The 144179-nt window shown below is 42.8% G+C and overlaps 1 protein-coding gene across 1 annotated transcript; it reads left to right on the top strand.

Moving 5' to 3' along the window:
• Positions 1-23980: 23980 nt before the first annotated feature.
• Positions 23981-108319, top strand: OXCT1 (3-oxoacid CoA-transferase 1). The gene is made up of 17 exons (XM_059833338.1): positions 23981-24099; positions 26941-27049; positions 28449-28539; positions 41095-41230; positions 43373-43522; positions 45271-45377; positions 50066-50126; positions 65957-66064; positions 68705-68816; positions 69303-69397; positions 70047-70095; positions 73431-73503; positions 74270-74345; positions 92684-92773; positions 97957-98037; positions 100004-100105; positions 106871-108319. The coding sequence occupies exons 1-17, from the start codon at positions 24016-24018 to the stop codon at positions 106904-106906; spliced, it is 1560 nt and encodes a 519-aa protein (XP_059689321.1). The 5' UTR covers positions 23981-24015; the 3' UTR covers positions 106907-108319.
• Positions 108320-144179: the final 35860 nt, after the last annotated feature.

Here is a 144179-nt window from a genome sequence, read left to right as displayed (position 1 = left end):
CCAGCCAGAGCCCTGCACCGCTTGCCCCGGCCGGCCAGCCAGAGCCCTGCACCGCTTGCCCATGGTGGCCAGCCACAGCCCTGCACCGCTTTCCCGGGCCGACCAGCGAGGGCCCTACACTGCTTGCCCTCGACGGCCAGCCAGAGCCCTACACCGCTTGACCCGGCTGAGGAGCCAGAGCCGTGCATCGCTTTCCTTGGTCGGCGAGCCAAATCCCTGCACCACTTGACCTGGCCGGCCAGCCAGAGCCCTGCACATCCCTCCCCGGCCGGCCAGCCAGAGCCCTGCACCGCTTGCCCGGGACGGCCAGCCAGAGCCCTGCACCGCTTCACCCGGCCAGGCAGCAAGAGCCCTGCACCGCTTGCACCGGCCGGCCAGCCAGAGCCCTGCACCGCTTGCCCCAGCGGGCCAGCCAAAGCCCTGCACCGCTTGCCCCGGCCGACCAGCCAGAGCCCTGCACCGCTTGCCCCGGCCGACCAGCCAGAGCCCTGCACCGCTTGCCCCGGCCGGCCAGCCAGAGCCCTGCACCAACTGCGCCGGCCGGCCAGGCAGAGCCCTGCACCAACTGCGCCGGCCGGCCAGCCAGAGCCCTGCACCGCTTGCCCCTTCCGGCCAGCCAGAGCCCTGCACCGCTTGCCCCTTCCGGCTAGCCAGAGCCCTACACCGCTTCACCCGGCCGGGCAGTCAGAGCCCTGCACCAGTTGCACCAGCCGGCCAGCCAGAGCCCTGCACCGCTTTCCCCGGCCGGCCAGCAAGAGCCCTGCACCGCTTGCCCCGGCCGGCCAGCCAGAGCCCTGCACCACTTGCCCCGGCCGGCCAGCCAGAGCCCTGCACCGCTTGCCCATGGTGGCCAGCCACAGCCCTGCACCGTTTGCCCGGGCCGACCAGCGAGGCCCTACACTGCTTGCCCCCGACGGCCAGCCAGAGCCCTACACCGCTTGACCCGGCTGAGGAGCCAGAGCCCTGCACCGCTTTCCTTGGCCGGCGAGCCAAATCCCTGCACCACTTGACCAGGCCGGCCAGCCAGAGCCCTGCACATCCCTCCCCGGCCGGCCAGCCAGAGCCCTGCACCGCTTGCCCGGGACGGCCAGCCAGAGCCCTGCACCGCTTGCCCTGGCTGGCCATCCAGAGCCCTGCACCGCCTGCCCCGGCCGGCCAGCCAGAGCCCTGCACCGCTTGCCCCGGCCGGCCAGCCAGAGACCTGCACCGCTTGCCCCGGCTGGCCAGCCAGAGCCCTGCACCGCTTGCCCCGGCCGGCCAGCCAGAGCCCTGCACCGCTGCCCCGGCCACCAAGCCAGAGGCCTGCACCGCTTGCCCCGGCCGGCCAGCGTTGGCCCTACACTACTTGCCCCCGACGGCCAGCCAGAGCCCTGCACCGCTTGCCCCGGCCAGCAAGCCAGAGACCTGCACTGCTTCACCCGTCCGGCCAGCCAGAGCCCTGCACCACTTGCCCCGGCCAGAGAGCCAGAGCCCTGCACCGCTTGCCCCGGCTGCCCAGCCGGAGCCCTACACCGCTTGCCCCGGCTGGCAAGCCAGAGCCCTGCACCGCTTGCCCATGGTGGCCAGCCAGAGCCCTGCACCGCTTGTCCCGGCCGGAGAGCCAGAGCCCTGCACCGCTTGCCCGGGCCGGCCAGCGACGGCCCTACACTGCTTGCCCCGGCTGAGGAGCCAGAGCCCTGCACCGCTTTCCTTGGCCAGCCAGCCAGAAACCTGCACCGATTGCCCGGCCGGTGAGCCAGAGCCCTGTACCGCTTGCCCCGGGCGGCAAGCCAGAGCCCTGCACCGCTTGTCCCGGCCAGCCAGCCAGAGCCCTGCACCGCTTGCCCCGGCCGGCCAGCCAGAGCCCTACACCGCTTGCCCCGGCCAGCCAGCCAGAGCCCTGCACCGCTTGCCCATGTTGGCCAGCCACAGCCCTGCACCGCTTGTCCCGGCCGGAGAGCCAGAGCCCTGCACCGCTTGCCCGGGCCGACCAGCGAGGGCCCTACACTGCTTGCCCCCGACGGCCAGCCAGAGCCCTACACCGCTTGACCCGGCTGAGGAGCCAGAGCCGTGCACCGCTTTCCTTGGCCGGCCAGCCAGAAACAGGCACCGACTGCCCGGCCGGCCAGCCAGAGCCCTGCACCGCTTGCCCCAGCCGGCGAGCCAGACCCCTGCACCGCTTGCCCCGGCCGGCGAGCCTGAGCCCTGCACCGCTTGCCCCAGCCGACCAGCCAGAGCCCTGCACCGCTTGCCCCAGCAGGGCAGCCAGAGCCCTAGACCGCTTGCCCCAACGGGGCAGCCAGAGCCCTTCGCCGCTTGCCCCGGCTGGCCAGCCAGAGCCCTGCACAGCTTGCCCCAGCCGGCCAGCCAGAGCCCTGCACCGCTTGCCCCGGCCGGCCAGCCAGAGCCCTGCACCGCTTGCCCGGGAAGGCCAGCCAGAGCCCTGGACCGCTTGCCCCAGCCGGCCAGCCAGAGCCCTGCACCGCTTGCCCCGGCCGGCCAGCCAGAGCCCTGCACCAACTGCCCCGGCCGGCCAGCCATAGCCCTGCACCGCTTGCCCCTTCCGGCCAGCCATAGCCCTGCACCGCTTGCCCGTTCCGGCCAGCCAGAGCCCTGCACCGCTTGCCCCGGCCGGCCAGCCAGAGCCCTGCACCGCTTGCCCCTTCCGGCCAGCCAGAGCCCTGCACCGCTTCACCCGGCCGGCCAGCCAGAGCCCTGCACCGCTTGCACCGGACGGCCAGCCAGAGCCCTGCACCGCTTGCCCCTTCCGGCCAGCCAGAGCCCTGCACCGCTTGCCCCTTCTGGCTAGCCAGAGCCCTACACCGCTTCACCCGGCCGGGCAGCCAGAGCCCTGCACCGCTTGTCCCGGCCGACCAGCCAGAGCCCTGCACAGCTTGCCCCGGCCGACCAGCCAGAGCCCTGCACCGCTTGCCCCGGCCGGCCAGCCAGAGCCCTGCAACGCTTGCCCCGGCCGGCCAGCCAGAGCCCTGCACCGCTTGCCCCAGCGGGGCAGCCAGAGCCCTACACCGCTTGCCCCAGCGGGGCAGCCAGAGCCCTTCACCGCTTGCCCCGGACGGCCAGCCAGAGCCCTGCACCGCTTGCCCCGGCCAGCCAGCCAGAGCCCTGCACCGCTTGCCCCGGCCGGCGAGCCAGAGCCCTGCACCGCTTGCTCCGGCCGGCGAGCCAGAGCCGTGCACCGATTGTCCCGGGTGGCCAGCCAGAGCCCGGCACCGCTTGGCCTTTCCGGCCAGTCAGAGCCCTGCACCGCGTGCCCCTTGCAGCCAGCCAGAGCCCTACGCCGCTTGCCCCTTACGGCTAGCCAGAGCCCTACACCGCTTGCCCCGGCCGGCCACCCAGAGCCCTGCACCGCTTGCCCCAGCGGGGCAGCCAGAGCCCTACACCGTTTGCCCCAGCAGGGCAGCCACAGCCCTACACCGCTTATCCCAGCGGGGCAGCCAGAGCCCTTCACCGCTTGCCCCGGACGGCCAGCCAGAGCCCTTCGCCGCTTGCCCCGGCCGGCCAGCCAGAGCCCTTCACTGCTAGCCCCTTCTGGCCAGCTAGAGCCCTGCACCGCTTGCCCCGGCTGCCTAGCCGGAGCCCTACACCGCTTGCCCCGGCCGGCCAGCCAGAGCCCTGCACCGCTTGCCCATGGTGGCCAGCGAGAGCCCTGCACCGCTTGCCTGGGCCGGCCAGCGAGGGCCCTACACTGCTTGCCCCGGCTGAGGAGCCAGAGCCCTGCACAGCTTTCCTTGGCCGGCCAGCCAGAAACCTGCACCGATTGCCCGGCCGGCGAGCCAGAGCCCTGCACCGCTTGCCCCGGGCGGCAAGCCAGAGCCCTGCACCGCTTGCCCCGGCCAGCCAGCCAGAGCCCTGCACCGCTTGCCCCGGCCGGCGAGCCAGAGCCCTGCACCGCTTGCTCCGGCCAGCGAGCCAGAGCCCTGCACCGCTTGCTCCGGCCGGCGAGCCAGAGCCCTGCACCGATTGTCCCGGGTGGCCAGGCAGAGCCCGGCACCGCTTGCCCTTTCCGGCCAGTCAGAGCCCTGCACCGCGTGCCCCTTGCAGCCAGCCAGAGCCCTACGCCGCTTGCCCCTTCCGGCTAGCCAGAGCCCTACACCGCTTGCCCCGGCCGGCCACCCAGAGCTCTGCACCGCTTGCCCCAGCGGGGCAGCCAGAGCCCTACACCGCTTGCCCCAGCGGGGCAGCCAGAGCCCTACACCGCTTGCCCCAGCGGGGCAGCCAGAGCCCTGCACCGCTTGCCCCGGCCGCCCAGCCAGAGCCCTGCACCGCTCGCCCCGGCCGGCCAGCAGGTGTAGAGCAATGCTTAGCATGGCCGGCAAGCGACAGCCCTTCACCGGTTGCCCTGGCCAGCCAGCCAGGGCCCTGCACCGCTTGCCCCGGCCGGCCAGCCAGAGCCCTGCACCGCTTTCCCCGGCCAGAGAGCCAGAGACCTGCATCGCTTGCCCCGGCTGGCCAGCCAGAGCCCTGCACCGCTTGCCCTGGCCGGCCAGCCAGAGCCCTGCACCGCTTGCCCATGGTGGCCAGCCAGAGCCCTGCACCGCTTGTCCCGGCCGGAGAGCCAGAGCCCTGCACCGCTTGCCGGGGCCGACCAGCGAGGACCCTACACTTCTTGGACCCGACGGCCAGCCAGAGCCCTACACGGCTTGCCCCGGGCGGCCAGCCAGAGCCCTACACGGCTTGCCCCGGCCGTGTTTCCAGAGCCCTGTACCGCTTGCCCCAGCCGTCCAGCCAGAGCCCTGCACCGCTTGCCCCAGCCGGCCAGCCAGAGCCCTGCACCAACTTTCCCGAGCCGGCGACAGGGAGCCCTACACCTCTTGCCCCGGTCAGCCAGAACCCTACACTGCTTGCCCCGGCGGGCAGCCAGAGACCTTCACCGCTTACCAGGGCCGGCAAGCAAGATTGCTACATCGCTTGCCCGGCTGGCCAGCCAGAACCCTGCACCGCTTGCCCCGGGGGGCCAGCCAGAGGCCTAGACCACCAGCTGTCTTCTATCAGCACTAATAGCCCCATTAGCAAACAAAAGCATCTTTAAAGGGGTACTTACCAAAAGGACACAGTATGCCAAGGATCCAGGATAGCCACCTTCTCCCGCCAGGCCTGAGAGCCCCGGCAGCAGTTTGCCCAGGCCAGCGGCACAGCACAAGGCTTCGCCGGCGGCTCTGCCACCATTCCGGAGCCAGACATGGCTCGGCTCGGCTCTCTCTCTCTGCATGGCCCTGCACGTGGCTCCAGGCGCAGGGCTGGTGTTTGGGTGTGAGAGGAAGGACGGGCCTGAAATCCTGAGGAAGCTTGCGCATTTCTTGCTGAATTAAGTGCAAACTGCTCTTGACTTAATGGTGCCAAGAAGTCCACAGCAAACTCAGAACATGGAAGTTCTCACCCAAACAAGTATTTTCAAGAGGTACGACTCGCATGCCAAGTTGAGGAATTCTGACCCTTAAAACCTGCAGTCCCTTTCCTCCAGACATGTGGGATGCTTACACCTCTTCTACCCTCTTAACTCAATGACGGACACAAAGGGTCCGCTTTTGTTTCTGAAAACTGACCAGTCTGTTCTTTCGTTTCAAAGTAATCAGGGTAGTAACTCCCCGTTTTCATAGCTCTTGTTCTTCCTGCTCTGTTCAGAAAGGAAATGTGTATTTTTTGAAGGGGGATCACCTGCTAGCTCACATTCGGGCTTGTCACAGAAAACATTCCTTCTGAAAGTTTGCATGTTCTTCAGAACTTCCATGTGCCTAGCTCTGGCTGGTGGGCGGGAGAAGCGGTGTAGGACTCTGGCTGGCCGGCCGAGGCAAGGGGTGTAGCGCTGTGGCTGGCCGGTCTGGGAAGCAGTGTAGGGCTCTGCCTGGCTGGTTGGGTTAAGAGGTGTAGGGCTCTGCTTGGCCACCTGAGGCAAGTAGTGTTGGGCTCTGGCTGGCCAGCCCGGGCAACAGTGTTGGGCTCTGGCTGGCCGGCCGGGACAAGCGATATAGTGATCTTCCTAGCCGACCTTGGATAAGTGGCTAAAGGTTTTTTCAGGCCACCCAGTGGAAGCGGTGTAGGGCTCTGGCTGGCCGGCCGGGGCAAGCAGTGTAGGGCTCTGGCTGGCCAGCCCGGGCAGCAGTGTAGGGCTCTGGCTGGCCAGCCCGGGCAAGTGTTGTAGGGCTCTGGCTGGTCGGCCGGGGCAAGCGTTGTAGGGCTCTGGCTGCCCGGCTCGGGCAACGGTGTAGGGCTCTGGCTGGCCAGCCGGGCAACGGTGTAGGGCTCTGGCTGGTCGGCCGGGGCAAGGGGTGTAGGGCTCTGGCTGGCCGGCCCGAGCAACGGTGTAGGGCTCTGGCTGGCCAGCCGGGGCAACGGTGTAGGGCTCTGGCTGGCCAGCCCGGGCAAGCGGTCTAGGGCTCTGGCTGGCCAGCCAGGACGAAGCGATATAGTGATCTTCCTAGCCGGCCTTGGATAAGTGGCTAAAGGTATGTTCTGGCCACCCAGTGCAAGCAGTGTAGGGCTCTGCTAGCTGGCCGTGGCAAGCGGTGCAGGGCTCAGACTGGCCGTCTGTGGCACGCGGTGTTGGGCTATGACTGGCCGGCCGTGGCCAGCAGTGTAGGGCTCTACCTGGCCAGACGTGGCAAGCGCTGTAGGGTTCTGGCTGACCAGCCGGGCCAAGCTGTGTAGCGCTCTGGCTGGCCAGCCTTGGATACGTGGCTAAAGGCTCTGTCTGGCTATCCAGGGCAAGTGGTGCAGGGCTCTACCTGGCGTTTCGCGGCAAGCGGTGTAGTGATATTTGTGGCCGGCCTTGGCTAAGTGGCTAAAGGTTCTGTGTGGCCACACAGTGCAAGCGGTGCAGGGCACTGACTGGCCCTCCGTGGCAAGCGGTGCAGGGCACTGACTGGACGGCCGTGCCAAGCGGTGCAGGGCTCTGACTGGCCGGCCGTGCCAAGCGGTGCAGGGCTCTAAACTGGCCGGGCCAAGCAGTGTAGGGCTCTGGCTGGTCTTTCGCAGCAAGCGGTGTAGTGATATTCTTGGATGGCCTTGGGTAAGTTGGTAAAGCTTCTGTCTGGCCATCCACGGCAAGTGGTGTAGGGCTCTGGCTGGCCTTTCAGCAGCAAGCGGTGTAGTGATATTGCTGGCTGGCCTTGCTTAAGAGGCTAAAAGTACTGTCCGGCCCCCCAGCGTAAGCGCTGTGGGGCTCTGGTGGGCCAGCCATGGCAAGCGGTGCAGGGCTCTGGCTGGCCGGCCGGGGCAAGCCGGTAGCGAGAGCCCTATACTGATTGCCCCGGCCAGCCAGCCAGAGACCTACACACCTTTGACCTGTCTAACTGGCCATACCCCTACATCATTTGCAGTTACTGGCCAAGCAGAGCCCTACACCGCTTGCCCTGACCGGCCAGCCAGAGACCTACACCGCTTGCCTAAGGTGGCCAAGCACAGCCCTACACCGCTTGCCCCGGCCAGCCAGCTAAGGCTGTACACACGCTTGCCCAGGCCGGCCAGCGAGAGCCCTACACCACTTGCCCTGGGTAGCCAGCTAGTACCTTTTGCCACTTATCCAAGGCCGAACAACCAGAGCCCTGAACCGCTTGCCCTGGAAGGCCAGCCAGAGCCCGGCACTGCTGGCCCCAGGCGGCCAGCCAGAGCACTGCACTACTTGTCCTGGGCGGCCAGCCAGAGCCCTACACCGCTTGGAACAGCTGGTCACCCAGACCCCTACACCGCTTGCCTCAGGTGGCCAAGCAAAGCCCCACACTGCTTGTCACGGCTGGCTAGACAGAGCCCTACACCGCTTGCCCAAACCGGCCAGCCAGAAACCTACACCGCTTATTCCAGCCGGCCAGCCAGAGCCCTACACATGTTGCCACAGCTGGCTAGCCAGAGCCCTACAGATCTTGCCCCGGCTGGCCAGCTAGAGCACTACACCGTATACCGCAGCTGGCCAGCCAGAGCCCTGCACCGCGTGCCCTTTCCAGAGAGCCAGAGCCCTACACCGCTTGCCCAGGCCGGCCAGCCAGAGCCCTGCACCGCTTGACCCGGCCGACCAGCCAGAGCCCTGGACCACTTGCCCCAGCCGGCCAGCCAGAGCCCTATACATCTTGGCCCGGCTGGCCAGCCAGAGCCCTACACCGCTTGCCACGGCCGGGAAGACAGAGCCCTACACCACTAGCCCCGGCCGGCCATCCAGAACCCTGCACCGCTTGCTCCGGCCGGCCAGCCAGAGCCCTGCACCGCTTGCCCCGGGCGGCCAGCCAGAGCCCTGCATCGCTTGCCCCGGGCGGCCAGCCAGAGCCCTGCACCGCTTACCATGGCCGGCAAGCGACAGCCTTTCACTACTTGCCACGACGGGCCAGCCAGAGCCCTTCACCGCTTGCCCTGGCCGGCCAGCCAGAGCCCTGCACCGCTTGCCCTGGCCGGCCAGCCAGAGCCCTGCACCGCTTGCCCCGGCCCGCCACCCAGAGCCCTCCACAGCTTACCCCTGCCAGCCAGACAGATCCCTCCGCAGCTTGCCCCCGCTAGCCAGCCAGAGCTCCGCAGCGCTTCAACCGCCGGCCAGCCAGAGCCCCGCACCGCTTGCCCCCGCCGGCCAGTTAGAGCCCCGCACCGCTTGCCCCCGCCGGCCAGTTAGAGCCCCGCACCGCTTGCCCCCGCCGGCCAGCCAGAGCCCCACACCGCTTGCCCCCGCCGGCAGGCCAGAGGCCTCCAATACTTGCCCCTGGAGCCCAGCCAGGTCCCTCCACCGCTTGCCCCGGCTGGCCAGCCAGAGCCCTGCACCGCTTTCCATGGGCGGCCAGCCAGAGCCCTACACCGCTTGCCCCGGCCGGCCAGCCAGAGCCCTACACCCCTTGCCCCGGCCGGCCAGCCAGAGCCCGGCGCCGCTTGCCCCCGCCGGCCAGTTAGAGCCCCGCACCGCTTGCCCCCGCCGGCCAGTTAGAGCCCCGCACCGCTTGCCCCCACCGGCCAGCCAGAGCCCCGCACCGCTTGCCCCCGCCGGCCAGCCAGAGGCCTCCAACACTTGCCCCGGGAGCCCAGCCAGATCCCTCCACCGCTTGCCCCGGCTGGCCAGCCAGAGCCCTGCACCGCTTTCCATGGGCGGCCAGCCAGAGCCCTACACCGCTTGCCCCGGCCGGCCAGCCAGAGCCCTATACCCCTTGCCCCGGCCGGCCAGCCAGAGCCCGGCGCCGCTTGCCCCGGCCGGCCAGCCAGAGCCCGGCGCCGCTTGCCCCGGCCGGCCAGCCAGAGCCCGGCGCCGCTTGCCCCGGACGGCCAGCCAGAGCCCTGCGCCGCTTACCACGGCCAGCAAGCAAGAGCCCTACACATCTTGCCACGGCTGACCAGCCAGAGCCCTACAGCGCAGACCGCGGCTGGCCAGACAGAGCCCTGCACGGCGTGCCCCTTTCCGGCCAGCCAGAGGGCTACACACAATTGCCTTGGTTGGCCCAACAGAGCCCTACACCACTTGCCACGGCTGACCAGCCACAGCCCTACACCGCTTGCCCCAGCAGACCAGCCAGAGCCCTATAGTGCTTGCACCGGCGTGCCAGCCAGAGCCCTGCACCGCTTGCCACGGCCGGACAGCCAGAGCCCTACATCGCTTGCCCCGACCGGCCAGCCAAGGACGTACACACGCTTGCCCAGGCTGGCCATCCAAGGCCGTACACACGCTTGCCCAGGCCAGCCAGTCAGAGCCCTGCACCACTTGCCCCGGTCGGCCAGCCAGAGCCCTACGCCGCTTTGCCCAGCCGGTCAGCCAGAGCCCTGCACCGCTTGGCCCGGCCGGCCAGCGAGAACCCTACACCGCTTGCCCCGGCCGGCCAGCCAGAGCCCCACACCGCTTGGCCCAGCCGGTCAGCCAGAGCCCTGCACCGCTTGCTCCGGCTGGCCAGCCAGAGCCATGCACCGCTTGCCCCTTCCCGCTAGCCAGAGCCCTCCACCGCTTGCCCCGGCCAGCCAGCCAGAGCCCTGCACCGCTTGCCCCGGCTGGCCAGCCAGAGCCCTGCACCGCTTGCCCCGGCCGGCCAGCCAGAGCCCTACACCGCATACTGTAGCTAGCCAGAGATAGCCCTGCACCCTATGCCACTTCTGGCTACCCAGAGCCCTATACTGCTTGCCTGTTCCGGCCAGCCAAAGTCCTACAGCGCTTGCCACGGCCGGCCAGCAAGACCCTACACCGCTTGCTCCAGCCAACCAGTCAAAGCCCTATACCACTTGGTCCGGCCGGCCAGTCAGAGCCCTACACTGCTTGCCCTGGCCGGCCATCCAAAGACCTACACACCATTGCCTTGGCCAGCCAACCAGAGCCCTACAACACTTGCCCCGGCTGGCCAGCCATAGCCCTACACCACTTTCCCTGGGTGGCCAGACAGAGCCCTACACCTTGGCCTGCCCAGCAAGCGAGAGCCCTACACAGCTTGGCCCGGACGGGAAGCGAGAGCCCTACACCGCTGGCCCCGGTTGGCCACCCAGAGTCCTGCACCGGTTGCCCCGGACGGCCAGCCAGAGCCCTACACCGCTTGGCCCGGCCGACCAGCCAGAGCCCTTCACCGCTTGCCCTGGTTGGCCAGACAGAACCTTTAGCCACTTACCCAATGCTGGCCAGCAAGATCACTACACCGCTTGGCCCCAGCCGGCCAGCCAGTGCCCTACACCGTTTGCAGCGGCCAGCCAGCAAGAGCCCTGCACCACTTGGCCTGGCCGGCCACCATAAGCCCTACGCATCTTTGCCCCAGCCGCCAGCCACAGCCCTACACCGCTTGCCACAGCTGGCCAGCCAGAGCCCTATACCGCTTGCCTCGGCCAGGTTTATTTATTTATTTATCCACCACCCCCCAACCTTATTTTGCCATGAAATATGTGAGGGAGCAGAGGAGATCTCTATTTTTTCTTTTCTTATAGCCCACATATTCCCTCTTGGGAGCTTGTTTGCAAGGAATGGGCTTGGCAGGAATTCTAGGGAAACACGTGAGGGACTGCAGAGCCTGCAAGAACATCTGGGCTGAGTCAGGGTGGGTTGCTGCCTCCTCACTGCAGTGGGCAAGCCCTTGCCACCCCCCAGGCTCTGCCTTGCTCCTGGCTGGAGTAGCCTCTGAACAGCCCCGTGTCCACCCCTTCTCCAAGCTGTATTCCCTCTGGCACTAAACCCCCAAGCTGCATTTTGTAGCTTCTGGAGCTACTGTGCTAGTCTTCTCCCCACGCCTTGCGAAGTGCTTTGGTCTGAAGACTGGTGAAAGACTAGGTGTCTGATAATTTGAGAGAACAGTGACCTCAATTTGCCTTATATTTTGTTTTTGCTTAGAACCTGCTTAGATAAAATCCCTGCCAGATATTTGAAAGAGAATGGCCTGGTTTGGGGTTTGCGACCTCTTACCGTTCTTTTCAGGGCCAGGAAATCTTAAAATTCAAGACAGGCTCTGTTCCTAAATTGGTGGAAGCACAACAGGAAAAGTGTCACAGTGTGTAAACAGTTGTGGTTGATGGAGGAGGGAAAGCTGTGATGATTTTGTCCTTCAGAGCCAATAATATGGCATTGCCACAGCTGGTCTCCTGTTATTTTGGGTTTGTATATAAATATATCTCTGTGTGTATGTGCATGTGTGTATATATGGTGTGACTCTAAAGTAGATTCTGTATATTGCTACAGTAGATTCTGTGACTTCTTTCCTTCCAAACCACATACTCTTTCTGTCCTCCTGAGATCCGTGTGTGTAAGTGTGTATGCTGCTAGAGAACTGACTGGTTGTAACCATACACTTCGGAATTATTTTTGTCCTGTGATGTTCCATCAGCACTTACTAACTGTCCTGATATATGTAACTGTATACTGGGCTGGACTGACATCTCTAAATACCTGAAAACTTCGAACGTATTAGAACAACTCATGTCTTGGATATATGTAATCTACCTCGCTTTAGAAGTTCTGTGACCTCTTTTATTTCTGAAAGTTAAAGAAACAATGCTTAGACACAAGTGTGTTTTTCCTCTGTATCTTTAGTATTATCCAAACTAGGAAAATGTTGTTAGCTTTAATAAAAATACAGAATTGTCTAGAGAAAGCAGCTTTGCACAGCAACAATTGATATACTTTTATCATTACAAGCAGCCTCAAGAACCTTTAAGTTGTGCAGGTTGTGCAAATTTTCTTGAACTATGGCACTTAAATGGGGTGATAATGAAATCATACTAGTACTTGGAGAAAGTAGCCAAGAGAGAAATTTTGTTTGGTTCAAGTGAACTGTATATATTCATGGAATCACAGATTATCTCGAATTGGAAGGGACCCATGAGGATGATCGCGTCCAACTCCCTCCTCCTTGCAGGACTACCTAACACTAAGCCACATGACTGAGAGGTTGAACTCTGACAGGATTGGTGCCGTGACCACTTCCCTGGGAGCCTGTTCCAGTAATGGATCACCCTCTCAGTGAAAAATCTTTTCCTCATGTCCAACCTGAACTTCTCCTGATGCAGCTTCATTCCATTTCCTCGTGTCCTGTCGCTGGACACCAGAGAGAGGAGATCAGCACCTCCTGCTCTGCTGCCATGAGGAGGAAGGTGTGAGGAAGGTGTCAACTGCCATGAGAGAACCCCTCAGCCTTCTGATTGTGTGCTGTTTTCATCTCTAGAAAGAAAGCTGGAAGAAACAGGCTTTCCTTTCAGCAAATTAGTCCTCTGAGCAGAGGTTACTAAGCCTGGTGATGATTACTGGATTACTTACTGCTTGCTTTGGTTATGAACTGACTCAATGTTTAAAAAAAAAAAGTTTAAAAAAAAGACGGGGAAAAAAGAAAGGGAAAAAAAGGGTATGTGCAGAGGTGGAAGTAGTTAGTAATGGAAAAACTGAATGGAAAGATAGAGCTATGAAAACTAGATTAGACCTCATCAAACAAGACTCAAAAGATGTCAGACATTGTCCCTTATCTAGCAGATTCCTAACCATTTTAGAGTCTGTGGTCAAAATTTGTCTTTGAAATGAACAGGGAAGACATCATGGATATTAATACAGATGTACTTGGCTCATTGCAGTTTATAGCAGCATGCTTCAAGTCCTGTAGAACCTGGGAGAAATTACAATACTGTATTTGGTACAGCATCTTAGAATGACACTAAATTACTATGATTTCAAGAATAAATTTATGCCTTTATTTTGCAAGCATGAATAATGTGTGATCCTCGTAAATTTTTACAGGCAATTTAAGTATTAGACAGCTGTCACTGAATTTAATTCAGTAATTATAACTGAGACAGATGTGAGTTGACTTAGGAAAGATGAGACAGGCTTATTCAGCTGTGCAGTGTTTTCACAAATGTGTTTGATCTCTGGTAAATTACTTAAATTAGGGATATATTTGTAAAATGTTGAGTTGTAATGGTATATTTTTGTTAGCAAAGAAGCGACTTATCTTCTTTGGTGTTTTTTTCTTTAAGAAAATTACAAACTATGATAATGTGCAAAAGCATAACTACCTAAATTAGTGACGATTTCCGTTTTATTGGGTGTTAGTGTGAATTCAGGATTGATCAGAATGTGTGTGTGTGTGGTGGGTATTATGCTGATTCAGCTGTCTTAGAAGTGAGGCTTTGCTATTATGGTGTACCTCTAGTAACTAAGGAGCACTTTTTAAAATTAATCCGAGGTACTTGCTCTTTTTACTTATTTGTATGTATTAATGACATTTATTCATACTTGTCTCCTGTGGATTTGAGTAAGAGCAGTTTGCTCAAAATAGGTTTGAAGTTTGCTTCAGGTCCATTTTGTTTCATTTTGCATCAGCTGATGAGCTTTAGTGAACAAAGGGGTGAACTGAAGGGATGTGCCAGCTTCACAGTCTGTTTTGTGGCTCACCAGGTCAGAGCTGCCTCAGTAACAACTGGATTGTTGCACTCAGTCTTAGACATCAGAGTTCCACCATAAACTGTGTTAGTTGAGGATTATAAGAAATGCTGTTTATATAAATACTTGAGAGAAACTGAATTTATTAAAATGTTTTATAGAATATTTGGTCCTTCGCATGTCTTTCATCACTGTATTCTTTGAAGCAATTATTTCTGCTCTTGAAAATAAGAAAAAAAAATTGTATTTATGCACAGAAACTATTAAACAAGGGTCTTTATTTGTCGTATGTCAGCTTCATGAGTTTGTTGTATCTAATAATATCTATAAGGAAGATGGTCAATATTATGGTATCACCTTTCAAATGTTCCTCGGATTTACAAAAGGAGACAAGGTTCTCTCTCTCTTTCACTGTGTGGTTTTGCAATGCCCAGGGAAGGGGTGTAAAATTGGAATTTATTTAGAATAATGCTAAGACAGTGGAAGATAGTAACCAAAGATTTCCTCCATGTTCGTGGGATTAAGCACTATGAAATCATTTCCAGAATTCAGTGTAACAGTGGATAATGTCATGGCACTGAATAAGGAAGTATCAAATTCAGTCAGTCCTCTTAAAATAAGGCTATGTATTCAGTCTGAAATATATCCAAGTCAGAGCATTTGATAATCATACTGTTGATGCCAAATGTGAAATCAGGACATAAGGGCGATCTGTAATGGAATTTTACCTTTGTGTCAATAGACGTGAAATATATTTATTCTGGAGAGGCATGTGAGTGCCAACTATTAGTAGACACTGTAGGTGTGTCGTATTTTTGTTTGCCTAACCTTTCATGACTGTTCTTTGTTCTACCTGCTTTCTACTCTGTGTATAGTTCAGGTGGTGCCCTGACAAAATATAAACCAGCTGCTTTCTTACAATGTGGTCACCTGCAAGGGGGACAACATGGTACCTGATTCGCATTTAAATAGGTTCTGAACGCGCAAGATGATTTAGCAGTTTGGTTTTTGGTTATTACAAGCGGCATGCACTGAACTTTGATGTTGGAACCACTCTTTTTAAAGTGACCTCCCTAGAAGAAGGGAGCATTAGAGACTGACAAAGAGGAACTGCGTCTTGCTGCTTGAGGGAGAACTGAAGTAGTTCCTTTTTAAAAAGCAAGTATAAAGTGTACAATCTTCTATAACAGAATGAAACAGTTTACTTGCAACAGGCAAGGAAACCTGTGTTTTTCTGTTATATGGTTAATGATCAAAGAATGGTGTGTACTGTGGATGCCTTCATCCAGAAAAATGCTTGTGCCTGCCACATCTCATTTATGGACTTCTGTACGTGTCGGTCTGGGAGAACTTGCTTCCAGCAATGTTCACCCCAGTCTCCAACTGTTACAGATTACTGTGTTTGTAATTTAGGGTATTACTTCGCAGTTGACTTCTAGCTAATGCAGAAGTAATGTCATTTGGTCAAACAAGTGACCAGCTCATGTCCCTAACTGTATGTTCCCATCTTTGATTGTATTAGTCCTAGAGTCATGTGATGGTTTGGTGTGTGAGGTCAGCTCACTTATCTGACTGAATGCTGCCCATTTTCTCCACAGACCTAGTCTGCGGTTGGATCACCAAGCTGATCTGCGTGGCTATAAGCTGAGACTGTAACTTCCTTCTGAAACTGTAATGTGTAACGTATGCGCAGAGAACCTTCATCTGGCTTTTAGTCAAGTTTTATGCCACCATAAGAGGTTTTATACTGTTAATTCCCTTGGATCACAGCAGAATTAAATCTACTAATTGGGGTATTGTATTAATCTATATAGCACTTAGCATTAAAGCTTTTCCGGTTCTTCTGAGGTTTGTCTTGAGAAAAAAAAAACATTCCTGAAAGGATCATGGGATAGTTAAGAAGCAACGTGTACTTGAGAATGCAAGACAGGGGTGTCATGCCTTTTTTTGGCAAGCGATTCTCTTGGAAGAGTACTAGTTTAAGCAGCTGCTCTGCTCTCTTGACCCTTCTTCCCACTCTTTATGACACTGCCTTTTAAGTTGTGCTCATGTAGTTGTATCTTTCAGATGAACATGACTGGCAAGTGTTGTTAATATATGTGTTAAAAGCCTCCCCACCTCTTTTCCTGTTCAACTGTGCAAATGCATGTACTGTCCTTGCTCGGGCAAGAAGTCCTACATTACGTGTATGTTACATGTACATCAAGCAAGGAGTAGGATGTGAAGTGTCTGCGGTGTTCTGGTTGGCTTGCTGAAAATCGGCTACCTGGGAGTGTGACTGCCAAGGGTACCCTTTTGAACCTATGTTCCACCAAATACCCTATGTTTCAAAGGCATAAGAAAATAAATATAAGCATACTGATTTTGAAGACGTATTCTTGTTACAGGTAATTCCTCTGTTACAGTGCACAACTGCTGGAGTGGCAAACCATGATAATTGTAATCAAGGTTTTACTCTGTGAGGTAAATGGGAAAGCCAAGATTGTTGACAAGTTTTTTGATTCCTGTTCTGGATAACTTGCAAGCTAAGTGAAATTCTGGCAGTGTTTGCTTAAATTTATTAACAATTTAAATGCACTACAACCAAAAAGCATTATATTTATTGCTTGGATGAATAATCTAGAATCACATGAATTATACATTCTAAAGGTGCTTTAAAATTACATGGGAGTCTGAGGTCCTTTTTGCGATTCCCATAGTGATTAGTTTCAACTGGTATTTCTAGTTACCATTGGTACTTAAAGATGTCTATGTCAAACTTGCTGCAGAAGCAGCACCTCATTGGGGCCTGCTGTCTTAAGTGAGGACAGGCATTGGTGCTGGAGGAAGACAAGTGTTGAACTGCTGGAAGCCCTTTCAATTGTAGAGCTCAGCAGGATGCCACAGGGTGTCACCAGTGTGCTCAGTGTAGTCCAGCTTTTAACGGGGATGTTTCGTGGTAGTCATGTCAATCTGAAATGATTGTGCTTCCGGAAACTCTGCAAACCCCCAGAAGCAGTGTATGGAAGTCTTCAGTGAACTGTTAGGGTACAGCTTCAAACTGGCCCCTGAAACAAACCGTCTGGATCTTTGACGAGATGTTTGGAGCTGGTGAAATTGAGAGCCAAGAGGTCTGAGAGCTTTGCAAGAAGCAACTGTGGGCTTGTAAATGCAGGGAACCTGCTGCTTAGGTTTAGTAGGCTTCCAAGCTCCTTTTGAGTGTGTATTTGTAGAACCAGGTTTAAAATCAGACAGATATACTTTAACAAAACCGGGAGAGAGCTGAAGGAAAACCCAATATTCTAAGACTAACTGATTCTAAGAGACCTTTTAAAAAGATGGACTAGTGAATGGTAGCGATTCATTTTAAATCACCTTATAAAAAATTTAACAACAAGAGTTTCAGATTTTGCCATATATCCCGTGTGAAAGTTAAGCTACCTTCCTAAATTTTCTGTTCATTTAGTTGCGACTGAGAAATGAAATGTCACAGGAAACGACTGTCTGCTTTTCCTATTAGATGTGTAAGTTTTGGAGCACTGAGAATATTAACCAAGCCATTGATGAGCTGCCCACTGTAGGGGGAAGCCATTCTGAACTCCAGACAGCTGTTCCTCCAGCAGCTGTGTGGACTAGAGGAAGTAGGCAAAACAATTCAGATGAGAATGGATTGGCACTTGGTTTTGTCAGTGCACCCAGGGAATTGGCTCCCTAGTCAGTGGATGATAAAATAATTACAAGGGCTGGGATTGCATGCGTGAGTTTGCATGCTAGACTCTTGTAGCCAAGAAGTGGTGCTTGCCAATTAAGCTCCACACCCATGAAATGGATGACAAAGTCCAAGTTTCAAAGAGGAAACCAGAGTTACAGGCGAAACTTGCAGACCAGGCAGGTGTTGCTTTTCTTAATTTCCAACTCCGGGTGTCCTGTAGTCTTACTGTACTGCACTAGCCCTAGTGAGGTACAGGGTGGGAGGTGGTCTATTTACTGTGTACAATGTCTGCAAACACAGTTCTGCATTATCATCTTAGGGGTCTGTATTTGTTTCTGTAAGTTATGTATCAAATACAAAAAGATTTCTTCACTAGTAGTTTTACAAAGTCCTCCTAGGTTCTGAGTTTGAAGTACATTCTGTTGCTGATGAGGTTTGTTTGAAAGTACCCTGTGCAGCTTATTAATGTAACGTTGCATTGCGGAATCCGGAAAAGCCTGTTATAGTAGTGGTACCAAACATGAACTGACTCGTAGTGTGACAGCTGCTCAGGATTCCTGTTTACAGTTTATTGTTTCTGTAGCCCCTTTTGTTATGTTTGCCTTTACTCTTTTACAACACTATCAGTATGGAGTGTAAAATAACCCCATTATTTCAACTTGGCCAGAGAGTGGGGAAAAAAGACTTTCCTGTTCTGTTGCATTCTTGCAGCAAAAAATTTCTGGCAAAAATGAGGAGTAAGAGATTAGTAGGGTTTTCTGGATAGGAATTTAAGCCAGCCTCCATAAATATCAATACACAAACATACAGAACTTGTGCAGCTAATGTCTGCAAATATCTGCTGAACAGGCATTTTGGTTTTTCCTCACTTCTGTAAAGGAATGATAAGTCATTTATCCTTTCTCCAGAGCTAGTAGACATACTGACTGTCACTGTTGAAGTTTACTACATGTAACCAATTTCAACAGTGTTGATGACAGTTATTAAATATCTAATATATGAACATAAATAGAAATGCCAAGGATCATGCTGAATAACAGACTTCGTGGTTCTATTTAAACAAAAATGACACCTTAATTTTAAGACACTGTATAATTAATTACACCTTGTAAGTACTGTGGGTTTGAACTGAGGCGCAGCATTTGCAGCGGTCAGAAATTTGGAGGTTTTGTGTTTTTAAGACTACTGAATTGAAGTAACTAACTGTTGATTTAACTGCTGATATTTCAGTGGCTATTTCTCAGTGCTGTCGAGGTTAATAAGTGAATAACTTGCTGCGGTAACTTGAGTTCTCCAATTTTGACCAAGTATGAAACGTTCAGTGGCTTCTAAGAAGTTCTGTGCAGTTGCTTGTCTTAGCTTATAATAATGATATGATGGTCTGATATGATATAGCAACTTCTGTATCATTTATATGAAAGTAGGGCATCCTGCCCAAAATATGAGGCTGCTATAATGGAAACTGGACTAGCATGAAACAAACAAAAAAAATCCCCTCAGATTGTTTTTCACAATATGGACTTCCTCATCCAATTAGGTGTTTTATTTTCTTAATTAGGTGAGCTCCTGTATTCTACTATGATATTAATTGTAACAAAAATATTTGTTGGCTTTCTGTTGTCTGCTCAAGAGGTCCTTCAGGGATAAAGAACTGCACTTGCCAAAGGGTTGTTGATTCTTCCTTATTATGTAGCTTCAGGATCCTTTCATAGTTTGGCATCCCCTTTGATCTTAAGCTTAGGACTGTGAAGAGAAAATATTGCCAGAGTTAGTCAGCAAAGGGATTCCTCAACAGCTCCACAGGTTGTTTCCTTCAAAAATCTTGGCTCTGTGGTTCTCTCATTTGCTTTACATTTCCATAACTGTCTAGAAGATGGCTTTTTGTTTTTTTTGTTTGCTTTCCAATTTAATTTTGCCTTTGGTATTTGTGTTTAATTATGTATGAACTTTCATTTGCCAAACCTTGCTGATTTTTAACATGTATAGTTTTCACTAGACCTGTAAATACCCATTTTTCTTTGTAATAACCTTCCTTTCACCTGAACCTTGTTAATAAGTTGAATATTTAAGTTAACATGGCTTACTAGTGTAATCATTGGTGATGCAGGTGGCAGCCCTTTTGTCCTCCCCTACTTAAATATATTTACTGTAAATGCTATGAGTCAATCTTAAAATTGTTGAATGTATTGCACAGGAGCTTGTAATTATTTTTATGTTCTCAGCTGGAATATATTTATAATTATCTAATGCCTTTAGGTCTGTATCATAGGTTTTATATCTTCGCTTTATTGGTTTTCCCTGTAGTACTCCATTCTTGTAGGAAAATGTAGATACTATGAAGTAATTTTCTTTGGCTTTCCGTCCCATATCAAGGGAATCAGGTTCATTCCACTTTTTGCAAAAATGAGTTCCAAGTGCTCTTAAATGATTAATATAAAAAATACTTTAGTATTTTGAATAATACTCAAAAGTACTTAAATGCCAACCTCTTGATTCAGAACTGGGACCTGTTAACATGTTGCAGGTAGGTTTAGGTGTTTTCTGTGTGTTCTAGTTGCTGCATAGTTTAATGAGCTTTCCATTTTGTGTGGCTCCATATGTGATTTTCATGCCTCAATAACTGAATTTTCTTGCCAAATTCCAATGGATCTGAAAGAAAGGTAAATTTCTAAAATCTAATTAGCTAAAATCTGGGTCAAGCATAAACAAATTTTAAGAAATCTGTCTAGAAACGAAGTTGTTCATCTCAGAGTTCTGGTTCTTCCCCCTGTATGGGTAAATCAAACATATTAAAATAGTCTGCCTATCTGCTATTTCTTTGGTGGCTTCTTTGGGAAATATTATTTCACTCTATCGGAGTGCTGACTTTGACATCTTATTATGCTTGGTAGTAGCGTAAGTGTGGTGGGTTGACCCTGTCTGGATGCCAGGTGCCCACCAAAGCCGCTCTATCACTCCCCTTCCTCAGCTGGATAGGGGAGAGAAAATATAATGAAAGGCTCATGGGTCGGGATAAGGACAAGGAGATCACTCACCATTACTGTCACGGGCAAAACAGACTCGACTCGGGGAACTTAGTTTAATTTGTTACCAATCAAAATCAGAGTAGGATAATAAGAAATAAAACCAAATCTTAAAAACACCTTCCCCCCACCCGTCCCTTTTTCCCAGGCTCAACTTCACTCCTGATTTTCTCTACCTCCTCCCCCCCTGAGTGGCACACAGGGACGGGGAATGGGGGTTGCGGTCAGTTCATCACACATTGTTTCTGCTGCTCCTTCCTCCTCACACTCTTCCCCTGCTCCAGCGTGGGGTCCCTCCCACGGGAGACAGTTCTCCATAAACTTCTCCAACATGGGTCCTTCCCACGGGCTACAGTTCTTCAGCTGTAGAACCGCTCCAGCGTGGGTCCTCTCCATGGGGTGCAGTCCTTCAGGAACACACTGCTCCAGTGTGGGTCCCCCACGGGGTCGCAAGTCCTGCCAGCACACCTGCTCCAGCATGGGCTCCTTTCCACGGGTCCACAGGTCCTGCCAGGAGCCTGCTCCAAGGTGGGCTTCCCACAGGGTCACAGCCTCCTTCGGGCATCCACCTGCTCTGACGTGGGGTCCCCCACGGGCTGCAGGTGGATATCTGCTCCAACATGGACCTCCATGGTCTGCAGGGGGGCAGCCTGCCTCACCATGGTCTTCACCACAGGCTCAGGGGAATCTCTGCTCTGGTGCCTGGAGCCTCTCCTCCCCCTCCTTCGTCACTGACCTTGATGTCTGCAGAGTTGTTTCTCTCACACATTCTCACACCTCTCTTCTCCAGCTGCCATCGTACAGTTGTTTTTCCCCTTTCTTAAATATGTTAACCCAGAGGCGCTACCACCGTCACTGATGGGCTCATCCTTGGCCAGCAGTGGGTCCATCTTGGAGCCGGCTGGCATTGGCTCTATCGGACACAGGGGAAGCTTGTAGCAGCTTCTCACAGAAGCCACCCCTGTAGCCCCCCCGCTACCAAAACCTTGCCATGCAAACCCAATACAGTAAGCTGGTGTTATACAGTATATATAATGATTAACCTGTGGTAGCTCCAGAATGCCTACCTGCTGACTTGTTTTTGGCACCGAGGGCTCAAAACTCTCCTACTACTCATTTGTAAATGCTGTTGAACTTGAAAAGAGTTTGACTTGCATGCTACCACTGTTAGGTGATTTACTTCAATGAACAAAATAAGATCATATTAAAAATATTCTTGACCATTTTAGAGAGTTGTTTCATGTTGGCTGCTTAGTTGTAGTCCTTGTTGTGTGAAGAGCTTTAAGACATCTTAAAAATTAAGACAAAGTAGATGATCTACTATCCTTTATAAACTACTCCAGAACAAATTCTTTTATCTACTCATTCAGTTATGTTTGGAGCTTTTCTAAGAAAAAACAAGGGTCTTGTAGTCCAAAGCATGTGGACTTTGCACAGGTTTTTTTTTTTATTAATTTTGGTTTTAGATAATCCATAGCACCTGATAAGGAAAAGTTATAGCCCCCTAATTTCCTAGTTCAGCAACTGTAATTTATATAAGTAGAATTAGCAGCTTTGCATAATAGATGTTCCAAGGAGGTATTAATACTCATGCATTATACCTACTGCATGCAGTTAGCTCTCTTCCTCCAGCATGCAAGGAGTAATGCTGTTGGAGTCCCAAACAGTCCAAACCCCATGCAAAACAAATGCTAGCTGGGTATGTAACAAGTACTCAATAGTGAACACTTTGCTAAGTTTGAGAATGCACACTGGTAGTTTAAAGGAAGATATTTATTGAACTGAAGAGATTAAACTTCTTTTAGACAAGTTTTTCAATGCTTAGGGAGTCTTCTTCATGAAAAGAAACAAGTTTTAAGGAATTTACATGTCTATATGAAATTTAGGTAGAACTGAGGTTCAGAAATCCAGTCCTGTAAAACTTTTCTGCTGATGTTTAGCCCTGGAAGAATACAAGCTGTGCCATTATTTTGTTTTTCAGTTCACTAAGCCCCTGTAATTTGTAGCTTTTTACACCTGGAACTGCCCCAGACTTAACTAACTAGCTAAATATGGTGAATATCTAGAAAAAAAACCCAACCCCAAAACCTTCCCGACAGCAAAGGTGTCTCCACCATGCTTCACTGGCATCGGCAAGGTTTGTCTGTTACGTGACCTTTAACTACAGGTACCACCACCTTTTAAAATGCATAAGAAAGTGGCATGGCAGGGGCCACGGACCCACGCCGGCGAGGCTGGACCAGTGCTTTGATTAAAATGGACTGGGTGTGCAGAAACACTTTGGAGACTGGCAGCACGCTCTTAGAACGGCTTCCTCGTTGTAAATTATACTGCTGCGTGTTCATACGACGATGGCTAAGTACAGAGAGGCTGGCAGCTGCGTTGGAGACAGCCTGGAAACAAGAAGAGGGGCAGCGTGACCTGCGAGAAGCGTGACCTCCGGTTACGTGCATGAGGGGAATTTCTCTTTTCCTGCATCTAAACAGGTTCTTACATTTTCCTGTGAATCCTTCTGTTCCATCGGGCATCGTTAGGGCATGCACTGATCATTTGGGGTATTTTTAGAAAGCGTAAATAATGTCGGAGGCATGCTTTGAATTTTTCTTCTAGCAGCAGCAGCCATGCCATCAGCAGCAGTTCACATCACGCGGCTGCTTAAACAAGTATACATCTATTCTAGTAATATTTTCCCACCCAAACATAGCTTCCAAGTGCCCTGTGGAGACCATGTGCTTACTGGAGCCTGGCTCACCCTGAGGGATACACATCGGAAACTTAACCATTCAAAGCCTCTGTCCTTACTTTAATTCTCATTATGTTAGTCCTCGCTCACAAAGTGATAGGACAGAAATTTAAAGCCACCTTAACTTCACAGGGAGACATCTGCGATGGCGCATCTGAGTTGTCCATCTGTGGAAGTAGTGGAGCATCAGAAGGAAAACCCCCCCAGTCCTTCATAACTGAAGTGATTGTAACATTGATGGGTTTGTCCACGTGTGTTTTCCGTGGGTCCGAGGGTTTTTAAGAACAAAAGCGCCGGCTGCTGGGTCGGGGGTATCAGTGGGCTGTAGCACGTGGGGGCTGCTTCTGCTCCCCGAGGCCCCAGGAGTGGGGGCTGCTCCCCCCGCCTGGCGTTGTCGCCGGACCCCCGTGGGACAGAGCCCGGGCCGGGCTCCCCGGGCTCGGCAGCCGCGCGGCGGCTGGACAGCTCTCCCGCGCCCGCGCCCGGGCCGCAGGCTGAGGGGAGCCGGCAGCCGCCGGGGCCCCGGCGGCTGCCGGCTCCCCTCAGTCGGCGGCTCCTCGTCCCTCCGGCGGCCCCGCCTCGGGCGCAGCCGACGTCAGTGGGCGTCAGGGCCGAGCCCCCCACCCTCCCTCCGCCCGCGGCATCCGCCGTCCCGCCCGCTCCCGCTCCCCTCGCCCGGCGTTGGACAGCAGCAGCAGCCGCCGCCTCGGCCCAGCCCGGCGCCCCTCCGCTCCGCTCCCCGCCCCGAGAGCCGCGCAGCGCGAAGATGGCGGCGCACAAATTCTTCCTGCTGCCGCTCAGCCGCCGCATCCTCCTTCCCGCCGCGCGGGCGCGGGGCGCCGGGGCTGAGGTAAGGCGAGGCGGCGGGAGCAGGCAGACCCCCGGACCGCCGCTCGGCCGCGCCCCCGCCGCGTCCCCCCCGCCCGCCGGGCCTTCCCCCCCCCGCCGCGCCCGCCCGGGTGGCGGTGACCTTGGGGGGTACCCGCCGCGGCGAGGCCGCGCTCGGGGCCGCCCCCGCCGGGGGTCGACGTCTGCCGCGGGCGGGCGAGCCGGGCGGCCGGAGCCCCGGGGCGGGCGGCCGCCATGCTGCCCCGAGGGTGGCGTTGCCCGCGCCCGCGGGGAAGTGATGGGCTTTGTTTTGTTTTTTTCTACTAACGCGACGGTTTTGGCCCGACGGAGGCCCGCGGGCTCTGCGGGAGGCGGGCGGCGGGGAGGAGGGCAGAGCGCGGCCCCGGGGCAAGCCTGGCCCCGCCGGCGGGTTGGGATGCGATGACCTTGGGGGACAGGCCCGGAGGTTTGGCTTTGGGGCTTAATTTTTTAAATTCCCCTGTGTTTGCAATCGCAGCACGATTACAGTATGTTACTGTGTACTTCAATCCTGCTGTCACCACGTCGGACTTTCCTAGAGTTAGGCTGCGGGCGCAGGCAGGCAGTGTCCAGGTCAGCAAGAGCAGCTCCCTGGCAGTCCCACCGTGCATTGCTGTTCATAAACCTGTGGAGTTCAGATGTGCAGCTAGCTTGCTTGCTTGCTTTGCGCTTCCTGGGGGAAGCTTCAGCCAAACCTCATGGATCTAATGGTTTCCAGCCCACGTGTAACCGTAGCCACATTAATTTTTTGTCTCTTCAGCCAGAATTGTTTCTGTGGCTTTTCTTACTTTATTTTAGTTGAAAAAAGCTCATCTACTCTCCTTCTCATGCCCATGTTTACTCTTCCTGATGTCTTTATGGACAAATAATAATAACTCTTTCAGTCTTTGTTTTGCTAAGTTATATTTTGCTCTTCTGTAAAATTTACTTTTATTTTGTTGATCATTCTAGGAGCTCATCTGCTCCCGTGTTACTTCTCTCTTAAACCTGGATTTCCAGAATTGCACCCAGCTCCTGAGGTCTTACCTGGCTGCCCCAGTGTGCAGGGGAGGGTGGGTGACCCCTGGCACTTTGGCTCCCTGAAAGCCCATTGCTCTCGAAGAGCAGAGTGGGTGGGAAAGGGGCTGAAAAGAACGTGTTTAGTATAGGAGGGCAGATGCCCTCATTAGAGACATCCAACTTGGGAATGCATGCATATGCAACACATGCTGCTCTGTTGTTCCCCACTGTTACAGGCAGTGAGGAAGATTAAAGAAAAGGTACCATGTGCTCTCTTTAAAATATTTTCCTATGTGTGGGTACAGGGCCACGGCAGTGGCCTGGCCTCCTTCCAGCCCTGGCCCTCATGCCTTCTTGAAGCACTGTTGTACCAGGGCTCCTGAGGCTGCCAGCACTTAATACTAATTTTGTCACTTGCCCACCAAATGTGACCAGAAGAGATGCTCTTTGCAGTCTTACTGTCATTATGAAAAAATGTTTCTGAAAAAAATACTCATGGTATAATTGAGCATGGGGAAGCGTCTTCCACTCTTTCTCACCTGGCACTGTTCCTTATGACCCACGCACTGATTTTTTTTTTGAGCACATCAAAGCAGAGGAACATCAGTGTTTGTATTGGGAAGGAGATAAGCCTCCATTCAGAAAGGTTTTCTTAATATTCAGTGTAAACTCTTGCAGCCTTAATTTTATAAGGAAGGCAGTTTGTGTAATTTTGAAACTGAGCCAAAAATTATTGCCCTGGTTGTAACTGGATCTTAAGGCAGCTCTTTAGGGAAGAATTAGGCTATTGTCTTTAAAACGTGTGTAGATTAGCTTGTTTATTATTTATTTACTCATTCTTCTCTTTCTTTCCCAGTTTAACATTTCTCATTTCTACTATCAAATTAGAAGTGGAAACACCAGTAGGTAGTATTTTAACTTCCAAATACCCTCAATTTATGGAGGCTGTGTCAGTGAAGTGACTTAAATGTCAGTTGTTCCCGGTGCCTTGACAGTACTTGATTAGTATTAATGCATGGTAGTATTACTGGGAAATACTTGGGAAAAAAAAAAGGTTAGAGTAACTGTGACCTAGAATATAATAGATGAGTTATGATGGTTACTATGTAATGGCTTTGCACTGTCTAGTTTTGGGGGTGGGATTTATATCGATTTCCCTCTTGCCCTCCCTATTTCATCAGTTTGTTGGAGTCTCCCTGATTCTGGGCTGCTCTTCAACAACACAAAGAGCTCTAAGACTGCGTTAGGAAGCTGGGGGAAGGTTCACTCCGTTGAAGGGAGTCCTTGCTTACTATACTGCCAGCACAGAACTGTACTTCATATTGTTCCTTGGACTCCACTCAAATTTTGTGGTGGTGGTGACTCTCTGCTTCAGCCATTTCTAATTACGTTTAGTGTCTGGATATCTTTGAAGCTACAAGTAGCAATATCTAGGTTGGGTTGCTCTAACTTGTGCTGAGGAATTGCATTTGTGAATCTGTTCACAGTAAGTCACAATTTGTCAGCAATTTAGGATGGAATTAAAAAAATTCAAATCTGTTTGGATATTGTCAAATTGATGCAGCTCATATTAAGCCTAAAGCCTTCATAATACATATGAATGTTGTAAAATACAGGTGATGTGGGGGATAGAGAGACAATAGAGTCCTTGTTTTGGACACCTGAACTCCTCTCTCCCTCCCGTCTCCCCGTGTTTAGTGTTTACAGTAGCAATATCTTTTTTCATATATTTTCCCCCTTACCTAGCCACAGGGATGGTTGTCATTATAAAGCTACTATATAATGCTTTTTATTAATTCACTCGTTTCTTTTAATGTTGTTCCAGATTTGTGGATGCTATTTTTCTACCAGTTGTCATCGCAACACCAAATTTTATACTGATCCTGTTGAAGCTGTAAAAGATATACCCAATGGAGCAACTATACTTGTTGGTGGTAAATATTTAAATTCTTTATGGATGCAATCACATGTTCTATTAATGAGATATTTTTTACAGTTTTACCATGTTTCTTTTAATACTAGCTAATTTGAGAATCTATGTACTTGTATGGGTATTTTAAACAAGGGATTTCGTACTCTGCTAATGAGGGGCAGACTCTTTCAGTGAGAAAATCCCAGTTTGTTTCTTAGGGAAGGGAAAAAGCCTCAGAAAAATCATCAGGTTTTTTCCCATTAGTGAAGTGTTAGACTTTACTTGTGCCAGTTTGAATGCAGAAAATCAACTAGGGCTTTTTCAGGTGAGCATTGTTATTTCAGATGGTGAAGTAATGACATTTGGGTTGATTATTTTTATAGTAGCATTCTCTGTGTTCTGTATCTGCCTAGTCGCTGGGTCTCTGTGACCTTGAACAAATCGCCTAACCTGTTTCTGGCTGTAGGAAGTGAAGATAATACTTATCTACGTTACACTAAATGGTTATATGTAGCATTTCCAGAAGAGTCAAGAAGTTGTGTTATACTGACTTTCACTGTGACTTTAGCTTTTGAATATTCTAGATGATTTTCACAATTTCATGTTGTTCAATCTACTGAAAGAAAAGTGATCTCTTTATTTAGGAGGTTATAAGCGATTTTTAGTGTTGAAGAAGTAATGAATGTAATGTGAAACATAGGAAACCTCACTGGAGATGTGTAATGAGGCAAAATGCCTTCTAGGAAGAACTATTGGGATTTCTTCTTTTTTGGAACAAAAGAAGGTCTGAGGCTAAGTGATTGGGAAGGAAGTGGTAGTAGTTGTAGTGTTAGAGCCTGGCCTAAGATTCAGGTGCCTCAAATGTGGCATGATATTTCATTTTAGGCGTACTGGGTTCTTGCATAATAGGTAGGAGTGTGAGGCACCTCAGCCTGGGTGGAGATCTGGGTTACTGTGCTTCCAGTTACACATCTTCATGGAGAGCGTTAAGATTCCCAGATTTTTATCACCTAATTACAGGCTAAGCTGTATGGCAGAACTCCTTGCTCCTCCTGTTTGACATTGTTATGTGCAGCAAAGAACTGACGGTTAGTTGGGTAGAAAGAGAGGGAGGAATAATGAGTACAGTGGTTAGGACACGTATCAGGACAGCCAAGGTCCTGGAGCCCTTCTCCAAAGGATGTTTTTGTGTTAGCAGACCTCTGATGGTTAAATGGCTTTCATCCAAACTGGGAAGTGACTGGGACATTCCAGAACTACTCTGCAACTCTTTCCAGAAGTGTTGGTTTATTTAGTCAACTAAGGAGCTTGCTCTACTCAGAAAAGATTTTTAATTAAACCATGCACATTCTCAGACTTCTGATTAATCTGTGTTCTTTCAAACACTTGTTACATATTCAATTTTCTTTTATTTTACGTAGGTTTTGGATTGTGTGGGATTCCTGAAAACCTCATTGGGGGTTTACTGAAGACTGGAGTAAAGGGAATAACAGCAGTCAGTAATAATGCAGGGTAGGTATTCATATGTCTGTGGTTTAATAAGTACAGACTAAATGTTCCGTTCATGTGAAAAGGCTGATATGTATGAAAAAGTCTTACTTTTCATCATAAGACTTTTCATATTAATCACACAGCTTTGTTTGAAAGTGTTACTTCTGGAATGAGCCCAGAAAGTACAGTTCTGTATGTCTACTCAACTTTGTCAGGCCGTAATTATCACTGCTGTAGACAGTTGCAATTATGTATATTTATATATTTTTAACTGGTTGACTGTAACTGAAAATTCTGACTTAGGTGCTTTAAATGTAGTGTCAGTGATTTTGTGTGTGTGTGTGAAGTTCTAAATAGGGATTATTTTTTTTAACTACAGTTTGGTGCTTTCTGACCTTCTTATTGTATTCTGTTACTTTAAAAAAAAATCCAAGCAACAAAACCCCGCAGAAGAGGACTTGGGGGTGTTGATTGACAGCTGGCTGAATATGAGCCAGCAGTGTGTGCAGGTGGCCAAGACGGCCAACAGCATCCTGGCCTGTATCAGAAACAGTGTGGCCAGCAGGAGTAGGGAGGTGATCGTGCCTCTGTACTCGGCACTGGTGAGGCCGCACCTCGAATCCTGTGTTCAGTTTTGGGCCCCTCACTACCAGAAGGACACTGAGGTGCTGGAGCGTGTCCAGAGAAGGGCAATGAAGCTGGTGAGGGGTCTGGAGCACAAGTCTTATGAGGAGCAGCTGAGGGAGCTGGGGTTGTTCATCCTGGAGAAGAGGAGGCTGAGGGGAGACCTTATCGCTCTCTACAACTACCTGAAAGGGGGTTGCAGAGAGGTGGGTGTTGGTCTCGTTTCCCAAGTGACAAGTGATAGGACAAGAGGAAATGTCCTCAAGTTGTACCAGGGGAGATTCAGGCTGGGTATTAGGAAAAATTTCTTTACTGAGAGAGTGGTGACACACTGGAACAAGCTGCCCAGGCAGGTGGTGGAGTCACCCTCACTGGAGGTGTTCAAGGAACGTGTGGACGTGGCATTGTGGGACATGGTTTAGTGGGCATGGTGGTGTTGGGTTGATGGTTGGACTTGATGAACTTACAGGTCTTTTCCAACCTTAATGATTCTGTGATTCTGTGAATTAGGTGGGGTTTATCTAATAATGCTTTGTGCATATAGTCCAGGCTTCTGAGGCTGAAGTTCACAATATGTTGATCTTCATTTTTTTTTCAGTGCTTCATGCTTACCATTGTACATTCATTGGATAACAGATATGATTTATATTGGTGTTTGGCACACACAGAGTCAAACTCAAGCTCCTTAGACTCTTGTGGGAAAGAATTTCTGCTGGATGATAAAAAGGAGAGAGAAAGACAGGAATCATTTTCAGTGGAAACATCGATCACTTAGAGTAGAGATCATTCACTTTCCTAATACTCTTACTTCTGAATGACACGCATATATGTACATAGCGAGACTGCACAGATGCTCCTGGGAGCGAGACAGGGGTTTGAATGTGAGGGAAAGTAAAAAGAGAAGCATTGTGGAATAGAATGGAGAGGATGACATTTTGTATTGTATTCTGCATATAGTTGGTGTTGTTATAGGTTAGAATTAATTTTGCTTGAAATAATGCTAACTTTCCTGTAAATTCTTTGGACTTTGAGGCTGGAGTGATTACTTAAAAACATTTGGTTGTTGGCGGGAAAGCAAAATTTAATTTCTTTTGTCTTGAAAATAGTTCTCCATGAACATCTGTGGAAGACTGGTAAGCTCCTCGTGTAACAGTGTGATGATTTGAAAATGCCTGAGGGCATCTAGGCTTTTCATAAAGTCTAGTTTGTAAAAATCCTGTTTTGCTCTCATGTTGAACAGTATTTATGTTGAAATTAAATTCATAATAAAATATAGTCTCATCTATTGTTTTTATTTATTGTATTACTACTATACGGAACTTAGCTTGCTATAGTTTGGTAGGGTTTGGGAACCAGGCTAAAGCATAGATGACGTCGTTAATAAAGTCAGAATCCTCATCATAGTGATTGATACCATTTAAGCATCTTTGAATACCATGTCAAAAAGTATAGTGATACTATCAAGTATTGCAATACTAATAAATGGATTTGAAAACTGAAGTAGCACAACAATCGTATACACTTCAGCAATAGTATTCAAAGGGTGAATCTTTCCTGTAATCTGGGGATGTCGGGTACTTTGTAGGATGAGTAATTTGCCACTTTCCAAGATGCCTCAGGATTCAGTGTGTTTTGCTTTGGCGCTGTCTTGCTGCAGTTGATGCCCTGCTGTGTTTCATCTTCCTGACTGCTGCTTTATCTTCTCCAGCTCTTCCAGCAAACAGGAGGTAATTGGTTGTGGGTAGGTTTTCTCATCCTACAGTGGGGTTAGCAGGCAACTTGTAATTGGAGCAGGGAGGGAGCCAAGTACATAGACAGACAACCGGTTCTGAAGAACAGTGCAGCTACAGGGATTAAGTCACGTGTCTTTCAAAATGTGTGAACCACAAAATGTGTTACAGAGCTGTCTGTTTATAAATAAAATAGCAGCACTTCACTTGCATCTAGGGGAAAGCAGTAATTAGAAAGTCCTGAAGTGCTCTTACCAACTCTGTTTTAGCTGAAAAGAAGGTTCAGCAAAGCCTAGGAATGCTTGGCAGTGTCTGGAAACAACTGTAAAGGAGTAAGATGTTCTCAAGTTCGCACCCTACTGTTCTGTGCTGCAGTGTAATGGGGAGGAGATTCCTCCTGCAAATCCTCGTTCAAATCACGTAGTTGCTGGCAGGTAAAGTCCTTGTTTTGGCCTTTGAAAGGCTTGCCAAGGACAGGTTGTACGGTAGTGTATGGGGTGTTCTTAGGCACCCTAGTTAGAAATACCATACTGCTAACCTTATTGTCTGTTACTGTGCATTATGTTAGTGTGCACGCTGTGTGCTAGCTAGTGAAATGGCACCTGTAAGAGTAGTTACTCTTTTGCCAAGCCAAACGAGGTGAAGTGTTTGAAGTGGAAGCAGTACAAATATCCATTATCTCTGGTATTTACACAACTTGCTGCAGAGGAAACTGGAGCTTGTGAACCAGGGAGGCAGTGAAAGATACCATGGTGGGTGGGTGTGCTTCTAAAATACAATCACTCACACCTTCCCTTATAACTTGTTTTGCCTACATTGTTTGTTTTTTTATGTGTTATTGTGTTATGTTATGTGTTATTTTATGTGTTATGTTATTGTGTTATTTTATGTGTTATGTGTTATTATAAGCCTGTTAAATTTAGAGGATTCTGTCTCAGTAAGCTACTAAAATCCATTTTACTAATTTTTTGCTGCATTATTGTTTCAATTTGGTTCACTCCACATATGTCAGTATGTCCTTATTTTAAACCTTGATTCAGTAAATTCCCAACATAGTTGTGATCGGTATACAGTACCTTCTTGCACATGGCTGTTTTTTCATCTGCTTCTGAGTTCATGGTATCTTGTTGCATACTGATTTCACATTACAGTGGACTTGGATGTTTTAGGTCAGCTTATGCTAAGACTTCCCTAATACAGCCTATCAGACCTATTGTTTCAGGATCTGTGTTACAACAAAAACTATGTTCTTGTCAACAAAGCCAAATATTTAGAATGAAAATTTAAGAAATTGGCACCAAATTATTATTTTTAATTAATTTTGCTTAATGAAATGCATAACTAATTTTGGGTATAATCACATTCCGAGATCAACACTTCCATTCTGTCTCTACCACCTCAATAGGCTGAATATGTACTTGGTAGGAATGAAGTCCATTACCTGTAGTACTGGTCTGACTTGTACATGTGCTCTGACTGTTGTATCAAATAAGCCACTTCCCTCTGGGCTTTGTCTGCTTTTGAGACTTAAATATGCATTCTTTTTGAATGCAATAGTGTTGTACAGTAGGGTTTCACTTACAGTAAAAATAGGGAAGTCACAGTTAATATCTTAATTACTAATCATCTGGGTGATTATCTAAAGGAAGATTGACAACATGCTGTCAGATTATCACACACTCAGACTGCTTAAAAGGCATTACCAGCTTTTTGAACCTTTGGTCTCTGTGCTCTTTTTGAAGAAGTTCTTTTTATGTTACAATGTTATGCATTAGTAAGGAGAAAATAGCTTTGAGATGAACATTTGAACTGTTGGTCATGGTGTCTGAGTGCACTGTTAACTTGGTTCTGTTGAATGTAATACCCTTGTTTTCCTAATGGGCTACTTGCAGTTGCCAAGTCTCCAGATAAGGCACTACTCCATGGCATCACATGCAATGGTAAACTTACTGCATCCCACATTCTAAAGCACAAAAAATATTTGTATGTTCTTAGCAATTAAATATTTTGAATTTAAGGCAGGATTGATAAATGTTATGTTTGTTAAAATTTAAGGTTATTTCATTTTTCAGTCATTGAACGTTTCTGTTAAAAACAAAATGTGCCTGCCATCTTTGCCACAGACTCCCTATTTTTTCTTGCATATGTAACTCCTATGGCTTAATTCCACCCTTATTATTACTTTTTTAATAAATATATGTTATATATATTTATATATACATATATATTTCTATTACTTATATATATTAAAAAGGTATATGTTTAAAAATACCGTGAAGTGGAAGTTGCATTCCAAATTAATAGAAAGTTTAGAAGTTTTTTCACATAGTATAAGGTGTCAGGTGGTTTTAATGGCATGAATTTGACAATCTTTTGATTCAGAGAGCTAAAATGTAGCTGCAAAAGTCTATGAGGGACTGGGAAGAAATGTATGTGCACAAAGATATGATCAAGTGATGCTCAGAGTATCTTTCATTGTGTGTGTCGTTTTTGTATATGCGTAAGAAATTCTTTAAACATCCCAAATTAAATAATACACTTTCAGAAGTGAAATACAAGGTCATCAATATCTCTTACCTCTCTTGGCTGAGAGAGAAGAGTGGAGTTAGGTAAAATCCTGTGCATGGCAAGTTGCAAAATAATGAGGCAAGGTATATAAGGTATTTTTTCAGTGTTAAGTTGAATATCTGAAGCAGTTTACATTTTTTTTTTTAATCATCTCCATTCTTTGTAAAGAATCTAATCAGATGCTTTATTACAGCTATTAAATTGGTGACACTGTGTGAACTGCAAATCCCTGAAAATCTGACCAGGTCGTCTTGCTAATTTTAGTGTGGAGGTTATTTAGGATTTTGGCAGGGCGAATTGTGCTAAACTTTGCACTACATGGAACTATTGAGAAATCAGCTGTGCAGATGACTTTCTGGTTGTCATTACAAATGAGGAAGATGAAATAAGTATAGAACTCAGCATGGTCGAGGAACAGTGTCAGCTTGGTTTTAGGAAAGGGACAATAAAAGTTAAACCTAGCTTTCAGCCAGGACAATTTTGAAGCATGATACATTCATGATGAAATTCAAATATTTGTTGGATTAAGTCTATACCATATAACTTCAGTGTGAAGGAAAAATATGGTAAATTTTGAAAGTTCTGAATAGAGTTGTTTTGTTTGTTGCAATGAAAACACAATATGCCATTTAATAGCAGAAAGGAATGTGGAAAGAGGACACCTTGCTGCTAACATAACCATGCAATGTACAGTACTTCTCCTCTTCAAAAATTATCTGCCTTCACAACCTTTTGATGGACTTGGCATATATGCCTGCACCCATCATTCTTACAGGAGTGGAGCATCGTTTCTGGAGGAAGAATACTGCCATTTTGCTGTGAGGCTGGAGCTGAGATGAAGTTACCGGAGCAGAGAGGACAGAGTTCCCCTAAGAAAGCTTCATTAGCAGAGGGTGTAGAATGCAGTGCAACCACTGCAGAGAAGGAGCAGAGGGAGTTTAAGGCTCAGTCACACCAACTTGTACGCAGGGCTTCGTGATTTCTGGCAACCGTGGGCTCCCTTATTTTCTTTCTTCTTTCTCCCCTCAAAGTGGAAGAAGTCCCAAGCTGCTGAGCTGAGAGGGATTCAGTACACTGTTTCTTTTGTCCCTTGTCATGTGCTGAAAAGGTGGTGAGACAGTTTCTGTCGTTTCTGGGAGCTGTGACCCTCTGTCCTGTTTTCTGTCTTACCTCTTCCTTCTCCTGACCAGGACTGCCTTAGCATATGGGAGCACTCATACTTCTCTTTTCCTTCTCTTTGCTCTGCCACCTTCACTCAGAGAGCTTCCACCTCTCTTTTCTGCTTTCTATTAAGCAGTTCCCATTAGGACAGATGGGAAAATGTCCTAGGAAAAAGGAGAGAAAAAAGGTGGCTGAAGACAGTGTCTCAAGAATCAATAGGGCAAATAAACATTACGCCTCTGTCTAATTTACCTTCCTATAAGCTGAATCTGTTTTCCTCTCCCTGTTAGTTGACTCCCATTCCTCATCTTGCCCTCATTCTATGTATATTGCTGGAAGTGGGAGGCAGAAAAGGGGGAGAAAGAGTATTGTCTGAGCTGGCTCCTTTGTAATCTTCCAGTGTAACGCATGGGGAATTATTGCAGGACATCATAGTCTCACTGTTAAGAGCCAGCTCCATGACTGAGGAAGATGAGTCATCAAGAATCGTTATGTGAGTGATTGTCCACATTTATTTTACCCTTGGTTAGCCTCACATTTATTTGGTGTCTTCTGGCAAATGCCATCTAGTAGGCATCCACTAATTTTCTGCACAAAGGCTATAAAGGATCACTTTCTGGTGCTACCAGGATTATACTTCATAATTATTATTTTCATGGCCCTATGAATGTGAATCACTAAGAACTCGGATGATATCTTCAGCCACGTACCTTCTTTCACGTTGGTGAAATTTCATGCTATAGTCAGGCACCCCTGTGAGACTGAAAGCTTAAGGCTGTGTTAGTAAGTGGTGCCGAACAGGTAGTGATTGATGCATTCCTTTTAGTTGGGAAGCATATCTGGACTTCCCTAGGAAGCGTGGTCCGATTAGGAGACATAATTGCATCTAACTTGGAGCAGATCCTTTTGAGGACTGAAAAGCTGATGTTGCAAAGTGAAGCAGTCGAGATGAAGCCTCTTCTAAGTGGAGAATGATAGAGAAAATTGTTTCCCTCTTCCACTCCTAGCCTCTTGCCAGGAAAATTTCTAGCTCTGGAACAGGTCCGTCTGTTATCGAGTTTCATGCATAGCTGTGCAACACTCAGACCTGCCGAATGCCTGGAGAGACTGCTTATGTATCTCCAGAAACTGACTAATGCGTTTACATAAAGCATTCTCCAGGAGTGGGACCAATCATAAATACGCTTGTTTGCAGCAACAGCAAGTTGTAGGAAACTCTGTTGTCTGCCTGAGGTGGAGCCTTGCCCCAGGAGTCTTACTACATGCTTTTCTTTCTCTATCAGTAGTCTTCAGGGGTGATGTAGTTACCCTCCCATCCTTCCAATCCCCAAATTATGAGAAGAGAAAGTTCAGGTAGGGCATCATGTTAGCTCCTCTTTGGCCAACAGGTTTTAATTCTCCAAAACTCAAATATTCATGTTAATCTTCCATAACCAGTGACTTCTGGTCTTGGTGGGATCTCCCAGGAATATGCATCTCAGGTCCTGGTATCTATCTTTGAACAACAAGTATAGAGGAAGACTTCTGCATAAGGGATGTAGAATGAAGCCGTTGTGCTAACTGATGCAGCTTACCAGCAGTTTCCAGTGTTTCCGGTAAGGGCAACCAGTCTGTCCTGACCACCCCCCCTTTTCTTAGACACCTATAAATATCTTTACAAAGGCAGAGAGAGAGAGGATAGTGTAATTATCTCCTTTTACTCAAAAAAGTCCAAAAAACCATCTTATCTCTCTTGCCAGAGTAGTGTGACATTCCAAGTCTCCTTTTTTCTGCATGCACATGCTAATTTCTATTCTCTACTTCATCAGGCTGTGTAGGGTTTGTTGGTGTGTGAAGCTCTTATCAGCTTGGAAATTTAGGTAATCTCTTCTTCCCTGTGATGCTGTAGAATGTGTTTTGCTTGAGCCACCAGAGAGAAAGGTTTGAGAACTGCAAATTACTGTTTATCTGGAGTGCAACATCGACATGCTGCCTTTGACTACTTCCAGTATACTTGAGGTATGTGGGCTAGATCTGGCTAGGAATTGTCTTTAGCTAATTTTGTTATTAGAAAAGGCAGACATTAGTTTTTGACAGGAAGTTTTCATAGGTCTGACAGGGACAAAACAATAGGAAAGTGTTGCCGAATGACCAGACCTCCTTAATTGTGATTACTCTTTCTCATCCACATCAGTAGAATGGGGAACTTGCGTCACCTATGTTTTTGATGAGTGCCAGTTAGATCTCTTTGCCTATATGTGTTCCATGTATTCTGTTGATTAAGATTTCATCCTAATACAGAATAGGGAAACTTCTAGAAATTGTAACAATTTGAGGGCAAAAGAACGCATTCTCTGTCTAGCACTAATGTGTACTTTCCCTCTTGTGACAGCATACATAACAACTATATCAACTCTTACCACACCTTTTTCCTTCCTATCTAGGGCAACACATTTTTATGGCACTCACCTTTGTTTAAATTTTTAAAGGAATGAACCCAGCTTTTAAAATAGGTATACAGAATGTATTCTTTCCATGCAATCAGTAAAGGATCTTTTTTTCTTTTTACAGTTACTGTTTGATAGGAAGAGCATTGCCTGCTCTTTAGGGGTAACATTTTCAGCATAGACATTATTTAAGCTAAAAAGTTCAAAGAAACTTTTGCACCTAAAACAAAACAGCCACGAAAGCAGCAAAATATGAAAGGGAGAACAAGTAAGTAAAATTAAAAATGTTATATTGAAATGTTATATTGAAAGAAATTTCCCTAAACCAGAAATTGTTTTTTATTTTTATTCTGGGATAGAGATGTCAAGTAAAGAGCAAAGGGTAGGGAGAATAGGAGTCAGAACAGCATTTTCACTGCTGTGTGAAATGTTCATTTCTTAGAACATTCAAATATAAGAGAAAAACATAGGAAACGTAAAATAGGTTGAAGTGCTCAAAATGAGTTTTTGGGGGGACATGAAAGGAAAACTGATGTGCCTGGAAAGCAAAAGGCTTATTTCAGCTGGAAATCTGAATGCAGATTGCATCCTTAAAAAAGGTGGATAACACTATATTTCTTCTAAGAAATTGACATCTAAAATAAATATATAAGATGAGTAACAGCAATTTGATTTGTGATGCTGCTCTGAAGAAGAATGTGCCTGGGAATTGGAGTAATTTTTTGTTACCAGGCAGGCATGGTGCATGACTTTCTGAAGGTAAAATTCCTCTTCTTATTGTGCTAGAGAAATGAGGTTGTATGACATGTGTGCTCAGTGACTGATCCTCACTGCAATTTTATTTTTGAATAAATTGACTGCTTTTGAGATGAGCAGAATGAGTGACTTAAGGAGTGAGGAACAACTTGGGATGAATGTGAGAATAATTTTGTGTAATTTTCTAGTAAATTTCTATAGGGAACTTTGTAACTACAAAGTTTTGTTTGAGAGAAGATACCTTCCTATAGTAGATGAGGGAATAAAGTGTATCTGTATGGGATCCTGCATGGGATCCTGCAGGATGATATGCAAAATACTGTTAAGGACAATGTGCTCCAGTCCAGCTTCTGAGACTGTAGGAGGAAGGATCTTAGTGAAATTAGGCAGAAATTTCTTTAACCGTTACAAATTTGCTTTTGATGCTCTGTTGCCATCCCTTTCTCATGTGAACGTGTACTCAGAATTTTGTTGTCTGCATGCAGAAATCTTATGTCTGCCTGTTCCTATTTGATAGCCTGCAAGTTTTGCAATGGGAAGAGCAGTCTTAACCACCTGAATGATGCATAGAAGTAGCAAACTCTGGTTTGCAAGCAGTTCAAGCTGCCCCTGCTTGTTCTTGCACTACAAAGCACTGCACAGTTGTGTTTAACTTCTGTACTTTTGCTACTCAGTACTCTAGGTATACAAACCCATTAAACCGCCGTCAGATACTGGCTGGTCTGTTACATTTGCTTATTACCTTTTATAATGAGAAGTCAGGGTTTGATGGTTTTCTTGTGAGAGGGATTGTCCTGCTTTGAGTGACCCTATACAGGAAATTCTGGCATTTGTATTTTTCTTCTTTTTTTAAATCTCTTTCTTTGCTCACAAGACTCCTCTTTCTGCTTTATCCAGCTCTTTTATTTTCAAACTGCTGGAATTTTTTCCTGTGGGGAGTTAGAAATATAGGTTATTTCCAGGCAGCCCATATTTTATTCTCAAGGCTTTGGTAATGCAACAGTTTTAACATTGCATCAGAGTTAGATTTTTTTTTTTAATAGGTCAGAGTTGGGGAGTGGAGAAAGCTTTTATAGTAAGTCAAGTTTTTGACATCTAGAGAACATAGAATAAATTCAGAGAACCAGATCAGAGAAGCTTGTTTCACTTCCTCTCAGGCAGTTTCCAAAATGCCTGAGTATGCATAGAAATGGGCTATCTTCTTAAAATAGTCTTAACCTTAAAATAGTCCTCATGATGCAAGCAGTTGAGAAGTCTTTCTGGCTGCATGCCTGTCCATGCAGCTATTGTGAGTATTGTGGTAGGAGGCGAAGAGCTCGTGCTGGTACTGCTCTGCTCAGCCCCTCTCCCTTCACACCCAGCACTGCAGCATGTGGTATGGGACATTCGTGCTGGCAAGCAAGAGGATAGTGGTGCTATTGGAAAAGTGGGTTCACTGTTACCACTTTTATATTTGAAAATTAATACTGTACACTTTTTGAATCTGGCCTTTTGAAAGGATGCCAGGAGTTCGCAGCTGGGTTGTCTGATCTGGATCCTGAAGTGGTAGAGTATTAACATACGTTAAATGAGGTTTAGTTGTGGCTCAGTGGGTTCTTTCCTCTGATCTACGCTGATTTATTGTGCAAAACAAATATGTCTCAGCTCACTCAGCATCATATCTTGATTTTTAAGTCAGTTTTTTCCCCCTTTTTTGAGTAACAGTATTTTTTATATGGGGAGTATAGGTTGTATTACAGTACTTATACACGTTTCCTTTACATTCTTTTTTTCCCCATCACCATAGCTTATAAAGCCAGGGTTAGGGGATATACTTACCAATAATTAGGGTAAGGTATTAGGAGGGAAAATAGAGGGAAAGCAGTCTGATGCATTACTTTCTCCATCTGGTCATTAGTGGAGAGAGAGTTCATTTCTGACAGTACCTAAAGAAGGAAGCAGTATTGTAGACATGCTGGTGTAAGAGTACCAAGAGGGTGAGATTTATATAGGAAAGGGATATATTTCAATAAAGCAATTAATAGAATTAGAAAATACAGACAACCTTTTTGGAGCTGTTCTTCAGGAGTGGTGTTTTCAATAGGATACATATATTGTAAGCACATGTGCATATTAAGTACAGCATGCTGGATACTGGGTAAGTTTCTTAAAGGATTTTAAAAATATTTTTCACTATTTCATATCCTGAAATCTCAAGCCATTGTGTGGGTAATTAAGTCATACTGACTTGAGACAGCTAGTGGTGGATATGCATCACTTTTTGTGAGGTGCTTCTGGATCACAGCATCTTTCCCCTAGTGGGAGTAGAAGGTCTTGAGTTCTCCACTCATACGTTGCAGAGACCAACATAAATGTAGAGGAGCTTTGCGCCCATGTACCAGTCTGCCAATGTCCTGCATAATGTGTTGGAAATGTGAAAGAAACATTCCTTTGTAATATCATCTCTGTTTATTTCCATTTTTATGTTTTAACCTCATGTTTTTTCAAATTGAAATAGCTTTTCTTACAGAGCCCTTTTGTTACAGAAACTCTTGAAACACGTTCTTGTCCCATCAGAATACAATATAGGGTGACAAACATCACAAAAATGCTAAAGACTAATATAGAGTAATGTCTTTAGGATATCGGAATTCAGAAGCACTGGCACAAGAAAAATGTCGTATGTTATCTTCGGCATTCAGTTTAAGCTGATATTATGACACAGGCAAGAAAATCTTCATTGCAGTGTTAGTATTTTTTGCTGGAGTAGGCAATTTCTTAGTAAGAAAGTGAATTATTTACTCTGATAAAAAAATTTAAATACAGGTATTCTCTTACCTTACACACAAATCAGCACTATAAATGTGAACGTGCCTTTCTCCTTGAGCTGCTAACCAATTACTTGCCTTTTTCCTGGGGAGCAAGAGTTAAACAAAAAAGAAGTCTTTGTTCACTTAAAGCCAGGTTGTGCCATGTGTGACTTTTTATTAATTAGTAAAGCTTTTTAAAGGAGCAGATATGTAAAATAACCTCACTTGTTAAGCTGGTATTTGTAGCTGTTACATGTGAAATGTCTTTAAAATGAAGTTTTGGATTTATTCAGTGCATTGGAAGAGAGGAGGTCTAAGCACTGGACTTCTAAATTTTAATTGTAGCTTTGATGTTCTCTCTTCTAAAAGCTGGAGTTTGATTTTTGTCTCCAATTCCTTATGTCTAAAGTGGGGGGAGATAACTTTGTTCTATCTTGTTAAGTCATTAAAGTTTATCAAGTGCTTTGAATACAACAAAACTCTGTTATAAATGCTGAGTATTGTCTGGCTTTTCCTACACAGTGTTGACAATTTTGGACTTGGTCTTCTGCTTCAGACAAAGCAGATAAAACGCATGGTGTCTTCATATGTTGGAGAGAACGCTGAATTTGAACGACAGTATTTATCTGGCGAGCTTGAAGTTGAGCTTACACCGCAGGTAAGGAGTGTCTCTGGGAGACTGGTGATTTCTTTTAATCTAAAATGCTAAGATAATGCTTAAGTGCTCTTATAAAATTGTTTTGGAATCCAAATGTTTTGCCTGCGTGCAGATGTGCTGTAAAGACAGATGGTACCTGCCATCTTAGGATCATGGGCTATAGGCTGCAACTGGTCTGTTAAGAACTGACTGGTCATATTGTATGAATTGCTTTTATTGCTTGTTACATTATATTCATTTCGTGTGTGTGTATATATATACACACACACACACGCATATTTTATTGTACAATGTCTGATCTTTGGTAGTTCCTCCCAGACTGTAGAAAAACATACGAAGTATGCTCATTACGGCAGCCCATATAAGGGGAAGAAAGTCAGGGAGTTGCTGAATTCCTGTGTTGGTGGCAGCGCCTGTGTGCTTTTGGGGATGTTGCGCATGCAGTGTCTGCCATCTAGTGGGTAGGAGTCAAATTAGGAGATTTCAGTTCATTGTGAGACAACTCTTTTCGGCTTGTTCATTAAATCTTAACTAAATTAATCTCTGCAGAGTGTTACGAGCCAGTATTTACAACTTAACTTTTTAGCACCATAGTTTTAATTATTTTAAGTGCTGTCAAGCTACCCAAATAGCCTGAATGCAATGAGATCCTAAAACCATGAATATCAGTGACATTCTATTAAGATGTAGTTTTGTGAAATTAGTACTCTAACTTTAAAGTCTGCAGCATATTAGTGTGTGGCATTTCCGAAGGTGACACATAACCTTTGGGCTTTAAACAGCTATTGATTTAAGTCTCTGGGAAAAGCAACAGTCTTAAGTTTTTATGGAGGAGAGATTCTTGGGCTCCATCTCTTGGGAATGTCTCTTAGAATCCCAGAGATGGGCAGAAAAGCTCCTTTTATACCCAGTCAAACTAACATTGAAATAACCAGGCACTTGTCATGTCTCATGTTTCAAAAGTCACAAATCTCACAATTCGTTTTTTCCTTCTTCTTATTGGCTTTGTGGACTGCACAGACAAATTACGTAGATCCAGCATGAAAATACTGGGTCTGCAGTATGCAATGATAAACAGTAAGGTGAATTCATGACTTGCTAGGAGATGCAGGGATTTGAAATATTTGTGTCAAGATAAAATAACCTTTTGGAAAATGCTCTTCAAGTTTGGTATAACTTTAGGCAAAATGGGGGACTGTTGTGTCCTTGTTACACAGTAAGGGAGAGGTCATGGTGAGATCTTGACATGTTAAGGCTGCTTGGAACACAGGACTTTGTATCATTGCATGGTTCACATCTGCCTCTTGCCACCGTTTTATAAACCTACCAGTAGTCATGATGTTTCTGGCAGGATAACTTGGGAAAATACAACTTAGGTTTTGGAGGCTGTCAAGCTAGATAATTGACCATGATGGTCTTGTCTTACTTTGAATCCAGAAAAATATCAAAAAATTCCTGAAAGAACACTAATGTAAAGGAGGCAGACATGTCTTTGGCCATAAGTCCGAAATTAAGGCTGATGAGGAATTTGGGCTGTTAATATCTGTGGCACAGCTGGACATAGAGTAGAATGCAGATAGGGCGGTCAAACAGAGTAGAAATGCTGTTCTGTCATCTTCTTAGTATTCTTAGTATAGGCAACCCAGATCACTGGACTCCCTCTTCCTTTGTCTGTCTGTTATGGATGGCTGTTTCAGCTTGGAGTGAGGTATGAAGTTTTTCTTAAGATGTTCAAGAATGAGACATAAATATGTAGCACTGATATAAAAGAAAAACATTCTAACATATGTATCCAGCTGGGAAAGAGAAAAAGAACTATATACTCTTCTCAGAGTAATGGAGTGGGAAACAAGCTGAAGGAGAGAAGGCACAGCAAAGTGCTGGGGCTTGGGCATTGATAGTGAGTTGAGTGATGGTGTGCTCTTGAGCAATTTATGGTCATGTGTGAAGCATTTCTTGCCATGCCCAGTACCAATCCCACAAAGGAGAGCTAAAATGGGAGGAAGAAATAGATGTGACGGTCTGCTGGGTTCAGAAGGAAAAGCTCCAAATGACAGGATATAAAAATAGGTTCATGCAAGCCATTCATCAGTTTGATTTGTTGTTCCCAAATGACTAGTTCTTAAATGTGTTTTCCCATAGGGTACACTTGCTGAACGTATTAGAGCAGGAGGAGCAGGAATTCCAGCATTTTACACCAGTACTGGCTATGGGACGCTGGTGCAGGAAGGAGGTGCGCCTATCAAATACAACACAGATGGCACCATTGCCATTGCCAGCCAGCCAAGAGAGGTAAGATGTCAATTTGTTATTAGGAAGCCTTCTGCTTGGAAAACTGAATTTCTTACATATTTCCAAGATAAACAGTAGTTTAAGCATGTCCTGGCCAAGTTTAACCTTGGTATATTGGATTAACAGGATGCCTGTTGTACCATATACATTAGTTTTCCTCCCACTGCTCGTTTCTGTCGTATGTGATGTGTTGGAAAAGTTTTTACAGCTTTAGTGTGACTTAGTATCAAGAACTGGTCCAAGTGAAAACCTACCTTGCTGAGTTACTCTTCACTTGCCGGTTCTCTGACCAGGTTTGCTGTGCATTCATACAAAATCTTGTACCAGACCAGTGCAGTGCACAGTACGGATTGAGAACAACCTCCTATTAGTGTGGCAGGTGCTCCTTAAATACTGTGGTATGGCCTAAGCAGCGCTGCAGCGGTACATGAAGCTTTAGCATTAGAAGAGGTGGGATGTTTTCCTGTTAAACAGGGAAGAGCTCAGTTGACACAAACTTTCAGGAAACATATTTGCCAACACTTGAAATGCAATTTAGTCTGGTATTTGAAATTGCAAAGAAATAAAAAGAGCATGGCTTGCAAGTGAGAAACAAGGGCTTCATATTGAAATTGGATGTAGAATTTGGAGAAGAGAAGAGATTTCTCAGTGCCCTAACTGTACTTGAAGAAGTGGATGGGGCTAATGCTGTGTGTTCCAATTAGGCTGCAAACAGCATTAAATTCTACCTCAAGAACATCTCTGGGGTAAAGGTAATTTTTCCCCCCACGTTTTTTGTGTATTTTATACATGGCTATTTTCAGTATCTAATCATTAACTTAGTCTTTTTTTCCTTAATTTTCCTACTGAATATGTCTTTATGACGTTTTACCATTTGAAGGAATGTTTTATTTATTAAATAGCTTATAATTTTGATAGCATTTTACTCTTAATTTTAACATTGTGGAAAAGTCTCTCTTACTCTCCTCAGTCTTTTGGGGGGCTAAAACCATGACTAGCATAATTTGATCAAATCCATTCTCCAAATCCATTTTGAATGCAAGTGTCATTTTATAAAAGGTCAGATCTCCTTTTACAGGACTGAAAAACTGACTTCTGATACACTTTTGTCATTCTTCCTCCCCCTCTCAGAAATTTTAAATAGCTCTCAAGTAGTATTTGTCTATTCTCTAAGCTTCTACATTGTTAAGAGAAATGTTGTTTCATGTTTCTATATAGGATTAAAATACTAGCAGTTTGTCAGTTACATATTCTGGTTTCAGTATCATTACAAATATTGATCCTAAATGCAGAGGAAACCAAATGAAATTCAGTCTGTCGTGTCACGTCACATGACATGATTTGAGTACTCTGTCTCAAATCCACTTCATTTTAGATTTGGGGTTTCTTGTGGTGGGCAGCGATTATGAACTTTTTCAACTGTTCTGCTTTAGCACTTCAGTTTGTGGTTAGCTGGTAGATGTGCAGGAAAAAGCATGTCTAATTCCAGTAGATGGAGAAGCAGCAATATGGATCTGATTGTTGTTCTGTTTCACTAAACAGAGACACTGTGATGAAACTGTGGTTTACAGCCTCTCCATGCTTCTCTGTTATTATACAGTTGAGCTGCAGTTTTTCAGATAAAACTGTATGTAGTACAAAAAGAAGTCTAAATATAATAGTCTGTAAAATTAACACCATAAAATCAATATTGCATGGGACATCTGTTTGAAGAAACCTGCATCTCAACAGTGTACTTTTCTCTGTAGGTGCGAGAGTTTGATGGCCGTCACTTTATTCTGGAGAAGTCGATTACAGGAGATTTTGCTCTTGTGAAGGCGTGGAAGGCTGATCGTGCAGGAAACATTATTTTCAGGTATGACTTACTTATTTACCACTGGGAAAAGAATCTTTAATGGTTTAGGTAATGAAAGAGGAGAATCCTGTCTCCTGTGTGATGTCAAAATAATGTTTTACTGATTTCACTTTCTTTCATATTGCCTTTCCCTACTGTCAAATTATACTGCTATAAAAACCAAAATATAATTGCTTTTTCTAATGACTTTTGAGAATTCAAACATAGCTGTGAAATAAAACATTGGTAGTTAAAAATGAGACATAGCAGACCAAAGTCATTATGATGACTGTGGAGAAATGTAGTGACATTCCCTTGCACAGCTGAAGGCTGACCCAAGAAGTGCAGGTTCATTTACTTCAGAAGAGAAGAGAGCTGAGTCAGTCTCCTGGCCAGTCAGTAACAGGAAAACTTGATTCTGTCCTCAGAAAAGTATGTTTAAAGTCGATTTGATCTCAGTGTTGTAGGGAGAGGCATCATATGTATTTAAACATCTTTTGTAGTGAAAAGTTTGGGCATTGCACTAGTGATAACATAATTTATTTGAGTGGCTGTATTTGTGCTCTGGTTTGTCCTGAACTGAAGCAGGAGAGGTTTGCTTATATTTAACATCTGGTTTTTATTTGTTTGTTTTACGGCTCTCAGATGAAAAAGTGTGTGTTAGGGTAATCAGTTGCAGTTTACTACAGGAAGATGCTGAATGATGCAGTCTGTCTTAGTATGTATTAAAACAAACAAGGAGTTTAAAAAGCAACTGAAAAATATGCAGATAAAATAATACTGATAAAGTAATGCTTTTTTTTGTGTGTATATGTATATATACACGTATTCACATGAATTTTTATCTCTATAAGTTCTTATAATAATATTAAAGGAAAATACTTGAAAATTAAGAAAGAATTTTTTATTTTACCCAATCCTTGACATCCTAGCTTGCCTACTGGCAAGACAAGATCGTTTCTGATTGAAAACTGAACTTTCTTGTGTGCATGCACATATATGTGATGGATGCTAAACTGCTTTCCTTAGGCTCTGGCACATGGAATACAGGAAACAGTCTTCCTCCTTGGGATTGTCTTTGTTTGATCTTGAGCCTCTACTGTCTGTGCTTTTACCATGTATCTATCTACTGATGCTTACTTACCTCTGAAAATCTCTTTCATTAATCACACAAACAGGCTGGTTGCGTTCTCCTTTATTCCGCCTCTTTCTTTATGTCCTGTGGTCTCTCTTTATGCCTTTCCCTCCCCCTCTTCTTCCTTTCAGAAGTCTTCCTGTGTCTCCCACATTCATACAATACAGTCGATATCAGATACTCCTTCCATCTGGAGTGGAGACCTAAAAATCTTGAATCCTTCTTTGAAGTGTAACTAATCAAAGATGGAAACATCATCATCCAGTGTCTTATTCCATGCAGAGTATTGCTAGCTTAAAAGAATTCGCTCATAATAAACAGTGACCCATTCTGTTTTTGGATGAGACATGGCCTACAACACCTCATGGCCTACAACAGAGAAACATAGACTCCCCTCATAGCCTGCGGGAGACAACAGAGGAAGAAATTACAATAGATTAGAATATAACAGCAATATTTCTGTGATCCACAGGATGAAAAGGAAAATGTATTTTTGACATCGTGCTGCGTACTGAGTATGTATTCACTGCCAGTAGGACCCTTCCATACCTTTTTTGTTATGTGACTTCTGGTTTTGTTTGCTGAGGTACGCCTAGATAGGCATAGGCTCTGTATTTACTCACATCTGCCACCGCTTTCACAGCAGTGTGGTTCTATTTATAGTGTGTTTCCCATGACTCTGGTATCTGTGGAGCCAGTAGGAATGGAGTTAAGCGTCTGCCAAACTGTTAATCACCCTCAGGCTAAGAGCTTTTTAAAATCTAAAAGATGTACTTCAGGTAGACTTACTTGGACCCCAGGCCAGCAAGAGTTTTTTTGTCTGTTCTCATACATGAAGATATATTGTTTTCTTGGGGATCCAGAATGGCACCAGCTCCTTTAGAAAGCAATTTTTTAAACAGGATTTTCTATGTAATACTTTGTGTCCCTGAGCTCTTTAGTTCCATACTGCATGCTGTGGCTGTTTTCCTTCCAGGCATCTTTGTGCTGAGTGGACTATTCTGTACCACAGCTTTTGCCTAACAAGACCTGTGTCTGGCCCAGTAGATAATAATTCTTAGGTACAGTGCACCATTACCAAGACAAATAATCCAAGACTGCCTCAAACATAATGAAGTAATCCCACCTTGTTCCTGTGGTAGCTGAAAGGATGCGTATACAGGCATTTTGCTTTGTCAGTCTGATGCAGATACTAGTTCTACCTCGCAGAACAGCGTGTCTCCAGGTCTTAAGCTCCCTTGGAGCTTTGCTTGTTAGGGACAACAGCAGGAAGTGCCACTGCTTTTGTGGATATTGACTATTTGGCTCCCCTCCCTTTTCATCTGGTACCATTCTGCTTTGGAGTTGTTCTAGCCCAATATACTTCCACTTTACAAGTGGAGGTGGGGTTTGGTGCTGATGGAAGTACACTCTTGACAAAGGAACAGAGATGTTGAAGGGGTAACCTGAGTCAGGGCCCCTGCTGACACAGTCAAGTCATGTCAGGTCATGTCTTCATGCTTCAAGTGGTTCTGCAATATGTAAATTCAGCTCATATTTGAGGAGTCCCTTCATCTCTGCACCATTAGGTGTGTAGTGGATGTAGTTCATTGGTTTATTCTACTATGAACTAGTTTGCTATCTTTTGCCTTTGAGAGGAGAGCTGCTGTCATGCCTTTGGAATCCATCGCTGGAACGATGGACTTCGTAGATATTGCTGAGTCTAGATGTTCAGAAAGCTATCTTAAAATAAAAAGGCAAACTTGGCTAGCTAGTTTCTCGATTTCATACTCTGAAAACCTGAACATTATTCTGTGTTGGAAAATAAGTATAGTGTTTCTGTTTTTTCTTCTTCTGAATGGTGTGTTCTTTAGAAATAAGACCTTTGATCTTGTGAAAGACTGCTGCTTCTGAAACAACTTTACTACCCCAAGAACATTCTAAATTGCATAAGCTTTTATAAATAGGGTCAGAACCAAGCCCATTAACTCTTATTTATTTGACATTGAAAAGTTTTTTTGTAACTTTTTCCCCTGTGTAAAAATAATTTTATATCAGTTTCTTTTACTGGCAGACCAGCCACCAGGATCCTGAAAAAGTCTTTGGCTCAGAAAAGTAGTCACTTGGGATGAAATACTGAATTCGTTGTTTCCGTATCTGCCTTCCCCCATCTGCATCCATTCCCCTGCTATTTTAATTCAGCTTTTGTAACTCAATTTTTCTTCTCATTTTGTACTCTACCTAGTTTAGGGTAGTCTTGCCTAAATCACTACCAGCTGCTACTGTATTCCTGCACTATGAGAAGAATACAAATTCAAGTTGTTTTTTTTAATGGTTTCCTCTTCCTTTTGTGTTTACACAGCGATAGAGGAGACTCACAGACAAAAGGTGTTGTCCCTTCTGTAGCTTCTGTTAGAGGCTTCACAGCTGCTGTGTATGGCCAATAAAATATGATTTTCCCAAGATGTCTTTGGGTCTAGCTTTGATTCTGTAGGTCTCTGCACTAGAAATCCTGTTAAAACTGCATGGTAGTCTCAGGATTTGGCCATTTCAATGCACTACCTCCTGCAAAGCCACGAGGTGGCAGCACCATCCCGAGGTTCAGCATGGCTATACACTAGGCACGGTCATTGCACAAAAGGGTGAAGAAAGGAGGAAAATGTGTTGGGAAATAAGGATGGTCAGAAAAAAAATGCTTCTGTGGAAAGGAGACGGGGGGAAAGGAGGTTTTGACTTGTTTTGAACCCTAGTTTCATGTATTTTGGTGAAAAAATTTCAAGAATTCTACTTTTTAAAAGAGAAGAATGCTGAGAAGCTATAAGTGGAACCCCACTAAAATATACATTGTTTTTCTTAAATATTATGCCACACAGTTTTGTTTGCTTTCTGAAAAATACAGAGAGGGGCTGACACAGGTCACTTGTTTTTCCTTATGCCTATTAGGATCTCAGTGCAGAGCCCAGCACAGTTATACGTGTCATATGTTACTTTTATTCCCTAGAGGTTCTTTTTCCTTGTTACAGAAATACTGCGTGGGAATACTTAGGATGGATGCCAGAGTCTTGCAGTGAGTGCAAAAACTGGCACAGCTTTTTTAATCAAGAGAATTGGATTAAATTTACTACTGTGCGAAGCGCTATCTGAAGTCCTAGTCTGAATTATGAAGGGATATGTGGGACTTGAGAGATTGTTAGGCCCTTTGCTGGCCCACCTGTGGAGATTAATTTCATTCTTTGTGCAGTGAAATAATGGCAAGGTACTTTATATAAAGCCTAGCTTGCTGCTGCTCTTGGATCTAATAAATGAAGGTATCAGTAGCATATCCAATTTCAATTAAACAATGTGCTGATTAAAAGTCAAAAGAGCTGTAATAAATATTTTCTAATGTAGCAAAATATGATTTAATTTCATATGCGTCTTAGAAATTCAATAATACTTTTTCCTTCCTCCTATTTTTTTATTAGTCCTCTACCTATTTGTCAAAAAGGTTCATGATGTTTATATTACAGAGATGCTTGTAGTAGCTTATGTCTGAAAAGTCTTTCCTTGTACTATTAGAGCTTTTAATATTTATTAATTTTCTTTTCTTTCACAGGAAAACTGCAAGAAACTTCAACCAACCTATGTGCAAAGCTGCCAGGACAACTGTGGTAGAGGTAGGGAACTGAAACACAGCAAACCCTATACCCCTGTAGTCAACAAACCCCTTTGTGTTGCATGGTATTCTGGGGACAGAGTCCTTTTCTCGACTCATTGGGACATTTCCTACCAGGGACAGTGGTCTAACCTGTCTCCTTGGTTTGCCTACTGCTAACACTATACTCTGTTTTAGTGATTAGTTCACCACGCTTCCTCAGTTTATTACTGTTCATCTGATCCTGGCCAGGACTTCATGTTCACTGTGATCAGCCTTTGAAAGGGAAACATGGCAACAGCGTTCAAATCTGTTAAATAAAATAATATGTGGATGAAAAAACAAATGGTAGAGTTAGGCTGTGCTTGAGAAGATTCACGTAAGACCTTATGCAAAACTTGCTAATAATAAGCACATAAAAACATAGATTAGGTAAATCATGGAGCTATCACAGTTGCGGTCTCTAAAATTTAATAAATTACATAAATATCAGTCCAGAATGAGATACAGACATTTGGTTATGCCTTGAGAAGGAGGATGGACTAGAAGATCTAGAAGTTTCTTCCAATCTTTTTGTCCTTTTTCCTTGTTGTCTAAACCAATAATGTTTAAAAACATGGAGCAGCCTACACTGGAAATATATTGGTGACTGGAGAGTTGCTAAGGCATAGCAATATCTAAAAGATAGACTGCTCTATTAGCTTTTTCATCACTCTATGATAAGTTTTTTTATATGCCTAATAAAAGCTAAATACAGTTTGACAGTAAGATCAAGACAAATTCTTCTAGACTATTTGTAGTAAATTCTAAATGGAAGAAGCTTGTGTTTCTTCAGGGGTTTTGTTTTAGTTTTTTGTTTGGGCATTGGGTTTTGGGGTTTTTTTTGTAAGGTCTTATGTGGAAAATACATTTGTTACAGAAATATCTCTGGATAATACATTTGGGAACTTGAGTTATTTCTTTGTGTTTTACAGAAGTATGGCAAAAAATATCATAGAATTTGTCACATGACTTACAGTGACAATTCCGCAACAGTACATGAATTTTCACAGTTCGTTTTCAAGAAAGGTTTAAAATATTTTTCTATTAAAAATGAAATAAAGAATCTTCATCATTCCCATTCCTTCTAGACACTTGTCCTTCATACTTTGTTCAGTCTGGCGTTCAGAGAATTTGAGTAGATCAAAGCCTTCCACCTACATTCCATCTCATTCTCTTTTTCTGCTCTTCTGTCCACATGTGATAGGGTAGAATTTTCTTGTCAGTGAGCAGCAGTTATGTGACATCTTTCTTGCTGTAATTCCACTTAACAGTCTTTAGTAGATCTGCTGTGAACTGTGTCCACTGTGAGTCTTGTTGTGTTTCCAGTGCCATTTAAAAACTGACAAGCTTTTTGCAAGATGGCACATTAGTATTACTTTACAACTCTAGTTTTTTATGAACAAATTAATGGGTGAAGAGGCATAACCAGAGATTTAGGACAAATAGGTATTTTGAGCCAAATGCAATGCATCATTGGCTTAACTTTTAAGTGCCTTTCTTACAAAGTGGAATTTGGAATGTTGTGTTTGGATTTATGAGTTCAGACCCAGGGAACTGGAAGGAGATACCTCAATATGGCATCTAGTACATCCTCAGTACTGAGCATTGTCAGCCTGCAGCTGTCTAGAACTAATCGCTAGGGAATTGAGGCAACTAAAACCAGTTTCACCTGACTCCTTAGTTAACGTTGTTCAAGGCTGAAGGGTGAAATTCTCAATCCAATTTACAGGGAGAAGAAAAAAGTTTATGTAGGGTAGTAATTCGGGTATTCTCTTGGCAGCAGGGATTTCTGAATTCTGGTTTCTGTTCCCAGCTCTGTTTCTGTTTTTCACCCACTGACCTTTTAACTTAATTTAAGCAAACAGTCCTAGAAATAGAGATTTGAAGACTTGCCTGCTCCTTTCCATCAAACTAGCTGCAGGTCAGACTTGACTTCAGAGTCATGCAGTGATTAATCGGGATTTTCAGGACTGTAGTTTCTCAGTCTGGCGCTCCTATCCCGATTTTGAATGTGGAGCTTTGTACCTGTTAGCAACCAGTCTTATGCTGCCAATGTCTGCTTGTCTAGCACAAAGCACCAAGCTGAGGCAGGTAACTAGCAAAAATTAGAGGCATATCCCTCTGTGTTTTTGATTTTTGAGTTGCTGAAATTTTTTCTTTAAAATGAATGCTATAATTACACAGAAAAAGAGAGTGTTGTTCCTCATAGCTACTCTGATGGGTTATTTATTTCCCTTTTCTGCTTATTTGTATACATCTAGCTTTATTCAGTCCTTTAGAAGCAATCTCTTTTTCAGGAACAGAACTTCATTTGTTAAACTTCACGTTAGAAGGATGAGTGCTAGGGCAGTCACTTATGTCAGTATTAAGCTCAGTAAGTACATTCAATCAGAGTGTAGCTTGAATTTTGGAAGATAGGTTTAATCAGAAATTTATCCTGCCTTGATGCAAACAAAACAAGAGATGGAAAAACCATCCTTCTGTTTGTGCTTGTTCCAGTGGTTAATCACCCTCACTGGTATAAATATGTCTTTTTACTGTAAATTAGTTTGGCTTTAGGTGCCATCCAGTGCTTTTACTCTCTTCTGCTAGATTAAAAACCTTTCTGAAGCTGGCATTTCCTTCCCACTGAGTGACTTCTCAGTGGTGTTGATATGATTAACAGATTGAGATCATAATGAGTCTAACTGTAAAATATTTTCTTCAGCTCTCCTGTCTTTTTTATGTCAATCTCCTTCTCGCTCTGTTTTTTTCTGAAACTTTACTAATGGGACCAACTGGAATGTCTTCAGCATTGTACACTGCTGCCACTGCTGTCACCTGAAAAGTAGAGTTACTGTTTAGTCCTGCTGCTTCGTTGTTTGCATACCTGTACTCTTTGCTGATCATTATACAGGGGGTCCTGCAGCGTTAGTTGCCTACATCTTGTTTATCTGTTCCTGGCATACTTCAGGAAAAGTGTAATCAGTGTTTTCCAACATGCATTCTGTAAGTATGGCAGGTATTTCTTGATCACAGATGTCTAACTTTGTATTTTGTTATGAAACGTTATGTTTGAATAGACCCAGTTTACCTGTTGCGTCTGGTACTGCTGCTTCCTTCTTAGGATTTATTATTTCACTAATCTTTCCCCAGATTTATTTTAGTTTATGATCATTGATAAAAATATGCAATGGCACTTGGCATACTAAGATCCATACCAAGGGAAATACAAAATGCTGGAAATCCAATCTCAGGGTATCTGTGAACTTGATGAAAGTGGGAAGTGCACTGCGAATCAATTGCATTTGTTAACCTGTCCTTCTAAGCTAACCCAAGGAACTGTGGAATTTCCTGACATGCATATACAGTAAAACCCACTTTTTTCTGTAATGTATTAAAGCTGCTGTTCTCTAGTTTAAGTCAGTGTGGCATTTTACAGTCTCTTAGCTGAAGCATGGACAGACACATGATTTTTGTAACAATTCAGAGGTGGGAGAACTTGGCAGCATTTGAGTATGTAGAGGGTAAGAGTAGAGACAAAAAAACCCCACCTCACAAACCCGCAAACTTACAGCTATTGCTTGCTTAAAAACTCTCCTGTGCTGTGAGGAGCGAGGCTGGCTGTGCGTGGAGAGGCTTCTGAAGGAGGAGGAAGTCAGGCTGTACTGTTACCAGTGCCATACAGTGGAGGGTTATTGATTTTTAAAACTCCCCTAGAACATATTTCAGATTAAAGTGTCTGACCCTCAGCCTTGGTAATTTTGACTCGGCAAATGGTCAGAAGTAGCTGTTCAGTACCCTTTTTGGGATCAGAAATGCATTGATTGTAAACTTCTAATGAAATGCAAGAGGTGTTTACTGACCTGCACAAATATTTTGTACTGTTACATATGTTTCTTTTGTTTATCTAAGTGACAGGAAGTAGAACCTCTTAACATTCATGATAATAAGGATGTATGCTGAGGCACAGATAACTGTCTGTAAAGATCCAACTGCACTGAGTCCAGTGGAATTTCTACTTTAATTTAAAGATGACCAGTATTAAGGGTCAAAAAGACGTTTTCAACTGGATTTCATGATTCCTGTTATTTGGAAGGTAACCTCTGCAGAGAAAAATGTTAAATAATCCAGTATTGGCAGCATTAGTTGGTTTGGCTTTATCTATATATGAAAGCAAAATGATACAGGAGTTTATTTGTTTTTTAGTCCTTCTACAGTGTTGCATTTAAAAAAAGTTCTCTGTTCATCTGCTTCTCACTTCATCTTGCAGAACTTGCAGGAGTTAAGTATGCAGTCAGAGCTGTAGCTTTGTTCGGACCTGAACCCTCATGAATGCACTCAGCCTGAGGCTTTCAGTTGATTTTCAGGTCTATAAACACTTTCCTGCTCCTGTTGTAAAGACGGGAGAGTTGGGAAATGAACCGATCTAAAATGAACTCAGCAGTCACAAGTTATATACAAGCCACCAGCCCTTGTAAAGGTGCAGAGGAAGGGCTTGGCGTGTGAAGAAACTTGAGGGCTTCTGGGGTCTTATATATGTGGTAACATTTTCGACACTGTCTGTTGAATGAAGGACACGTCTGCTGAATTCAGCAGGCAGCACTGTTGTCAGGCCCCTCAACAGACCCGTTGAATTGTGTGATGAAAAATTAAATGTGCAGCAGCTTGGAGTCACAGGGAGGCCTCCTGGATGTGTGCCTAGACTGCTAGGGCAAGGGCTGTGGTGCTAGGACGCTTCCTAAGATGTGCATTTTCCTGTAGAGGCTCCTGTGAGCAGAGCCCCACCAGGAGTGACAGCTTTTGGTAATGATGCCTCTTTTTTGGAGAGAATTGAGGCAACCCAAAGTTGCAGGAAAAAATATGCTGTGACCTTGCCAGGTGTGGGTGTCATGACAGCACAGGAGAGATAAAGGGTGATACAGGCTTGGGCTTTTGCCCTCTGCCATAGAGGAGTACATAAACATCCCTAACAACCGCAAATGTCCTTAAGCTGTTGTCTGTTTTCTTGCCATTGTTATTCTCTGCTGTGAATCCTACTGAATACTTGTCCCTAGTGAAGTGGTTTGAGATCTCAGGCACTGCCATGATGCAAGTGCTTGATAGTGGTAATAGTCAATATGTTTGGAAATATTTTTTGACCAGCTGTTTGAATATCCAGTTTGAATAATTTTCTTGTTCATATTTCAGAGGGTGGCTAAATATATCTCCCTATGTAAACAGCATTTCTACCTCAAATAATATTAGGGGAGGAAAAAAGAGAGTGTACTTTCTCATAAAAATGCATTAAATAAAAATGCATTTTATCCCTGGTTGCCTGGTAACAACACAGCCACATCAGTGAGTGCCGTTATCTCAGGTACAATGAACTGCACTGCACTAAGGGACAGAAGCAGACTGAAATAAGCTATTCGTATCCTGTTATCTGTGTTAAATCATGGCATTGTGTTTTGTTGAGGAAACTGGAAAATGTACCCTTTTTTTTGGTGTCTATTCCTCCAAGTGCTTTAACAATGGCAGAACTTTCCTCAGATGCATAGCTCTGTTCTGAGGAATTCTTCAAGGTTTTTGCACAGTGACAGTTTACTGTGAAAAGCCTGTAAGTAGTATTGTAAAGTGGAAAAATAATCTAAAAGAATTTTTTTCCTTACCTGGATGCCCCAGCCATGGAACTCGAAACTGAACCCTGGTACAGAAAGCAGTTCTGGATTTGGGATGGGCACAGACTTTGTATTAGTATGTGTTTCTGGGACACCACAGACCAGGATTAGAAGGATATAGAATTGAGGTCCTTCTGTGCAAATGCTGTAACCACTGAGCTGTTGTGTTGCTATAGCCTTTTTCGATACTGTTTAATTGCTCAGTAATGACTCTGTGTGTGCTCAGGGGATGGTTGCTGAAGGTGTCCCAGGGTTCTGCAGTGGGGGAATGTTTTGTTTAGAATCCCGTTTGGCACAGGATGAACACTGAGCTGCTTAGTCCTGCCACCTTACCAGCAGCTTTTTGCACAAGTGACTGTAGAATTCCAGTTGCCATAATATATTAGTATAATAAATGCAAAATATATATGTTTTATATAAATATATAATATAAGTATGGAAGTCTTTGCATCTTAAACATCTAGGTGATTAGTCAGGGCTTTTGACTGCATGATTGGATTTACATGCCTAAGCTTTGGCTAAATCCTGAATCAGAGATGCTTGTGGAACAAACAGAAAAGCTTAAGCACATTGAAGCAAACTCAGAAATCTCCAGCCCAGTGCAAAATAAAGAAGACTTGAAAGTAGCAAGAAATCCTTCTAAGAGTATGTAGTGGACTCGGAGACCAAGGATGTTGATACTTCACTGCTCAATGAAGAGAGTAAAATTACCAATGCAGAGTACAAAGAAGGCTGAAGTGTTTAATGCCTTTTCTGCTTCAGTATTCAGCAATGTTAAAAGCAGTTTCGTGGCTATTATGACACCAGTCATAGAAGGTTAAAGAACAAGTCAGAGAAGGATTGGAATTGAAATCCAGGGACTACTAGTACTGATTTGGAAAAGCAGCTCCTAGAGACATTTGCACACCATTGCCACAGTAATTTTAGTTTGCCAAAAAGAAGCCCACCCCCAGATTTGAATGCTCTTTTGTTATTTTTATTTCCCTTCATTGTATTTGATTCCTTGCTTCTGTGTGTGCATGTGTTTATTAAAAGACAGAACAGAAAAAGAAAACATTTTTACAGCTGTTGTGCAGACTATCTTATGATGATCTGAAAAGCACTGGAATAGACTGGGCTAGAAGGCAGTTCATAAGGTAGTTCTTTTTACATTTAGTTAACATGCTTCTGATTTTCAGGGGAATAAACTTCTTTAATAGTTAATTAAGCTATGTAGGTTTGTTTTTTTCCCCTATGGTTGCTTTTCTTTTATATATAACTTCTAATTATGTGGGTTCAGATTTGGCACTTTATTGCTTCAGCAGTGAATGTTAAGTTGTTAAAATTCATAGCAGATCAAATTGTTGCTGACCGCTGTTCAGATAGTTTTACCTACACACAACATTGCGCTGGAAGATTTGAATTTGTTTTTCTTTTATCTGTCTCTTATATTTTATTCCTTTCTAAATTGATACTTTCTTGAATGAGTATCGTGAGCTTTCTCAGCATTCAGCTTCAGAAGTTAATTGCAGATGTGAATATAATGTTCAGTGAAAAAAAATCCCTTTATCCTTGTCACATATGTTAGGAACATATATGACATTCAAAAAGAACAACCTAAAGCAAGTCCATGGTTGATCAGTAGATACTGCAGATTGCCAGGAAGTCAGTGTGCTGGGAAAACTGATGGAAAGCCTCTGCTTGATTCTAAAGCTAAATTTAGGCTTTTTTCATAACAATTCGTAGAAAGCCTGATATACTGTGCATTTGAAGTATATTTCATTAACAGTACTTATGTCCTGTATCATGAGAATTTGAAAATTAATAGGATTTGAAATACTCTAGATTTAACTTTTTGTTGTATGTACTAATATGTATAATAAATTAATGATATTACTTATGCCCTGCTTTGTGTGTAAGATGCGTTAATCACTCAGTTTATCAGTCTTTGCATTTTAAATCTTACATGATTATATCACTGAAAAGATGCTGCAAACAGAGTTTTAGGCATGATTCAAGGAATTTGTATTTTTATATACTTTATTTATGTGTCTTAAAGCAATAATTTGTTTTCTGTGCTATTAACATCTCTGATGGAGATTTCTATTACAAAATGAGAAAGATTTGACATTCAAACTGAAAACCTTACAAAATGTTCACATTGGGAGTAATTACCTACTGACATGACACAAATGCATATTTTCAGTTGGTCAAAATATTGAGATTTCAAAAGCTGCAGCCTTGTAAATATTGCTGCAGTGAGAATTTTGCAGTAATCATTTGAATCAGTAGCTCAGATTTTAGTCTTCTCTTATAGCATCCTTCCCTGCAAATGCTATAGAATAAAATTATTCAGTGACGAAAGTGAGAATTTAAAGAGAAGTAAAGGATTGAGATACCAAGACTGGCCTGACTTCAAATCATGCTGATTTTTCAGGCTGCAGGAGATCGTTAAAGTTTTATTTTTCTTAAAATTTGTTACTTATGATCTCTTGATACCCACATTCCTGTGGTTTCTGATTTATCTGTTGAAAGTGTCTAAACTGCATGACATACTACCATCAATTGTTTTTCTTCCAATCCTTGCCTTGAAAAATACTCTGACTACCTTCTTCCTTAACACTGTGGAAAAGTTTTATTGATCCTGAATATTTTGGGGTTTGGGGATATCTGCTATGATTCTGAACGTGAGATGGACCACACTGATCCCTTGTTGAGAAAGAAAGTGGTAGCACGTAAATTAGTTTTCAGAAATCTTTGTAAACTACCACTGTCTGTAATGAACGTCTGAAATAAGGAGGATAACTAATACATGCGTGCACATAAAGTGCCATTTTGAGATGATATTGTCTTTTTGTCAAATTCCTTCTTGGATGGTGCAGTTAAATCTCTGATTTTTAATCTTTTTTTTACCTTTTCTACCTCTCCCTTCAGTACTTAAATTCCTCTTAGTTAATTTTTGAAAGTAAAGCTTAAATTTATCTCCTGACCTTTAAGTTACATTTCTTTGAATGTGTAGGGGATGAGATCTCTTTCAGTCTCTTTTCATTTGTCATTTCTCTGATCAGAGTAAGAAAATAAAAGCTTTTGTTGAGATTAAAGCTATTTTTTTTCTTTTTTAGGTTTGATTCGTCCTGATAATATGTGAATAATTTTAATTAGAAATGTCAGTTACTTAGTTTTACCTTCTAATCAGTTCAAAGGCTTTCAATCTAAGGCGTTTTGAAAATAAGCAATGAAGTATGGGGATAATATATATTTAAAGCAACGTACATTTTGTTTGCAAAAATCTTAAATGACATAGTTCCAGTAGAGTTAATATTGTTAGCAGCTATTCTGTTCCGGAGTGGAAGGATTTGGGATGTGGTCGGTTACCTTATTCAGGTACCTCGTACAGGTTAAGCAGGTTCTTTTGCCATTAGCTCGCCCTTAACAAACAAAGACTATGATGTTCACTGATTGTGGGGTTTTTGTTTGTTTTCTTCTGGCTCTTCTCCCATTATTTTAATTATTTTATTGAAAAATAATTACATAATGTAATCTAAAAAAATATTTTCCAGAATTGCCTTTTCCAGCTCTGAGAAGGCAATTTTATATGTATTCCATGTTGATGGTTATGTTTCATTTTGTGCTAAGAACTTAGGTACTGAATACAGATTGGGCACTTCGTAATTTAAAGGTAAGAACATAATTATGTACCTATTTTTGTTGTCACTACTGTCATCCAGTTGAGTATAGTAAAAATAAGCACTGAGCATTATGAAATCACCTCATTTCATCAAGAAAGAACAAGTCACAAAATGTGATCACAACCAGCATGAGTTCATTGATGGCTTATATCAAAACAACCAGATTTTTAGAAGGGTTTAGGAAGGACTGACTCCTTAGGTGTGCCAGCTGCAGGAGGCTGGGTTGGTTGCTAATACTGGGGTTGGTAGATTGCTGGATCTTGAAGTAATCTCTCATACTTTTAGTTCAGGTAATTTTACAGTAGAAAAATAGCGTAAAATCCAAATGAATGAATTTAAGGAAGCAAGAAAACAGCTATCATTTATCACTTTCGCTTTTTGGTGCGTACAGAATTCTATAGACCTACTTGTGCAAATCATCAAACAAGCAATTCCATCAATTTAATGGAGTAACTTTAGTACCCAATAATAGTTAGCAGACTTTGCTTTTTTCTTCGTTACCTACTTTGCAAACATCTTGAGGAAAAACCTGCAAGTTTCAGTTTACACTTAGAGAATACATTTTTTACAGTACATATTTATAAGCATGGTTGGTAGCAGGCATTTATTGTTGAAGTGGATACTCTTTTATAAAATCACTTCTATTGTGATTTAAGTGAGTCTGCCTAAGCGAGTTTTTATTTTGGGTAAAATGGCCCAGTTATAAGAAAAAAAAAGTGAAAATATATTGTTTTGAAATATTATTTTCTTAGTATTATTTCTTTGGGAAATTTCAGTATCTTCTGACTTTGAACACGTTCTTGAAACTTAAGAATATCATGTATCCTGGCTGTGCTAAAATGTGACTAGCTTAAAAATTTCTGAAGTGTAGTTCTGTGTATATGGTAGAACTTTTTCACAGGCTGGTGGTTAAATTTTTCATAGTCTTTCATGCATGCACACGGCTTTACATATAGATAGCTTTTGCAGCTAAATCAAGTATGCTTCCTCTTTTCTTTGTGGTTGTTGTCCCAGAACTGCTATGCGTGAGTACCTAGAGCAGGTAATTTAGTGCAGTCTGTATTCTTCTTTGCTGCCAGGAGTACAGCATGGAGGAAGAGGTTAAACGCATGGAACGGAAAGGGGCGTTGGAGGAAAGAGGCAGCAGGTGCAGAGAAGTGTGAGAGAAGAGATTAAGCCTGAGGCAACTAGAAGTGGAGGTAATTGAGGAGATTTAGAACACAGAAAACAAAGGTGAAATGAGTATAATCTAGCAGGGGCTCCTAATTTATGAGTATCTGTAGCCACAGGATGAAAAACCTGGAGACAAACCTAGGAGATTTATGTCAGTTTTGCTTCCCTAATGATCAGATATGACATACTGGCAAGACACCTCACTGTTTTTCTCTGTGGTATTCACAGAGGATAACAGTCTACTAGAAACCGTGAAAAAGTATAAAAGTACATAGGATCTTCATTGGTATGGAACAGGGAAATAAAGAACAGCTGCGTGCTATTCCTGTATTGCAAAGAGAATGAAGCACACAGTGAAATTACAAGAGATAATAAGAAATGTTTTTCATACTAGTTAAATTGTAGAAATGAGATGATAGTCTTTCAGGTTCCAGGAAAACTATTAGACAAGTTCATGGTCCATTAGAAGATATGAAACAACGTGGTCTATGTCCAACCTCTGACTGAGGATGTCCTTAAACTGCACGTTGCTAGAAGCTGGGAGGTTATAACCAGAAGTACCACGCTGTCTTTTAAGCTCCTATTCTTTGCCAAGAAGGGTTAGTGGACTAAATGCACCTTCCGTGTGACCCAGATGAGTCTCATTAGGCTAAGGGTTCCCTAATAAATCTGAATTTTACAGATTTTTACTGTTCCCCTGCCCCTCAGTACATTCATGAAGACATTTATTCCAAGTCTGATGTGAGCATAACAGTGATCATTGACCAAGATGTGCCTTTATCAGACTACTTGGGAGTTGCTTGCTTGGCAGGAGTAGAAATTTCATGGTCTGGCTGATCTTAGAGTCAGAGAACAACAAAACTGAACTCAGAAGATCCTTTGTTTCATCTCCGTGCATGCAGGCAGAACTGCTTTGCTCTTTCCTGTAGCCCAATAAGTTTGTATAGTCTGTTCTTGATTTCCAGTTTTCAGACCTGTTTTCAGAGTTTATTCCACTGTTTCACAATATGAAAGCTTCTTGTGAAATTCAGTCTAAACAACTAAAATTAAGAATTACTTTTTTTTCTTGTTTGTCATTAGCCACGGGGAATGGTTGATCACAGTTTCTGTGATCTTCAGTGAACCAGACACATACAATTTTTCCTCATAGCCCTTATTGTGGTTTTTTAATTTTAACTTCTTATGATTTTATAAATGTTACAATGAATTTTGCAGTGACATCCTGACTCTTCCAGTAGTGAACGGATGAGTTCTCTCTAACGAGTTTGTCATGAGCATCTAAGGGGCTAAATGTGATTTCATTCTTCTCTTGTTTTAGACATTTGACCAGCTATAATGTTTTATTCTACTTATGTTCTTCTGGGTTTTTTTATTAATTCAGTTTGAAGAACTGAAGTATACTACGGTAATTAAGATAGTGATAGAGAGATTTAATAAAGCCAGTGTAAAAATAAGCTACTTAAAAATACATAGGTTTTGTTAAGCGCTCTCTCTCCCCCAGTCTCTTTCTCTCTCTCACCCACCCACCCACCCACGTTTTCGATTTTTTTCCCCGTAATAAGGAATTATATTGTCATTTCTGGTTATAGCTTAGTTTTATGAAAACTGAGATTTAAAACTAAAACAGCTGAAAACATTTCATGTATCATAAAGGACCTAATTAGGCTGCAGAAATAGGTTAAAAGGTACATACTCATAGGAGGGGCCTTCTTATTTTTGAGTGTTTTGGCATGAATAGTTGTGTCATTGTAATTTTCTTGCCAGTTTTTGGTCAAGAACTGGGGTTCTTTATGTTTCTTACTGGAAGTCCATAACCTTTGATGTTCCCTTTCTCTCTCTGGAAGCCTTCAGAAATTCTGAGATAAAACTGCAGAAGAGTTGCTGAATTTTCATTAGCAAAAATAAATCAAACTACTTCAAAAAGGGAAAAGCAGATGTAAATTACAGAAGGAAGGGTTATTGTGAAACAAATGACCATTGATTCTATGAGTGCTGATACCAAAAGGCATGGCAGAAGGCTCTTGTGAATCATACCGGAGAACAGCTTTTATGTTCTGGGTGTACTTGCAGATACACCAGTATTCAGAAATGACTGAATTTATTCATTCTGCTCCCATTGTCAGCAGTCGGATAAGATTTGCAAGAACATTTATATCCAGGAAGAAAACCAATACTGTGAAACTTGAAACAGTGAAAGGATTTTTGAATCACCCATCAGAGCCTTCCCAGAAGGGGGAGCTCAGCCTATATGTCTCTTGAAGTTACTCTTTAGCTTTACCTGTGTAGCAAAGATGTAAACATTTTCTATCTTCTAGCACGTTGATGAAGTTAAGATTTAAAATGAACACATGTGATCAAGGCAATCTAAATGGTATCAGAGTATTTCGATTTGCTAATTTAAAAAAGTGCAGGAGGTGGTCTGCCCTGATTAGTTCCCTCTTTATGCTTTGCCAGACTGTGTCTCTTGGGTGGGATGCCAAGATTTTTTATATTTACAGGGATTCTTCTCTACATGACAAAATAAAGCCTGAGGCAAGGTAAGTAGAGAGAAGAAAGAAGAGAAGGATAAATAAGATGGAGAGCAGAACAGGAAGAAAACTCACACACATCCTTTTAATTATTAACATGAAGGCTCTCCTGCATGTGTCATTGAGGCTTAGGCTGTGGATGTGTTACAGAAAAGACTCATAAAGGAGTAGGAAACCTGAAAGGGAAGTGAATATGCCCAGCTATGGAACTATTTATTTTTGCATTATCATCCTTACCTAGAAAGATGCTGGGATGATGTCTTGCAGTGGTCACAGAAAGTTAAGTTTCTGATTCCCATAGCCATCAGATTTCTCAGTTTCACTTTCGCTGGCACAGAATTAGCTGTGGTAGCGGTGCTGGCAATCCTGATGGAGGCTGCTGGCAGCGCATCTACAGTGTCTCAGCTGGAGTATCATCTAGTTCCCTGTGAGCAGAGCTGGGAGAGAGAGTTGGAGCAATCAGATGACATTTGTACTTCCCTTGTGGGGTCTCTTTCTTTTTCATATAAACATACTGATTAATTTCACTTTCAGAACTGGATGATATGTATTCTCGCAGACATTACATGCAAATTTTTAATCCCTTTTCAAAATTCCATTTTATTGCTATATGGATATTTTGACATACTTAATTTTAATTACATTTGATGCTTGTTTCACATAATGGTAGAACATGGAAATTGTGAAACACCAGTAAGAATAGTGGGAGGCTGCCTGTGAACACAAAGGTGTTCCAGTCTGCAGGGATCCTTAGGCTCATCTGAAATCCCTAGGACAAAATACCGTTTGTGTTATGTTCAGTTAGGATAATATATGGAAATAATAAATAATTATGTTGATCATTCTTGTGAGGAAAAGCTATTATGCTGACTGCTGTTTCCAGAGAGACAAAATACTAACCAATTAAGGGAATGGGGTGACTAATAACAAAATCCAGCAATTTATTGTTGGATAAATTATTTGTTCTGTGTATTCTATGGGGGGAGAGATGCAGTGTGTCAAGTTTTCTGACAGCATAATTCTGTTGAAGTTGGTTGAACTGTGCTAGCAAGGATTTTGGTTTTATAATCTCAGCTACTGCAGCACATAAACGTTGTTCTTCTATGAGAAAGTTTAAATCAATCACAATTAGTATTCCCCAGGCCTAATTTTCCACCTGATGAGTGAAGACAAATTTAATTAGAAAAGGTGAATTTGGGAATTCTGCTGGTAGCAGATCATCTGCTTGCGTATGGCTTCATTGAAAAGTCTTGTCTCCTGCTTCTCCTCCCTTTTGAGCATGTTCTGAGAGTAGTCACTTGTGCTTCGGCTGTGTGCTTCAGGATTTTTTCGTTTTACCCTGTGTTTGACTTGGTCTCCATATTAATTTTAAAATTCATGTATAAAATAATAAACTTTAAGTGAGATAGGGCATGGATGTGATTGCACTGTTTTTTCATGAATAAAGTAGTCTGAATTTTTGAAATACTGATTTGATTGTCTCTCCTTCTCTTGTGGATAAGGACTTCCTGTTTGTGTGATTCTGCTCTCCATTGAGCACTGAGGTTGCTGCCAACTGTTGCTGTTACTGCCTCTTCCTTACCACCTTTGCCTTACAGACTTCACAACTTGTCTCTTCCTGTCTGTTTAACCCAGGGCTTTTTTAGGGACCATCTGAAACTGATCCTGTGGTCTTTAGTTTGTTAATTTTTCCTCTTCCTCTGCTGCTTTTAGGGTGGATTTGTTTATTTGTTTATTGTCACACTGCAAGGCACAGTAGGAAGGTAATTGTCTATCAGATGTACTATAGATTTTATTATTGATCACATTGTGCAGTAGCAGTAGGATGTCAAATTGAATTTTAAGCTCTTTAATGTTGCTTCACTGGTGATGGCTGCTAAGTGATGTACCCCTACTGATATAACTTCGGACATTCCTGAAAGTTTAACTAGTTCCTGGTAATAAAGCAGTTTGGAAACTTACTTAATTTCTTTTTGAGTAGATTGTTTCAGCTGTTACCTTTGCTTTAATATTATACATTTTCTCTGTGGTCGGATGCAGGTACAGCCCTAACAGTAGCATGTGTTTTGTGGCAGAGTGAGATGTGCTCTCTGCACCTGAGACTTGGCCAGGGAAAGCACCACACTTGGCTGAGGGTCTGTGCTGCAGGCATCTGGCCATAGTGGGGTTTCCAGGCAGACCACCCTGAACTCAGATGTAGAAGGAAGGAAGGAAAAACCTGTGGTCTGTGGTGCTCCAAATAGGTGACATTCCAAATGAACTATGTGTGGATCAGTGCCATTTTGTGCTGAATCTCTTTTTCACTAACTGTAGAAACTTCTAGATCTTCACATCTTTCTTGCAGTCAATTATTACAGTTCAAATGTTTTCAATTTTATTTTTGGGTACACTATGGAGAAACTTCAAGCCAGCTTCTGTGTTTGTATCCTTAAAATCCATGCTTCTGCTTTGTACTTCGATATTTTGTTACCAGCATATTGTTTCCTTCTGTTTGGATGGAAATTATTTGTAGGTACAAGCAACTCTGATGTAACTGTACATGGTATATTTCTTCAAGGTGGTCATACAAACTGGGCTGTTAAAACATAAACTACTTTTTGAATTTGTATGTAGAAATATCCTTTGAAAGAAAAGATAAGCATCTAAAACAGCCTGGTCTAAAGGGTATAACTATTTTGTCCTACTCCTTAGTTTTCTTGATTTAATCCACTGTATATTTAATATTTGAAACTTCATTGCTAATAAAATCTCTCATTGAATACTTTTTTCTAAATATTTTCACTTTCGTTTTTCTCTCTGTAGGTGGAAGAAATTGTTGATATAGGAGCATTTGCCCCAGAAGACATTCATGTTCCCAAAATCTATGTTGATCGTCTGATACAAGGAGAGAAGTTTGAGAAGAGGATTGAAGTAAGTAGCTGGGCTTCTTGGTCACAACATATTTCAGCTTGGGGTGTATTTTAGAATTTACAGGGTTTTTACTCTAGCCACCAAGTCTTAGCACTGTGTGACAACGACCTGCCAAGTTTTGCTAAGTACTGGAGCTTAGGTAAGTACTTAGGTAATTAGTAGTTAGGTGGGGGCCTGAGAATTGAACCTTGTTTCTTACCTCAGATTCTCTGGTTCAGTCCTGGGTGGCTTTAATGCAGTTGAAAATTTGATGGTAAATGCCACTTCATTCTCCTTCCTTCTCCCAGTTCACCTTCTGTAGACAGAGCAAGGGGAACACCTAGACTAAGAGCTGACTGTGACAACTAGAGTCTTTCTTTTCTACTGGAGGGCTTTTGACATGGGCACGTAGAGCCAGTCTCAGCCCCTTTTGTGCCATGTATTGAATTACCTTACATTGCAAAGGTCCTGGAACCCTTCTTTCCTTTTCTTTAATCAGGAACTTTTTTAGCCAGTGGCATTTCTGGTCTGAATAAAAGATGTCAATAGCTATTAAAAATTGCAGCAATAATATTCCGTCACTGAACACATCCAAGAAAATGATGATTATGTAATTGTTCTTCTTTGTTTCTGTGGCTTTGCCCCATTCAAGCTATGTCCCTATATTCATTTTGGTGATGTGACAATGCTCTTAGAGTGCAATTGAAAATTCTGTGCTTCTCTGGTGTCTCCATACTCTGGAGGTGGGAATTACTCAAAATGTCATCAGAAGAGCTAGTGGAGGGGGAGATATATGACACAAGGAGAAAAGCATCTTGGGAAAAAAAGTGCAGAAAGAAAATGCAATAATTAAACTTTTACTATTAAAATCAAGTCACAAAGGCCTAGAAAGTCCTACAAGGCCTTTTCTCTGAGTAAACTCTTTTATGAATATTAAGGTTAAAAAGCGCTTTTTTCCCCTTCCATCTGTTCATTCTGCAAAAGCGTATTGCATGTTGTTGAGTATTTGGCTGAAAACAGATGTGTCAAACTGTTTCTATTTTTTTTTTTTCCCTCCTTTTTTCTTTCTCTGGGCATGTTGTGTAAGACTGCCGTTAATGGCCTGTATCCTTCTTCTGAATGGATGCGATATCCCACAGAAAAGCTTTTACCTTTCATGAGAGAAATCCATTTTGCATTTATTAAACTGCTGTTCTTATTACAGTTTGGCAGTGGATGAAGAGTGACTCTCTGTCCAGGGAAGACCTTTATACAAACACCTGATTTTCTTTGGCTTGGCTGCATAAGTGAATACACCTACCTAGTTGACTGCCCCCTTTCCTATAGGCTTAAAAAAACAAAGGAAGTGAGAGGGGAAAAAAACCTACTATAAACTGCACAGCAAAGTTCTAACAGATGATAATTTTGTTTGTGTAATTTTGTAATTCTGGCAGTGGCGCCCCTTATTAATAGAAGGATAGGAAGGAAATAGCTGATTTATTTATTCTTCCATAGAAGATTGTATATGAAGGAAGTGGCTGTACATATGAAAGCACTGAGTATGCTAAGTGGTAAGAGGAGAGATGAGGAATAAAGAGAATAAAGAGAAGCTAGTCGGTCATCATTCTTACTGGCTTTAAATAGCAGTTCCTGCCTAATTTGGCTCAGACGTGGTCCCTCTAGTGCAAGTTATACTTTCTATCCAATCTTCTCTTTGCTGCAGAGAAACCCTCTGTGATTGTTCTTACTTTTTCCATAATTTGCAAGTGAAGTAATTCTAGGGAAAATAGCCAAGGCATAAAAAGAAAGTTGCTGGGAAATTCAAGAGGATTGATGCTGACTGTTTCTGACTGCCTAAGAGGAAAGAGACTTCCGACACAGGGAAAAAAGGCACTGCAGAAATTCTTTTGTGGTGATGAAAAGGAACAGAGGATAATTTTGCCTGATGTGTTCATTATGGCCTGAAGTAGGAGAAGATATGAAGAGATATGGGGGTGCAGGTCATGATGTTGCCAGAGCAGTTTTACATGCATGGGAGAGATGCGCAAAGAACATAATCTATGCAAATAATAATTTACAAACTTCTTGAATGTCATGGCATTTTCACCTATTTGTGATTTAGAAAGCATCAACTTAAGGCCAGGAAATCTCAGGAAACAACTTCAGGCAGATTTGTGCAAGATTATGCAGTTATGTTTGAAAACTTAGTTGCTTAGCTCCCAGTATCTTTAGATGACTGGCATTTGTCTGTCTCATGCATATAAATCTAGCATAGCACCACTGAATTGAATGAATGCAGAAAGAGAGCAATATTTGTATTTTAGGCTGACATTTTACAAATCTATTTAGATATCTCTGGGGTAATGAATCTCAGACTTGCTAGCATTTGCACTAATGCTTGGTGCTTTCTTAACCAGTTGTCTGTGATCACATGCTCTCTCAGCCTTGGCAATACAGACAAAGAAATAACATTTTGCTCTAAGGCTATCATTGGGGATATTTGATGACTCCACTGGCTTAGATGAGCTTATCTGATAGAATAAAAGGTCGGTTTTTGTAGAAGATGGATAAGTAACATTATTGTTAGACCAAGTATCTCAGTACAATCACAAATCAGGCTTTTGTGTCTTAAGAAGCAAGAATCTGGATTCTAATCTTTACTTACGATTACTTCTTTTGCAGCGTTTATCAATCCGAAAGCCTGAAGACTCAAAAGCCAAACAAAAACAGGGAGACAATGTGAGGGAGAGGATCATCAGACGGGCTGCTTTAGAGTTTGAGGATGGCATGTATGGTATCCTTCAGCTGTGCTATAGGTTAAAGTGACTACTCACTAGAATAACAACTACAGCTGTTTTAAGACAGGTTAATTAACATGCTCATTGTCTTTCCCAGAGCCTGGGATTCTCTCGTTTTATTAACATTGTATTGAAATAGATGCAATGTTAAGACATAGGTTATCTGGTATTTTTATCCAGGCATATCTGGAGTGTTTGTTAGCAGCTGCATGTTTTGCAAGAATTTATTGTAAAAGTTATGTATGTTGCAAATAAGGCTTACTTGCACTGTGGGGTTTTTATCATGTAAAGCATTTGACAGAATGCAATTAGACAGTCCAAATGGTAAAATAATACATGACAAATATGAGGCGTCTAACTAAAAATGAAAGTGTTTGTGAAGAGAACAGTTCTAATCTAATCATGGTACAATGATAACTTCTTTTAATTTACTAGTTTGCAGTAAGTGTGTTCCTGTTTGTGCCTTAACCAATTCTCTTCAGCTAATCTGGGTATTGGAATCCCACTGTTGGCCAGTAACTTCATCAGTCCAGATATAACTGTTCACTTACAGAGTGAAAATGGAGTCCTGGGTTTGGTAAGAATGTATCTTGGTCACTTACTGCAGTGTACTTAGGTTGCAGTGGCTGGGTTCTATTCCCTGCCCACCACCAACTTGATTATAATTTTACTAAAAATCATATTCATAAAAGTATCATTGTGGTGCAGGGATGTTTATAAGGAAATGTTCATTTTGGGATTATAGTGCTACTTTGCTAAGTATGTTCTTAAGTACATGTTTTGCTGGGAGGAGTCAGAACCTTCACTAGTTTGCAAGACCAAGCCTTGTAAGCCTTATCAAACATAATTTTAAATAAAACCTGAAGTGAGTATTATTTTCCCTGTTGTATGGCTTTATGAAGTTGCACCTACATACCTTTTTCTGAAAAATGTCTGTCACTTTGGTTAAAAACAAAAAACCCAAAAACGGAAACCAAACAAACCTCCCACTTTGTGGTTATTAAGTAATTCTAACAGCCTCTAACAATGTATCCATCAGTCCTGGTATGTTAGTTGATGTAAATTGTGCTTGTATCCTCAGGGATGTTGTTCTGCTAAAGGTAAAAAAAATGCATGTCTGTGAGGATCTGTTTTCAGTAATAAGCATCAGAAATAATAAAGCAGTTATGAATTGTATCTCAAAGGTATTTTAATATAAAGCTGACATATGTCTGTGTTGTTGTCAGGGTCCTTATCCACTTGAAAATGAAGTAGATCCAGACCTGATTAATGCAGGTAAAATCTTTTAAAGAAATTTAATTTATGGAAAATGTTTATTCAGTGTTAATCTAAACATTTTCTTTTGATTCAGCATTTGAACCCAGACTCCTGCTTTATTTACTTACAAATATTAATGTATTTGTCTTCTTTTAAGTGAAGGTTCATTTTGATCAATGGAGATGTTTAATATTCTAGTTAGAGAGCTTATACTTTGATGTATTGTAGTAGCTACTGAAGGAAGCTCTCTTCCAGGCCAGGCAGTAAAGTGTCGAATCTTCCTTTTCAGAAGTGAGATTGTTTTGTGAAGCCTATATATGAATATGGATTTGTTTACCTGCTACTTCTCACCTCGTGTCTTCTAGAAAATTTATGCTTAGGACATGTTTTAGACGTACTGTGTATAATCTCCTGGTTTATTCCTGGCTAGTGAGTTGCCATGAATGCAACTCATATGCACCTGGGGAGGGAGCAGTAGCCAGGGCAGGGGGAAAGAGCTCTCCAAACAGGACCTGGCACGCTGGAGGGCTCTGCTGCCCATGGCTGCTTTTGCCACTTTAGCAGGGAGTGATGCCAGTCCTCACATACTGTTTTTGCCTAACTGATTTGCGGCATTTCACCTCAGAAGCAGCCATGCAATATAAAAACTTATGCATTTTATGGTTTTGTTTCTTTGTCTGATTTCTGTTTCCTTCAAGGAAAGTTGCGTCTGTCTGTTCTCTGTTTCCACGTGAAATTACACCTATATATTGTGTTGTGACAAACAGAAGTAGGCCTTGGCACCTTATAAATTCTCATTTGTGTTAATGGTATAGGATATAGACCCATAGCTGATATATAAGATTTGTTTTTTCGTATGGAAAACCTATGCATTTTGTATTTTTTATTTATGTATACATACATACATACACATACATGTATGGGTGTGTACGTATGTATCTATATAGTCAGTACCTTTCTGAGCAGCTGTTAGCAAGTACAGCTGAACTCTGAAAAGTCAAAGGAGATAAAGCACTGACACCAAACAAGCTTTTCCTTTAATATCAGGGTGCAGTCCAGCAATTACTCACTGATTTGAAACATTTGCTACCTGGCTTAACAGATACCATTATCACACTGCTATGTTATTGCCCCTGTTTCAGTATTATGTTTTAAATAAGGGATTATTTAAGGCCATCTCCATCTTCTGATTTGAAATAAAAAGTTGAAATTATTAAGGAATTGAGTCCAGCGTTTTACCAGTAGCTAGATAACTGTTGTGATACACTGTATGAAGGAAAACATCAGAGGCACATGAGAGCTGTGTTAATGCTTGAACTGAAATTGAGGTGTTTTTTTAAAAAAAAAATACTGAAGGTGTCACTGAAAGGAAAAAAATATTTAGAATAAAAAACATTTACTATAAAAGGTGAAATTATATGCACGCACATTAGAACTTAAGTTCTAATATGGGTGCATTAGAAATGAATACGTTAACAAAGTGACAATGGAAAAAAAATCCAAGAACTTAATAAATACTCTGAAAAATTCTTGTGCTTTTATACAGATGTCAAGATTATCTTGAACTGTTATTTATGGTTGATAAGTATTTTTGAAGAGGTAATCTTGCAGGAGTGATGCTAATATAAGAGGTCAGAATGCAACGTGGAAATCAGATTATTCTAGTATTCAGTGTTAAGCACCTTCACATCTTCCTCTGAAGCTGCAGTAGACTGGACACAGGATAGGTGAACCTCAGCTCTACTACCAAAATTATTATTGTTATCATTGCTGAAACATTCAGAAGCTGCTTAATCCCACTGGCACTTAGTTGAATTAAGACCATTCTAGGTGCTTTCCAGCCAAATTTATAAAACCATGTGAGGAAAACAGAAGCTAAATGGCAAAGGAATAGCATATAATTCTGTTCGCATTCATCAACTGGAATGGTCCAGTATCAGCCCTCAAAGTTCACATTTTCAGAAGGTACTCCTGGTTTGGGCTTTTGCCAAATTTTTATTTGTAAATGTAATTGTATTTCTCTGAAATATGCATGGTTTTTTTGTTTGTCCCATTTTCTGAATGTCTCACATGCAGTTTATCTTCACTGTAATTGAAAGGCAGACTTCTGTCTTACAGCAGAAATATTTACGAGTACTGACTTCCTGAGAGCATTTTCAAGAAGTGGGTAATACGGTGCTCTTTTTACATTATTCTGTGGTCCTCAGCCTGTGTTTCTTTCTTTTCAGCGTTGCCTTAGCTTGTCACTTTATCCTGGGGTTCTCGCTCCATGTTGCTGCTTGCAGGCCATGTTGTCTCTCCCAGTAGCTTGGGTGGGTGCCTGGTAGGAAAAGACAATTCAGGCAGTCTCAGCAGGTGTGGATGTTAGCATGATGAATTCTTGTGATCTGACTGCAAGACCACTTGTATGACCTTAATTCTATACTATTTTGTGTGTCAAAATTGAATTTCCATACAATGTCTTGGCATATAATATACACCAAGTGAACTCAGTAAATTAAAGCAGGTAACATATGTCTCTATTTTAACTTTTCTACAGTGTTTCCTTACCTTTTCCCATCCTCTTAGTTAATGTCATTGTCTCTTTTTCCCTGTTTTCTGGAAACTGTTTAATGATGTGTCATTTGTCTTCTTTGTTGTTACACTAACTTTTTCTTCACAATGTCACCTGCTGCTAAAGTCTTTTGGGTTTTTTTCTCTCAAGATTCCCATGCTTGGTTTATAATTTCACCTTCAGCACTCTGTACACATGGTTGTTGCTTAGACTGATTCAAAGTGCTGGCAGGAGAGGAAAGAGAGGGCTCTGGGCAGAGTCAAAATAAGGCATTTCCATGTATGCTGCATTGCTTGACTCAAGCACACTGCAGAGAACAGTACAGCACACAGAAGCACATTTTCTCGTGCGCTGTAACAAAGCAAGAGTAGACTAGGTCTGTCATTTATTTTTCTGTATTCTACATCATTGTTACTCTAGACTGTTCGATCTGGTCCGCTCACTCTTCCTTGCAACCTCCCTGTTTCCTGAAGATGCTCTTTCTCTGTTTCAAAAGAGAGTTACCTCTCACTTTTTCTGTGGATAGAGCAGAAAGGTGAAGTCCACAGAGATTCTTAGCCTCCGGTATCAGTGATGTCTTGCCTGGAACTGCTGGTGGTCAAAGAATGGGCAATCCTATCATTAAAAAATGTAACAAACTGCTTCACAATTCATTATGATTGATTGGGTGTAATCAGATCAATGGTTGTACAGAATCCAAAGGCGTTTGATAAAAAATCCGTATTTCTTGGTTAATAGCTGTGACTTCATTTGTCAAAGAGACAAAATACGTACATACTATGGCTTATTTCTTTTACAGGTAAGGAGACAGTCACTGTTCTTCCAGGTTCTTCCTATTTCTCCAGTGATGAATCATTTGCAATGATAAGAGGGTACGTAATACACAAACCCTGATCTTTTGAAACATGAAAAGAATAAACTGAGTCAGTGACTGAACTCATTAGTAATTCTTTGAAATGTGGTTACCATTAAACAACCTGTAAAATGATAATGGACTTAATCAGGGATGGTTTACAGAGGATTAGGTCTAGCTATTGGAAATAGAAAGCCACTGTAACTAATAGATACCATAGTGATGTTGGTGTCTACCACCACCTGGCCATATATAAACACATTTATAACTATGTTTTAACAACTACTTTTTGGTCATTTCCAAGTATCTAATCTGTACTTGCACTCTGTATATTCCTTGCTCAGCTTGCAACTTTGATCCTCATTCCACCTCCCTAATGGAAATTCACCGTCTGCACCTGTTTTTTGTTTGTTTTTCGGGAAGGAGGTTGGATGCAAACAAACACTAAATCCTAATGGCTCTGAAAAGATAATGAGTGCATGTAAATATGTGAAGGAGTGCACTTAGAAGTATGAGTTCAGAGCTAATTGACTGTGCATGGAATTAACCGAAACCAGGCAAAAGTAATAACATTTTTGAGGCTCAGTAGGCATACAGAAAAATTTGCATCAGCAATACATCTAGAGTGGAAAAAAACCCAACTACATGAGTGACAAAATGGTTGCTACCTCTGTGGTATGCCACCGTTTTTATACTGGTGTAATGAGAATGTGAACAAAAGCTGGTTAAGATTTGTGGGCTGTTACTTGAACACGATATGCTAATTACACACTTTCTGTTGCCAGAGGCCATGTTGATTTGACAATGCTTGGAGCTATGCAGGTGTCTAAGTATGGTGACCTGGCCAACTGGATGATTCCTGTAAGTAGGTGTTTGTACTACTGTAGGTGCACTATATCTGTGATAATATACATGTAGCTGAGGGTCAGGCAAAGGAGAAAAGTGCTGAAGCAGAATGGGGGTTGTGAAGCTCACAGCATTAAAATAGAGGATATATGCATCTTTAAGGTTAACAGGTTTTCTTGTGGACTGCTGGCGCCAAGCAATGAATTATTAGGAGTCAGCCCTCTAAAATTATGCTTGTGCTAAGCATTGTGAAAAGCTAAACATGATTTATGTAAGCCTTTTTTCTTCCTCTTGGGTCTATGCCTTTCAAATGTCACATTTTTTTGCTGAGGACTGATGCTTTTTCTTGAGAGTGACAACTCTTGTATAGTTGTACCTGGAGCAAGAACTTGAAGAAGGGTGTAAAATAGCAGGTAGCTCATCATAAAATGATACAAAAAATGTCTGCATTATTTTTCTCAGTGTTCTTGTCAAAGGATCACAGCATTGCCATTTTGAATACATCTAGAAGGAAGCAGCACTATTGTATATACCTGAATAGTCCTACAGGTTTCAACCATAGAAATATAAGCTAATCCCAATATTGTTTAAGCAGCTGATGACATTAAGCCATTCTTTGAACACAGTTTATGTTTTAACATTAAACAACATACATATCTTTCACATGGTTTACAAGTTTGATATTTTCAATGGCTTTCAATATGGAACCTTCTGATACAGTTTCTATCGGAGATGTCTAGAGACAAATTTTCTTTTTAGCCTGGTTTAAGTTAATGAGGCATATTTTTATCTGTCTAAGCAGTGCTAAAGGTCTCAGGAAAGTCTTTCTTTGAAAACTGAAAGCTGGGTGGAGGAGGAAGAAAACCCAAATGATTGTCCTGTCTCTTGGAGAAGTGTTAGTTGAGCCCAGCGGTCTTTGTGACTTTTCCAGCAGGCCTGTGAGCACACAAGTCATGGAGCATTGGCTGGAGCATAAGCTGCTTTTAGCAAGAGGGGGCAGGGACAGGTTCTGTACAGGCAGACATAGGAGAAGGGGTTATCTGAAGGGCTATTCCAGGTGTCTGTGTGAGTGATTGTAGGGGATGTGAAGAGGTTATGGCTAGGTTGGAGTATGGCGCATAGGAGATAAATCCATAAGAAAACAGTCTTCCTTAGATGTTCTCACAGCACAACCTGGTTTTGTGGTCACACAACTGAGAACAGACGGACTAGTGCTGGCTAGATCTTTTCACACCCCACTGATAGAAGTGCTAGCTTTTTCAAGGCTCTTTTCTACTTGCAGTGTCATCCAGTTACTATTGTGAAAAATGGGATCGGAAAATTAATGCTGCTGTTAGTGCATCACTCTGGGATCCTATGTATGTTTCTCTATTGCTGTTTTATGTCTTTTGATAGAAGTCTGTGTTTTAAACATAATCTGATGGTCAGATATACTGTAGGAGTCCAAGTATGATGTGCATTAAGGTGATGCTGGTTAGCTTTGCATTGTTCAATTTGAATTTCTTTTTTTGTCTCAAGTTATAAGAACTTGTCAGTAGAATCCGAAATAATGAAACCAGCCTCTACAGAGGAACCCTCACACATTTTTAAATATAAGGGATAAATCAAATTACATTTTTAACCTTAGGTCTGCTGTTTGAGCCAAGGCAAAAGTATGATAGTGTAAGTTTTCAAGGAGTTGAAACCTTGGGTAACTAAAATTGGAGTTCATCTGATTTGTCCATAGCTCTGTATCTCAAAGATATGATAAATCACGCAAACTCTAATTATATATTTTAAATATCTAACTTTAAAAAACTTACATTTAGTAAACTGTATTTTTTTCAGATGATTGACGTAAATAAATGTAAGTAATCTACACTGTCAGTCCAGTACTGCAAGTATGTGTCACTGAGAAGCTGAGTGGGATATTTTTCCTTCATGTCAGTGTAAGAACTACTCTTTTACTGGATGAATTAGCTCTTGTTTTGTGAAAGCACTTCCTTCACATTAACTTCTGGTGGCTGTGATGTCTTATACAAGTAGAAATTACTTGCTTACATAGTGGCTTTTAAAAATGATTCTGAATTACCACATTCTCTGTCAAAATTCTGAAGATAGAGTAGAGAAAATATTGAAAGGTAAGTTGCTATAATATAAACTCCATTTTTTTTTTTGTAAATAGTATTTAGAGATTTTCTTATAGGCACAATTCAAGATGATTTTAATCTATACATCTATATAAGATGATTTTAATCTATACATCTGGAAGGCTGGATCGATGGGCCGAGGCCAATTGGATGAAGTTCAATAAGGCCAAGTGACGGGTCCTGCACTTTGGCCACAACAACCCCATGCAACGCTACAGGCTTGGGGATGAGTGGCTGGAAAGCTGCCCAGCAGAAAAGGACCTGGGGGTGTTGGTCGACAGCTGGCTGAAGATGAGCCAGCAGTGTGCCCAGGTGGCCAAGAAGGCCAACGGCATCCTGGCCTGTATCAGAAATAGTGTGGCCAGCAGGAGTAGGGAGGTGATCGTGCCCCTGTACTCGGCTCTGGTGAGGCCGCACCTCGAATCCTGTGTTCAGTTTTGGGCCCCTCACTACAAGAAGGACATTGAGGTGCTGGAGCGTGTCCAGAGAAGGGCGACGAAGCTGGTGAGGGGTCTGGAGCACAAGTCTTATGAGGAGCGGCTGAGGGAACTGGGGTTGTTCAGTCTGGGGAAGAGGAGGCTGAGGGGAGACCTTATCGCTCTCTAAAACTACCTGAAAGGGGGTTGCAGAGAGGTGGGTGTTGGTCTCTTCTCCCAAGTGAGTAGCGACAGGACAAGAGGAAATGGCCTCAAGTTGCGCCAGGGGAGATTCAGACTGGATATTAGGAGAAAGTTCTTTACTGAGAGAATGGTGAAACACTGGAACAGGCTCCCCAGGGAGGTAGTGGAGTCACCCTCCCTGGAGGTATTCAAGGAGCGTGTGGATATGGCATTGTGGGATGTGGCCTGATGGGCATGGTGCTGTGTGGTGTGGGTGGGTTGTTTTGGTGTGGGTTGTGGTGTGTTTCGTGGTTGGTTTTTTTTGTTTGTTTGTTTGTGTGTGGTTTTTTTTTTTTTTATGGTTGGAATTGATGATCTTACAGGTCTTTTCCAACCTTTGTGATTCTGTGATCTTTTTATTTCAATTGTCAGATAAATTCTAGGTTTTGTTTAGCTGGGTTGCCTTAGACTGACATTCTCTTTACACTTCTGCAAAATGAAAGTCACTATATAAATGTGTCCCTAGATTATCCTTTATACTCGAGATAACTTAACTCTTGAGATTTTCTTCCTTGACAATCCTTCGGTCCTGCAAAAGCAGTGTTGAATGTTCCTGCACCTGGTAAAGCTTTCTGTTTACTCAAGCTGTTTCTGAAAGGCCTGTTAGAAAGCAGAAGGGGGTGGGTTGAATTCTAGGTAGGAAGAAGTGCTTTGTTTGCTTTTTTGTTGCTTTTGTAAATTGAAGCGGCAAGAGCAGTATTCTTCAAAATACTCAAGTGAACAAGTAACAAATAAAGTTCCCTGCTCTAAATTATTCCCAGTAAACTAGCAAAAAAGCACCTCAAGTGATAGCTCACAAACCTGAAATGTTTGAAAAAAGGCACTCCTGAGTTGTCAGTGGATAGATTTTAATGCAAAAAATTCCAAGTAATTTCAACTTACTGTATTGGTATCTCAGGATATAAAATTTCATGCAGTTGCATCTGTGCTGAATCTAAAAGCTATTCACTAGAGTGTTCATTCTTGAAAAGCAATGTCATGAGCTGCAGCAATTTACCACTTGTTTTCTTGCTTGGTTTCATTTTACTTGGGGTAGGTTTTTTTGTTTTCTTTTTTTTTAAAAAGCCCATTGTGCTATATTTCCAGTTTGATTTTTATTTTTACCTTGACTCCCATTGGCTTTTCCTAGGGCTTTTCTGCTATGTTCCAAAGCTTTTTAGCAAGCAGTGTTTGGGGTTGTTATTCATTATAGTATTTGTAAATAGAGTTGCAGGGCTTTTTCTTTTTAAAGTAAAACTTGCAGTTAAAAATCAACATGTATTGCCATTTTCTCATGCCAACTTTTGTAGTTTTTCATAGTTCTGTCTTTTCTATGTTTGACAAAATTAGTCATGCTTAACAAGCATTTTCTAAACTTGATAAACTACATGTACTTGTATTTCATGCAACAAAGTATGTTTTGATGTTGTTTAAGTATTGAATCAAAAATTACTTTTTTGCTGAGGGGACATATATGGTTATCTTTAGAGAAGGAGAAAACTTTTGTTGTATTTAGGTAAACTTCAAAATCAAGATATTTTTTGCAGATATTTTCCCCAATATATTTAGTTGACTGTCCAGAGCTTGTTTGATTCCTGTTACCATCAGTTTCCAAAGATGGAGGCTCTCAGAATTATTTTTGTGGTATTTTCAACTTGCTAGTAACATCTGTGTTGAAGCAAAACATCTCACAGTCTAAATTGCTTCTAAAAACTCAACTTCAGCTTTTGTCCTAGACTTAGACTGAACAAAAGCACAGCATTCACAGACACTGCAGGCACAAATAATACAATACCATGCACTGCTTTCAGGAACTAAGTAATATTCACTTTTCCAGTAGCTTTGTGCACTTTTTACTTCCTTTCAGAATACTTTCTGCCATACAGAAGTTAAACTCATTTTTCTGATCATGATGTTGAAATTCTTTCACTGACAGTTTTTGTGATTTGTCTTTCAAGATCTGAACTATCAAAAGATGAAGCCAGCATTTTGCACTAATAAAACAGATTCATTTACAAACATATTTCTTGAAACATTGAAGCTTAGATTGTATTCTAAGTTTTTCTCAAAACTGTGCAGACTTACATATTCCTTGCTTCAGCGCTTTATGTTCTCTAGAAGATGCTGATTTTAATTTTGCATCCATATCAAGGGCATTATGCTCCATATCTGGAATTGCTTATTTTGCTTATGAAGATGCCTCTCCATTCTGTTCAGCCCCAAATTTGTGAATAACAGGTACGTTTTCAAACATAGGAAAGTATAAAATACAACTTTGGGTAGCTTTTATTTGTCTTTTTGTTACCTTTGAGGTGTACCTTTTTACTAGCACATACCACATGGGTTCCTGTGACTTTTTGCTATCCTCATTTGCCACTCTTACTAACCTCTGGCTCTCTGCAAATTTATTCTGCAGTAAGTTTTTATTTACTTGTAAGTAAATATGCCTGATGATACTCCATAAATCCAGCCAGGAGCCTTTCCAATTGGTTATCATTTCCCTTTGGTTGCGTTGTTTTGAGATCTGTTGGTCAGATGATTCTTAATCTGCTTTACTGATGTGTTATTACTATTCTACAGTACAGATTTTTAAAATGGGATTAACCAGCACATAGGCATTCAGAACTTCCTGCTTTTCTTATAAATAAGATGATATGTTATTGTCAGTTAAGTAGAATTATGAGTGAGATGCATCTTTTTTTAGTCACAAGATTTCTGTGGGGTGATACAAAGATCGACTTTGCTGAAAGCTCATAGTGTGAGGAAACTTTAAGCTGTATTTTATTGTAACATTTTTCACTTAGCTTTGCATTTAGGTTTGGTTTAAATATTTCTTATGTGCTGTAGATGTTGGGTTCTTGGGTTGATGGTATTCGCCATTATTTTGGAGGCAAGTAATAACTCTAAATTTTGTGTTTTGGAAGAAGTACCATCATGAAGCTATCCTTTCTGTCCCACAAGAGCTTGATAACACTTGAGCTTTAGTGCATGTATGTGTGTATTTACTTGCAGTTATTATTAGGAACTGAGCTGAGGAAGGCTCATTGCAATAATTACAGCTCTTTCTTTGCTCTTATCTTCTTATTTCTAATAAGAGGAGAGGAAACTCCCGTGAGTAAAGGAAGAAGAGGGTAAGAGTATTTTAAGCACATGCAGTAAACAATGCTGTTTGCTTAGGCAGAAGTTACTTCCAAAACACTGACATTTATCGGTAGTTTTATTCCGTTAAGCACTACTACTTAACGGCTTTTTGTATCCCTCCTTTTAATATTTCTCCAACTAAGAAGAGGGTTTCTAGGGAGGGGAAGGAGAAGGAGGTGGCAAATTTCTGAGGAGGCCCTGGGAACAGAGTGCAGCTGGGAGAAGGTGGCCAAGAGAGGAGGAAGAGAAACGCTGAGGGCATGGCCATGGAATAGAGCAGACAGACCAGAGCAGATGGGAGCCCACGGCTGCTGGGACCTGCTGGATGGAGCCATGTTTCACTTTGTGAGTGAAGGACACAGTATCTGACCTATCTGTGTCTCTCAAGCTACTGTCAGAAATTGCTGCTAGCAGGGCAGCTTCACTGCATCTACAGAGCAGCAGCACGAGCATGCACTGTCGCAGTGGTCCTGGCTCCTGTGCAGTTTAAATTGACTCACTTGGGATTTTAAAAGTTGTGGGATTGACTGCATATCTCCCTGCCTGTACTTGCTTTGTTTGTAGTTCCTTTTTACCAGTGACTTTTTGAGACCTGGAGAATAGAAGCACTTTCTGAAACAGTTTCTGCTGCCCTTCTGATGGCTACACCTTACTATGAAGTACTGCTTTATTTTCTACAGCCTTCCTAATGGAAGGTATATGACTCTGGTTGCCATTGTGACATGTATCAGAGGCGGGGCATAGGTCAAAACAAAACACCAGAGCTTCTGAAATGTTCCCCTGTGACACCAGGGCCTCTGTCATATTAATATGCATTTCTGATCATCCTTTAGCCGTTATACAACGCTAATAACGTAACTACTGATACGGTTGACATGCTGTACTGGCAGAAAAACCATTGAACCAATGGTAGAGGAGCCCTGCAGCTGGAAGTTGATGAATCTTAAAGAGCAAAATGGATGAAATATCTGTGACATCACATTTCAGTAGCAAAAACTTATTACAGGTGAAAAGTGTAAATATGAAACATATCATTAATGAGAGGGTAACATATGCAGGAGGACTACAAGGATGTCGTGAGGTTATGGAGGGAGAAAATTAGAAGGGCCAAAGCCCAACTAGAAGTTAATCTGGCTACTGCTGTAAAAGACAATAAAAATGTTTCTATAGGTACATTAACAAGAAAAGGAGGGATAAGGAGAATCTCCATACTTTACTGGATGTGGGGGGAAAACATAATTACAAAAGAAGAGGAAAAGGCTGAGGTATTTAATGCTTTCTTTGCCTCAGTCCTTAATAGTAAGAACAATTATTCTCGGGGCGCCCCACTCCCTGAGCTGGAAGACAGGGATGGGGAACAGAATGAAGCCCCATAATCCAAGGGGAAATGGTTAGTGACCTGCTACACCACTTAGGCACACACAAGTCTATGGGACCAGATGGGATCCACCCAAGGGTACTGAGGGAGCTGGTGGAAGTGCTGACCCAGCTGCTTTCAATCGTTTATCAGCAGTCCTGGCTAACTGAGGAGGTCCCAGTGGACTGGAGATTAGCAAATGTGATGCCCATCTACAAGAAGGTCCAGAAGGAGGATCCAGGGAACTGCAGGCCTGTCAGCCTGACCTCAGTGCCGGGAGAGGTTATGGAGCCGATCCCCTTGAGTGCCATCACACAGCACGTACAGGACAACCAGGTGATCAGGTCCAGTCAGCATGGGTTTAGGGAAGTCAAGTCCTTCTTGATTAACCTGATCTCCTTCTATGACAAAGTGACCCGCTTAGTGGATGAGGGAAAGGCTGTGGATGTTGTTTCCCTGGACTTTAGTAAAGCCTTTAACACCATTTCCCATAGCATTCTCCTGGAGAAACTGACTGCTTATGGCTTAAACGGGTGTGCTTTTCCCTGGGTGAAAAACTGGCTGGATGGCTGGGCCCAAAGAGTGGTGATGTATGGAGTTAAACCCAGTTTATGCCCTATCACAAGTGGTGTTCCCCAGGGCTCAGTATTGGGGCCAGTTCTGTTTAACACCTTCATCAATGATCTGGATGGGGGGATCGAGCACACCCTCAGTAAGTTTGCAGATGACACCAAGCTGGGCGGGAGTGTTGATCTGCTCGAGGGTAGGAAGGCTCTTCGGCGGGATCTGGACAGGCTGGGTGGATGAGGTTCAACAAAGTATGAGGCCAAGTGCCGGGTCCTGCACTTGGGTCACAACAACCCCATGCCACACTACAGGCTTGGGGAGGGATGGCTGGAAAACTGCCCCGCAGAAAAGGACCTGGGGGTGTTGATCGACAGCCGGCTGAAGATGAGGCAGCAGTGTGCCCAGGTGGCCAAGAAGGCCAACGGCATCCTGGCCTGTATCAGAAACAGTGTGGCCAGCAGGAGGAGTAGGGAAGTGATCCGTGTCCCTGTACTTGGCACTGGTGAGGCCACACATTGAATCGTGTGTTCTGATTTGGGCCCCTCACTACCGGAAGGACATTGAGGTGCTGGAGCGTGTCCAGAGAAGGGCAATGAAGCTGGTGAGGGGTCTGGAGCACAAATCTTATGAGGAGTGGCTGAGGGAACTGGGGTTGTTCAGTCTGGAGAAGAGGAGGCTGAGGGGAGACCTTATTGTTTTCTACAGCTACCTGAAAGGAGGTTGTAGCAAGGTGGGTGTTGGTCTCTTTTCCCAAGTAACAAGTGATAGGATGAGAGGAAATGGCCTCAAGTTGCGCCAGGGGAGATTCAGACTGGATATTATGAAAAATTTCTTTACTGAAAATGTTACTAAGCACTGGAACAGGCTGCCTGGGGAAGTGGTGGAGTCACCATCCCTGGAGGTATTTAAAAGACATGTAGATGTGGTGCTTAGGGATGTGGTTTAGTGCTGGACTTGGCAGTGTTAGGTTTAAGGTTCGACTGGATGATCTTGAAGGTCTTTTGCAACCTAAATGATTCTATGATTCTGGATGAAGGCTGAGGTACTCAACATCTTTGCCTTAGACTTCAGTGGCATGGTCTCTATGGCTAATGGTAGAATTTGGGGGAGCATGGGTAGTACCCACTGTAGAAGAGGACTGAGGACTGATTAAGTAAACTGGGCACGTGTAAGTCTGCGAGGGCAGACAGGATACATCCGAAGGTGCCAAGGAAGCTAGCAATTTCCTAAACCACCAGGCTTAAAGCCTAGTGGCCAGCAGTTCAATTAACAATCAGCAGCCTCAAGGATGATACCAGGACTGATACTATTTAACATCTCTATTCCCTACGAACAATATGAACCAAATACAATTTTGAGCAAGAAAATTAACTCTAGCTTTTTATATTCTTCTGCTGGAGTATATAATTCATGTTTTGATAGCTAAGGTAATGGAGTTAGGGGGCTGAGGAAGAGGGTGATGTAATTTGTGCAGGGTGATGCAGTTTGGATACATAAAACTGGATCGTTCTTGGAAAAAATAAGTAAATAATCCTTGAATTATAGAAGCAGCAGCCTTAATTTTTAATGCTCTGACTTGGAGTACCCAAACCTAAAGGATTTAAGTGTTAATAATGAAATAAATTGAAAGAAAATGATACAAAAAGTCTAAGCTTTATCAAAGATTATCTGAAAAGAAGACATGAGGAAACCTAATTGAAATTTAGTAATAAATCTTTTACTTTACCATCTGTAGAGGTCAGTATAACCTAAGGCATTAGGAATACAATTTTATACATTATTGGTAGTTTTTCTAAAAGCTTCAAAATGCATCTTTTGCACAGTTTTGGACACTTCAAGCATGAGGTGAACTGTATGTTCATGGGTAGAGACATTTTTAAAATGAAAGTAAACTGCCAGAGGCCAGCTGACTGTGTGACTGTGGGAGAGTTTTTTGGTTTTGTTTTTAATTATTATTTGTAGTGCCAAACCTGAGAGCAGAGGGCTCCACAGCAAGAGCTTTTCTGACTTGAAATTATCATTTTTAATGATGGGAGAAGGGACACATATCTCTGAATGCGTGAGAGTACTGTAGGTCTTCTACAAGGAGGCCTGTTGCAGGCTATTTGCCACTCTCCTTGAATAGGAGTGTCTTTGCACAAGGCTTATTTTCATTTTGAATCCAGACACACTGTCTAGTAACTCTCTTCTTCTAGTATTTCTGTTGCACTGAGTGCATCAAACTGCCGATGTTTTGCTTCAAGTTGTACAGCACTGCAAGAAATTTTGAGAAATTTATTTTAACTATTAACTGTAAAATTAATTAAGCACTACAAATTAGTTACATTCTGTATGAACAGAAAATATGCAGGTTAATTATGTTCAATGACTGGGTTTCTCTTAGTAGTAATGTGAAGTTGTCTGATGTCTAAGACATGACTGAGTAGGGTTTATAGAGCAGTAGCTGATCAAAGGAGAAAGGACCTGCAGTTACCTAGAGTGTCCTTGGAAATGTACATTTCTATGGGATATTATTTTAATATGAAGAGATACTAGGTTTTTGTGGACACATATCTTGGCAGGAAGTCCACAGTAGTCTATCAGCTTACTGCTTCCCTCCCAACAAACACATGCCTGGCAGCCCTGCAGAGCCCTTGTAGTGCTTAATTACCGCCATTGGAAGAGTCCTGGAGCTTCAAAGGAGAAAGGGAGCATATTGTGTTAGCTCTACTTCTTCCACCTTTTTGAGGGCTTTTTCTATCAATTTTGTTTGTGTTTATTTCTCTTCAGACTGCATGGAAGGAATGTAGGAGCTCTCGTTATTTTATTCATATGCTCTTAAATTTTCAATATGGGGAGTGGCAGCTATGCATGAGGCATCTGCATAAGGAGAATAGCTGAAGCCTATCTCAAAAATACAAGCATATGTCAAAAGATTCCTGATCTGTGGGTTAGTGGTAACAATTGTGACTCCAATATGGAACCATCACTTTCAACTGAGACTAGTATTATGTTGGCAGTAATATTTAATTACTGCATGCTATGCTGCGTGTTTTGGAAACGGTATGCAAAGGTAAATGGAAGGCTTAATTGTCCCATTACACTGAAATAACATTAATCACTGTAAAGCAAATCTGTATCAATGAAGCATGTCACAGACTGTTTTGAGTTACTCCAGAGGTGCAGTTTCTCAATGTATTCATTTAAATTTCTCTCAGTCATTCAAATCTGTTGCTGAAGGTTATTTCAAGTTAGTTTTATGGGAGAAGAAAGGAATAAAATTTGACCAACTTTCTTTGCACATATTTTATGCTGCCTTAATTTTCTGGTTATGGAAAGTAAAAACATAAATATAGTTAGTGGACATATTTGTTTATGCTACGTTTTAGGGAGGAGTTATTAATAAATTTTGCCAAGAAGTATCAGTCACTCAAGAACTTATGTTCCATTCTTTCAAAAATTATACTTACTTTTTAATTTTGCCGTGTGTGTGTGTGTGTCTGTGTGTGTTTTAGGAGGTATCTGGTTAGCATTCTTGAAAATCAGGTCATTTTCTGTATTGCTAAACCATACAACTCAATCTTTATTTTGGACACCCTTTAAAAAATATTTTCACCCTGTTGTGCATGTAGAGTGTGCTCAGCTTTGTTGCATTCAGCCAGTATTAACTCTGTGTTGTGTTGTTGCATTATCAACTCTACTGATTCAAAAATCCTATTAATGATTTCCCAGTGTTTCTTGGTAATGTTTATTCTGTCATATTCTCAGACTAAAATCTAATCTAGCTGTGATAGTTGACAGTATAATTACAATAATTCTGTAATTGTGCCATATAAGGACATAAAAATCGGTAGAAAATAGGACAAGGAAGTATATTTCAGAACACTTAATCTTCAGCTTTATTCATCTTTTTTGATACAGTCTTCATCCAGTCTTTTTCACTGAAGAAATGCAAAGTTAAATCTGGAAATGCAAAGTTAAATCTGTTTTAGAATCAACTGTAAATGTACCTTTCCTTTAAACACTGGACGGGACTGTTAGCAATGGGTAAAGGATTGTCATCTACATTTTTATGTAGAGTAGATGTATGCATATGTATTTTTTTACTATTACCTTCTGATTGGTATCTGTTTTGTACAAAACTAAGGTCTGTGCTAATATGCGCCACCCCCACCAAACAAACAAAAAAACCCCAAACCAACCACATCTAACTCCACAATCGATGAGATTTTTTTGTTAAATAGTTACATATGGCTTTGATGACCTCCTTACTTGTGCTGTGAGTGTCATTTGAAGCTGGCACATCTGTGGAGACAGACAGTACCTATATGGAGAGGGAGACCTGTGTGACTAATACATGTTAGTAGTGCATACATACCACTGCAGAGAGGGGCAGAGCAGAAAACTTTGAAGGGGTCCTAAGTTCATCCTTTTGACTGCAGCATTAGCACCATTGATGGTGATGGTAGAAGTATCTTGTATCCACTGCATTACTTTCATTTCTGCTTTTCTCTGTGGAGTTCATACTGTTCCAGTTGCTCTGAATTTTAGTAGCTGTCCCTGGCACAATATAATTATTTCCTTTCATAAGGAAGCTGAGACTGGTGATGAATTCTGTACCTGCCACCTAGTTTGTGTCTGTGTCTGTCAGAGACCACACTGACATTCTTAAAATCTTGCTCTCTCATCCTAGGTAGCTTGTTCAATGTCTTCCAGGGGGGTGCCTGAAAATTCAAACTGAGTGGGAAGCCTGCATGAGGACTGTAGTTTAAACTAGAAGCATACATTATCTTCTGTAAGAGTTTTTGAAATAGTAATTTTACTAACTTTGAGCAAAGTGTGAGGCATATGTATTCTTTCTTTTATTTAATGGAAGGAAAGAGAAATTCCAGGCTCAATGCTATTTATTTAATACAGTATTAGAGCAGTGGGCAACACGGGCAAGGGCTTTTAACAGGAAAGTAGCTCAGTTCCTTTTCAAACATGTATACATTTTCACCTTGGCTGTCCTTTGACATTCAATTTTAAATGGAATTATTCAAGCTTTTCTTTCTACCTGCATTCTAATCCTTCTAACTCTGCATTTACCACTAATACGTTTTCACTGTTTCTTGAACATGTTGTTAGCATCTGCTTTGCTGTACTGTTGATGTGATATGTGTTTGTCTCAAAAGATTATGTTCTTTTAACATAACCGGGTCAGTTCAGATGCATTTTATCCTATCATGTTGGGAGTAGCTATAAAATTCAGTTATGGAAGAAAAGTCCTTCCCCCTGGGACTATAGAAGAAACGTGTAAGACACCAGCATGGATTCAAGACCTTAACAGTATTTGAAGGCTCCTGAGTTTCCCTCTTTTCTCTCAGCCACCTCTTTTTAGTCTGTTTGGATTTTCTTATAAATTGTTTCCTGCTTGCTATAGCATCTTTCTAGCTTGCAATACCATTATGGAAAAACTTCACATTCTCTTGACAAATATCTTAATTGTCTTGCCCACCTTTGAATACTCACAAGCTTCTGTTGGAATGCCACAGATTGTTTTGGATGCCACAAGTGACCAAACCAACAGGAAGGTCTCCGTTTAGGAGTTACTATTAGGCTAACTTACTTTCTCAGGCTCTTTAATGTTGTATTTTGACCACTCAAATGATGTTCAGGTACGAAGACATCAGATGAGAAAATATGTACCCGTCAGTCTTATTTTTTTAAAGATGCCCCATCACCATAGTAACAAAATAACTTATTTTGCAATAAGTAGGCATTATAAGAAATTTCACTAATTTTGTGTGTTTTTATGGCTGTGAAGAAGCAGAAGATCTGAATATCTTAATTTAAAAAAAAATATCCATCAGGTCCGTGAATTTCCACCTCTTGCATCACAAGATTATTTGGACTGAGACTTAGCAAGAACTGCTGATGAAGCACAATAGGAAAAGCAGAATTCCTTCCTGCAATATGGACCTTTTATCACAGAATCACAGAATCATTAAGGTTGGAAAAGACCTGTAAGATCATCAAGTCCAACCATCAATCCACCACCACCATGCCTACTAAACCATGTCCCACAATGCCACGTCCACACGTTCCTTGAATACTTCCAGCGAGGGTGACTCCACCACTTCCCTGGGCAGTTTATTCCAGTGTGTCACCACTCTCTCAGTAAAGAACTTTTTCCTAATATCCAGTCTAAATCTCCCCTGGTGCAACTTGAGGCCATTTCCTCTTGTCCTGTCACTCATCACTTAGGAGAAGAGGCCAACACCCACCTCTCTGCAACCCCCTTTCAGGTAATTGTAGAGAGTGATAAGGTCTCCCCTCAGCCTCCTCTTCTCCAGACTGAACAACCCCAGTTCCCTCAGCCGCTCCTCATAAGACTTGTGCTCCAGACCCCTCACCAGCTTCGTCGCCCTTCTCTGGACACGCTCCAGCACCTCAGTGTCCTTCTTGTAGTGAGGGGCCCAAAACTGAACACAGCATTCGAGGTGCGGCCTCACCAGCGCCGAGTACAGGGGCACGATCACCTCCCTACTCCTGCTGGCCACACTACTTCTGATACAGGCCAGGATGCTGTTGGCCTTCTTGGCCACCTGGGCACACTGCTGCCTCATATTCAGCCGGGTGTCAACCAACATCCCCAGGTCCTTTTCTGCGGGGCAGCTTTCCAGCCACTCGTTCCCCCAGCCTGTAGTGTGGCATGGGATTGTTGTGACCCAAGTGCAGGACCCGGCGCTTGGCCTTGTGGAACCTCATACAATTGGCCTTGGCCCATTGATCCAGCCTGTCCAGATCCCTATGCAGAACCTTCCGACCCTCGAGCAGATCAATGCTCCCGCTCAACTTGGTGTTGTCTGCAAACTTACTGAGGGAGCACTCAATCCCCTCATCCAGATCATCGATAAAGGTATTAAACAAGACCGGTCCCAAAACTGAGCCCTGGGGGACTCCGCTTGTGACCGGCCGCCAACTGGATTTCACTCCATTCACCACAACTCTCTGGGCTCAGCCATCCAGCCAGCTTTTTACACAGTGAAGAGTGCACCTGTCTAAGCCACGAGCCACCAGTTTCTCTAGGAGAGCACTCTGGGAGGCAGTGTCGAAGGCTTTGCTGAAGTCCAGGTAGACAACGTCAACAGCCTTTCCCTCATCCATTGGGCGGGTCACCTGGTCATAGAAGGAGATGAGGTTGGTCAAGCAGGACCTGCCCTTCATGAACCCATGCTGGCTAGGCCTGATCCCTTGGTTGTCCTGCACGCGCCCTGTGAGCACCCTCAAGATGAACCTCTCCATAATCTTCTCTGGCACCGAGGTCAGGCTGACAGGCGTGTAGTTCCCCGGATCCTCCTTCCAGCCCTTCTTGTAGATGGGCATCACGCTGGCAAGCCTCCAGTCGTCTGGGACACCCCCTGTTAACCAGGACTGTTGAGAAATTATGGTATATCATGGTAGCTGAGAAGGTACAGGGAAACTGTCAGCCAGTTTCTGCCCTCTAACTAACCCTCTGTACAAACACTGCCAATGTTGGACCTCCCAGGAAGTGGATGGCTAATTCAGAAAACTTTTCTTCTCACTTCAAGTGCTTGCTGATGAAGTGGGCTTTATAATAGTGCTTCAAATTACCAGTGCTCTACCAGTGAACTAAGTCTTACTTTCCAGTTTCTTAAGCTAGCAGCATCAATGTAATGGGTAACAAAAATCATCTTAGATAAATAAATGTCGGGGGGAGGGGACCTGCAAACCCTGGACCTTACCAACATGGTAAGAAGGAGCAGGAAACCTGCAAATATACTTTAGCAGTTGCTTATTTGAAATACTTTTTTTTTTTTTTTTTATTAGTTGTTTAAAACAATTGAGCTTTATACAGGTTATTGCATTACACTTAAATGCCTTATCAAATAACAAAGAGTGAACAGTTTTACTGTCTACAATTTGCCCTGTTCAATCAAAAATAAATAAAAATTAACATTTTATTGAACGGAAATATGTAGTTCCCACTTCAGCTAGTATCCAGCACTATAAACCCAATTTAGTTTTTTTTCAGAGTTTTCACAGCAGAGGTGGCTGTTGCAAGCGGTCTTCAGGAGGATAAAATGTTTCTTTTTATGACAGACTGCATATTACATGCAAAGTATTCAAATAAAACAGTCTGACTTACGTCAGATGCAATTAAATATGCTATTAAAATTTAAAAGAAGCAGAAATTGCTTGTTGCTTGTAAATGTGCAGTGTTTATAAATATCAGAACCCTTTTGGTCTGCATGCTTATCCTAGGCAAAAAGGAACAAAATGTCTGTTGGGAATCACCTTTTAGTCTCGAGCATTTTAATTAAAATTTAGGATGCAGCTGTCCCCTATGTGAGTGTGCTGTCGGGAAAATTGCAAGTTGTGGGAGTTTGGTGGATGCACTGACAGCTGTGTAAGGCTCTTCTGCTTTGGATATTCCTCAAAATGTAAGCATGTAATTACTTGGCTAGTTGGAGTTAATGTTTAATTGATTTTCTTTACCGGGCACCCTACAGTGATGAGTATGTTTGCCTAAAGAGGAGGAGCAGGTGTAGCAATTTAAAGGTCCATAAGTCCTTCCCTTCAACGTAACTTGTATTTTCCTGCTTCTGCGTACACAAAGGGATGAAGTATCTTTTCCCAGTCCTGTATGACAGCTTCTCCAGCAGTAGATTTGTCATTGTCCTTCATTGGCACTTATTTCTTCAGATACTTCCTAGTTGCTGTAGGTCTTTACTAGTTAATAGAACTAAAAGGCCTGGAAAATGAACTAATGGCATTGTCAGGACAGGTGTATTGACAGCATAATCCTCAATGCAAGCGTATTCTGAGTTACTGGGAAGGTAATCCATCGTCTTCAGCTATTCTGCATTATCTTGTCAGTGAGCCTCTGGCAGGCAGATGAGAAGTTACTGCAGTCTCTGTAAGAGCTCTGTATGTCCAGGTATGGACATGAATGGAATGATCTGAGCAGTGCCACGAAGTTAAGGACAGAGATAAATCCTGTCATCCCTTTTAGGTTTGTATTTGCAAAGAAGTATTTAGTAGTAATGTTAATTAATGTGATTAATATTAAATATTAATCTGACCTGAGAAATTCCAAAGGAGTTGTTTATAGATGTAGGAAGATATGATTTATTCTTCACTGTGCAAATGGTTAAGAAAATACGATTTTTGAGGGGGGTTGTAGAGTGGGGGGTGGTGTATATTCCCTTCATTGTGATCAAGAGACCATAATGATCAAGAGACCAGTAAGTTGCTGGCCTGGCAGCTTGATGAAACAAGTCTCTTCCATATGTTTTATATCATGGACCATAGGTACTGGTACTAGTAAGGTACTGAATCACATAGCTCCTAAGAGGAAGCATAAGAGAAGACCTTTATATTAGAAAGTTTTCCAGTCATTTAACCATATACTTTTAGGTTTTATGTATAAACCAGCATACACTGTATTACTGTCCATAATTTTTTTAATTACAGATAATAATGAGTCAAAAGAGAGCAAATACAAAACACCTGAGACAGAAATTTATTTTAATCTGTAGAATTCCTTGCCTCGTGTTTCCTACTAGCCTCCGCTATCATGCAGGTGCCCTGATGTTCCACTCCCTTTTCTGCCCTCCTCAGCAACTCTGGAGTGGCCTGTGAGGTTGTTGCCTTGTTTGTTTTTTGGGGTCTAACACTTGTTGTCCAAAAATATCTCATAGTGATAGAACTTTGTACTTATGGTCATTTCCTGTCAGAAGCATGCCAAGTCTCGACCTTCCCAGATCATATGCGTTCTGTTTAAGGTGGTGGAAGCAGGCAGGGATTGAATGCTGTAACATTATGGAAAGTAAAAATAGAGGTAGCTGAACACCAAGCCATAATACAGCTGCTGTGATAACAGGTGCGATTCTAACACTCTTCAAGAGAGGAATGAGTCACAGAGGCAAAAAGCATTGCTTGGTTTGAGGGACAAACAGAAATGAATACTGATCCACATTCATTTATTTGCCCTTGTTCTGAAATGACATCCACAGACATCTGGAACAGAACAAAAAAATCAGTTTGTGCTGATACAGTGATATGAGCCATGGCTTTCTAAACTGGCAGGTGGAGAGCACTCATGTTCTTGTTGCTACATTTCGTAAGCCAAGATTTCTTTTGAGGAACTAATGACATTTCTATCCACAGGAGAATGAACACTTTGCTTTCCTAATGTCAGAACCATTGGAAATAAATTCATTGTTCCTCACTGTCAGGGCTTCCATTAAGCCAATGGTACTACTCAGATTTACGTTACACCCCAGGGCACCAGCCATGGCAGTGGATCCTTATTCTACGCATCATTCTTCTCCTATTTGGATCATGTAGAGCCTAGAATGAGGCAGCTGTTTTCGCTCTGGTGAAGCTCTGTTAGTGTCTGAATACAGAGATGATGAAATAGGTGGGCTTTCTATGCAGGAAAAGGTGAATGTCTTGTGCTGTCATTGCAGCCAATATATTCTATTTATTTTTTTTTAAAATAGTAAAAAAGTTACATTAAAAATTTAATTTTAGGGTAAGATGGTGAAAGGAATGGGGGGTGCCATGGACCTGGTATCCAGTGCGCAGACCAAAGTGGTTGTCACCATGGAGCACTCAGCCAAGGTAAGGCTCTGCCGCTTCTTTCTAAATAAGTGTTTTGTGCTGTACTAAAAAAAGAAGAAGAAGAAAAAAAAAAAGACATCTTACATTCATTCTGCTACTTTGTGAGGATTTGACAGTTTTGCTGTTAGTTATTATGGAGGTGCAACAGGGGGCTAGGTTAGTATGTTTCCTTTCCTCTTGTAAGTGAATTATTCACCATGGAAAAAAAAGAAATACTAACTTGGTATTTAAAAGCAGCAAACATTTTTTAGTTACTTCATGCAAATTTAATGAGTGGCAATTGCCAGAGCTACAGTAGATGCTACCCCAGAGGTTTTACTCTTTGCCTCTGAATAATTTGAAAAATGAGGTTCCCCATGATTAAATACCTGTTATAATGGAAAGATACTTACCTTTGAAGTTGCCAGTCAAATTGATACTGACAGCTTAATAGAATAGATCTTTTTGGCAAGATGAGATACAAGCTGCCTTACATCATTATGTGATAGAGGTTAATCTAGAGACTTCTTTGTGGGTGGAGTTTTATAGATATATAGTCTCCCACAGAAGGTCACAGGAAACTTGACATTTGAAACCGCTAAAATGGGACTATCCAAACTATGAGAAAAATATACTGAAGGACAAAAATCTCTATTTCCAGGGAACTATGTCGAATGTTTAAAAATGAACTTTTTGTTTAATTTCTGTGTTTCTGTTATTCCAAATTTGTTGTATGGCTGCAATAAGAATTAGTTGTGTATTGTCCAGGATAATATCCCTGTCAGAATGCATAAGGGCAAACATAAGGAATTTGCATGGTAAACTATAGTAGATATGTAAATATGAAAGCTAAATATATTAACAGTTGTGTAGTTTTAAAAAGTGATTTGAAGAATGACTTTCTACTTAAAAAAAATTCTTGAGAAATACAGTAGTTTCACAATTTATACTGAGCTGTGATCTCAAGAGTCATGTGCATATGTGTAAATAAGTAAACAAAAGTACAAAGCAGATTCGTCTATATAACTCACATCCCTATCACAGCCTCCTAAAAACTGGATGTGTAATTATCTATTTGCTGAGACACATACTTCAGGTATTAATGTGATCTGAATAAATATTTATGCTTGATTTCTAGTTAATGTGCTATTTGGTTAATTCTCAGAGTCTACACATGGTGTAATTATTCTTGCCAGATTTTCTCTTAAAAGTACTATTACCAAAATCTTTTCTCAGTACAGTGTTTGGAAAGTGTTTACATGCTATTTTTTGTCAGTAGGAGTACTGAAACCTGAAAAAGATGGAAACACAGATAGGTTCACTGTTACAAACAGTCCAGGCATAGACTTATTTTTTTTGGCATATGTATACATAACTTGGGCTCTTATGTACATGGGATGCCTGGTGTGCACTTCTAGAGAGCCAGTTATAGGCTTTCATAAATTATTTCTTCTGCTTTGTGAGAAGGCACTGCAAAACTAAACTATGTGCATGATTTTTCATTTTATTTTTATTTTAAAATGGAGGGTATTCTTGGCAGTCTTTCCTCTTAGCTAGCCTCTTTTTGGGGTCTTCATACTGCTGCTTCTTTTTTGCTCAAAAGTGAAGATGATGAAGTATGGAAATCTAATGTCTGGAAATCAAAAGCCGCTGTTACAGTTTTCTCTCTATTCCCACCCGCCCCCCCTCCCCCCGTACACAAAAAAATGTAGCACCCGTGAGACCAGTTCTGAAAATCAGAAGCCTTTTATTGGGGTGACTGCTTCTTACAGAGCCCATTTTAGATTCATGGCTTTTTAATTCTTTACACCAAAGATTTTCGCACAAACTTACTGCATCTGTATCTATGCATCAGAGGAGCAGTCTTTCGTCCTGCTCAAAGGCCAGCGTGTTACTGAGTGAAAGAAATGTCTGCATATACTGTGACAGTCTGTTGTGTCTGCTGGCTTTTTAGTGTGCAGACATTTTTGTCATCTTATTCTCCAAATAAATAATAAGAAATCTATCATTAGACACCAAAGTCTCCTGGAAATCAATGGCAGTCAAAATTTAATGGATGGAAATACAGTGGAAGGCATGGGATATACACAGTAGTTTCAATGGACATATTCAAGAGTTGCTGCAATAGGTAGTTCGTGCGGTCAGTTTTGTCTGATTTGTGATCTTGTGAATGATCTTTTAATCCTTTTCAAGTTTGTTTTTTTTTTTTTTTTTATAATAGTAATGGCTTGTTAAACATTAAAATAAGTTTTCTAAGACTTTGAAAGTGCATTCTCCTTTCAGTATGCACATTACAGTTTTTAAACATAGCAATAGGCTAAGTCTTTTCAGTGCAACCAAAATATAATTTGCACTTAATTATGAGGATGAAACTAGTATCTGTCTTAACACTCAAATAAATACTCAAAGAATTTTCCTTTTTTTAAACGCTGATATGTAGTATATTACAAATAAAACTAAATATGTTCTGCTCCAAATTATTTACTTTTTAATTACTTAAATTTTTATATGTAATGGAAACCAAAAGGCACACAAGAAAGATGGCAGAACATCAAGTGAGTTTTGCAGAAGACTTTACAGCTTAAGAAACGCTATTGAGGAAGGGTAACAGAAATACACAAAATAATAAGGGCATGGGCAAGATGAATGCAGAATGGCTAGTCACTGCCATAAAAGAAGTAGGGGTAGCCAAGTGAAATTAGCAGCCAGCAAGTTTAAAACAACAAGAAACATTTTTCACAGCCAGCTAATGAAGTTGTGATGATCGGCAGGATGATGCAGGAGCTCAGAGAATTAAGTCTATATGAAAGGGACTAAACTGTTTTATGAGGTTAAATTCATAGTGACAATTAAATAGCATTGCCCAGAAGCAGTCACTAGCTCAGGAAATCTATAACATCACAGCATGTCAGGAACCAGGAGGGCATATCTGTAGAAGGGTGGTTCAACTTTTGCTCCATATGCTTAGGCCACTGTGAGACACTTGGCAAATAGACTTGAAGTCTAATTCATTATAGTATTTCTTAATGTGTTTTTTGCTAAATTACTTTTTTGTTTATAACCATGAAGAAAAATAGTAGAATGTAACGTTGTTATTTAATCTCTAAACAGTCACTGTGCATCTGTGGCTAATCTGCTAAATACTGCCTAGGAGAAATAAAAGTCAAGTTCTTACCCCCATACCATCATTGACATGTTTTGCAAAACATAGTAAAGTAATGGCTGGTAATTGTTCCATGTTGTGAAATGAGTTGTCTACACCATTCAGAAAAATAGAATGGAAACTAGTTTAAGTACTTGATTTGGACGTGACTGAAACATGGAGCATTGAATTGAAAACTCCTTTCTGTCATTGTGAATAGTTTGGATTTTAATGTATTGTGGAAGATTAAGGACATTTTTGTACTTCAACAACAGAATTTTTTACTTAGAGCAGACTGAAACACTGTAAGGTTTTATGTATCTGCACAACAGTCTCTTCCTTTATCTAAAGAAATCCCGTATGAACTCAGATGGTAAAAATTCATGCAGTTCCATTTGGATTCCTATTCTGGTAATGCCCTGATGGACGTCTACCAAAAGTTGCCTTTGATGCTAACTGGTAGTAACAAATCAAGTGTTAAAAAGGTGGAATGTATCAGTTCTCAGGGTCACGGCAGCCATTCAAGCTATCACCTCTGCAAGTCCATGCATTTCAATCTCAACTGGGTACCAAGAAGAGACACTTAATTTCATATGGCTGAGAAGTAGACCAGATATGTTACTGAAGATATTACAAATAGCACAAATTAATATTGGCTCTTGGGCAAAGTGCACAGGAAGGTCCTCCAGATGGACAAGGTATAGGTAGATCAATTGAAACTAACATTGTTGCAAGTCATTATTTTCATTAAAAGTGAGTGAGTTCCATCAGAGTAGTTGCCTTGATACCAATGTAGATCTTGCCAGTATAATTAGAGTGAAGAAATAGTTCTTCACAGAAAAAGATAAATTCAAAAGCACATGGGTTGTTCATTTTGTTGTCACTCAGGAGTCAAACTGGCTGAGAGGTGGTTTCTGAGTTTATATTATGCCTTAAGGAAAACTGATGACTGTAAATTTAAAAAGTGTTGCGTTCAGATGGTTAAATATGACATGTAATACTCTGAGAGTTTTGAAATGCATAACTGAAAATTGATAATTAGTGAAAAAATAAAAGCGTGATAATAGGAGAAATGTGCACTTAATGGTACCTTTGTAAAATGCCTACAAATACTGACTAAAAATGTAGTGATCCATCTCTTTTAATCCATTCAGAGCTCTTGCAGCCTACATTCATCTAGCAGGATCTAAAGCCATTTGTGAAGTCCTATTAAAAAAAAATCGAAGAAAAAAAAAAAGAGAAGGAAAAAACCCCCAAAAACTCACCACCCAAACCTTACCTGCCCGGTTTCATGTCAGAAGCTATGCTTCTCATTAGGTAATATTTCTCCTGGGATTTAGAGTAGCTGGCATTTGATACCCCAGAAAAGGAAATGCCTTAAAGTAAATCCTATTTTCTATAGATATATATTCTTTTCTACTGTATTTGCATGCTAATTTGTTCTGTCTAAAACAAAGAGATAATGTAACTTCTGTGTAGCACTTGAAGAAGCATATTGCACTCATCTCTTAGTCTGCTTTTGGGCTTTCCTGGAGAGATGGAGGGAATGGGAATTCAACGTGGGTAAAGAAACTGTATTTAGTATTTTCAGAGCATGACTATGCACTTGAGCCCTGGGGATTTGAAACATCTGTGTGTATAGCTGATCCTGCCCATTCTTTTTGTGATAAAGTATAAGACAGAAATGTCATGCCTGCAATGTTTTCCCTAATTTTTGTCCTTTATGTGTCATCAGTGGGGTCCCATGTATCTCTTATCATCACATTGCAGCAGGAAAGACAAATTATTAAGCAGAAGTTTGCAGAACTTCTAAACTCAGGAGCCCACTCAGTGGTAGATTCTTATTAGTCATCTCCCTATATGTGGGATTTAAGTAATAACTGTCCCAAGTTGCCAGAGATGTAATCTGCCATAGAAGTGAATTCAAAGAGTGTTCTGAGTACAGTGAATGTTTCAATAACACTGAATGGCTACAGCTGTGATTTTCATGTACAAATTTGAATTCTGAGCAAGTTGTGTTGTTTTTGAATATTAATGTTTGTCTGTATATTTTTAAACACAGGGCAATGTCCATAAAATCTTGGAAAAATGCAATTTACCACTTACTGGGAAACAATGTGTAAACCGCATCATCACAGAGAAGGTAAAGTACTTATCTTGAATCCTTGTTAATACTTTCCTCCTCTATCCCTAAGAAGGGACGCTCAGTAAAAGTAGTAAAGCTTAGTAAAAATGAAGAATATATTTGGTATCTGTTGCCAGCGAAGGGCAAAGATTCCCTTAGAGTTCAATTCCAGAGGTCTGGGGGCTCATATTTTTCCTTTTAAAGCTTTCACCATTGACTTCTAGCATACTGGACTGTACTCTTAGACACCCTCAAAACAAGATGCCACACATTAGACCTATGCAAAGGGTGTATCTCCTTATTTTTCCCAAAGTATTCCTGAAAATCTGCCGTGTGAGACGCAGATCCTCAAATACAGCTGTAATCACAGCTCATTTTTTTTTTCCAGCAGAGCAACAACTGTGTAGCACATACATGCCAGACAATTGGCATCTTCCATGGTGTATACTACAGACTCTTTCAGAGAAACACAACCTGTAGCTGTAGCAGGGCTTTAATTCTTTTGTCCTTACTTGATTCCATTTGCGAAACAATTTACTCTCCGGTGCAAGTACATGTCAGCATCTGATATTGCTGCTGCTCAAAGTACATTAGTGGATCTTTTCAGCAAAGGATAAGTGACTTAACGTTTTCCTTGTAATCATACTCCTTTTATTATCAGTGTTTACATTTTTAAGGGCTTGGAGTAGTCCCTCTGTGAGCCATCTATCATACTAAGTAGAATGCATCAAAGGTGCTGATGTAGCATTTGCTTTCTCGTGGTGGTATATTGCTACTGTAATTTAAAGGGTTTTTTTCTCTACAAAGTAATGGAAAATAAAGGAAAATGGGGAAGTTTTTCCAGTCTTCTACTAACTGGCCACATACAAATGTAAGGTACCAAAAAATGAGAGTGAATAAGGACTGATAGAAAATAAACAACAAGCAGAAATTTCTCTAAGAGTCACCACTTGTCAGATGTGGTTGCTTTTTTAGGAGATGACACAAATGTACAACAGTACTTAAGATAGTGTTGCAAATTCTGATTCCACACCAGCTTCCTAGTGTGTAAGTTCCTTATGCCCAGTTTCTCTTTTAAGACTTAGAGCAGCTATCGTTTTTCAGTGCCATAAATAGGTCTCATGCGCCCAGAAGACAACTGAACTTTAGTACACGTCTGTGATGAACTTCAGACTTCACTTTCAATTCAAGTTCAGTCTTCACCGGACTTTAGCTACTGACTTTTTTTTAAGGAAAATGGCTATAGACCTTATGGTTTCCTTGGCAACTAGCTTGCAACCTGTGTATCTCCCTCTGCTAGGCACCATTGTTTTACAGGTGTTTTTATGTGATGCGCTTGTGTGCCTTGGAAGTGGAAAGCATATCTTATGAAGACATCAGAAAGAACAGCCTTCCCTCCTTCAGCCACTTCCTCCCAGGCTTTCTGTTAAAAATACAACAAGAAATCTTGTCTTTCTTTGCTAGCTTCTGAAAATTCTAAGATTTGCACTGGGTGTGCAACAGCTCTTGGAGAAGCTTATAGTCTGATGAAGGTGATCAACCACTGTCTACTCCTCCACTGGCCTTAAAATGAAATAGAAAAATGAGGGAGACATTGTCTTTTCCTGTTTTGCTTCAGAATCTCTTGGTGAGCATTGTCTTTCAGCAAAGGACATCTCGGCCCTTTCTTTTGGACCTCCCAATTATCACCAGATTGGAGCAGAAGGCATGGTCCTCATTTCATGCTGTGAAGAACAGTTGCACGTTTTTCTCACAAAACTAACACCTCTCATATTTTGGATCCTTTCAGGTACAAATAAATGTAGCGGAAATCTTTATCGGTCGGTCAGAAAAGTGAAAAGTGAAACTAATTGATAATGGCATCTTTTGTTACTGAGGGAACGCTGCCTACTTCAGCACACCATTTTGTACGATATTACTACTTACATCCTCATCTTCTGCTTTGATAATAGAAAATTAATTGTGTGCTATTTGAACCTGACAGGCTGTGTTTGATGTGGACAAGAAGAAGGGATTGACCCTTGTGGAAATCTGGGAGGGACTGACAGTGGATGATATCAAGAAAAGCACTGGCTGTGACTTCACGGTAAGTCATTTTACAAACAAATATAGTTAGTCTGGTGTCAGAACAAATATTCTCCACAAATACTTGTCACATGAAGACTTGTAAACTCAGTAAGTTTCCTTCTTGTAGGTGAGGGCTGGGTAGATTACCTGTAGGATTTACAATGAAAATAAGAAGATAATTCAGGGCTAATCTAATATGATTATATTGGGAGCATTAGAAACTAGGAAAAACAGAAGGGGTGGAGAAATGACTGAGAGTCAGAGGACAATGTGGAAAGGGAACTTTTATGATGCTTTGAAGAAGGGAGCTGATTCATATCTGAGAGGTGGTTGAATATTTCTTTTTCCACTGTGTAAGTTAGTTTACATAAGTCTCTGTCACTAAGTTTTCATGCTATGTTTAGATGGGGTTGTGAGTCTTCTCAACAGGGGTGACTACACATGTCCACTCTGTGTTACTAGTGCCAATCAATTAAATGCTGTACTGTTGATGTCTTTGCTTTTTCACTCCCATTGCCTTGTACAAATGAAACTTGTGCTCTGCATTAATCCAGAAAGCCACTGCCTTTTGACCTTCACATTCATTCTTAAATCTCACTTAATGCTAACACAAAACTGGCTTAATATTGGAAAGCTGTAGTGCACTAGATTGTAACTGATTGCATACGTGTGGTTGATAACATATAGTTTCTTTATGGTCTTCTACAAGCACATCTTGAAGTCTTCTGTATTGTGAGGTCTTTTGGGGCAGGTCAGCCCTCTTTTGCTGAGGACAGAGAGTATGACAGTGCTGTAAAAATAGCTGGGGAATATTTGGTAATGAAGGGCAATATTCTTCCTCTTTGCAGAGTTTCATGGCAGGGCTAGGGCACATAACTGAAAGATTGCAGAGCATTTGGTATGTTAAAGAGTGTGTTATTAAGGCTTTGAGCATACTATTGGCAGTAAGTAAAGCTTTCTGAGCAGTGAGGCTGTGGAATTTCATTAATTTCCTGTGTCCATAAGAGAGCATTTCTGATAACTAAAAATGATAGTGTATATTTTTCTTGTGGAGTTTTAAATATTTTAAATAAAGAGCTGTTCACTTCTGAAAATACCTTCGTTTCTCTGAGAAAAATTGTTCGGTTAAAGACGAGTGACCTGCAACCGCAGAGTGCGGAAGCTGCTACAAAATCACTTTGCTCTGTTATTAATTTTCCGTGTAACATTTTATGGAAGTCATTATTTTTTAATTTACAGTGGAAGCAACCTTACGTATTCAGCAATTCTGTGTGCAGAAGAATTTATTCAGGTTCTGACTGTGATTTAGGAAAAAAATATCAATTTTTTAAAACTTTGATAATGTCAGGACTTCTTTTTCGTTGGCTGATCAGCCTATCAAACAGCATCCAAAATTAAAACATAAAAATGGCCTTGTAGGTTTATATCTATTGCAGACAGTCACTTTGTTTTGTTCTTGCATATTTAATTTGGGGATTAACTTCATGACGAATTTGAAGGTGGCATGTTTGGTAAGCATTTAAATAGACTGAAACTACAGGAAAGGGCTTTTGTTGTCAGAAGACACCAGTCCTTATGTGTTCCAAACCTGCTTGTTTGGAAGGAGTTGGTTTCTTCATGGTTCAGGTGACCAATATATATCTATTTAATTGAGCATGTGTTATCCAAAGTAAAGTCCAGCAGCCTATGCTCAAGGCAATGAAAGCAGAAGCAATGAGAGAATTCAGAGAAAGAAGTGATAAACTTAAAATGATGGGCTATGAGATTAAGCTTTGCAATAGTATGGTGGATATAGGGCAACACTATTAGGACCAAAGAAAAGATTAGCACCACGCAGTGTCCCTTAGTGCTTTCCTGTAAATGTTACAAAGGAGAGATACACATTTTGAATCTTTAGAATAGCCTGAGGTTAGCAATTGGTGAGAGGTATTGCTACATTCCACCATCTAGGTCCCTGGGATCTGTCTCACTGGGATCAGCAAGGGTCATTCGGCACCATTTCCTAGTTCTCCTGAAGGCAAACTTCAGTGCAGTCTGCCTTGTGTGGCTGCCGTGGTCATGCATGAAATCACGAGACACACTAAAGGAGCTGTGGGCATGAAAAATGTAGATGTTGCTTGGTTTACGCACTTTCATATACTTAGCTTGAAAGCATGTGGCTTGCATAAATTCTTGCAAAGCAATGCTTGCTTGCAAAGCATGTACCTCTGCCAAGGTATGCGCAGCGGTCAGCATTACCTACTGATTGGTAGTTCCAAAAGTGTCTGAAATCTCTGTAGCGCTGCAGATGGAAAGCATGAACCACAATGATTTTTTATTAAACCTGTGGCATGGAAGAGCACTAGCTCTTCCTTTCTTTTTTTTTTTTTTTTTTTTTCCTCCTCTAAAGAATGTTTCCAGGCCACAGTAACCCAGCTCTCCTGCCACTGAAATCCTTGCTCAAACTTCTATTGACATCTGTTACAGCAAGACCGGGTTGTGTAATATTGGACCCTTGATGGCCTGATTTTCATACTCAGTGAACACCTACAGCTCCTTCACTTAGTTTTGGAGTTCAGAAAATAAGAGATTTGAGCGTTGTGATAGGCATTTGTTCAGAAAGCAGCATCCTCAGTCCTTTTTTCCGCATTTCAAGACACTGCCCCAGGCTTACTTGCAAGAGTAACAGTTGTGCTTGTGATTATTTATGTTCACTGAATGAGACATCTTGTTCTTGTTCATATCGGTGACAGGAACTTTAGTGGTATTGTATTGCTACAGTAAAGGCAGTTTTTTGGATCATATGTTTTGCTAGTTTGAAAGAGAACTAATGGGTGGAAAATGAGGAGTTGACCCTTTTCTAGCAGCTTTTTTCAGTGGATGCAGTGAATAATCTGAATTAAAACAAACATCTCTTCAGGTTCATTACAAGTAAGATTTTAAGGGATGGCTCTACCTTCATATATATAACTATCTTTCCCCATGCAGACTGCTACTTTTTGGAGAGAACTTTATAGCCTGTATGGCTTTCTTTGAGATACATTTGGCTATACAGTCCCATTTTCACAGCCTGCTTGCATATTTGGAAAAACATCTCCTAAAGGGCATTTCAACACCAAAATGTCAGAGAAAATGTGATTTAGAGTCAACAATCTTCATTACAGAATGGCATCATATCAAAAATAAACAATTCACCCTCGATTTTACTGTGCTGTGAAGACAAAGTGTTGGCTTATCTTGCATGCTTAAATCAGATTTGCTGTAGCCTAGCATGTAGATCACCTTGGCAGCTAATCTGTTTGGGCTTCTACAGGCTTATACTGTTGATGAGACCATGAGAGAACAGACTGAGATCCATACTTTTGCTGATGTATTGAATTATAAAAATGATCCAGATAAGTCTGTCTGGGTAGAAAGTCCCCATTCTCCGCCTTGTTTTTTTCTTGATGTAAAAGCTTGGTTTTACAAAATTATCTTAAAAGTTAACATGGAGTTTGGGAAAAGCATCTGCCAAGGAAACATTAGGTAGTTAAATAGAAATTGACTAGTGTGTGTTTAAAAAGAAATTGACTGTCCAAGTTAAAACCATATCCTCTGTTACTAACTGACTTGATTTTCTGGAAGTACATTTTCCTTTGAGGCAACAGGCTGTTGCAGGATTGAGTCCATTTTTAAATGGATGTTGTGTTTTTTCCTGATCAATCAGCCCCACTGCATAACTCACATTAGGAACAGATTTTTGTGCAAAGGCTGATGTTGGAATTGTGGTTTGCTTTTAGTTGCAATTTCATGTAATTAGGAGTTAAAAACGCATAAGCAACTTCTATTATTTTAACAAATATGCTAACACTGGTCGTCTTTTTTTTTTTTTTTTTGAGAGGCTGTTTCTATGTTTTTGAACAATAACTTGCTTTTGCACACCTGATAAGGTAATTAGAAGTTATTAGGACTCACCATCATTCAGAATCAGGCCTTGAAAGAACTGCTTGCTATAAAGAAACGTAATGAAATAAGCATAGGGCTGTTTGTGTAGCTGAAAAATGTAGTTTGGGGTAGGAAATCAGAGTCAACAAGCTTGGACTGCAGGTAGTCCCTGAGGCTGTGTGTCCTCTTACCAGTTCAGATGCTGTGTACAGGACTGCCCAGGCAAACTCCTCCCATTACACCTACCTGTTAAACGTTTGCAAAGTATTTTGAAGCTTCCAACATAAACTGAGCTTCCTGTAAGTGAAATAATATTAAGAATGTGTTGCTTAGGAGGTACTGTAAGAAAGTAGCAACTCTGCAGCTGTGTACTGTAAAATAGTCTTCATAAGCACATTCAGCCCTTACCAAATGCTGTGCTTTTAGCACAGGGTGTTACCAAATTGACTGACTTTACTGGGATTTAAAGCAGTGGACTCAGGGGGCTTTCTGCATTTCAGACTTGATTGCTCCTTGTTTTCCAAGCACAAACCATCCCTTTTGTTACATTAGCATTTTTCTTTTAATCCCATTTTATTTAGAGCAAACAGTTGTATTTGGGTCCTGTTCTGAGTGGTGCTGGGCTCTCGCCACCTCTGTTATCTTCAGCAGGCATTGTGGCACTTCAGCACTCATGCGGATCAGACCCTTTCTGAAGCAGATAGTGGTACACACAAATGACAGCTGTTAGCATCAAATGTGCAGACCTTACATTTAATGTAAAATGCTCATTCAAATGTAAAACGCGTGTGGTTTTGATGGCATCAAAATCTACAACATAAGAAAAGCAATAATCTCCTTCAGTAATTGCCTTTTGTCATTATTTGCAGAATATAGATTTTAATGGTGCTATCTTCATCCTCCAGTTTTTGCCTTTACTTCAATGGAACCATCCCTGGGTGAGGCAGAAATAGGCCCAAATTAAGTGAGGCACATAGGCACTTGGAGTCAGAAATGTTGAAACTTTTCTGGAACTAGTCCAGGAATGCTGGTGCACTAAGGGAGTTTTTCCAGCTCCTCTACACTTGTACCTGTTACATCTATTTTATTATCCTAGCTCACACACAACTTTTTGAAAAATCAATGATCAGTTTGCATCCATTGAAAACGTTTCATTAGCATTTGATACAGTAAACACATTCTTCATGAACTAAGCTTTCCTTGGTGGCTATTCTCATAAGGTTATAAATGATGATATATAGTGGCTGGAGGAAGCAGAATGTAGAAATCTAACTGGTACAGGAAATACAGCCCTGTACCTCTGAAAGAAAGAGTCTTTAATGCTTGGAAAGGCCCTTATATATCATCCTTTTATGAGTTAGCTTGTTCAGTACTGTTAAGTGAAAAAGATGGGATAAGGAGGCAGAACGAATGCAGTATGTGATGTTTCAGTGGGACACATTAATCAGCTAGGAGCCAGATTATCTGTGGAACTGTTTTTCATCCTGAACAAGTAAGATCACATGAGTTATTCTTGATCTTCAGCCTGGGGCACCTATTTAAATAGGGCTGGGAACAGGAGATATTTAAAGAGGCTTGGATCTTCTGTGGAGAGCTTTTCCTCAGGGTATTTGTGTAGACCTGCGGTCAGGGTTCAAGCAAATGTTAACCATTGCTACTCTTCAAAGTCGTCTTTGTATTGTTCTCATTTATACCTTCTTTCCTCATCTAGTTTCCTATATAGGCTTACTGTGATTTTTATTTTTTTTTGGTCTGCTGGATATCTTGTAATATCACTAATTGATTTTTATGAGTATATTGAATTAAAGCAATAGAATACGTGTGTCCTCACACAAAAATGAATGTGAATGGAAAAGGCAATTAAAGAAAAAAAAGGTAAAATTAGAAGTATTAAACTATATCATCATCAAACAAATCAAATGAATGTGAATGGAAGAAGGCAAATTTTACCTATTTTTTTAAAATTAGAAGTATTGAATTACATAATCATCAAATAAATGATCAAATCAAATGTATACTTATACTATAGGTACAGTATGTGTATAATATACATATACATTTGATTGTATATCCCCTGCTAATATGCATGTTCCAAAACTCAGTTGACTACTGCACAGACCCAGCATTGATAGGCAGCATCCCGTCTCCTGGTGGGCGGAGAAGAAAAGCAGAATCAACTTGGCTGTTGAGCAAAAAAGGGAAATCATCAGTTTAAGATTCCTTGGCATGCTTGTTCTAATACTGCAGTGGCGATTCAATCGTGTATTGAATATAATCTGGTTTGTTGCCTCTGCATCATTCAGTGTATTGATGTGTGAATGCCAGTGGATTAGAACGTGATGGCTGAAGCCATTGCCCATCTGCAGCTATCTCTCCTATTGCTGTTCATGGCAAGCACAGCCACACTGTACACAAACTATGACCATTTATGGGCCAGTGCATTAACTAAGCCGCAGTCTATTTTTGAGTTACATTCATGTGCCATCCTGTATGCTGTATAATTGAGGAGCTGCTTCACCTGAGTTCAGCTATCCCTTCTGCTGGCACTGGAAGCCATCTGAGAAGACCATGCGATTAGCAGGGGCAGATACAGGTTCAGCTGTCCAAGTTTAATCTGCTTGCATTCTTAAATCAATAACCCAACTGAAAACAAATGAAGTTTAGAGGCTGGATACCAGTGGTACACATATGTTGTATTTCTGCATCAGAAAATGTAGTTGTGGGAGTGTTTATTTCTGAAATACTGCAAATATATCAGTTTAAATAAATACAGTTTCTCTAGTCTTCAGTGGCACATAGTTGGTAGAGGTGGAAGTGAACAGTGGGTTGTACTGCTATATCTGTATGACAACTGTTGTGTTTTTTCTCCCTTTTTTGCTAGGTTTCGCCAAAACTAATACCAATGAGGCAGATTTAAACGTGAAATACAGACTGGGCTTAACTTGCCAGAAGGCTTGTTTCCAAATGGGAGCTCAGTGAAGAGAAATTGATGACTGTTTTGCAATTTTACTACTTCTTTTTTTTTTTTTTTAAGGGCTTTGTAAGTAGTTTCCAGATAGTTAAACTCAGGCTGTGACTATCAGCCTAAATTGTATTTTACTTTCCTAACATTACCAATTTTAATGGAAGGGTGAATTTATTCTTTAAATTTTGAATAATGTTATACTAAAATGTTAATGAACATTGTCATTGCCTTGTAGTCTCTCTGCCAAATACTACATTTTTTACACAGATTCAGAAAATGACCATACACAACTTATGATTGCCTCTGCTTTTCCTGATGTCATTAAGCTTACAAGTCACTCTGTTACTCTGGAGCTATAGCACTTACTATGTCCATTCTTCTGTAAAGGTGTGGGGATTTTTTCTGGAGTGGTCTATAGCAAATGTACGCAGCTGTAGAGAGACATCAGGAATATGGACTTCCCTTTTCCTGAACCTTTTAATAAGTCTGTGACAAGACTGTTTATACCAGTGGAAATAACTGGGTCCTTAGCCCTGAATGTATTTGCTGTTTCCACGGTGTGTGTCTGTTGGCATTAAGAAGCCTATACCTCCCAAAGTCCAACTCTGACGCCTTTTATTTAAATCATACAAACTAGAATGGGGTTTGTATGAAGGAGGAAGATCAAAAAGTTTCCATCCCCATGCAGGCCACTGGTACCTGCACAATTTTCCCGCATGAACCACTCTTACTTTCCAGATATAATCCTTCTTCCCAGCCCCCATTCAAAGGCAAATGAAGATTCTTTCTGGAGTGAGATCTGTCCTTCCAGTGTTACACAGAGAAACAGTGGAAGAGAATGTTGTGGGCACTTGGAATAGTTTTCTGAAGGGAATGCAATTGGTTAAGGGTAAAAGCAGTAAGTTTGCACCATGTGCCAATCAAGGTGTTGGCAAAAACTAAAGAGTTTGCAACCCAAACTCATGATAACTAGAATGAATGCCATGAGACAATCAAAATGAAAAGTCATTCTGTCATGCTGGTTCTGCTATTTGATAAAAATCTTTCTTTCCCTGTTATTAATTACAAAGTGACTGATGTATTTGCAAATAGGTAATATGACAGGATTGGATCTCACATACTAAATCAGCACAATATGTTTTTATTATACAGAGCACGAATTGACTGGAAATCTGCATTTACTAAAATACAGTATTCTCTCCAATTATAATGGTTTCTGTCATTCATATAAATAGGAACACATAAAACACTTCAGTTAAAATAATTCCTGGCATAATTTTTGACATCAGGACTGGAGCAGATTCAGTGACCGAAAAACATGTAAAATGTAGATGCACAAATAAATATATATATATATGCCTATCATACATGTGATAAGCAGTGTTGGGGTATGGTATAGAAGGGCATTCTAATACTAGATGGATGAGGTATTCACCATAATTAGTGTTCGTTCTGGAAGGAATGTAACACATTTCTAGGGAACCAGATAGGAAAATCCTGTAATATTTAGCTCCTGTACTAGCCTTTGTCCTTCATTTCTCCATTCTAAAATAAGAAATGCTTCTCTTTTGCGGGACAGTTACAAAATTTGTCTTGATCCACACATGGGTTTTATAGCAGTAAAACTGTATTGATTAGAGAGATGATTTTGTTTAGTTGCACTTACTCTAAAGCAATTCTTTGATAATCTCTTGTCAATACCATAATAGGTTATCCTTCTTCCCACAAAGGAATAAACAAAATGCCTTTGTAAGCACCTTTATGCTCGTACAAAAGTACTCCCATAATACTAAGTTGTATGACTTGAACTCCTGGGTGCTAATGGGTGGTAGGCCGTTGTATAGCCTGAATGTGTAGGCAAGACCTGATGCTGAGCCCATGGGAAAGAAACGTGTTGTACAAAGGCTAGTGCTAATTTCATTATTAAATATATACAAGTGATGTGGTTGATAGGTAATTTGCATGCAAGACTTGAAACTATATTGATCAAAGTGCTCCAGAATATCTTAAACCAGGATTAGCACAAGTTAGTTTTTACCTAGCTTTAGTTTTCACCTGTTTTCTTTATTTAGGTGTGTTCCCTATGTTATTAACTCGTTCCAAACAAGTTACTTTCTTAAAGTTTGGCCATTTCTATTGCTGTGGAGGTGGACTGAAGTTCTGCTCACAGAGGTTTTGCAGATTGAAAGTCTCTATATAACAAAAGTTGACTATTTTAGTTCAGTATGAAAGAGTTTTGGTTTTAGATAGAGCAGCCCAGAGGCCTTTTCTCCAATCCGTAACAATGCTTCAGTGACAATTCTGACCCTTGTGGTGCTGTACACAGCAAAAGGTGCCTATCTTTGCCTTCAGGGCCAAGGATGGGTGAAGAGCTACTCTGGGGAGATGGGTGTGATCCCTGAAGGTGTCTTGTTCATTGTCACTCAAAGCTCTCATAGAGAGTACCCAGAATGGATGCTGGTTTTAGGGGAGGAGTATAAAAACTATTCTACAGGGGAAGAGAGTTACTATTAACTTAACCAGAGAAAAAATATTTATTTAAATAGCTGGGGAAGTCTTAAAGGAATCTATAAATGAAATGTTGATCTATTGCAATTGCCTGTGCTACGTTAGTTGTAGGACTGATAGTTAATTACAACAAACATTTATTGCCATATATAAAGTACAGGAAGTAGAGGAAGTGTCTGAGGGCAGCATCAGGTGTATGCTGCTTCTGCCATAGAACTATGCTTTGCTGGCATATGCACAGAAGACATTGTTGTCATTAATATATGGCTATAAGAAGCCTAATGACCTGATAATGTCTGGGAGTTCAGCACCTTAGTTTCCGAAGCAAAGACTTAGGAGCCAAGAACTCCCCAGTTTCAGCTTTTCCAGTTCTCCCCTTACTGCCTTGAGAAATGTCATCTGTGCGCCTTGTCTTGTCTCCTGTTGCTGGAAAAGGACATGTTTTTCTTCCTACCTCACAGGGATGTTGTGAGAAATAACCAGCTAAGGTCTGTGCAACAGGTTATTTTTTCTCTTCAGCTTGGAGATCACACTTGATCAAGAGTATGGAAGAGGACTTGAAGACTGTCGTACATGCTGGATATTTAAGTTCTGTGTCTTCTCTTATTTGTATCAGTGTTAAAGCAAGAGAGCAAAAGTCAATATGGTGCTGAAAACTGGGGATGAAAGGAGAACAGGCTCTCTCCGTATACAACAGTGGTGCAAATATCTGTATGTCACCCTTGAATTTTTTTATCTTGAGGACAATGTATTGTAGTAGAATATTGGTGTTATTATGAAAATGTCATGTGTCCTCACAAGCTAACTGCAGCAAGCTGTGACTCCACTTGTTTAATTGATTTGTAAAGTAGGATTAGAAATTAAAGCACTCCTAAGTATTTCCTTCTCTGTGGACGCAAGCGTGGTTCATAGGTAAGGTATACTCTGAGCAGTAATTGCGATGATTGGTATTACAGGGATGAGAGCTTCTCATTCCTCTTCGGTGGTTGATGGTATGCATGAAGGTTTATTAGGACATGACAGATCATCCCCTGGTTGACAGCATTTCACAAGACAAGGACAGTTGATACTCTTTGTCCTGAAAAAGATGGTGATTCTACTATATTATCACATTGAACTTACTTCACTTTATTTTTTATTGATTTTTGTCCCTGAAAAAGAAAAAAATGAAAGATTATAGAAAAACTACTTGTACTGTAAGCTCTTCAAACTAAATGTCAAAGTTCTTCTATGTATTTGCAAAACAATCAATAAAATAAAGATTAAAAATCTCAGGTTTCATCTAGTTACCATTTTTCATGGTTGTGTTCTGCCATTAGGAGCAGTGAAAGATTATCTCGTGTTTGCACCAGCATGTCACACCTCAGCACACGCAAAAACCTCAAGGTCTTGGCTGAAGGTGGAGGGATTTGATAAACAGAAATAATGAAGCTCGAAACTCAGCTAACAGCTGGATTCTCCATGTTCTCTCTTGTCAGTGATGTCTCTGTTGGGTCGATCTCAAACATAATTATCACATTCATTTTTGTAATTACTTGTTTTTCAATCAAGTCAAATAATGGACTACATATGTAGTCCTTAGAGAAGTGATTTTTTACCTTTTGATTACAACTGCTGTAGAAATGATAGCATTTGAGATTTAATCATTGATGATAGTGTACGGCTGCACTCTGAAAATAGTACTAGATGACACATGAAGACAAATTCCATTAACCAGCTGGTGAATGATAAAGTAGATGATTGCAAAGTGATGAAAATGCTTGTCTGTGGATAGTGGGGTCATCCTTCAATATGTGTCATAAGGTCATGGGTAAATATGTCATAATATCGTTTTATCTTCAGTATCATCAGAAAGCAGGTTGATAAATGCAACAAAAAATGTTTAGGCTCAGAAAAAACCTTGATGATTCGCTCTGAAATGAAACTCTTCAGTAACTTATATGCGTGGTCAAAATCCAACAGTCTGTCTCCCCTGTGAAGGGGGGTACAAGGTAAGTGCCAAAACCACTGAGATAATACACCAGTCTTGCAGCTCTAAAATCTGCTCATACAAACGTAGAAGGTAAAGTTTTCCTCTGACAAGAGGACAAAGTTGGTTACAGGCATATCTGAGCAGTTTTGTGGTATCATGTATCTTCTGATGTTGCGTATTTTACAATATCCCATCATTTCTTTGATGCAGTGTGGTGTTCTGAGCTCCTCTTCTGCCTATATCCATCTGCTGCTATAGACCAGGGTGTCTTAGCTTTGAATATACCTACACCACAGTATGTGTGGCAGTTTTTAATGGAACAACTTCAGGGGACACCCTGGGGGGGAAGAAGTTCCTTTCCTGAATGTATTTACGTAACATCAGATTTTGAGGCTCCAGCAAAGGTAAAAGTAGCTATTGTGTTTGTGTTGTGAAAACTTGCTGTGCCTGGTTGATGTATTTATGTACGTATTTAGAAGAAGTGAGAGCATGGAAGAAATTCCTGCCTTCAAGGTTAATGGGTTCTCCACTTGCCTCCCATGGTACTTAGATTATATTTATTGTATTTTATTATTGTAATGGCTTGCATAAGCAAGTAGAATGTTACTTAGTTGTGGGGCAGTAGAATCTAAAACTAGAATTCCTATTCCCATGGTCTTAAAGCTGTCGCCTGAGCATGCAATCCAGAGAAAAAACTATTAAATTTGTGTAAAGCTGTGATAGATGCTTAGACTGCAGCTGCTGCAATGCTTTCGGGGTGAGAACTGCTTCCTTTGGTGCAGTGCAAATCATCACATTTGTCTGAAACTTGTGTCTGCATGAGATTCACAAGCTGGTGTCCATCCACCTGACTGCTGAAGGGTCTCACCGAGTAGGTAGGTTTGTGCAGTTTTCAGTACAGTAGTGGCAGAGCCCCAGCTCCTTTAAAAAATGGCAATGATGCTTCTTCCCCTGTATTAACTCAGCAAGGAGCGTGTTTGTGAAAGTTCAGTTCCTAACTCTGCCCAGGAAGGTTCAAAGCACATCTTGTTTGTCCCAGGAGAGCACCGAACACGCCACACTGAGGGGTGAGCTGGGTGCTACTGCTGCTTCGGGGAAAACTGGCTCATTTTGCAGAAAGGATTGCAAGGGCTATGAGGCTGTGACTAGAGAAGTAAAGAAGGAGCAGGAGATGGTTGTCTAGCGCGTAAGTCATTCACCCAGCAGTGGCAAGGCCTGAATTATCCTTTGAAGAATAGCCTTTGTTTTATCAACACAGGCTTTAAACTTGTAAGCAAGTCACTTCCCCTCCTTTCTGGCTCCCCTGAGTATAGGCACCTACATGCATTAAGCCAGGTGTTTCTGGGCAAGCGCAGAACAAAAATATGAAGGCACCTGCAGAACTGGCAGGTCAAGCAGTGGGGTGCTCTGGCACCTCAGCAGGGTTCAGAGTGGGATTTTCCCTTTTACAATTAGATTGCCTAAATTAATCAAATTCTCTTGTAGGTGTCTATGTCAATTACTTTTGGTTTTTGAGTAAGTTCCTAAATGTTCCCTTTGGTTCTGTCAGCTGGAAAGTACATAATACATAGGTAGAAAAGGGAATTGAAAACTTTTGTAAATGCAGGGAAAACATGTTACAAGAAGCACAAAAACTGCAGCCAGGAGGAGAATTAGTTTGCATAAACTGAGCAAAAACAATATGAAAAGCAAACTTGTATGTTACCCCCAAAATATAAAGGCAAGCCACAGAAAAAGCACATTGGTACCACTTACAGAAAGTATACGGTAGTTCTAGGACAAATTCAATCTCATCTGTTTAGGTAGTGAATGAATAAAGCCTATAAATTGGCTCTGATGCCCACATCCTGCAAAATAGTGCTTCCCTCACCCCTTTGGAAAATCTGGCTGTATGAGCAATTAACACTCTGTCTCAGATCTGTCCAAAAATAAAGCAAGCTGTGCAAGGCTATAGCAGGCAACGCTGTCTTGTCCAATAAATATCCCTAAAAATACAAACTTTAAAGCTATAATCAGGCACTCTGGCTTGCCAGTCATTTCTGTCTAGTTTCATCTTGCATTTGCTCCGATAAAACCCATCACCTGTGCTTTCCTCCTTCTGGCACCCTCCTAATCCTAAAGGAGTAGCTCCATTTGCCCAAGGAAGGCTGCTGAAATTTCATCAGTCTTCCTTCTTGCCCGGGCTTGTTCTCAGGTGAAGGAGAGAAGGTAGAAGCGTGTGTCCGTGTGTCCACCGAGCTGTGCCAGTGGGAGAACCGAGACCAGAAGAGTAGAGCTTCTGTTTGCTGTGCTTGGCTGGGTGGCTGCAGGGCAGCCCTGCTTGCTCTGGCTGCTCTCAGACGAAGCGTGGCTGCAACGGACAGCATGGGCAGAGTGCTGGGGAATGGCATTGCAGAGCTACCGCTGAGCATCAGCACGTGCTGGTTTGCTGGCCTGTTTCTAACGCACTGCTACTCACACACCTCCTGCCAGAAAAAAACCCAAGATGCATGGTATGTTCTTCTCTCTGTTTTTCATTTCAACTTGGAGATAACGTGGATACCTGTGTTTGAAAAATGAAAATAATGCATTGCTGTGAAGTCTTGGCGAACAGCCAGGGCCTGGCTAGCCCAAGCCTTGGGCATACTCCTGGCTGCAATGCCCGCTGGGGCAAGGAGGAAGACATCAGGCTTAGACATGGCTCTTCTCAGATCCTAAGTGCTCGTCGTATGGTCCGTGCTTATACAGCAGCGGGGGACAGGGCTGTACCACCATGTCTGCCTCGGCTGAGAACGGCTCAGGACTTCTTTGGAGCAAAAGGCAGGGCTGAGATCTGGGACAGAAATGGCACAAAACTGTGCCACTTCTCTGTCCTGCATGGCAGAACTGCTACTGAAGCTTTTGGTTCCATGAGGAGATGCTTCTCATGGTATTGCTGATACTTCCTTCTTCCTCAGGCTTACAGGCTGGTATTTGCTGATTCTCTGCTGCTGTATCGACATTTTCAGATTCTTCTCTTCTTCAGGCAACCTACAGCCTGGGGGAAAAAAAAAAAAGAAAAAAGCCAACCGCATAAATCCGCTAGCTGTAAAACTGAAGGATGGTGAAATTAGTCTGCAACAGCATATCCATGTTCTCATTAAGAGCAATTCAGCATTTTTAGGACATGTTAACTGCTGCAGTGAGGAGAAGAGGCTGCAGATCAATATAAAATAAACCACACGCTCGCAAAACCCCATTTATAATTTCCAAAGTACTTTCCCTCAGTTGTGCAGGAAAGCCATTGTTGGTAAGTCAATGGGGCAATAGTTACAAAGAAAACGTCACAGACCAGTTTGGGTGTGGAGTTGCAAAATTCATCCAATCTGAAAAAAATCTCCATATGTTAATGAGGACAAAAACCTAGAGGTAATGTATATTGTCACAGAGAAATCAAGAAAGGGTAACAATCACTGATAGCTTCACTTCAAAAGTGGGAGAGGTCGTGGCTGGTAATTAATTATCCAAATCACCGCTGTTGTATGTCTCTACCGAACAAGCTGTCTGACCCTTTGCAAAACAATCCCTCTGAGAACATATCAACCTGAGAGCTTGTTTTTATGGGGATTTTAATTGTGCGGCAGATCATTTTCATGGCAGAGCTGATAGGGGTAGAGGGACCAGAGAGCAGCAAATGTTAGCTGGGTGCAGCAGACGGGGAGCTCACAGGCAAACGGTCCCACTCATCGCATTATGGCACCACTGATCCTGGGGCAGCAAACCCACTCACCAGAGGTCACTGCTCGTGGCTGTTGATTTGGATGGGATCCTGTTTTGGGTGATCTCTATAGGCATGTTTAGTTTAAGTGTATCTTCAAATCTAATCAGATTTAAGCATGTGCTTGGGGACCTCCGGGAGCCCAGGCTTAGAGGCAAAGGGCAGAGGAAGGCAGATGACAGGCATTCTGACCCAAAAAGGCTTTTTGGCTCCAGCAGAGTGTGGTCAGGCAGGACCTGCCAGCAGCTGGGGCATTTGTTTGCAGTGTGTGCAGGACATACTGCTGTCCTCAGGGCAGAGCAAGTGATGGTGGGACAGGAGAGCTGGGAAGTGTTACGCAATGCTGCTGGTGCGACAGTTGCCCCATGCTGTTAATCCCCATCTCAAAGTCTGATCGATTCTGTGCAGAGCTGCGTGAAACGGGGAGGTGCTTCAGCCTGTTTTGCAGAGATTTTGTGTCTTTTCCCCAAGACGCTGAGTGTTGAACCCTGGCTTGGATGGGGCACATCTGAAGGCTATCATACACGGAACAGTTCTTCTAACATGACAATTTTTGGTGGTAGCTGACAGTTTTACCCCAAAGGGAGAACAGTTCTTAGTACAAGACAGTCCTGTGCACAGCATGATGCTCCGGCAGACATGTGGGGAGTGTGTGTGTGGAGGTTGCCCAGCACAGTTTTAGCTAGTTAAGCATTAACTACTAAACATGTATCAATCTAGTGAGATTGTGGCCTAAGGATCCCAGGATTACTGCTCCCAGGTGTGGGATCTCACCACTGCATCACAGTAAATATTTTAAGCCTGTGGCTTTCAAGTATTGAGACAGGTTGCACTAAAATCTAGAAATGATCTAATAATAATAATAATAATCTAACAACTATATTTAATTTGAGAGGTTCTATAAAAATCTAGTAAAGAAAGAGTGCAGGAGGAGATGGGCTTTCCTGTGACTTTCTTGCCACTTAGCACTCAAAACTTCATGCATTCACACTGTGCTTCACAGTTTAAGAGGACTTGGGCAAATCAAACCCAGCAGCCGCCAAACATCTGCATAATTACTGGGGGCCAGATAAAAGGAAACAAGCTCTAATTCCATCACCTATTTGCAGGTGAAGCCTTCGACAATAAAAATGAATACAGCTTGAGTCTCACTAGTTGTATTGAACCTTTAAGGTGGAAAATGAAAAAAAGATAACGGGTTTTGCTGACTAAATCAGCACTGTCATCTCTGCTGGGGAATGTGTTTACCTGTATTACGGCAGGAGGAGGAGGTCGGTGCCCCCACGCCCAGGCACTGTGCAATCACCCGGATGAGCAATGGGGAGACTGCAAAGACAGCTGGAAATTGTGCACTTAGCACATCCTCACCCACAGAGGGGTAATTCCCAAACAGGCTGCAACGACAGAAGAAAAGGTCAATTCTTAGCTGGTTTCTGCCACAAAAGCCCAGGACCACAGGGAAGGAAAGCTGCTATGTCGTCTTAGGTGAATTAAATTGAAGATCTAAAATGAGCATTAATTCTCTCCACAGCATGGTTTGCTGGGGTGGTGTGGGCCCTGGGGTTTTGTCCCTGCCCTTGACTGTGAAGGTCTCAGTGGCAGGGATCCAGCCCACTCCCACCAGCACCTTTCCACCAGTTTTGTTGCCGTTACTATTTTTTAAGGCATCACGAAACAATGGAGGTCTTTAAGCATGAAATGGAGCTGTGGCAGAGATATTTTTCAAAGCAGAGGGCTCTCACTTCTATTTGAGTGGCTCTAAGTAAGACTGCAGAGATACTTGCTAATCCCAGTAAACAAAAAAATCCCTGCAGCTGAGAACCATCTCCAGAAAGCACAGGCAGAGTTGGCTCTCCCACGCCGTTCCCCTACGGTTTTCTTTCCCTCTCAATCATGTACAAACACAGGATTTGTTTTTCACCCTTTGCCCTGTGTGAGGAAAAAAAATGAATTCAAATTTTTTCTTGGAAGAAGATATATGTTTTCTTTTGGTACCTTTTCTTCCACAGATGCTAACAGTACAGTCTCGTGATCCTCGGCTTGTGTGCATCTGTATGAATGTAAGATAAAGCGGGAGAAGATGGCAGTCAGACATGTTACAGTGATACGAAGTGGCATGGGGCTAGAAATGCTGTGGTTTAAGGATAATCTAAAATCTCTTTGGCCAGGTCATTGTCTTGTTACCAGTCCTGGAAAAGGGACCATGCATCATATTATGAGCCATAGTGCCTGAAAATCCTGTGGTTTGCTGTTGAAGCCTCTTAAAATGAGGGAGCAGTGAGGCAGCAGGCTAATGTTCAATTTTGAGAACCTCAGAGCTTTTTAGATAAGCAAAGAGCATAAAGTTTGCCAATTAGTATTTCGGATAACGCTAGAGCTGATAGAGCACGTGAAGTGCTGGCAGGGCAAGACCTAGTTTCAGCAGTGGAGATGTGCATTACTTCCTGTGGGGTATTTTTGGACAGGTGAAAGTAATTATTTCTGATTACAAAATGGGGGATGTGTGTGATGCCAGGGCCGGGACACTGATGTGAGCCTGAGGCCACTGCTGCCCTTGCGGCAGCTGAGCCTGCAGGCGGGGACCTGCTGGAGGGCTGGAGCTGGGGGCGAGGATGCTCTGTGTGCACTTGGTCGGGGCTTTGGCTTTTAATCAAACTCTGGAATAGTCCCCAGAGGATCTTGGTACAGTTAAAAACAAAGTAAAATGTGAGACTATCTGGGAGAACAGCTAATTTCAAAATTCAGATGAAGTTTTGGAGAGGAGCGGTTCCCATACTCTGAAGGCCAGGAGAACAGTTTGTTCCTTGCCTGTGCCCGTGGCTGGAAGAAGTGTTATGAAACTTGTTTAAAGGAAATATTTGGCCAGTTGTGGTAGTTTTCCTGTTACCAGAAAAGTTATTTTTTTACATCCCATCTGACAGCATCATTAAAAGTTCATCCTCTCACTTGACCTTCGCTTCAACTCTTAATGAGTGTAAAGTAGGTTTGACCATCTGTATATTCCCCATATTAAATGCTCTTCCCAAAATAAATTATACAGTAACTCTCCCAGGGGTAGTAAGTCTGGCATGGTAACAGTTTATTCCAATGTAACCATTCTTTTGATAAGAGTTAACCTGCTGCAAGAGAGCAGCCACGAGGGACGGTGCAGCCTTCACCCATGTCCCTGCAATGGGCTCATTTCTCTGACATATACTGCAAAAGGGACTTAAAGGATAGCGTTGTTCGAGACAATTTCCCAGGCTGCTCATGATGGTAGTCCTCAGGTAACCCTGGAAAAAGGTGAGGATATTACATGACTATTTCTTGGGACTTACCGTGCTGCATAGAGTATTGCAGGGCCAGAGGGAAATACTGCATGAAACATGGGGAGAGGCACGTGCTCCTGAATTATCAGCAAGGAGGGTTTCCTGAAGAGAAGGGACCTGCTCTGCTGCAAGATAACACGAGAGGGAAGTGCTCTAGTCTGGCAAACCAAGACTGCTCTCAGCAGGAAATGTAAAAAATTCCTGATTTTTTCCCTTATCAAAGCTGAAAGCCTTCAGCCCTGCCGAAGCTGCACTGCCTGATTTCGGGCACCGACCCGCCTCAGCCATACCTGGAGCCCCTCTGCCCTGGAGTCTCATGCTTCTCCAGAACACGCTTCAGCAACAAAGAAATACTTCCCAGTGAAACTGCAACCCTGGTAAAAGCCTGGGAACAAGTATTGAAGGCAAACGAATGGGATTTCAGACCGTTTTTTTCCTTTTAGTGAGGGTCATTGGAGCGGTTGAGCACCCTCCCACCGGCTTTCAGAGCAGCTGCTCCAGGACCCTTCTCCATCACCCTCCTCAGGGCTTCACCCCTGTTCACTTCTGTGGTCATGCCGTAAAGGTGCTGCTTTCAATTTTTTCTCTCGGCGGCCTTTAATGAAATGATATTATTTATAGTCCTGTGTCCATTCACATCATCTTTACTCTTTAACAATTAACTTAACAATGCCTTTGCAAGCCATTGTTATTTGCTGAACGCTGTGGGGTGCTGTGTTTCTGAGTTAACATGTACTTTAAAGAGCCTATGATTTGTCTCTCGGGTATGTTATCCTGCTATTAGCTGTAAATAGGGATGTAGATAATGTTTTACATCTGTACGCTTAAGAAGCAACAAATCAGACTATTCTGCAGCCTCTTCCCCTAGCTCACAAATCTTTGTTAACTCCAGGAAAAGTGGAATGAAAAATCACTGTTTGTAAAGATACAGACTAAACTCTGCAATTCATATGCTTGTGAACATAACAACTGAGATTTTTAACAAGATCTGGTTGAAAGTCAATATTCCTTTTCCCGGGAAAGCTCCAAAATGTTGCGATTTGTTTTCATAGCAAAATGAAAAGAAAGCCCAAAGCATCAAAGTTTCCTTTACAAAATGAGATAAAAAGTAATTAATTTCAAATCAACCACTTAGAACATTCTGTTTCAATGAAACAGATTTTCTATTTTCAATAAGGTGCAATACAAAATAAAACACTTCAGAATGAAAAGCCACTTCAGAATAAAAAATATCAAAATGTTCCTTCTCAGTGTAACTGAAACATTTATTTTCAATGTATTTGCAAAATGAAATAAGCAACTTCTAGCTATTCTCTGGAAAGTTTTGTTTTCACAGGCTGACAGGACAGCAGCTTTTGAGCTGCCTTCTCCCCAGCCAAATTCCTGGCGCCTTCTTGCAGGCTTTCTCCACCGGCAAAGCAGAAGGCAAAGGCAGGTGGCAAATAGTTGCAGACACTTGAGCAAAAAATGCTGAAGTTCTCCTTCCCCAGTGTATGGGATCACCCGGCTTAACCTGTTTCGGAGCACAAAGGCGAGATGCAGGGAGTTGTGATTCGACTCAGCTTTGTCTCACCTTGGCAGATCCGTATCTGTGCAGAGATGACCCGGGGGGAGCTGCGGAAACGGCTCAGCCCGGGGTTGTCTGAACACTGCCGAAACCCGAAACCCCAATGGGGCCGTGAATGATCCCTTAACAGACAGAATGCCCCGAGTACCATTCCACCACTATTCACTAACTTTGTGTGCTAGACATAATAAAATTAGCCATAAGGACTAAGGAGCCATCACGGCACCAGAAAGAAACATCCGTGCATAAGCCTGCCCCCACCCATCAAATCAGGGAATAAAAACCATAAGGTCTGGGCAGAAAAATGGGGAGAGTCGCTTTTCCAAGGATACAGCTGGCCTGTAGGAGATTCTTTCCCCCCTGTCCAGGACGCTGTACAAGGTAACTTCCCAGGGATTGAGAGGCCTTACCTGAGAGAGAGGGTGAGTGATTAAGGAACATACGTATGGTATTTGGCATGCTTTAAGAACGTGATTAGTGCACTCTTTTTTGTAAGGTATTAATATCTAGCGCGCTTGTGAACTGTGTATTTAATTGCAATAGTGCATTCCTCCATTGTATCCATGAAAGAACCTGCAACAGTGGCGTATTGGACCTGTGAGTGAAGTTCAAATAAATTGTTAATTTGAACCTGACAGTGAAGTCTTTCTCTCCGTCACACCCAGTGCTGGAGAGATTTTGCTCACTTCCAAAAGGCAGGGGAAGAACTGCTTTTTAAAATTTTCTTTCCACATTGACAAAACTCCAGCCTTTTGGCTTTTTTAAAGTAACGATTTTGTAGCTGAGATTTTGAAGCTGAATAGCACAGCTTAGTTTTGGACAAAGGGGCTTTCCAGACAGATGGCCTATGCTGGGCACTGTGTCGAGGCAGTAGTGGGACAGACAAACTGTTTGGGCTTCCCGCTGTCCCCTGGCCCCTCGCTCTCCAAGACGCTGATGCTTTGCCTGGCCTCTCTGCAAATGTGCATCCCACTCAGTATAACATTTTCAAAAGTGATGCGTTCAGAGGTTTGAGGTCTTGGCTGAGCTCTCCAAAGTCAGGTTTAAACACCATGGATAGTTTTGGGAAACCCAAAGGGGTTGACATCATCTCATTGTCTGAACTCCAGTTTCTTTCATAACTTCTGCATCAAACCCATAACACTCCTTGCTTAGTTTGGTAACAAGTCCATTTCAGCTAAATTGATATATCTAGACTAACTTGCTATCAGAGCACCCCGTTGGGGTTTTGCACTAAATTAAGTTGCTTTTTGAAACTGATTTTTTTTGAAATAGTGCCACTTCGAACACACCCAAAATTTCCATGGCTATAAACATGTGATAACCTCAGAGACTCCCTAAGCCTCCCTCAATCACTGCCTGATATGTTCCCTAAAGCAGGACAGTTTCTCCACAAACGTTATCTGAGAAGACGTATTCTCTCTTGCACACACCGCAAAGGATTTTGCTGAGTGTCTCATGGCAGTCCAGAACATCTCCCTCCTGCACGGCTGCCGTGGGTGCAGGTGAGGGTCCTGGGCACAGGCGTCCCCACGGCCAGCAGAGTTTGGCCAGCCCCTTGGTGGTCTTGGCCCCCATGACCTCCTCGGCCATGACCGACTGGTGTCCCTGCAAACATCGTCACTTCACTGTACGCCTTTTTCAGGGTTCTTCCTAACCACGTTGACATTGTCTCTCTAATTACCAGGAAACACCCCCACAGGCAGTTTTTTGCCTTTTTGTTCCACACTCAATTTTCACTTTTAAGTTTTCCCTGGCTGGGAGCAGTATCATCACCTGGCACTGATGGGATGGCTTGGGGAAACCATTGCAATCCACTAGATATGCCGTTTCTTCACCAAACTCAAGTTTGTCCACCTCTTAACATATTAACCAGTGCTTACAGCAACAGACTGAATTGTTTCATTGGAAACCGCCACCAGGACGGAGAGTGGACATGTCCGTGGCTGAGCAGACATGAGTGCCTGTGAATACCTCATTTGTGGGTGGTGTTTGGAGAAAAGGGAAATATTTTTATCACAGGACAAGTGAAATAACTTGAGCAGAGCCATGATTGCCTGGGGAAGCTTGGTGCACTGTCAGAAGATCAAGTTAGCACAACTTAGGACTCAGGAAAACCTGAAATTTGGGAGGGATGTGCCCGCCAATGAGCACCATGGAGGGGGCTGCGGTTTTTGGGATAAAGATCTGCAAAACACAGCGAGTGCCTGCTCTCCTGGTTTCTCAAGTGAATGTAGACAGGGTTCAGCCCAGTTTGTCCACACCTCATGGTGGCAGGCACCGTCCTGCAGTGAGGTGTGCTGTGCCCCAGGTGCCGTACCCTACACTTGCCTTTGTTGAATTTCATAAGGTTCCTCTCTGCCCAACTCTCCAGACTGTCCAGGTCACACTGAATGGCAGCACAGCAAAAAAAAAAAAAAAAAAAAAAGAAATCTGTGTCAAGAATCTTCCTAGAAACCATGCAAATCTGTAACAGAAATTCACAACAGGGTTTGTGGAATATAAATCTCCTCTGAACAGTGTTATTGTGGCCTCAATATAATAAGAAAAAGAGTGATGTGATAAAAAAGGATTAAAAAACTCACTGAAACTCAGTTATAAGTGGAACTTTAACATAGTTATGTTATTGGCTGGGCTACAAAAGTTAACATAACTTACATAAGTAATGAATGCACAGAACTCAAAATATAAAACATGTTTTTGTTTAATATACCTTGATTTCTAATGAATTTAGTTCAAAACATTATGCACACTTTTAACAGGGTTGTATTTGTTCATTCTATGCAACTAAACAACCAAAGCACATGCATTTTCAAATGGTGATTGTACTTAAAATGGGAAAGGGGGTGGCTGCAATGGGGATTGCGCTGAGTGCAGGTGAGCACCTGAACTTGAAACACAGTGCAACCTCCAGAGAAGCAATAGCTGCAGGACCTCTGCACTTCTGCAAATCACACTGGAGGTCAGGCTTGACTCTGAGATGTTGTAAGGATGCTCTGAGAGACATGATGAGCTGGCCACTCAGCCATGGGTACAACATGATCCTGTCGCCATGGGTACAACATCTCAGACACCTGGTGAAGGCAACTGGCCGCTTCCCACTGAATAGGCGGGTATCATGGTGGGAATCTGTTACAGACCACCCAACTAGGATGAGGAGGCAGATGAAATATTCTATAAGCAGCTGGGAGAAGTCTCACGATCGCTAGCCCTTGTTCTCATGGGGGACTTCAACTTACAAGATGTCTGCTGGAAATACAATATGGCAGAGAGGAAACAGTCCAGGAGGTTCTTAGAGTGTGTGGAAGATAACTTCCTGACACAGATGGTGGCTGAGCCAACTAGGGAGGGCACCCGCTGGACCTGTTGTTTGTGAAAAGAGAAGGACTTGTGGGGTATGCGACAGTGGGAGGCCATCTCAGGCACGGCTATCACAAAATGATAGTTTTTGATTCTTGGAGAAGGAGGGGGGTCAGCAGAACTGCAACCCTGGACTTCTGGAGGGCTGACTTTGGCCTGCCTAGGAGCCTGGTGGACAGAGTCCCTTGGGAGGCAGTCCTGAAGGGCAAAAGAGTCCAGGAAGGCTGGACACTCTTCAAGAAGGAAGTCTCAAAGACACAGGAGCACGCTGTCCCCATGTGCCAGAAGACGAGCCGGTGGGGAAGACTGGCCTGGCTGAACAGAGAGCTTTGGATGGAACTCGGGAAAAAAAAAGGAGAGTTTATGACCACTGGAAGATGGGGCAGGCAACTCAGGAGGACTACAAGGATGTCATGAGGTTTTGCAGGGAGAAAATTAGAAGGGCCAAAGCCCAACTAGAACTTAATCTGGCTACTGCTGTAAAAGACAACAATAAATGTTTCTATAAATACATTAGCAACAAAAGGAGTGCTAAGGAGAATCCCCATCCTTTACTGGATGCAGGGGGAAACACGGTGACAAAGGATGAGGAAAAGGCTGAGGTACTTAATGCTTTCTTTGCCTCAGTCCTTAATAGTAAGACCAGTTGTTCTCTGGGCACCCAGCCCCCTGAGCTGGAAGACAGGGACGGGTAGCAGAATGAAGCCCCCACAAGACAAGGGGAAATGGTTAGTGACCTGCTACACCACTTAGACACACACAAATCTATGGGACCAGATGGGATCCACCCAAGGGTACTGAGGGAGCTGGTGGAAGTCCTGATCCAGCTGCTTTCAATCGTTTATCAGCAGTCCTGGCTAACTGGGGAGGTCCCAGTGGACTGGAGATTAGCAAATGTGATGCCCATCTACAGGAAGGGCCAGAAGGAGGATCCGGGGAACTGCAGGCCTGTCAGCCTGACCTCAGTGCCGGGAGAGGTTATGGAGCCGATCCCCTTGAGTGCCATCACACAGCACGTACAGGACAACCAGGTGATCAGGTCCAGTCAGCATGGGTTTGGGAAAGGCAGGTCCTTCTTGACCAACCTGATCTCCTTCTATGACAAGTTGACCCGCTTAGTAAACGAGGGAAAGGCTGTGGATGTAGTCTACCTGGACTTTAGTAAAGCCTTTAACACTGTTTCCCACAGCATTCTCCTGAAGAAACTGACTGCTCGTGGCTTAGACAGGTGCACTCTTCACTGGATAAAAAACTAACTGGATGGCCGGGCCCAGAGAGTTGTGGTGAATGGAGTTAAATCCAGTTTGCGGCCTATCACAAGTGGTGTTCCCCAGGGCTCAGTAATGAGGCCAGTCCTGTTTAATACCTTTATCAATGATCTGGATGAGGGGATTGAGTGCACCCTCAGCAAGTTTGCAGATGACACCAAGTTGGGCGGGAGTGTTGATCTGCTCGAGGGTAGGAAGGCTCTGCAGAGGGATGTGGACAGGTTGGATCGATGGGCCCAGGCCAGTTGTGTGAGGTTCAACAAGGCCAAGTGCCGGGTCCTGCACTTGGGTGACAACAACCCTATACAACACTACAGGCTTGGGGACGAGTGGCTGGAAAGCTGCCCAGCAGAAAAGGACCTGGGGGTGCTGGTTGACAGCCGGCTGAAGATGAGCCAGCAGTGTGCCCAGGTGGCCAAGAAGGCCAACGGCATCCTGGCCTGTATCAGAAACAGTGTGGCCAGCAGGAGTAGGGAGGTGATCGTGCCCCTGTACTCAGTGTTGGTGAGGCCACACCTCGAATGCTGTGTTCAGTTTTGGGCCCCTCACTACCAGAAGGACATTGAGGTGCTGGAGCGTGTCCAGAGAAGGGCGACGAAGCTGGTGAGGGGTCTGGAGCACAAGTCTTATGAGGAGCAGCTGAGGGAACTGGGGTTGTTCAGCCTGGAGAAGAGGAGGCTGAGGGGAGACCTTATTGCTCTCTACAATTACCTGAAAGGGGGTTGCAGAGAGGTGGGTGTTGGTCTCTTCTCCCAAGTGACTAGCAACAGGACAAGAGGAAATGGCCTCAAATTGCACCAGGGGAGGTTTAGATTGTATACTAGGAAAAATTTCTTTACCAAAAGGGTTGTCAGACATTGGAACAGGCTGCCCAGGGAGGTGGTTGAGTCACCATCCCTGGAGGTATTTAAAAGAAGTGTGGATGAGGCGCTTAGGGACATGGTTTTGTGGTGGACTTAGCAGGGTTAGGTTAATGGTTGAACTTGATGAAATTAGAGGTCTTTTCCAACCTGAAGAACTCTATGATTCTATGAATATTTGCTAAGGGAGATTCACCCCTTCCCTGGGCCCTGATGCACTCAACTGCTGCTCCTCACTGCCATTTGCTCTGAGATAGGTTTCCCTTTATTTATTCCAGCTGTGCACTATGCAATTAAGAGCAAGACCAGGTGTTGCATTTTCAGTCCCTCTTCTTTAAATCCCGCCTCTGCATTTCCTTCTGGGGTAATTGGTGGGTTCTGTTACTCAGTTTTTGGCTCATAAAAGCCAGCAGTCAGAAGGGTTACCTGTTCTTTCTCTCCCTTCATACTCTCAGAAATGTTTCTAGGAGAATAAAACTGGGGCTGTGGTGTTGCACATCTGTGTGCAGCAAGAAAAACAAAATTGTTTTTTTCTCACAGAAATAGGGGCTACCTCCTCCACAAGGTGAGTTAAGTGAGAGAATGTTGTGGCACTCAGTATGCAAATGTGGAAGCTGAAACCATGGGTTTTGGATCCTAGAGGAACTCAAACCCAGGTCTGGATGCTAGCCTGTAATTGCTAGATGTGTTAGAGCAGGAGGGACTGGGCAGATGCTCCTACTTTTTTAATAAGTCTAGAGAGCCTTCATCAAAGGGGTGCCGTAGAGCATCTCAGGGAAGTAGGAGTCAGGACTTTCTGTGTCTTTTGTTTCTTTGTTCCCCTCTTTGTAAAAATACAGAATTAAAGGATCCCTGAAAGATCGGGGACAAATAAAACCACAGCAAAGGTTAAGGCATCAGCTGGAGGTTGGAGCATGCTGGGATCTAGTGGAGGTGCTGTGCCTGCTCCAGCCTCAGTGGCCTGTGAAGTAGGGGGCAAACAGACCCAAATGTTAGTGCTCCCCACCATCTTCTGCACCCCAGTCCCTGGAAGGGGATGTTCTGCAAGCCAAAACAGTAGGAGCTGCCCCAGGGAAACTAATGTTTATTAATACACAGGCCTTGCAGGGGTACCTTGCAGAGGGCACCTGTCCTTTGTGTTGGGCAGAAGAAAAATCCTTCTTTTAACTTAGACTTAAACCTCAGCAACTTCAATTCTCTAAATCAGGAGTCACACACTCCTGCACATCCATCAAATGTGGCAAGGATGTGCCGGTGAACAGTGAAACAGTTTGTGCTCTTCCCCTGGTATTCACCTAGATGTGCTCAGAGATGACCCCCAGGCATTTAGACAGTGTTACTAGTGAATTAAATGAACACCAAAGGGGATTCTAACCAGACCAGCTGCATTAGACAATATAAGAGTAGTGATGACTCTGATCGGGTGCAACAGGGCTGGTGTGGTTGGAACGGCTCTGGGGAGAGCGGTAGAAAGATGGATGGGTTGGCCACTGCTGTACTTCCTCCAAGCATCCCTTCCCCTGCAGGTGAAAAGGCAAAGAGAAATAGAAGCAAAGACTGTCCTAAACCCATGGACCAAGGGCCTTGCCTTTACTGGGTGTTAGCCCACTGTGACGGATGTGTCCAGGCTGCAAACTTCCCAGACCACTCTGTCTGGACAGTGGCTCCCAAAGGCTGGGCTGAACTGGTGGGGATGCGGCGCAGCAGCGGGCACCTGCCGGGAACAGTGTTAAACGCCTTTCCCAGTGTTTGGAGGAGTGCTGCTGCAACAAACTGTGAAATTTCAGCTGGCAGTTCCCTCTGGGGCTGCCCTGTGTGGCAGCAGGGGTGGCTGCGTGATGCAGGGAAGCTGACAGGCTTTGGCCCGCTGCAGGCACAGATTTACTGGGGAGGCCAGTGAGGCTGCAGCCACCAAGCATGCTGCCAGCGAGGGCAATGGGATGGGACAGTGCTCAAGTGTTCTGCTTGTCCCTGGGGTGGAAAGGTGCTGTGCTGTGGGGGATAACTGGTTCTCCCTGTTTAGTACCCTGTAGAGTGTTTGCTGGCATTCAAGACTCATTGTAAGCTAATTCACTGAATAATTGAGGGATTAATATTTGGAAAGGGCAAGCCTGAGCAAAAGACAAGATGTGTTGTGTGTAGCCTGCTTGTGCTAATAAACGTACAGGTAGGATCTCAACGTGCCCGGGCACGGCAGAGCCTGTGCGTGCAAAGGGCAGCCTGCTCTGCTTGCCCCAGGGCCGGGCAGAGGGGTCACCTGTTGCTGGAAGTATTTTCATGCAAGAGGAATTATGGATTGCATACAGCAGCAGATGCTTCCTAGTTCTTTGTATTCTTTCATCTATGTCTCTTATGGTTGGACTCGATGATCTTAAAGGTCTTTTCCAACCTAAATAGTTCTATGATTCTTGCCTTAATTTAGTGGAAAAAACATTTGGTTGGACACATCTAAAGTTGGTGGAAACTGGCTTCTGTAGAGGTGCTAAGCATGAGCATAGACAGAGAGAGAAGCTACTTTTTACATTACCACATGTTAGAAAAGCTGAAACTGAAATATTTGTGATGGGGATATCACGCCTGATGCCTTGGCCAGCCCAGAGAGGGTGTGCAGTCTCCATCATTGGAGAGATTCATAAACCTGACTGGATGCTTGAGCAGGGGGTTGGACAAGATGACCTCCAGAGGTGCTTTTCCCCCTCATCCAGACTGTGATATTACAAATGATGAGCTTTAGAAGCTTTGGCATTCTTTCTATTTCTTAAGCTCCTTCATATTGCCTTTGAGTGAAAATGAAATGGTCTATGGATCGGTCCCCCTTTCCCTCTGGTGAACGGCTGTGGTGGGCCTCCAGCCAGAGACAGCTCTGAAGGCAGCCACAGAACCTCTCCTTTGCCATGGGTGCCAAGGACCCCAAAAGGCTTTGAACCCCAGAGCTCAAGCAACAAACTCTGAAAACTGAAGAAAAACCTCAAGGTGAGACAGAATAGAAATAAGAGGTTAAAAAAAAAACAACCCAAACCCCACCAAAATCCCTTTGCTCCCTACTGCACCCTCTGGGCTTGTCCTTTCTTTGCTTACTCTGTAGTGGCTTTACCAGTTTCCCACAACCTCCTGTGCTCCTGAGTGAGCGATGGCTGTACCCCCAAAATGTGGCCCACCCTTCTCTTTGATGTGACATGATCAGCTTGACAAACACACTTCTGCGGTGGATGGGACGGGGCTGTCTGCCGATAAACTTGGGCTCTTGGAAGTGGGCAAAACTGGAGCTGTATTCCCATTTGGCTGGGTGTGTACATTTGCATACAGACTGCATTGAAACTATTTCATTAATGACTTTTCTCTCTCGCACCCACAGCTCACAGGCATGTTCATGTGCAGGTGCTGCAGGAGGGTGCTTGCTGCAGCCCCCACAGGAGACCTACTGGGATAGGGGAAAGGGGTAGAAAAGACCTGCCTTTTGAAGCAGCATTAGTTTCAAAATAATCAGACTATCCTATCTAAAGGTTTATCTGATTTAAAAAGAAAAAAATCTTAAGAAAATAAATGCATTAAAGACTAAAATGTTGACAGTAAGGAAGATTGACCTCTGGTCCTTTAAGGGAAAGAAATTTAACTATTTGGCTCTGTCTTGGTTTAATACTGCTTTTAAATCACCTACTTTTAAAATAGATTCATATATTGCAGTTTCCCCACAGTGTGGGGCACTGCTGGAAAAATCCTTTGCTGAAGGAATGGATGTCTTTAATGTAAAAAAGTAAATGTCATTAAAGTAAAAAAGTCATAAAAGATGTCATTAAAGTAACAAAGGGTTTTGATTTGTTGTGGAGTCTGTTTTAACAGATCTAAATTACAGTGTTTTCCAGTCTAATCTGTCATTTCTTAGAAGAGAACCATCAACTGATGTTTTTAATCATTCATTTATTGCCTAAGCTGGCTGCTCATGAAAACTCTGGTTTTTACAGGAATTGGCTTTCAATAACGTGGTGTTGTAGTGTGTTTTCTTTAAGTTATATCTCAACATTTTTCTTGGTGTCATCAGGAGGGTATTCCTCTGTTGTAGCACCTCTCAGGTGAATCCCTTTGTGGCTGAAGAAAAGGCAGATACCTTTTTTTTCCTACTCCAGGATACTTCCTCAGGGATTCAGCAGCTGTATAAAATTGCAAGATCTTCCAGCTGCAAGATCTTGGTTGGCCCTGCATAGTCCTATTGGGCTTTTGTTTACCAGGCGGGGAAAGGAGAGGAAAATCAGCCTCAGCCTAACAGTAAACGGTGCATGAGAACCTCTTCACACATGTTCGTGTTTGTGTGCTGTGTCTGGCAGACTCAGGCCCAGGGCTCTGGGCTGCTCCTATTGCGGCAGGGTACCGGCTGGCTGCGTGGGGCCATGCCAAGGACCTGGGAGCCTTGCAGTCTTCAGTGGTTGGAGCTACATGTGCTGCTGAAACCTGAGTCCATGTTTAAAAACCCTGAAATGCAAAATATCATTCAAAGCCAACAGTAAAAATGAGGCAAAAGGAAGAAAGGAGTTTTTCTCTTTCAGAAAACAGTTTCTGTTCTTCATTTATTAGCTCATCATTCACCTGCCATTTGCATTTTTAATGTATTACTTCTGCTCTGTGTAGTCTTGGAGACTTCTGAAAATGCCTGTGAAATTAAAGTATGATTTGAATGGAACATAAAGGCTAATTTTATTTGAAGTCATGTTATCTTCAAACTGAAGTTCTGTGTCCAGGTTATATCCTGTTACTATTTGTTGCTTGTACTGTCAATGTGTCTTGGAGCCCAAATCCTCACTGTGTGAAGGGCTTATGGAAAAGGGTCCTCTCTGCCTCTCTCTCCCCCTCTCTTCCTCCAAGGAGTTCTGTTTTTCTTTTGCTTATGCATGCTTTGTGAGAAAGGCACATATCACACAGTTGGAGCCAGGATTAATCCACTCAGGAAAGAGCTGCAGGAATGTACCCCACAACATACATGACCAAAGCCTGGTCCTGGCATGACCTCCTGGGCAGCTCTAGCAGAAATTCTCTGGGGTGGCCCCTCCCCGGGAGCAGTGGTGAGCAGCAGCTGGGGCAGTGTGCTGCAAGTGAGCCACCTCTACTCATCTGCAGATCACCCTTCAGACATATGGTGACATTTGCATCTTCATCCATCACTCAGTATAATGAAAATACAAGCATTTGTTTTGCTGCAACACTTGTCTTCAATGAATGTCTTGACATTTATGTACCACCAAGAGACATTATGTTATGTCAGGATTTTATTCTTGTGGCATTATCTACCGTAATTAAGGCTGTCCCTACCTGCTTCAGCCATGAAGCAAGGTAACAATGAGGTTGTTTTAATTTCTGAGTCTTTTGAAGTGGTAACAAAAGAGGCAGATGATGCCAGGAGGCATCCCCGCAGCCTGCCTCAAACACTGCTCAATGCTATGCCACGCAGTAAAACTCTCCATCGCATGTTCAGAGCAAACCTGTGTCCTCAGCTGTGGCTGGCACCAAGGATGTGTCTGGCAGCCCCAGCACTGGAAGGGGCACTGTCCCTGAGCATCTCTGCCTCTCTTTTGAGATCAGCTACTATAAAACAAAACAATTTTGTTTATATAATATTTTGCAAAGCCAGTTTTCTGGAAAGCTAGGGAGGACCAGGTTTAAATCAGCTTGAGCAATGGGAAAAGCACTTGCCATGCAGAAAAGTGCGGGCAGTGTCCATGGCTGCATAAGGCTTTTTTTTGTGCCCCCACCTCCATTTCCTGGTGTGCAGCCTGGGTGGGCAGTGGGGCAGGTAATAAATGAGGCAGCTCTGTGGAGATGTCCCAGGCTCTTGCGTGATGCAAGTGTCTCCTGCGGACAGCCCAGGTGTCGTCTGGTGCCATTTCCTCACCTCCAGCTTCTGCCAGGGGCTGCAAGTTGTGTCCTCTCTTCTCACCTCCGTGAGGTGCACCAGGACTGGACCAAATGCCCATAAGGCTATGTGACGGAGAGAAAGACTTCACTGTCAGGTTCAAATTAACAATTTATTTGAACTTCACTCACAGGTCCAATACGCCACTGTTGCAGGTTCTTTCATGGATACAATGGAGGAATGCACTATTGCAATTAAATACACAGTTCACAAGCGCGCTAGATATTAATACCTTACAAAAAAGAGTGCACTAATCACGTTCTTAAAGCATGCCAAATACCATACGTATGTTCCTTAATCACTCACCCTCTCTCTCAGGTAAGGCCTCTCAATCCCTGGGAAGTTACCTTGTACAGCGTCCTGGACAAGGGGGAAAGAATCTCCTACAGGCCAGCTGTATCCTTGGAAAAAAAGACTCTCCCCATTTTTCTGCCCAGACCTTATGGTTTTTGTTCCCTGATTTGATGGGTGGGGGCAGGCTTATGCACGGATGTTTCTCTCTGGTGCCGTGATGGCTCCTTAGTCCTTATGGCTAATTTTATTATGTCTAGCACACAAAGTTACTGAATAGTGGTGGAATGGTACTCGGGGCATTCTGTCTGTTAAGGGATCATTCACGGCCCCATTGGGGTTTCGGGTTTCGGCAGTGTTCAGACAACCCCGGGCTGAGCCGTTTCCGCAGCTCCCCCCGGGTCATCTCTGCACAGATACGGATCTGCCAAGGTGAGACAAAGCTGAGTCGAATTACAACTCCCTGCATCTCGCCTTTGGCCTCTGAAACAGGTTTAGCAGGGTGATCCCATGCAGGCTACATGCAGGATGCAAACCATGTGGTTTGCTACCAAACAGCTGTAGTATCCTATTACCATGTCTTTGCTCACGGAGGAAAATGTAAGGTTTGGGGAAAAATGAACTGCAGATAAGGAAGAGAAATAATCTCCTACAGCTTTTACAATTTTTATCAGACTGCAGGGCAAGAACATTTTTATTCCTCTGTGCAAATGGAAGCAGTTTTCTCTAGCTTTTATGGAAGCATTTTTTATACAGATGCATATATCTATCTGCATATAATACAAATTCTGGACACTTAGAGATGCTGTAAGAGTCATCAGTGAGCCAGAGTGAGTAGACGGTTCAACAGCTGATTAATCCTTCCTCCTGGAGTAGGTTTGTATTAATGAAGTGCCCCTCACCCCTGCAGTGCTATAATTCAGACAAGGACACAAGCGCCTCAAGTGTGCCTCTCTACCCAGGCACAGGTGAGTGATGCCACGTTCCAGTCACAGCTTTGTGTCTGTTCAGCCTCTGACATCTTGGAGAAGGCTGTCATTAAAATCAGAGACCTTTTTTTTCTGCTATTCCTTCTCAGGGATAGAGTGTTTGGCATATTGAGCACTCCTGGTTTAATGACAGGGCTCTTCGCCCACGTGGGCCCAAATTTCTCAATTCATTTACCTGTCATTCAGTCTCTGACGTGTCAAAGTAAAAACATAAATGTCTTAAAATGACATCTTGGTTAAAGAAAAGATTTTTTTTTCCTAAAAAAGGTTGAAAAAAGACTTGATTGGAAATGGAGCCAAGTGGGTCTGACAGTTTACGTCAGTGGAAAACAAGTTCAGTAACAACCTGTGAAATGATCGTTCCTCAGCACAGCCAGTCTTCTGCCTCCCACTGCAGCTAACACACTGTCCACCTGAACTGTGTTTGGAGGGACCCCTGAGACCCGATGTGCAAAGAGCTGTTCCAGCTGGATGCTGGCTGGATGCTGGGCTGGTTTGGTATTGTGGAGTGTAAAGTGAATTATCCTTATCTTCAGTAGGAGACTTATTCATTGCTCTGTCTCATGGGGAAATACATATTCGGGAAATTAATGATTGTCTCCAGCTAAAACCTCTAAGGCAGGTACCTTCGTGGTTTAATTGTTACTACTGAAGTCCCCCTGACTTTATAGTCCCTCTATTCTCTCTAGTTAGCAGAACTGGTAATTGTATTTTAAAATGATTATAACATTTCCTCTGATGAGCTTAGCTCATTTAGCCAGGTCAAACAAAGGTTAGAGGGGATGTAATATCTCTTAATAAATATGCTGGGTGGTAAATGCTGAGGCAAGGAAAGAGCTCTTTGAGTTGAAGGATAATATGAGCTCAGGATCAAATGGCTGCATATCGGTCATGAATAAATTTATACTGTAAATTAGAGGACAATTTGTGGGTATCTGTAGAGACAAGTTCTAAGGAGCTCGTTCAGTCAGGGAAATGGGGGACTTGGGCTTGTTTTAAGATGGAGCTTCATGGTCCCATGTGAAGGGCAGAATAGGTGAAGGGAGGAATCCTTGGAGAAAAGGGATGAAGTTTGTGCTGTGAGACCTTGGGTGCAACAAATTAAATGCAAAGGATTTTTGAAGAGGCACTGGATTCCTCTGCTAACACCATGCTTGTACTGTCATTACCTTGTGTTTCAGCTTTCTGGGGTGCCAGGAAGGACATGTCTCCTCAGTCTCCCCTGGCACTGTGACCGGTGAACCAGGGTGGTGGCAGCATACACCGTTCCTGCCAGGGTGTTCACTTCAAAGGAGTCTCAGTGCACGTCCTCTTTCCTCCTCTGCTTAAACCTGTCATCAGAACTCTGTCTAGACAGAAGGGACAACTGAGGGCTTCTTATGTTTGATCTGGTAGCATGATTCTGCTTTGTTGGTCCATCTAGGATTTTTTTTTTAGCTTTTTTGCAGTAGCCCACCAATTTGCAGTTATTGGAGAGCCAGTGATGTGAGTGATGTCCCTGATCTCTCCCATTCTCTTCCCGTGGATGGATCTCGGTTTATTATAGGCTTAGAGTTTGTTGCAGAAGGGCATGCTCTGTGGCCCGCAGCATGTCCCGGTGGGTGCGTGGATGTCCCGGGGTCCCTCTACACTTGTCATTCGCTGCCTGGCACCTTATGATTCATGGCAGTCCCCCTAGTTTGGCATTTCTTTATGTACTCTGTACCACTGTCTATTGCCCTGCAAATAGCTCTGGAAAGCAGGAGGTGCTGCTTTGTAAGGTTTTTAGTCCAGGGTGAGTTTTTCCAAAAGATGTATTATCGTGACTTAAATTACCCTCCTGTATCTATCTGCTATATGCTTTTTTCCAGTGTTCATACATGAAATCATGAAGTTCTATTTAAATGAAGATTTTTTGCTTAGAATAAACTTTCTCTTTAAAAATGCTAACTTGTATTAACTGGGCCTATGATAGCTTGAAATATAACATTCACAGAGTGGGAACTGTTTGCAAAAAAGCTGCTTGTTTAACTGTGCATTGTCTCTCTGACCATTAGCAGTGGGTTGTCTTTGCCCGAGACAGAATTGTGGAGTTGAGCTTTCTCCTATAGCAAGTCATAGGACCTGCCGGGGGCAGCACTTGTAAGCACTAACAGTTGAAGCTCAGTTCTTGGGGACAGAAAAAAAAACAAGTTTTGGCTATCTTTTTCTGTTATATTCTTAAAGTGTAGGCAAATGCCATTGGATGGACAAATCTGGAAGTTTTGTCAATTACCAAAAATTCTGGTGATTTTGACAGTACAGTGTGCGCACTGAAACTATACTGAGTTTTCAGACAATTGAGGTTTTTTGTGAGAATGTGATGTGACATTATTTGAGAGCATGGCCTGTCCTAAAAAAGCAGGTTCTTTCTCTTTGTATCCTTCTGCAACTCACTGTTTAAATTTTCTCTTCTGAAAACTTCATACATAAACCACCACAGACTGAGAGCCAAGTCTGGCCTAAGGTGCAGCACTACAACTTCTAGGACTATGAAGAAATGTAAATCAGGCAGTATGTCCATTTTCCTACTACTCATGCTGCTGTTGCACATGCCTGCTCTGCATAGAAGACTCTTTTGTGTAGAAGACTCCTCCTCTCCATGCAAGAAAGCTGTGAAGCTTCCCATGTGGCATCATCAGCACACAACCCCGCTTAGCCCCTTAACACTCCCAATCAATAATTTTTTTTGGTGCATGGTAGAAGGATGAAAAAAAGCTTGACTGTGAGCAAAAATATTGTGAAAGCACTGATTCAATATCTGCACCCCTGGTCAGTCAATAGCTCTTCAGCTCCTTGCTGCCTAGCTGTTTCCTCCTCTGCTGGACCAGCATACAGCAGAAATATTAAACTCTAGTGATCAGTTTTGGTTACAGAAGGTGAAACACAAAACCAGCTCATCTGTCAGGGAGATTTGTTCTGGAAATGCCAGCAGGGTCAGAGAGAAAGTGAGAGCGACTGGTCCAGCAAGGAGACAAGTCTGAGGAAGACGAACTTTGGGCAGTTCCACTATTCCAAAGCCTGGAGCTGTATACGTGTGTCTGTGTATGTGCATGCAGGTAGATGTGGCGTGTCAATGGCAGAAGTTGTCCTTTTTTCAGAACAGCATTTCCTACTGATGTTTTGATCTTTCGGTAGGGAATAATTTTTTGTTTGGAAAACACAGCTTGGAAACAATTAGCCTTACTTTACATTATACTTGCAATTTTAAGTATTTTGCCATGGCCAAGCTAATTAATTAATCATGGGTACCTTAATAAAGAGAACCAATAGGTCAATAAACTGTTCATAACCATGCCTAATAATTATCTACAATCATCGATGTGCATAGGACGATCTCTAATGCTAGCCACTGGAGCCTGGCACATCATTTAGGGACTCTTTACAGGCAGAGTCTGCATAGAAATTGTGACCAAGGATTGTTAAAAGCCACCCATTTCACAATTTGCTACCTGTCTAAATGAGAAGCATGTGGGTCTGCAACGCCAGCGTCCTCTGTGGGGGCACATGGTCGCTTCTGCATACGCTTGGGGCTCTTGTGTCTTAAAACAGCAGAACTTGCTGTGCCAGGTGAGGTTTTTCTGGATAGCTTTGTCATTGTCCATAAACAAAATCAAATCAGCCTGAATTGTTAGGAATATTTTTGTCCCTCCTCCCAGTTTACAGGAATCCTGTACATTCACTGCCTGCAAGAAGAATATTTTTCTTGTCCTTTGAGGATAGCCTTTCATTACATAGGAGCTAAGATGCGTATGCTTGTAACCCTTAAAATACAATTACTTCTTTCTACTCAGAACATGCAGCAGTCGCACTGTGAAGAACAAGATCAGTGCCATCACTCAAAGACTTCGGAGTCACTAGTGTAAAATGAAGGCTTCGCTAGACTATCCAGGCAGAGCATGCAGCCCAATGTTACTGGTTTATTCTTCAAAATCACCTGCTGTTCATGGCTGTTTAGTTTGTCATGCACAAGTCTTGCACAAAGGCACATGCTCTCTGCAGTTTATGTTTATAAGCCCTAGAAACAGTGGCTGAACAGCAGCTTTCTCACTCACTATAAATACCTGGGTTTTGCTGGTCCCATTGAACACCCCGATTCTCTGTGACCATCCACTTAGCAAAAACCACATAGCGCCCAGTGCCATGCCAGAGCAAGCTGTGAGGATGGTGCTGTGAGAGGCCCATGGGCTCTCCAAATGATATGGCTGCAAACATATTTCAAAAAGCCCTTGAGTCTACAGAGTTTGACTCGTTTGTACAAGAAACAATGGGCTTGTAATTCATTCTTATACAATATTAATGACATTAAACGATCTTTTCCCAGATGATCTGAACAGAGATTGTTATTTCCTTCATCACATTTAGATTTACAACACAGAATAAACTTTAGAAGACACCACATAAAGCAATTCACAGTGTGCCTCTGCAGAGGCTCTAATGCACAGTGTTAACTTTACTTCTCCCTTCTGTGTACACATATCTAATCAGGATTGTACAGCTTTTATACAGGTTTTTACAGAATACCCATTGCTGTAGTATCTGAAAGATTTCCATGGTACTTCAGTCAGGCATGGGCCACTCTGCAATATGTCTTCAGAGGGAAAAATGTAGTTGCAGAAGAACATTTTACTTTAGATATATTTTTGTTTAGATTTGAAACTTTTTGAGTTTCAGGTCCTATTAATGATACATGGCTACAGTTCTCGTGGCAACAATAAAAGGCTGGGTCATGTGTGAGGATGCAAATGAACCTCTTACAGACGGCAATGATGAAAGCACTGTTCATCAATGCCACCTGGCATCAGCACCATGAAAAAACTGCACATTTCAGACTGAACTTTTTCTGCCTGGAGCCAAGCCCTCATGAGCCATCAAGTCTAGAGTCCCACTATCCCTGTCAGTCACTTCATGTTTTCCCATTCATTTCTGCCAAGCCCCAGTTCAGCATGTCATCTTGCCCATTGTCCAGGCTGAGAGGCTCCTCCAGAGCCTCTGGTGGCTGGGAACCTTCCTCTCACTTCCAGCCTGATACTATTAGCGGCAGTTTGTACCTTTTGCTATAGTGTCAAACACACCTTTTGGCCTTAATAATTATTCTTCCTGGTGTTTAGTTTATCCGTACTATATTTCAAGAGAAAAATCCCACCACTCCTTGCCAATGGTTTCCATGGCTAACTGCTCCCGTATGTTTCATGCCCTCACAGGGACCGCCCAGCCGCTCTTACCCATCTCAGTGTGTGTCTGCTCTAGTCCACATTCATTCATACTGCAGACAAATGGCTTTCACTGTATGCCATTGCATTTAAAAATCAGATTATGTTAGCAATTAATTTTCTGTATTTTGTAATAATATTGCTTAATGTTAGTCACTGGATGAGGTAAGCCTAGTAGATGCGAGCTCTGACCACACTTCTGTGTGTGGTTACATTCACCCCCTCTCCATCCTCAGGAGTATTTCATTATCCCTTGCAAAGTGGTGCTCACAGAGTTTTGCTCCAGGAGAGCCCATAGCTGGTGCTTTGGGGACTCAGGCAGGTGCTGTGGGCTCAGACCCTTCTTGGTGAGGTTTCCTCATGGGAACCCTTGCTATGGCAGACCCTTGGTGTCCACAGGGTCTTTTCAGGGGACACAGGGTGTTGATGAACCAACATGGTAGGTGAGGAGGGGGTAGCAGGGTTTAAACTGGTGACTGCATCCTGGAGTAGCGAGTCAGTAGTTTTGGGGCTCCAGTGATGCGCTGTACCTTGAGCCATTCCCCTGGCTGATGGGCACCAGTCCAGCCATGGTGACCTGGGCACCTTCACCTCTTCTGCAAAACAGCAGAGTGCAGGGAGCTCAACCTATGGCTGCCTACCACAGGCTGGAAACTCTCCAGTTGAAAGGCATGGATGCCACGGCAAGGATTTTTCCTGCACCATCACCATCAGCAGGGGAAATATCGCTGAAATTGGATGAGCAAGTGGTTCAGTGTTACCTGGAATATTTTTGTAGAAACCATAGCAACAGTCTTCCTCAAAATGATAGCAGCTTTGCTGTCTGGGAGCTCATCCTGCACTTGCTTAAGCTGTTACTCGTCGCTAATCCCTTTTCTGCGGCTGGGTCTGCCCAAGCCAGCGAAGCCAAGCACCTGAATACTTGTTTGGTCATTCAACCATTGTGGCTTTAGAGGAACAGCTTGAGAGTAATTTTGTCAGTGAAATCTCTGTGTATGCATATGAGTGTACGTGTCTATATATAATTTCCACCTAGATCAGTTTAATTTATTGATGTATAAAAGCTCTCACAGTTTGCTGTTCATCCTGCATTGTTCTTGTACATGGACAAATCACTCTTCAATGCTGTGTCAGAAACAACTATTTATGGCCTGGGGAAGGTCTCATTTTTCATTATGTTTTATCATTCTTCTTTATACTAATTACAAATTGGGACTTTTTGTTTATTTCCTCAAACCACAGTGGTTTGGCAGTATTTCTAGGTGCTTTGCAAGGCAATGCAACATGCAGAGAAGAGAGGTGCTTACCGAGAGGTCTTGTTTTTCCCATGCACAGGGCTGCCAGCATTATGGTTGCATGGAGGCACCCACATTTTTCTTATTCTGCCAAGTTATGTGTATGAATGCTATTTAACGTTCATTGTGAGGAGGGTAGTTTGGAGGACTTCTAAGGACCAGTTTGGTCGCAGAGCTGTTTTATTTGATGAAGTCTGTTTTGTTTGATGGGGTCTGTAAAGGGCGTCTTCTTAGAAGCTCTTACAAGAGCATCTCTTCTTGCACCTAATGCACCACCGTCTGTCACCCCAGGGCTGTTTTGTACCTCGGGGACTGTGGCAGAGCGTATGCTGCTGCGTGGTGCTGCAGAGTGGCTGTGTGGGGAGAGCTGGGCAGTGCTGCGGCAGCTCCTGTATTTGTCACCTGGCTCCCGCAGCAGGACCAAGTGCACAGGGAAGCCACCGGGAAGAGGCTATGAGCCCTCGTGCTTCCTCCCTACTTTGCTGCAACCTCCCAGGCACCTGATCTGTCATGCTGTCCTAAGGAGGAGTAATAGTAATAATATGATTTTTTTCTAGAGATTTCTGAACTGTACTGCCACATTCAAAATAATTAATAAAACTGTACTGCCACATTCAAATAATTAATTAAAAAAAAAATCCAAGCATTCCAGGCCTATATTTCTTGAGGATTTTTTATTAACATGAGTCACTGAACACTGTTATTAAAATAAAAACTATTGTCCTAGTTGCTACAAACAGAGACAATGTTTTATGGCAAAATTTATTTTAGCTGCAGCTGCGTAGAGTCTGGTGCTTTTTATTGAGTCAGAGAGAGCCAGGATTTGAACAATACATTAGTGCAAAAGGAAAATCTCATAATTTTGTTGCTTGATATGGTGATCCATCTGTAATTCAATATCATCAGTCTTATATCAGATGGTAATAAAATCATTGCGAGCCGAGGTACAAATCTGATGGTTATGTTTTTAAAACTGAATGGAGGCCTTTTCACCCCTTTTTGCTAAGAATACAGAAATTGCTTTTGCTTGATCCAATTTCACATTAGGACAAAAAGTAAATTTCAGACTACATTTCATTTTCAGATGTAGGATATAAAATCATAAGCTACAAAAGAAAGTTGTGCACTGTTCCTATCCTTTGTCTCACAATAAAACAACAACAAAAAAAACGTGGAGAAACCCAGGAATTTTCATAGGGAAAAAAGTCCCACCATGTAGGGGTGAAATCAAGACTCTGTGCACCTTCCTATAGAATACACTGTCGACTTACTTATTTAAGGAGCAGTGATTTTCCTCCTGGAAGGTCAGGAGAATATATCCCCTGCCTACCTCGGTTCCTGCCTGTGGTTCTTACTGAATGCACGATCTTTCATTCACTGCCCTGATCGGCTGACTAATGGATATTAAGGCTGGAAGATAGCTCTAGTTGTTTAGTCTGACCAATATGCCATGTGTTATAAAGATTCACCCTGACCCATTAATCTATAATTTTTTTTTCAGAAAGACACCCAGTCTTGATTTGGAAAGGCCAAGTGACAGCTGAATATCAATGTCTCTTGGTGCGCTGTTCCAGCTGTCAGCATCCTCACCTGCCAGACTTTGTGTCCTCATATCTCTAAGGTGGAGATGTCTGCCATCCATTCTTGTTATATTTAGTCTGTGACAGAAATGGCTTGTCTTTACTGATGGTTGTATTTCAGCGGGCAGCAAAAGGAGGTCTTATTTGTCTTCTGAGTTCTACAGTTTTAGGAAGCTCTACACTTTCTTATCGCACAAAAAATATATAGTAATTTTTAAGTTATATAATTAATATATTATGCTAAGACCATCTAGCCACAATCAGAAGTTTGTCCCTTATCTTTGGCTGAGGATTAAATCTCAAAAACTGGAGAACTAGCACCTAGCAAAGGACAGTTCAGATAACTGACCTTTTCTTTGGAAGACTTGAGATGGTACATTGCTGGAAAAACATCGTCTGAGCATTTCCAGACAACATAGAAGAAAATTCACTACCAGAGAGATTAGCATGTTGATACACTGATGAAATACTACAAATTCTGACCATGTCAGATCAACCCAGCTGCACTTCTTCAATGGCCCCACATTTCTTCACTGTTTTGTGACGAGTATATTAAAAGTAGAGGAAAAAAAGATCAGAGATCAGCATCCCTGCAGAAAACTCATTCAGACTCAAACTAAGCACAGCTGAAAACCCTTGATGTCTTTCTGTGTTGCCTTTACAACAGGTACATAAATAATCTCTCTTCCACGCACAACTGTATCAGACAAATCCTAACTACTGTAAGAACTCTGTGATAGACGGGTAATTAGTCCTGGCTGTCAGTTATGCTTTCAGGGGTTCTCTTCTTGTTTCTAAGGCAAAATTAGAGTGATTTTTGCTTAGAGGCAACAAAACTCAAGAAATGGCCTTATTGAAATTTAGACCTGATCTCTCAAACAGAAACCCAGAAAGCTGCTTGTGGTCTACTGAACCTCAGTTTGTCCATACCATGGAGGCCACGTGGCCCAGGTGACCAAGAGTACCAACGCTGCTCTTGGAAAGCTGTGACTGACCCGCCATCTGCAAACCTGTAATTGTCACTATATACAGCTAATGCCAACGACCTCCTGCCACTGCCCAGAGCCAGGCTGCCATCCCTGCCATGGTGACAGTCCAGTGCGAAGGAGGGCTCATCTTCACGGTCCCAGCCCTCATCTTTGGATGAAAGTTTGCTGGTGTCACAGACAGCTTGCTTCTGGTCTTGAGCTGGAGGCGCCAAGAGCAGATGCTTGGAGAGGCTTCTGGCAGGATTTTGATATCAAGGAGTGCTAAAGACCTTATATGAGGACTTGTGGACCTCTGTGCACAAAGATCTAACTTTTTTGGATCCTGGTTCGGCAGATAGTTCTGGCTATGTAGATCTGTATATTAGTGAGTCACCCAGGCTCTATTTCTCCCCCTTTGTTCCCTCTCTCCCATTGTTCATCCTCAGGAAGCTTATGACACAAGACATTTACGCCATACTTTTGTAGAGATAGTAATGGTTTTCCTTCCGTTCCTTCTTTTTGCAGAAACCCCAGAGCTTGGAAAATCTGAACTGACGGGCAGAAAGCAGTTGATAGAAGTTATACCCAGCCAAGACATACATGAGCATTAATAATTTCATACCAGTATTAGGAAACACTTTAAGGTTCAACTTCATATTTTAGTCTCACCAGTATTTTGAGCAGCTTGAAGCAGGCTACTAGAGTATAGCATTGTGCTCATGTTTTCTGTTTTGGTCAGGAAGCTTTCAGGTGGTCCAGAAACTTTCTCTTTTTTCCAGCAAGGAAACATCTCTACTGATCCACATTCCTGTCATGTCTAGTATAGACTCTCACAAATCCTTTTTCTTCTGTCTTAATGTGAACACTACAGGAAACCTGAGATTGTACAGCATGCAGCTACATGCCTCATAAACAATGATAGCAAATGTGAGCAATTCACATCTGTGCTTTGCTAACCGTGTTTCATCCTCCTCAATTTCAGAACAGAGTTCAAAAGCCTCAGCATCATCTACAAAGTCATAGTTAGAATAATGATGAACTCTCTGCTTTAGGGACTTCTCCATCCTCCAGAAAGCTCCATGCTCCAGTGAAGGTAATACTTTTGGGACAGGTTCTTGGTTGCTTGAGATGCACAGGGCATCTGCAGTTGAGTATCCCTGTAAAAAGAGGGGAGAGTGGGCTGAGCATGAGCCTGACTGTGAAGTGTATAGCACATTCTTTAAGACCAGGCATTGGTACTAAAGCCAATACCATGGCAGGGGGGTGGAACTAGATGATGTTTAAGATCTCTTCCAACCCAAATCATTCTATGATTCTAATGCATGCTAAAAAAAAAAAAAAAAAAGATGACACCTAACCTCCTCCAATATATATATACACACCCTGCAGTAGGGCAAGGGAATAGGCCAGGCAAACAGGAAGATGGTGTTGCCCCCAGGCTTTACCTTTAGGCTGCTCTTGCCCGATTTTTAAATCTTTCTGGACTGTGCTATCTCATCTGTAAAATGATGGTTTGAAATAGTGCATTTGTCTTTTATCCAGATAAAATGAGATTATGTTAATGAGTGATTGTAAGGGACTGGGATAATACGATGATGGGAAAAATACCATTTGCTTTTGAATCTATGGTCCTACTTGGATAAAATCAAACTTAACGCATGAATATCAAAGATTGTTTTCTAAAATTACAAATGGTGGACAAACAAAGAATTCAAGATATGTTTAATTAAAGCCCTTGGAGCAGCCTGGGTGAAAGTAACCATAAAATTGCTCGTTATCATATTTCTACACTGGACTACAAAGTAGGAGCTTTCCCATTTTTTTCACTCAGCCTTGTTTTCTTTAGAAGGCATGTTCAATGCTTTGATGCTGTTTCTTGCTTAAATGAAAAGACCATTGTTTCTACAAAATGGCACAAGTACAGAGCACATGTCCCACTTGTGCTTGTCTGAAAAGTTACCACGATGGTGCCACGCCGTGCTTACAGGTGTGACCAAGCCACTGCTGCCAGTAGCAGTCCATGCCCTGGTTAAACCTCAAATAATAGCTGATGCTGAAAGAGCTGCTGAGCTGAGGAAACTGCCCCCTCACACTGCTTATCACAAAACAAAGCCGTTAGATCTAGTTTTACATGTAGCAAGCAGCACTAGCAGTATGTCTCAAGTCTGGGGAGATGTTCAGCTCCTTTTATTTTGTCTTAGAGAATCATATTGTAAGAAATTACTTAGTCTAGCTGGGATTTAATAAAGTAGTTCTATTATATTCTATGTTGTGGAAAATTATGTTGAAGGAAGAACATACTCAGCAGGAAAGAGTCTGTGCCCTTTCCTAACGGTTGTCTCCCTCAGGAAAGAGGGCTGTCGGCTGCAAGGACTTGCTGTTCCACTGCT

Source organism: Gavia stellata, chromosome Z (genome assembly GCF_030936135.1).
Source record: "Gavia stellata isolate bGavSte3 chromosome Z, bGavSte3.hap2, whole genome shotgun sequence".
NCBI lineage: Eukaryota > Metazoa > Chordata > Aves > Gaviiformes > Gaviidae > Gavia > Gavia stellata.
Note: the sequence above shows the minus strand (reverse complement) of the source record. Positions and strands in the feature narration are given on the sequence as shown.

Coding starts and splice junctions, on each gene's coding strand:
- OXCT1 (XM_059833338.1), top strand. CDS start 24,016: ATGGCGGCGCACAAATTCTTCCTGCTGCCGCTCAGCCGCCGCATCCTC. Junction 24,100..26,940: donor CGCGGGGCGCCGGGGCTGAG/GTAAGGCGAGGC, acceptor ATGTTGTTCCAG/ATTTGTGGATGCTATTTTTC. Junction 74,346..92,683: donor TGGCCAACTGGATGATTCCT/GTAAGTAGGTGT, acceptor ATTTAATTTTAG/GGTAAGATGGTGAAAGGAAT.